The following is a 144,179-nucleotide window of genomic DNA, read 5'->3' as shown; positions in this document are numbered from 1 at the left end:
GCAGCCTGGGCTCCGTCTGCCCGGGGAGCTGGCACAGGCTTGGCTGCCTGCGGCAGGGGCTGCGGTGAGGAGGTCTGCACTCAGCACCTGACTTTTGTTTTGAAGAAGGAACTGAGCATTTGCTACTTTCTGGAGGGCCATTATGGCAAAATATCAAAAAATTTTTTCTTAATTTAGCTATCTTTTGACTAGCAATTTCACTCTTCAGCACGTATCTTAAAGAAACACATCTCAAAGGGATGTGTGCAAAGAAATATGCATCAAATTGTTCCTTGGAGAGTTGCTTATTAGCCAAAAATTGGAACCAATCCAAATGTCCCTCAAAAGGAGCCAGTTAGATCAATTGTGCCGCAAGGGACTCCACGCAGCTGTGAAGGAATGAGCTAGAAGCCTATACGCTGGCATCAAATGATGACCACTACATCTGCATCTATTGTAACATCTGTATTGATTATTTTCATTTTAAATGTAATACATGGTCACTGTTAAAATTCAAGCACAGATAAAAACAGGCAAATATATATAAGTTAGAAGTCAGGATATGGGTACCCTTGGTGCAGGGATGATCATGAGAAGGGAGCAGGAGGTTTGGGGTGGGCATGTTCTGTTTCTCCATGTGGGAGCTGGTCATAGGGGTGTGTTCAATTTGTGAAACGTCAATAGAGCTGTACAGTCATGAGATGTCAACTTTCATATATAGCTATGGAAATAGATATACATTATACTTCTATAAAGAGATATTTTAAAAATCCAAGTACAGAACATTGCAGAAATGTGTAAAATTGGTATTCGAAAGTTTCTTGTTCTTCCAGATTTTTCCTGCATGTACTTTTTAAACAGAAAATTGAAATCTTATAAAATATGATATACGATATATAACGTAGAATATTGAATCTTATTGTTTGGTTTTTTTCTCTAATCAAGACCTCTGGACATATTTGTTCCTATATGAATAGAAAAAGGTCTGGAAGGATATGCTCCAAACTGTTGATCGCATTTCCTCTGAGGAATTTCCATTTCTGCATGGTACATTTCTGTGGTCTGTGAATTTTTACAATAATCACCTATTACTTTTATAATTGGGGAAAAAAACGGAGGTTTGGAAAAAAGAAACAACTTCTTTTAAAAGAGGCTCTGGTGATTGTAATCTTAAAAATTGGAATCAGTTTAAATATCCATCAGTGAGGGATTTGTTCATGAATCATGATTTTTAAAAATCTGTACAACGGAAATCACTGTGATGCACGCTGATACGGCTGGACAACAGGACCTAACTCTACCAGCTGTACAACCTTGGGGGAGCTACTTGACCTCTGTGAGCCTGTTCTTTCCTTTGAAATGGGGGCTCCAGTAGTATCTCCTCCTTAGTCTTGCTGTTGGCCTTGAATGACCACAGATAGGAGGGTCTGGGGCAGTGCTTGTTTCCTCCCCTCCCTTCCTCTTAGTGGGAAGCAAGTGTGGAGGACTCTGGGCCCCAGCTCGCAGGTGTGGCGCCCACCCAGCCCCAGCGGGGCCAAGTTCAAAGGAAGAAGGGGGCTCCCACATCCCCCTCCTTTTCATCCTTACTCAGCCCCACCCCCTCACCCCAGCCGCTCACTCTCTACCTGTAGGAAGTGAGCAACTTGTTTTCAGAAAGTCATCCCCGGCCCCGTGTGGGCTACAAAGCTGATCCGAATCTACCACCCAGTCAAAGGGAAAGAGAGAAAGAGCCCTGTCTTCAGAGGCCTTTCCAGGTGTGGAGGACAAAAGAGATTTCCTCTGTCACTTCTTGGGAAACCTCCTCAGATGCGTCACTGACACTTCTCAGTGGCTGTGAGTCACTGGCTCCTGGTGTCCTCCTGCTACAAAGCTCGGTGCATCAACTCCAACAGAAGGAAACCATAGTCCCCAGCACTGGATCAGTTTGAGATTCACAGAAGTACGCGTGACACGTGTGATTCTTATCAAGCCGAAACAGAAGTGCTGAAAAAGGCACTTCTGTTCCTGCACAGTATCATTGGTTCTCCAGGGTCGTGTTTTCTTCCATTAATTGACAGCCTTTTACATGCAAGTCCTCATCTTTAGAGCTTAACTTCTGCTTCCAAATTTGAATGGAAACTGCCTACCTCTCTGTTCATATATTATTTTTTTAATTAATTTTTATTGGAGTAGAGTTGCTTTACAATGTTGTGTTAGTTTCTGCTGTACAGCAAAGTGAATCAGCTATACGTATACATATATCCCCTCTTTTTTGGATTTCCTTCCCATTTAGGTCACCACAGAGCATTGAGTAGAGCTCCCTGTGCTATACAGTAGGTTCTCATTAGTTGGCTATTTTATACATAGTATCAATAGTGTATATAAATCAATCCCAATCTCCCAGTTCATCCCACCACCCCCCTTCCTCCTTGATATCCATATGTTTGTTCTCTACATCTGTGTCTCTATTTCTGCTTTGCAAATAAGATCATCTATACCATTTTTCTAGATTCCACATATGTGCGTTAATATACGATATTTGTTTTTCTCTTTCTGACTTACTTCACTCTGTATGACAGTCTCTAGGTTCATATATTATTGATTGCAGGCCATCTCCCATCCTGCCCCTCATTTATGTTAACTAATTACCTGTCCCTCTCCCTGCAGTTAGTGGCCCTCTTCCTTAGACTGCTTGCTGCCACTTCAAATATATTAACTTGGGCAACTTCTGTGTGCCCAGCCCACACTGTGCTGGGATGAAGGTGGCCAGGGCGACAGAACTCAGCCCTCCAGACTCACATCTGCCACCAAAGAGGCTTCTAGGCTGCAGTTCCCTTCTTTCTAGCCATTCCCTCATTTCCTGGAGTGAGGGGACCAAGACCTGTGGGAGCCCTCTGGCCCTATCCTGCCACCTGCACAAATGGTCAGCATTCCCAAGCCCTGAGGCCAGAGTCTACGTGAATAAACAAACAAGCGATAAGGCTCGCCTAGGAGGCCTCACGTGCCCACAGGCAGGCTGCTCCGATGTCAGTGGGCCGGGAGCACCACCCTCCCTCTCTGCCCCGTCAGCACCTCTCCTCCTGGATACCCCACCTAACCTTGCTGGGCATCCCAAGGCGGTGAGGACTCAACTTCTCCACTTTCTGAATGTTTACTCTGCCAAGTACAGTCGACAACCCCCCTGGAGAACACAAGCTCAACGTATTAGATGCTAATTGAGCACCTAATGTATCCTTGGCACGAATCCTGGGCTTACATCATCTTCGGGGACACGGACACAGGGCTGGCACTTGGGTGACGCCCAGAGTGAGTGCCCTTGGGGGACCTCACTCGCCCCACCCTCGAACCAGGCCTGGACAGATGGTAAACAAGTCACCAGGTAAATACCCAGCTGATGGGAACACAGGCAAAGGCATGAACTGCTTCCTCACAAAAAAGCTGTGTTCCCGCTGACAGAAGGGTTTGCAGCCTCTCACAGCAGATTTGTGGAGGTCTCTGTGGTTGGGTGCAGGCAACGTAAAGAGGGGAAGATTTGAGGTGTTGGCGGGAGGCGGAAGACCCTCCTTCACCCCCTGCATCCCCTCAGCATCCTGTGGGCCGAAAGCTGGCGGCTTGGCTAGACCTGCTGGCCGGAGAGGGCCAGGCCGGGCCAAAGGGAGGATGTGACTCCTGTCTCTCCCCCTTCACCACACTCCAGGCCTCAGCCAAGCTTGGGGGACCCAGGGAGATTTGGGGATGGGAAGAAAGGTGACTTCCACGAGAGGAGCAGCCCTTTGTGGAAGACCTTCTCTGGACCCCGCTCAAAGCCCATCTCCCCAGAAACCCCAAACCCCATCTATGGTGGCCCACCCAGCCGTGTGGGGGGCTGAAGGAGGCGCAAAGAAAAGCACACTGGGGCTCAGACTGCAGCCAGTCTTTCCTCCAAGGGCTTTGCACATCTTCCTCTATCAGGACTCTGCCAGCCCAGCCAGCGTATAAGGAGCTGATCCGTGGAAGAGGGAATGATGCTACTGAGGTTTTATCTAGGTAATATCCGAGTGGGTGTGCTCCTGTGGGTGAGGGGCGTAGAGGGTGTTTGCCTTGTGAACAAGGCCTGATTATTGATAGACGGGGCCTTTCAATGGACAGCTGTCCCATACTTGAGCCTGTTCAGACTCCGCTGATGTTAACACAAAATCTCCCCAACAGCTTCCCTACCCTGCTTTTAGTATCCAAACTAAATTAAGACCTTTCTGTGTATCTGTGTGTTTATGAGAAGAAGGTTGATTCACATGTTCTCAATCTCCTGCTATAACCTCTACAACAAAATTTCATCTTCGTAGAATAAGTTGCGACTCGGTCAAGGTTAAGAATACATTTTCCAGAAAATGGAAACCCGTTGTTTGCATACAAATGGTCACTGGGTGAAAATGTAAAAGCAGGATACCACTCACTGCTGGAGAGAATGTGGACAGCCTCACGGGGGTTGTCGGTGGTATCATGAGATGCTGCAAACGCCTCGAAAACAGTTTGGCAGTATCTAGTAGCATCTAATATAAATCACATACTCAACTCAGCACTCCGGGGAATATGTCCCCTATAAAGTAAAAGCACCGCTACCTAAGAATAAATATACAAAATAAATATACCGCTACCTAAGAATGAATATACAAATAAATACACAAATATATAATATAAATAAATATTATATATTTATTTATATAAATAAATATACAATAAATAAATATAAATAAATATACAATTAAATATACAAATAATTGATGATTATTTCAATTTCCTTTATTTGGGTAAAATAAAAACTGTAAACAACCCCAAGTTAATGAGTAGGGAATCACTAAATAAATTGTGATCTATCCACACCTTAAAATATCATGCAGCCATCAAAAGAATGACTTAAAAAAATGATTTGGCAAGATTGCCAGGGATCCTCAGAGAACAAAAACAGAATGTATTTAAAATATGATCCTGGGGCTTCCCTGGTGGCTCAGTGGTTGAGAATCTGCCTGCCAATGCAGGGGACACGGGTTCGAGCCCTGGTCTGGGAAGATCCCACATGCCACGGAGCAACTAGGCCCGTGAGCCACAACTACTGAGCCTGCGCGTCTGGAGCCTGTGCTCCGCAACAAGAGAGGCTGCGATAGTGAGAGGCCCGCGCACCGCGATGAAGAGTGGCCCCCGCTTGCCACAACTAGAGAAAGCCCTCGCACAGAAACGAAGACCACAACTAGAGAAAGCCCTCGCACAGAAACGAAGACCCAACACAGCCATAAATAAATAAATAAATAAATAAAAATTAAAAAAAAAAAAATGATCCTATTCTGTAAAGCAAATAATCACCTGCAGAAAACCCTCTACATATATATATAGATAGATAGATATAGATATATAACGGAGCATATATGACTGCGTGAGGAGGTATCAATATACGCCGCTGTAGAAGGACACCTAACTGACTACCAACATGAGGCACTGTGCTAAAAAGCACTGAAAAAGGAACTAGTGTCTTTTAAGTAATGAGAGATTAAAACAAAAGTAATCCTTTTATCTTTATTAACTTGACTGTTAGTTAAAATTCTATTTCACAATACATCAGAAAGCACTTAAGAATCGATATTTTTTTTAATTTATTCTGGCACTGCCCAATTCCAGAAAGGATTTGGGGCAGCTTACAAAGCTATATGCACAAAGGGAGCAGTAAGGACAAACCAGCAATGGGACGGAGCCGAGGCAGCATCACAGCAACCCAACACCCACTGGCCTTCAGCATCTCTAAGCTGGCTAATCTGGTGCACGTAAAACTTGATGTTTCTGTATCCTTCATCCTGATATGATATCGCCTCTTACTTTCCAGTTTTAGTTTTCCAATCACTCCAGATAATTTATTTTCTCCTCTAAATGTATCTAAAATTACAATTCACCTCCCCCCAAAGTCTGTACTGCTCTGGCTGTGGGTTCGTGGTATGAACACTCAGGTGGCTCAGAAGCATGGTGAGATGAGAGAGCACAATTTCCACTCATCTGTACTTTTTTCCACAGAAGTAGAATTTGTTATTGCAGTAGCTGAACGTATTATAGTTCCTGCATTTAAAAAGATGCATTTTGAGCATGTAGGTACAAGTAAGTTATTGACTTACTGAGAGGTTGTTCTTTGATCCTTTAAAAACTTTATTTTTTTCTAAAAGCTTGAGAACAAAACTTCTCTCATCTCCCCAAACTCTTAGCTTTTAATTTCTTATCAGGGTCCCAGAATCAGGCTGACTTCTCAAAGTGTCAGAATCCCTGAGGCTGATCTTCAGTCTCTTCTGCGACCACCCCTACCCTCTGGGACTGGGGGATCTTAAGTTTTCACACGAGCTTTTGATACTGGTCGGCCACATTCTGAATTCTGGATTCCTTCTTCCTCACCGTGAAGGCCTGTTTTTCCCGTCCTTACGTCCCAACAGAGGGAAAAATTGCAGAGATGGAAGAATGTGTGACTAAGTCATCTTTTGAGAATCAGAAAGGTTTGCTTTCTCAGAGGTAAGAGTCTCTCCCTCCCAAAGGGATTAGCAGCTACTAGACACATACTGGTCAGTTTACAATTACTGATCCCAGTAATTAAAATACAGTAATTCAAGAACAGACCCCAGTAGAATATATGGATTACATGCTACAAGTGGCATTCACATACACGGGGAGAGGCTGGATTCTGTAATAAAGGGTGCTGGGACAATTAGTAACTATTAGGGAAAAAGCAAGTTTTAGCCTTTCACATCTTGCACCAAAAGAAATTCCAGGTGGTTTCAATAAGTGAATGTTTTAAAAAAATATACTGAAAGACAGAAACCAGAAGATCAGTATTTTAATGAATAATAAACTGTAATAAAAATGAAAGACAAACTTGTTTCTAATACAGATTGGAGTTGTTCAAACAAAAAATAAACAAAAAAGGAATCCATTTTTAAAATGCATTTTACCAGATTACACCAGAAAATAATATTCCAGGTAGATAAGAGTGCTGAAAAATGAGCCCATTAGTATTCCATGGCTCGGAGTACAGACTAGTGCCACTACCGTGAAGGGCAATTTGGTAACATGTATCAAGAGCCATAAAGTTGTGTATATTTTTCGACCCAGCAATTCCACTTCTGGGAATTTATCATGAAAGGTTATTATGGTTACACATAGGGATTATTAACAGCAAAGACATGCGAGCATGCTGAAAACATGTTAAAACCCAAGTATCCACCAGTGAAATAAACAAATACATCAATACAATGTAAAGAGAGCCCCTAAAATGATGCTGTGCAAGAATGCTTAATAACTGGAAAGATATTCACAGTACATTTGTTTGTTGTTTTTTTAATTTTTATTTTTTATTGAAGTATAGTTGATTTACAATGTTTCAGGTGTACAGCAAAGTGATTCAGTTATACATATATATATTATTTTTCAGATTCTTTGCCATTATAGGTTATTATAAGACATTACATATAGTTCCCTGTGCTACACAGTAGGTCCTTGTTGTTTATCTATTTTATACGTAGTAGTCTGTATCTGTTAATCCCAAATTCCAAATTTATCCCTCTCTCCCCTTTTCCCTTTGGTAACCGTAAATTTGTTTTCTAGGTACACAATGTATTTTTTTTAAGATTTTTTTTTGATGTGGACCATTTTTAAAGTCTTTATTGAATTTGTTACAATATTGCTTTTGTTTTATGTTTTGGTTTTTTGGCCGCGAGGCATGTGGGATCTTAGCTCCCCGACCAGGGATCAAACCTGTACCCCCTGCGTTGGAAGGCGAAGTCTTCACCACTGGACCACCAGGGAAGTCCCCACAATGTAGTTTTATTTATTTATTTTTTTAACTCTTTATTTTATATTGGAGTATAGCCGATTAACAATGTCGTGATAGTTTCAGGTGCACAGCAAGGGGACTCAGCCATACATATACATGTATCCATTCTCCCCCAAACTCCCCTCCCATCCAGACTGCCACGTAACATCCCACAACATATTTTTTTTAATTTATTTATTTTATTTATTTTATTTTTGGCTGTGTTGGGTCTTTGTTGCTGCGAGCGGGCTTTCTCTAGCTGCGGCGAGCGGGGACTACTCTTCATTTCGGTGCACCGGCTTCTCATTGCAGTGGCTTCTCTTGTTGCGGAGCAGGGGCTCTAGGCGCACAGGCTTCAGTAGTAGTGGCGTACAGCCTCAGTAGTTGTGGCGCACGGGCTTAGTTGCTCCACAGCATGTGGGATCTTCCCGGACCAGGGCTCGAACCCGTGTCCCTTGCATTGGCAGGCAGATTCTTAACCACTGCACCACCAGGGAAGTCCCGGCTCCACTTTTAAGAGAGAGAATCTGGAATGTGACCTAACAGAGGTTGCCGGTTATATCTGTGGGGTTAGAATTGTATGAATATTTTCTTTTCCTCTTCTCTTTGCTTTGCTATATCCTAAATTTTCTCTAAAAAGACACATGACTTTGAAAATAATGTTTTTCAAGCTGTAACTATTTAAAACATAACCGTTTTAAACATACAGAACTTCACACTCACATGTTGGCTCTGAACAACACAGATCCGCCCTCTCTAGCCACCCTGAGGATTTCACATCTCTGAGTCCAAGGCTGTCAGAAAGGCATCTTACCCTCCAAACTGAGCTCAACAACAGCATTCCCTGCAGCTGCAAAATCTCCTCTGAGAGGAAAAAAATCATCATCGCATAACAAACAATAAAAAGAAATCTAGGGACTTCCCTGGTGGTCCAGTGGTTAAGACTTCGCCTTCCAATGCAGGGGGTGCAGGTTCGATCCCTGGTCAGGGAGCTAAGATCCCACATGCCTCATGGCCAAAAATCCAAAACATAGAACAGAAACAATAGTGTAACAAATTCAATAAAGACTTTAAAAAAAAAAAAAAAAAGGTCCACATCAAAAAAATCTTTAAAAAAAAAAAAAAGAAATCTAAAATTTCTACTTTACACATCTATTTTTTAAAGTTGTCTGTGGGTCTGACCACACACGCGCACACATTTCTACTTGTTTTCAGAGAAGGGTGGTCTCCAATCTTACTAAAAGTTTAAAGTAACCAGATGACCCACACCTTCACGCACTGTTTACTGACATTCGATTCGACCTCAATTGCCAGCTACCATCTGCACTTATTAGGCACTTATTATGTGCTTGGTACCATCCTGTTTTACCTGCACTGTCTCAACTAACCCCTCATGCACATATGCAGTCTTGCTATTTTATAAGCAGGATGCTAAGCCCAAGCTCCAACAAGTCCCCGGGCTGGAAAGCAAAAGGCAGAGACAGGAATACCACCACCCAGTGATACCTGGTGAGATGTCCTCTTCCCCACCCCAACCCGTGGGGACTAGAGCAAGAGCGGTTTCATCTTGGGTCCTGCACAAGCTTACCTAGTCTTCTCACCATACAAAACCCCACAGTTCATGATCCCTGCACATAAGGCGTCCCGTGGGCTCTTTCCCTACTCTCCTTGTGGCTGGAGCAACAGCAAACTGCAAATAAAATTCGAAAATCTTTGCAATTGGTAAAATCCTATCCTTTAGAGTTATAGCTCTCTATGCTGGGAAAGGAACTTAAAGCCTATCTAATTCAGCTTCCAAAATGAGACTTCAACACCCTTTACTACAACCTTGCCAAGAGCTCGACCCTCATCCCCACATTTAAATACCTCCTGTGACATGGAACTCACATTCTCTGGGCAACCCAGTTCACAGTTAACTAATTCCACTCGAAAATGTTTTTCTCAAAGGAAGTCCCTGCAAGCTTCCAAGAACCGCTCAAAAGCAAGTCTACTCAATGACTGATATTTGATGGCAGTTCTGAATCACTAATGCACCAAGTTGACCTTTTTGCTGCCACAAAATTCACAGTGATATCCGCGAGTGACCATCTCCATGGCTGATGCCCAGTGTGCCAGCTGTCACTTCATCCTTTTCTAGCCCACTCAAGGAAGCCGACTACAATGCAAGTGACACTATATTTCAGGAATAATCTTGAACCTGCTCTCCTGTTTTTCAGGAAGTGGGTATTTTTAGTTGCCACTCTTGGGCTTCCCTGGTGGCGCAGTGGTTGAGAATCTGCCTGCCAATGCAGGGGACACGGGTTCGAGCCCTGGTCTGGGAAGATCCCACATGCTGCGGAGCAACTAGGCCCATGAGCCACAACTACTGAGCCTGCGCGTCTGGAGCCTGTGCTCCGCAACAAGAGAGGCCGCGATAGTGAGAGGCCCGCGCACCACGATGAAGAGTGGCCCCCGCTTGCCACAACTAGAGAAAGCCCTCGCACAGAAACGAAGACCCAACACAGCAAAATAATTAATTAATTAATTAATTGCCACTCTTCACACCCAGCAGTGACACAGTAAGGTACCCATACAGAGAAGGTTAAGAGGGTGAGTTGGGGTTCTTTCCATGTGACAGGGCTCAGGCGATGCACCCAGATGTACCGCCACCCTTCCTGGGTCATCTGCTTTCCCAGCACATCTGTTGGTGTTCCCCTCGCCCAGAACCACTGCAACTTTCAATGGTATCACTATGAATTGAGCAGTGGTTCCTATTTCCTCTTCATTTACAAACCCACATGTCACAGATTCTCTGAATATTCCATTGTTTGTGAGAAAGTCACCACTTTAGAGTTGCTGTTTGTTTTGCTTATTGGGAGGAGCGCACTGGCTTTATACCTCCATCACCCTGCCACACCGCCGGGCGGTGTCGCTGGTTAAGCAGGGGACAGTGTGACCTTCACTCCTGTGGCCCAGAGGGACTCCTCTGACAGCAAGTGCTCCCCACAAGAGCGCACTTCCTCCCAGGGTCTCAAGGGCATAACAATACAAGAAAAATGAGACTTTCTAAAAAACCACCCAGAAACACGGGTGCCTCAGTCTGCTGGGTCTACAGATTTATCAGAGTTTGGGGGAGCTGTCATGAATGTTCTCCTCCAAGAGCTCCAGCCGGCGCTGTCCACACATTCAGGTACGTGCTCCCCTTCATGACCAAATGGTGTCTCCTCCCTGAGGACACGGTCACAGCTGCTCTCCTCGGTGCATCTTTGGGGGTGGCTGACAGACACCTGCTGAGTCACTGGGCCTGATACAGTCAGGTAAGGGCAGTAAAGGGTGATGGTGGATGGGCAGGAGATAAGCCGACCAGGAAGGAGGTGGTCCTTACTGGAAAGCTCCCACGCCTTGGTGATGGTCTGCTGAGCACTCAGACTTGGAGGTGGCACCAAGAACGGGTCTCAGCAGTTTTCTTCTCCCTTATATTTTCTGTGGGTTTCTTCCCAGAGGTGTCTGGCCCATGGGCATCAGCCAGTAGGAGGCTGAGCTGGCTGGAGCCCAGGCTCCCAGGGCAGGGTCTCCCCCAGAGCCTCAGGACACCATCCACTAGCACAGAGCTTTCCCTCCTAGAAGTGCCGAGTGGTGCCTGCCAGGGCTGCCATTCTGACTTCAGCATGATCACAGCTGATCACAGCGACCACAAGCCAGCCACAAGCCTCTGTCTTTGCGTGCCTGGGGTTTGCTGCAACAGTTAGGGACTCTGAGGCTGCCCTTCAGATGAGGTCAGATTAAAACGTGCAAGAATTCCTGTACTCTGGACTCTTTCCCAAGGAAAGTTGAAGGGAATGGCCCAAGGAGGGGTTGGGGGGACGCTTGAGGCAGGCAATTGACCCCCATGAGCGAGGGGAGTCAGGCAGAGCTGCTGCCACCCTGGGTCCCACCTGCACACCTGCCCCTTTTATGTGGGGACGTTATATAGGGTGGCCCCCCTCCAGCAGCTGTTTGGGATGAGGAACAAGTTCACTTACAAGCACAGATGCAGTGTCTCGGTTCTGTCCTCTGTGGAAGGCCCACAGACACCTTAGGTACCTTGGAAGGTCAAAACCGACAGGGCCCAAAGAAACTGCTCAGACCTTTGAAACCCAGTCTGGAGATCAGTCTCAGGAAAGGTTACTCTTGGTGTTATTCGAATTATTTAACAGCATTGTTTGCGGACTTTAGAAATTATCGAAACAATGTAAATGATTGACAGAGGAAATGTTCATAAATTGTGGTCCATTTACTTGGCAGACAATTATTCAATGCTCAACAATTGTCAAAGATTTTGTAAGAGGCTCAGAGAATGTTTAGGCAAATAACAAATGGAAAAACAGGACATAACGTTTCATTTACAGTAAGTAAGGTCTAGACGAGGCTTTAGGAAAGGAGCAGAAGAAAGCACGCCCAAGTGTGCTCTAAAGAGTCTAGAATCTTCTTTTCATCTTCTGTGGTGGGCCCTGCTCCCCCTTCCTCTCCCCTCCTCCCCCCACAGGCCTCCCTCTGTCTTCCCCAGGCCCAGTGGAGTGATGAAACCCCCCTCCCCCAGGACCCTGGGAGGGAATGAGGGAGGGGATGGGGGGGGCGTAGGACTTTTTTTCTCTTTTCATTCGCTCTTTCATGCAATCACTTATTCAGTCTTCACTCACTTGCTCCTCGACCTTGGGCGGGCGTCTTCTGGTCCCTCCGCCTGTTTTCACTCCTACAAATTTAGAGATAACAATCGCCTGCCTGCCCGTACCGCAGGCACTGTACCCACAGCCACGCAGCCGTAAACCAAGATGCGGAGCAAAGTGGCGGTTCCGGGCTTGGGCCGTGCTGGGTGAGAGGCTGCGCTGACCTGTGCCTCGGCCTTGGTGTCTGGGAAACGGGGCTCCCTGGCACCTGGCCCGGGAGGTCGTGCAGGTGCAGAGTGTGGTAGAGTCAGCACCCCGCACGAGATACTGGCGTTTGTTCCTGCCCTTGGCTGTGCACTTGGCCAAGCCCGGGGCACTTCTTCCTCTCAACCGGGGGAGAGAAGCAGGTCTTCCACACCTACCACCACCCCTAAAATACACTCCTGCACCCCCCAAACCCCGGGCCTGCCATCTCCCCCAGGACCCCTGCATGCGCGCGCGCTCACACACACACACACTCACTCACCCTGCGCAAAGACCCCTTCATCCTCAGACTCTGTGTTCCCCTCCCTCTGCCTGGACCCCCCAGGGCTCCTCCTCGCCTCCCTCCAGGACCCCTCCTCCACTCATCCGACAGCACTTAGGTTTTCCAGAAAGCCCCCTGCGGTTCTCCGTCACCACACTCAGCGTACTTCTCATGCTCTGTCCTTCTCTCTCTGTTTTCCCTTGTTCTCTCTGCGCCACTGCACTGTCATCCCATGCGTTCCCTGAGCGTTGCTGAACCCTCTGCCTAGCACTGTAGTATTGACATAAATGAGCAAATAAACATTACGTGTAAAATGAAAATAAATCGGAGTCTTGGTCCTTATCCTTAGAGAGCTTTAAAAATGATGGTGGAAAAGATAAATATTATATGATTCCACATAGATGAGTTTCCTAGAGTAGTCACATGCAAGGAGACAGAACGTAGAATGTTGTTGGGGGGGGGGAGTTAGTTTTTGATGGGAATGTGAGAAAGTTCTGGAGATGGATGTCACTGATATTGCAATGTGAATGTACTTAATGCCACTGAACTGTACACTGAATGATTCAAATGGCAAATTTTATGTTATATACATTTTGCCACAGTTTTTGAAAATGTTAATAGTTGTGGGAAAGACATAAATAAACTAAACTGGAAAATTATGAGACGACAAAGGAATACACAACACAGACAATACGCAGCAGAAAGCGACACACACACACACTACTTGATTCAGCCCCAGAAAGAAAGAAGCCCAGTTCTGAAGGCTGTTTCCGGGCGGAGTGCGGTTCTGCACTAAGCACTGCTCCCCCAGAAGGGAAGTGAGTTATTTTTAAGTCTTCCATTTGTAAAAGTAACATAATCGTGGTACTATACATTGCAGAAACTTAGAAACTAGAAAAAAGAGTGAGGAAAAAGCATCTTGATGTATTTTCACCTAATGTTTTTAAAACATTTTTAGTTGTAATCATGCTGAGTGTATCTTTTTATTAAGTATACTATAAGCATTTTTCTTGTGCTTACATAGTTTTCATAATTACCACAATTCATAATTTTTTTAAAAGATTTATTTATTTATTTATTTGGTTGAACCGGCTCTTATGCGGCAGGTGGGCTCCTTAGTTGAACTCTTAGTTGCGGCATGCATGCGGGATCCAGTTCCCTGACCAGGGATCGAACCTGGGCCCCCTGCATTGGGAACGTGGAGTCTTATCCACTGCGCCACCAGGGAAGTCCCATCAATTCATGATTTTAATGTTTAAAATTGTATTGAGTGGATTATCATAGTTTACTTAAATGACTCTATTTCTGAACATTTCAACTGCTTTCAACCTTTAACATCTCTGTTCATACCCTACTGTGACAAGTCTAAGATTATATCCACTGGAGAAATTTTCCAGATTGGAATTACTGAGCATACGGGTATAAATATTTTTGTAGCTTTTAATACTTGGTATCAAATTGCTTTCCAGGCCATCAGCAAGTACCAGTTCTACACCACTTTCACCCACAATAAGAAAGGTATCACTTTTTTATCCCCCTGCTGGGTTATAGGTGGGAAATACTTTTTCAGTGATGATATGATTTTGTATTAGAAGATTGCCACATTTTTTCAAAGACTTTATATTTTTAGAGCAATTTTAGGTTCACAGCAAAACTGAAAAGGCACAGGGACTTCCCATATACTCCCTGCCTCCACACATGTATATCCTCTCCCCTTATCCACATCCCCCATCAGAGTGGTACATTTGTTACAATTGATGAACACATCATTATCATCCAAAATCCATAGTTTACATTAAGGTTCACTCTTGGTGTTGTACATTCTATAGGTTTGGACAAATGTATAATGGCATGTATCCATCATTATAATATCATGCAGAGTAGTAGTTTCACTGCCCTAAAAATCCTCTGTGCGCCACCTGTTCATCCCTCCCTCCCCTTAACCCCTGCCAACCACTAGTCTTTCTATTGTATCTATAGTTCTGCTTTTTCCAGATGTCATATAGATGGAATCTTCTCATATCGGCTTCTCTCACTTAGTAATATGCATTTAAGTTTCCTCCATGTCTTTCCATGGCTTGATAGCTCATTTCTTTTTATCACTCAATATATTCCCTTGTCTGGATGTACCACACTTTATCTATCCATTCACCTACTGAAGGACATCTTGGTTGCTTCCAATTTGGCAATTATGAATAAAGCTACTATACACTTCTCTGTGCAGTTTTTTGTGTGGACGTGAGTTTTCAACTCCTTTGGGTAAATACAAGGAGTATGACTGCTGGATCATACGATAAGAGTATGTTTAGTTTTGAAAGAAACTGGCAAACAGTTTTCCAAAGTGGCTGTACCATTTTGTGTTCCCACCAGCAACGAGTGAGAGTTCCTCCACATCCTTGCCAGCATTTGATGTTGCCAGTGTTTTGGATTTGGGTCATTCTAATAGGTGTGTGGTGGTAACGCGTTGTTTTAATTCGCATTTCCCTAATAACATATGATGTGGAGCATCTTTTCTTATGCTAAATTGCTATTTTCATATATTCTTTGTTGAGGTGTCTGTTAAGCTTGTGGCCTTTAGTTTAATCAGGTTGTTTCTTTTCTTATTGTTGAGTTTTAAACGTACTTTGTATAATTCAGATAACAGTCCTTTATCAGATGTATCTTTCTTCCGGTCTGTGGCTTGTCTCATCACTCTCTTGACATTGTCTTACCAGAGCTGAAGTTTTTAATTTTAGTGAAGTCCATCTTATCAGTTACTTCTTTCATGGATCGTGACTTAGAAAAATGCAGCATTTTAAAACTCTGTGTTTCCCAAGTGGAACAGCTTTCCTTGTAGTACACAGACCTTCCTGCTGTGTTTATAGACCTAAAGCATAGGAGCTTATGCTAGAAACACTGCAGGAACTCAAAGCCCTAGGGAGGGTACCTGGTTTACTCCACCCTGCGCCTGGAGGCAAATTAGGGCAGGATTATTTGGAAGCGGTAACCTAAGTACAGGGTTACACTGAGTTGCTTGAGGAGACAGCAAGAGAGGCTTCACTGAGGTCCTTGGGCAGAGATTCCTCATCCAGGCAGAGGGCAGATGGACAATCCAGAACCTGAAAGCAGTGCAGTAGCTGTCCAAAATGAGAGAGAAGCAGAGCTGGAAAAGGCAAAAGGATAAAGAAGGCAAGATGGGATGGAGCTAAGGCATTAGCAGTGGGAAGAGAAGGGTGCAGAAAGCAAGGGGCATAGAAGGAGTGCATCCCCCCACAAGGGGACTCTGCCTTCGGAGAAGGTTGGTTACAGTGGGGGCTTTCCCCCGCTGCGGCAGGGTCTTGCTAAAAGTGAAACTGGGATTTTCCAAGGGTTCTGAAGGGGTTTGCCCTGGCAAGGAAGATGTTCCACTTGGGGGTCCACACTGGCTTAAAAACAATCCTCCAGCTTTCGGTTACCAAGCCCTACGGCAGTGACCCCAACTCACCCTGCATCTCAGCGTGGGCTGGGGCGTGAAGGACCCCCAGTGTGTCTCAGCTCAAGTGCGCAAGGACTAGACCCCAGCTGCTTCCTCACCACAAGATGAAGAAGAGTAATAAAGCTCCCATCTGCTGAGTGCCTCCCAGGCACCAGCACTATGCTGGGATCTGTGCGTTCCTTTTCTTCTTTACTTTCCTAACAGCCTTATTTAAAGTAGATATTAGTGACCCCTTTAACAGGTGAGGAGACTGAGGCTCAGAGAGGTTCCCCAGCATGATCGAAATCACACAGCATTTAATGAATTGGAGCACTACGATGCAACACCCATCAGCCTAGCTCCAACGCCTTACCCACTCTCCCCTTATCCCAGAAATAGCCCAGCTGCTTCTTAAGGCTTTCAGGAGCAGCAAGCGGTGAGTTTGGAGAAAAACTTGCGAGAAGCCTGTGTAACCTGATAAAAGTCTGAGTTATTGGATTATTTGAGAATAAAGTTGGGCTTTTCAAATCAACTAACTCCAGCTACACAGCGTGGTTCAGGAAAAGAGGTGAGGCTGGAGGAGGGGTGGTCGGAGCTCTTGGGGCAGACAGAAGGTCTCAGTGGTTAGGACAGAGGCTGGTGTCTGGCAGACTTGGGCTGCTGTGTGACCCTGGGCAAGTGATCCTGGTTATTTTTCCCCCAGTTTTATTGAGAGATAATTGACAAAATACTGTATCAGTTTACAGTGTACAATATAATGATTTGATATATACATATTGTGAAATGACTACCACAATGTCTAGTTAATGTCGCTCATTTCACATAGTTACAACTTTTTTTCTCATTATAAGAACTTTTAAGACCTACTTTCTTAATAACTTTCAAATATACAATACAGTGTTGCTAACTACAGTCACCATGCTGTACATTACATGCCCAGAACTCATTTATCTTATAACTGGACATTTATACTTTTTGATCCCCGTCACCCATCCCCGCCCCCCCATCCTTTCTCTGTTTCTCTGTGTTTTTAGATTCCACATATAAGCGAGATCACACAGCATTTATCTTTCTCCGTCTGACTCATTGCACTCAGTTAATGCCCTCAAGGTCCATCCATGTTGTTGCAAATGGCAGGATTTCCTTGTTCTCTGTGGCTGAACAATATTCCATTGTTTATATGCACCACATTTTCCATATCCATCCATCCATCTATGGACATTTAACTTGTTTCCATATCTTGACTATTGTCAATAATGCTGCAATGAACATGGGGATGCTGATATCTCTTCAAGACAGTGATTTCATTTCCTTTGGATCAATACTCAGAAGTGGAATTGCCGGATCATATGGTAGTCCTATTTTTAATTCTATTTTTAATTCTTTACATTCTCACCAACAGTGCACAAAGGTTCCTTTTTCTCCAAACACCCTCCACAACATTTGTTATCTCCTGTCTTTTTTTTTTTTTTTTTAATTAATAGCTACTTTATTTATTTATTTATTTTTGGCCGTGTTGGGTCTTCGTTTCGTGCGAGGGCTCTCTCTAGTTGCAGCAAGCGGGGGCCACTCTTCGTCGCGGTGCGCGGGCCTTTCACTATCGCGGCCCCTCCCGTTGCGGGGCACAGGCTCCAGACGTGCAGGCTCAGTAGTTGTGGCTCACGGGCCCAGTTGCTCCGCGGCATGTGGGATCTTCCCAGACCAGGGCTCGAACCCGCGTCCCCTGCATTGGCAGGCAGATTCTCAACCACTGCGCCACCAGGGAAGCCCCTCCCCTGTCTTTTTGATAATAGCCATTCTAACAGATGTGAGGTGATATCTCATTGTGGTTTTGATGTGCATTTCCCTGATGAATAGTAATGTTGAGCACCTTTTCATGTACCAATTGGCCATTTGTATGTCTTCTTTGGAAAAGTGTCTGTTCAGTTCCTCTGCCTATTTTTTAATAGGATTGTTCAATTTTTTGCTATTGAGTTGTACGAGTTGTTTATATATTTTGGATACTAACCTCTTCTCAGATATTTGATTTCCCTGGCTATTTTTGAACGGCCTAAATCCCACCCCGACTTAAGGCCAGGAAACAGATGTTTCATTAACCTTGGGAATTCCAGTACTTCAGACAGTGCCTGGGACACAGCAGGTACTTGTTATATGTAATTATTCTATAAAAAACTTCTAAAGAGAACAGAGTTTTTGAATTTTTGTTTTAAATTGCATAATATGTCAAATAAAAGTACTGAAAGTCATATCATAAATGCCCAGGGACCCCTGTCAGATTTAGAAAATTTAACATTTTTCCAGTTTTCTTCAGTTTTTTATTTCAAGAAATAAATGTTCATACTTACTTCACCCTCATTCCTTCCTCCACTACTGCCCAGAGATTGTCAGAGTATAAAAATCCAAGACCCAACCCTATGTTGTCTATAAGAAACCTACTTTAAATGTAAAGACTCAGGTAAGTTGTAAAGGGATGGCGAAAGCTATATCATGCTAACACTAATCAAAAGAAAGCTGGAATAATCAGACAGAACAGACTTCAGAACAAAGAAAATTATCAGGGTTGAAAAGGGGCATTACATAATGTTAAAGGGATCAATTCTCCAAGACTTAACAATCCTTAACGTGGATGCGCCTAACAACAGAGCATCAAAATATGAGACGAAAACTGAGGCTACAAGGAGAAATAGACAAATCCACTATTATAATTGGATATTTCAATGCTCTTCTGTAAGTAATTGATAGAGCCAGCAGGCAGAAAATAGTAATGAGTTAATTGACCTGAAGAGCACTATCAAATAACTTGATTTAATTGACATTTATAGAATACTCCGTCAAACTACAGCAAAATATACATCCTTCCCAAGCTCACATGGGACATTCACCAAAATAGACCAGATTCTGGGCCATAACTCACATCTTAACAATATTTAAAAAATAAAAACCATACAAAGTATGTTCTCAGAACACAATGAAATTAAACTATCAATCAGATAACAGAAAGATATCTGGACAATCCCCAAATATTTGGAGATTAAACAACATACTTCTAAATAACACATGGGCCAAAGAATAAGTCTCAGTAGAAACTTAAGAATATTTTGAACCAAATGAAAATGAAAACACAACTTATCAAAATTTGTGGGATGCAACAAAGGCAGTGCCTAGAGGCACTGCACATAAATTTATAACATTAAATGCACATATTAAAAAGGAAGGAAGGGGCTTCCCTGGTGGCACAGTGGTTGAGAATCTGCCTGCCAATGCAGGGGACACGGGTTCAAGCCCTGGTCTGGGAAGATCCCACATGCCGCGGAGCAACTAGGCCCGTGAGCCACAACTACTGAGCCTGCGCGTCTGGAGCCTGTGCTCCGCAACAAGAGAGGCCGCGACAGTGAGAGGCCCGCACAGAGCGACGAAGAGTGGCCCCCACTCGCCGCAACTAGAGAGAGCCCTCGCACAGAAACGAAGACCCAACACAGCCAAAAATAAATAAATAAAGTGTAAAATTAAAAAAAAAAAAAAAGTAAGGAAGGTCTAAAATGAATAACCTAAGCTTTTGCCTTGGGAAATGAGAGAAAGAAGAACAATTTAAGCCCAAAGCAAGTAGAAGAAAAGAAATAAAAATTAGAGCAGAAATCAGTGAAATTGGAAACAGGGAAACAGTAGAGAAAAATCAATGAAACTAAATCTAGTCAGGCCAACCAAGAAAAAAAGAGAGCAAACACAAATTACTAATAGAGAAATGAAAGTAGGGTCATATCTACTGATAGTGTGGACATTAAAGTTATACTGAAGGAATACTGTAAATCGATGGAGCTACTTGTGTATGACAAGCTGGGCCATTCCTCCTCTTTCTTAGTCCTGAAAAAAAAAAGCAAAGGACTCCAGCTCCCCACACCTTATCCTACCCTCCCTCTCACCGCACCCCCTTTATCTGAGGGACACTGGAACAGGAACCTATCGATCCCGGGAAAATCATGTAATCTCATTAGACGTCACTTTTCCCCATATTTCAGCCCAGTTCTAAAATCTCACCACTATTAAAAAAGAGCTAAAGAAGCCCCTCCCCCCAACTGTATAAGCTTTAGGTCCCACAGGACCCCTATCTGATTTGTGTGCTACACTGAAAGATCTGCTCAGGTAGCAGGGAGAGAGGCAGTCAGGGTGAATTCAAGGTATCTGGTTTGAAGGGATGGATATTTTTTTTCAATAAGGTGTTTTGCGGTAGAATAAACAAAAACATAATTCCTAGAATATAAGAGCTGGAAGAGATTCATCTCCACAAATTAAAAGTTAGAAAACAGAAACACAAAAAGATGAGAACAGACAATCCACACACACAAAAAAGAAAATTCAACTGATTAGACCTACAGAAAAAAAAAAGGTCAACCTCAATAAAAATCAAAGCAAAGTTTTTAAAGTATCACCATTTCTTACTGTCTTGTTTGTTTGCGTTCTTTTTATACCTTTTGCTGACCATGCGGAAGCCAACAATGTGGATTTGTCAAATCCTTAAGAGGCCAATTTGGCTTTCAATGCCATTTTCTTCTGAAAATCCAGGTCAAGAAAATAATTCAAAATGCATAAAAAGATATATATGCCAATAAGTGTATTTGTTTATCATCTCAACAGCCACGTGGTTTTTACACCTTATAATATTGCTTTAAAATACGGAAATAAAACCATCAAAGGGTACAAATTTCCAGCTGTAAGATGAGTAAGTTCTGGGAAAGTAATGTACAGCATGGTGACTATAGCTAACAACACTGTATTGCACTTTTGAAAGTGGCTAAGAGAGTAGATCTTAAATGTTCTCAACTCACACACACAGAAATAAATATAACTATATGAAGTGATAAATGTGTTAACTAACTTTATTGTGATAATTTTGAAATGTATATGTATATCAAACCATCATGTTGTGCACCTTAAACTTATATAATGTTACACATCAATCATATCTCAATAAAACTTGAACAAAAATTTTTTAAATAAATAAATATGTAGGGCTTCCCTGGTGGCGCAGTGGTTGAGAATCTGCCTGCCAATGCAGGGGACAGGGGTTCGAGCCCTGGTCTGGGAAGATCCCACATGCCGCGGAGCAACTAGGCCCGTGAGCCACAATTACTGAGCCTGTGCGTCTGGAGCCTGTGCTCCACAACAAGAGAGGCCGCGATAGTGAGAGGCCCGCGCACCGCGATGAAGAGTGGCCCCCACTTGTCGCAACTAGAGAAAGCCCTCGCACAGAAACGAAGACCCAACACAGCCAAAAATAAATAAATAAATAAATAAAATTAATAAATAAATAAATAAATAAATAAATAAATAAATAAATAAATATGTAAAGCAGAATCTGTTAGAAATATAAAAAGGAAATGGCAAATCCACAACCATATTTTGAAAAATTACAGTTCTTTCAAAAATTAACCCATCAAGTAGATAAAATAAAGAACATAGCAAATATGGATAATATATATTTACTAAGCTTGATCTAATATATAGAATTTTGTATTCATTCATTCAAAACTATGCCTAAAGTTATTTTTAAAATTGACCATCTATCAAAAGCTCAATAAATTCCAAAAGCATAAATACAAGCCACATTCTCAGACCACAGGACAATAAAATTAAAAACAAATGGGGAAAAAAATCTATCCACTTTAAAAATTGTAACATTTTTAAAGAATGCTTAGGATAATTAAAACACAAAAATTGAAATTACATACTATTTAGAAACCACTGTATCACAATGAAAAAGTACACACCCTAAATGTCCAACTAACTGGGGACTAATTGGTCAAAATATAAACAGAATATTACGCAGATATCAGGTGAGACTCATGAAGAATATGTTAGAAGAGAACTGTGTACGATACAAGAATTGTAAAAAGCAGCCTGGAAACCTGAATAGGAGATATGATGACAATGACGGAAAAAAATTTTTAATATATAAGTATAGGATTCGAACAAAAAAAGACTTAAACCCCCCCCAAAAAACAACAAACAAAAACAAAATAAATACACCAAAATGTTGAGAGATTATAGTTCCATACTGGCACTATGAGCGATTATTTTTTCTTTTCTATTTTTCAAAATTTTTGACCAAGAGGCTCTGGTTCCTAGCACGTCCTGGGCCAGTGTGGGGCTGAGCCTTCCACATAAACTAATACCAAGAGTGGAACGAAATCGGTGAATAGGCCAAGGAACCTCAGAGAGGCCCTGACCCCTGTAACCTCCCACCTAGTGCTCCGAGGCTTTCCCCTCTCCCAGACCCGCCCGCGCCCAGTGTGGACGAGACCCGACCCGCCGCCTGGACCTTACCCTGCACAGTGACCACCGCGCCCTGCGCGAGAGAAACCAGGGGCCGGCCGCTCCACCTGACCCCAGGACATCCCAAGCCCCCCGACCCCGTCCGCTTCCTGCCTGGTGCACCCCTCCTGCCCTCCCTCCGGGCCCAAGGCCCCCTCTCGGGGCTGCTGGTCTGGATGAGCAAGCTGGAGGAACCTGTCCGCCTCCCCTCCGCGCCTGGGTCCCGCCGTTCGCGCCAGGGACCAGCAGACAGCTGCTGGGTCAGCCCCGGGCGGGGCTCCCGGAGCTGGCGACGGCCCAGGATCTCCAGTCCGGTCCCTTTTCATTTTTGACAAGTGAGGGAAGGAGAGCTGAGAGAACTCACAGCCTGGCACAAAGAAGAGAGGTTCTCAAACTGGGGACTCCTCTCCACCATTAAAGCGTTGACATTTTATTTCTACGGACGATGCATCGCACAGATGGTTTAGGATTCATTGGTAGATACTGAGGGATTGGGGGAAGTTAGGAGTCTACCCGAGATATCTCCCCGCCCTATCTTGGGCCAGAAATTCCGTCTTCAACCAGTCTTTTGATCTCCAGTCAAATGCAATTCCTGCCCTCCACCCCACGCCACTCCATCCCCCAAGGTACCCTCGGTCGCCGAAGAAAAGTAGAACTCTAGGGGTCTGTAATAGGACTCTTGGAAGTCGGGGTAGGAATCCTGAGAAGGGCGAGGCCAAAGCCACCGCCGGGGAACAGCTAGGTGTGGTCGTTGAAGAGGGCTGGGCACCGGCGGGCTGGGAGGGAGCGTAAACCGGCTTCAGTTTTGCTTGGGGGCACGCGCGGACTGAATTCACAATTCCTCCCTCCCCACCCCGCCCGCCCCGCCCCCAACCAGGCCCAAACTAGAGCAACATCGCCCCCTGCTGGACTGAGCGGGGCATTAGATTTTATTCAAGGCGGGCCGCGCTCGGGAGCGGGAAGGAGCGTCCCATGGTACTTGGTCCCGGCTCAGTTCTGGCCTCCTGAGTTACTCTAGTAAATGGCTCACCCTCCCTGGGCCTCCGATTTTCTTCCTCTGTAAAATAAATGTGTTGGATCGCATCTTCTCTGAGCTCACTTCCAGGTCCGGATTCTAGAACGCTCCTTTCTCCTCCCCCCGCCCCCAGCCAGGGGCCCGCAGGCGCTTCTTCACCTGCCTCCCCCCGCCCCGCCCCGGCACCCGCAAGGTCCTGCCCACCCGCTATGGCACCCCAGTTTCTACCCCAGTGCTGCGGGTTGAGCTCTGTGCCCTAAGCGTGCAGCTGCAGGCCAGCACCTGCCCCTCGTTTGGGGCCCCTGTTTTCCTGGGGTAAGAGTGGGAAATGTGCTGCCCCCTCCGATTAGGGCTGACTGTCCCCAGAAAAAATTTCTGTGAGAAACGGTGGAGGAGAATCCAGGCCTTGGATCAATCGGGGTGGATATTTGAGACCTCTGCCCAAGTCTGGCCCGGAGAATTGTGCAGAACGAGTAACTGAGAAGGGAAGGAGTGTCAACCGACCCCCAGCTCCTCTCCGGCCAACTCTGCCTCCACAGCCCCGCCTCGGGCCACCGTACCTCTGCAGCACCGCCTGCCTTCAGCCTGGCTCGCCACCCGACCCCCCCACTCCCATCACGCCTGCTTCTTCGCCTCCAGGAAGACTGAATCCGGGCCCAGCCGGCTCTAGTCGCTTTGATCGCCCTCCCCAATCCCCACCCCACCGGCTGAGGGGGGCGGGAGGCTGGGCTCCTCGTGCGCCTGTCCGCGGCGGCACCCACCACATCCTGGCACCCTCATCGTGGTACCACGTGTTCCCTTGTCTGTCCCCATTGCTTAGCCGGTGCCCCGGACGGCAAGAGACACCCACGGCAACCGCACGCCCACACACACACACACACACACACACACACACACACACACGCACCCCAGCTCCCTGTAGCTCCTCTCCACTGCGCGATCGCTTGGGGGTCTCTGCGTGGAGATCCTATTTCATGCCTCTGCCTCTGAGCACAGCCAGGAACATTCCTGAAGGGCAGTTTACCGCAGTGTCTGGGGTGTGAAAGAAGCAGCTCATTTCTCTCCTTCCTGCTAAACTGAGACGGTGCAAACCACCCTGAGAAATCCTCTAACCCCCATCATTCCGCCCCCGCCAAAGGCGGTGGGTGGGAAGAGCCGGAGAACAAGTCGAGAAGGGAGGGAAAAGCCTTTGGCCTCCCTCATCTATTCTTTCTTTCCCTAGCTCCGCCTTTTCTGCCCTCCTTCCTCTCCCAGGATCCACACCTCCCTCCTCCTCTTCCCAGAGAAGACTCTGATAAATGGGTCACCGTCCTACAGGAGTTGCTGGGCCCTTTTAAAGGGCCCGCCCTCTGGCTCTGGTGGTTAGCTGTGGAAACAGTCGTTCTCCCCTCTTGCAATGTTTCCATTGCTGCGTCCTCCGGCTTCCACAGCTCACCCCGCAGGTAACCGGAGACAACAACTCAGGTCCCCTCGGAAAGTTGCATGAGGGGCTTCTCATAGTTTGTAAAATGTGAGCGTGAAAAGCTTTACGGTTGAGTTGAGGTTACTTCATGGATGCTCCACCAGCGGCCAAATAAAAAAATTAACCCTCTTGTGTAAAAAGAAAAATTTCCACTGACTTTTTAAAGTTTCTGTTTTGGGTAAATGGTTTCAAGACAAATTGTCTCACCAAAAAAGAAGGAGGAGGAGGAGGTGAAAGAGGAGAAGGAGGGGAGGAGGGAGAAGGGGAGGGGACAGAAAGGAGCCTTGGCCTTTTGATGGTTTATTTTGCCTCGCAGAGTTTTTTGGCAGAGCCTGAACTGTGAATACAGCAAACCTCAGGACAGTCTGAACAGAGAAAAGAGCTGAAGCCTCATTTGGTTGTTGAAATTAGTAGTGAACAACTGACTGGAAAGAAAGCATGTTCTTTAAGCACCAATGAAATTTGTATTTTAAGTGATGTGAGTTCTGGAAGATAGGGACAGCACCTGGTGTGTGGAAGTTACTAACATTGTTGACACTCAAAGAAGGCAAAGAAAGCAAACAAGTGCTTTGCAGAAGAGGCTGAATGGCCAACATCTGACAAAACGCTCAATTCCATCCTTGTTTAGGGAGTTGCAGGTTTAAACAACAATAAGATACCAACTCACACCTATCAGATTGGCCGAACTGAAAACACTGGCAAAACCAAGAATTAGAAAGCATGTGGGTAAATGGAAATTCATCCATAGCTCGTGTGAGTGTAAGTGGGTACCATCACTTTGGAGAGAACTTTGCCAGTAGCTATGGGGGTAAGAGAAGAAGATGCTTCAAGTCATCATTCCTCTCAAGGTCAGTGTCCTCCTTAAGTCATTCCTCTTCCAGGTTGATACCCTAGAGAAAATCTTGTACATGGACTCTAGGAAGTATATGTACAAGGATGTTCACTGTAGCATTGTTTATAATGGCAAAAACTGGAAACAGCCAAAAGGTCCATCAACAGAGGACTAGAGAAGTAAACAGTGGCATTTGCCATCAAATCTTACTTCTCTTGTATCACCCCCTAAATATGAAAGACTATGTGCTCCACTCATTTAAAAAATTTTTATTGTGGTAAAATACACATAATATTTACCATCCTAACCATTTTTAAGTGCACAGTTCAGTGGTATGAAGTACAGTCACATTGTTGTCCAACTATCACCACCATCCATCTTCAGAACTTTTCATTTTGCAAAACTGAAACTCTATACCCGTTAAACAACTCCCCATTCCCCCTCCCCTCCAGCCCCTGACAACCACCACTCTACTTTCTGTCTCTGATTTTGACTACTCTATGTACCTCGTGTAAGTGAAGCATACAGTATTTGTCTTTTTGTGACGGCCTTATTTCACTTAGCATAACATCCTCAAAGTTCATCCGTGACTACAGTATATGTCAACATTTCCTTCCTTTTCAAGATTGCATAATATTCTATTGTATGTATATGCCACATTTTGCTTATCCGGCCACCCATCAATGGACATCTGGGTTGCTTCCAAGTTCTAGCTACTGTGAATAATGCTGCTATGAATGTGGTGTACCTCTTCACTCAGTTTTAACTTGACATCAAACCCTTTTCATCATAGTATACTTGTAAAGTATATAATTTCCAATGTGTTGTAAATACTGGTATTTGAAAATAAAACTTTACATCACTCTTTTTATTTCTAATAGAATATAAACAGATGATGTATCAATTTTATTTCAACCATTGATGCCAAAAATCTTGGCTCTCTGTGCCCCAATGCCAAAAAGAAATACAGAGACAGAGTTTTGGAGGAACGAGAAAGAGTAGCTTTGTTATTTGCCACGCAAAGAGGGAACGCAATGGGCTAGCACCTCAAGAACTGTGCCCCCCTCCCTGGGGAATAGGGAAAGGTTTTTTTTTTTTTATAGCCCAGGGCTCATGATCTGGGGTAGGTGATAACACTCAAAGTAAATAAGGTCTTGCATTTCTTTTCTTCTGCAAATTCATGGCCAAAGCTGGCATCAGGCAGCACAGCAACCTGGTCTGGTGTCCCTGAAGTTATTGGCCCATAACCTTCTTTCTGAAATGAAGAGTGCTACAAGGGACTGTAGGGGGAGAAGAAATGCCAGGTGCAAAGGGTAATTCATATGGAGTCAGAGAGTAATTAGCTTTGTGAAGGACAAGTCTAGCTACAAGTGTTTGTTAGTAGTAACAGCTAAAGAATAACCAAGATTGCTTAACTCTTTATGGGCTGTTTCCCCAGCCTGTTCATTGTTTCCTTATTTTCCTTGTTTATCAGAAAAGAAAAGTCTCATTTCTATTTTTTGCTGCAACACCATCACCCATTTTAAAAATACAACAAGTTCTTTAACTTCTGGAAATTCTCCATCATTCCTTTTTTTCTTCAAACTTATGAATTCTATCCCACTTCCTCCATGGACATTTATTCTAATATAATACATTCTTATGCTTGAAGATCTTTTATTGATCATACTTCTCTGCCAAAAAAAAAAAAAGCATACAAACTGAAGTTTTAATTTCCTACAATCATAAATTTCTAAGTATTAAAAGTTTAGATTATGCCATCATTGCAACTATCAGTAGTACACAATTGTTCAAAAATAACAAATAAAATTAATTTTAAATTATAAAAATTTAAATTATTAAAAAGTAATTATTAAACATAAAAAGTAACCCTTGGTTCTAATGTACTACAGTTATGCAAAATGTTACCATTGGGGGAAACTAGATGAAGGATACATGGAATCTGTCTATATTATTTCTTATAATTGCAGTGTCAATCTGTAATCATCTCAAAATAAGAAGTTTCATAAAAAAGTAACTTTGAGGGTGTCAGCTACGAATTGGCATTTTCCATTGGCACTTGCCATCTACCTCTACAAGGATTAAATCATGTGCTGCTACAGCTGCTGACTTTCCCTGAAAGGAGTTCACGGTGGAGAGCAGAAATGAGGCACTCTGTGCTCTGGGAGAAACTGGCAGAACAGGTCTTCAGATAGTTAGATATTTTCAGGAGCCCATTTTATGAGCCCAATTCTTGTATCTCCTCATATCTAGAAAAGCACTAAAATCCTTCACGGTGACTGACGTCTGCTCCTCTTGGCTAGCAGTAACCCGCACGAGACTAGCAGCAACCTTCTGTAAAAAAATATGTGCTTGATTGCATGTATTCCCCCTTCACCAAAATCACATATATACTGATCTTCCCCCCTGCCTCTTTGGAGCAGTTTCTCAGAGCTATCTGGGATGCTGTCTCCCGGGCTGCAGTCCTCATTTTGCCCCAAATAAAACTTAACTCGCTCCTCTCATGTTGTGCATTTTTTTTAAGTCGACAAGGGGAAATTCAGCTCTTAATGAGATGAATAGAGTCCAATTAGTTAATGAACCCACAGGATAATATTACCTATCGTTAGAATGAGACAGAGTTCAGCATCAATTATTTTACTTTTTTTTGTTTGTTTGTTTTTGTTTTGTTCATAACAAGGAAGCACTGAAAAATCTCGTTTCCATAAATAAACAATTGGTTTTGTTACAGCAGAGTCACTAAATCTTTTAACTTTTTCCAAATTTTTTTTGGCCAAAAAAAACCCCAATAACCCCACAATAGTGACCCATCATCAGAAGGTAATTTTAATGATCTATTAGTTGCTTTGTTATTTTGCAACTAACAAAGTACCACAAACTAAGTAGCTTAAACCACAGGAACGTGTTGTCTCACAGTTCTGGAAGCTAGAATTCGGGATCAAGGTGTTGACTACATTAGTTCCTTCTGAGGGCTGAAAGGAAGATCTGTTCCATGCCTCCCTCATAGCTTCTAGTGGGTTGCTGGCTGTCTTTGGGGTTCCTTGAATTGTAGAAGCATCACCCCTATCTCTGTCTTTATTTTTGTTGCGGCAAAAATAGAAATGAAGTTTTCCTTCTCCTGAGAGCAAGGAAAACAAAGGGAACAGTGAACAGGACAGAGAAGAAACATAACCTGGCCTGAAAGAGTTAATCACTCCTAGTTTTATTTTAACTGTTACTAATCTGTAGTATCTGTAACTAGATTTATACTTCTCAAAGCTAACCTCACTCCCTCACACTATGTAAATTACATTCTGCACCTATCACCCCTGACTCTGTGTGAGTTACATCCTGTGCCTATCACTCCCTAACCTTATCACATCCTAGGGCATACATTCCCTATGCCCTCTGGTAACAAATCACCCCCTGTAGCTTCTGCATTTCAGAAAGGTCGCTGGCGGATAAACCAGAAACAAACGGTCCCAATTACCAGAATGCTGGACCCCAATTACCGGGCTGCCTGACGCCAGCTATGACTGTTTTGAAATAATGCAAAGGAAAAAGAATGCAAGACCTTCACTGTTTTGATCCTTATCACATACCCAGCCTGTGAGCCCCACGTATAAAATCTTCTCCAATTCCCCAAGGAGGCGGGGCACAGTTCTTGAAGCACTAGCCTACTATGTCTTCCCTTTGCCTGGCAAAGAAAAATAAAGCCATCTCTCTCATCCTCCAAAATCTCTGTCTCGGTATTTCTGTTCGGCATCGGTGCACAGAGAAGCTGAGATCTGGCAACATTTTCACTTGATGTTCTCCCTGGCTATGTGTCTATAACCAGATTTCCCCTTTTTTAAGGACACCAATTATATTGGATTAGGACCCACCCTGATGAACTCATATTAACTCGTTTACCTCTGTAAAAACCTTATCTCCAAATAAGGTCACATTCAGAGATACTGGGGATTAGGACTTCAGTGTATGTAAATTTGTTGGGGGGGGGGAGACTCATTTCAATCTATAACAGTTGCCAGCTCTAGTAGGTCTTCTTCCAATTATGTTGGAAGGAAAGACTCAGGAAGCACTGACCTGCATGTGGATTGGTCATGATCTTTAGAGTTAGTCACTTCTCAGTTTCTGGAATCCACCGAAATAGGCTTTATACTACAGCCTATCAAGTAGCTATCAACTGCATTGTTCCTCTCTCACCAAAAGCAGTTGCCTACCCTGATGAACTTAGAAAGGGTTGGGGAAATAGAAATATTTTTAATTACCATATAAATTTACCAAAACAATATTTTGATATAATATTTTTGTCTTATCAAAGGCTTTACACTTTGTTTTCACTACAACTTTGGAGCTAAAGGTTTCCCTCGTGTGATTCACGGAAAATAAAAATACTTCCAACTAACCTCATTGGCAAAGGCTTCAATGTCAAACCAACTAGCAAATCAGGCTTCCGTTCTGTTAAAAAAAAGAAGTCTGATTCCTTTTGCAATTCTAATGAACATGTTAATGTGCCTCCCATAATAACTGTCTCGCTTCTGAATTCCAGCTCTACAGTGGAGAGGCAGGTAGAGTGATGAGGCTCAGGAGTCCGCCCTGAGGAGCTCTGCCTCTAGTATTCTCCCGGATGCCCTGTTTTCCAGCATCTCGGGGACTCTACTCAGGAGAAATGCATTCTTTGGCAACTCCTAAGCAGATGGATACTAAATGAAAAATATTTGGGTGTTTCTCTTTGATTGCACCACAGTAGGGTACAGGAGGATGGGAAGTCTGCTGTTTTGTTTTAAAGCAGGAAAAGAGCAATTATGAAATGTGGGGTGGCGAAGGAGAATCTGTGTGAAAACTAGACAAAGGCGTTTGTTCTTGGGCAGATCTGTCTCAGGAAAAAGGATAAACAGGCTTTCGGGATCTGGAAAACAAACCCCTTAAAATTATGTGTATCCTCTGTTGGTGGGAATGTAAATTGGTGCAGCCACTATGGAAAACAGTACGGAGGTTCCTCAAAAAACTAAAAATAGAATTACCATATGATCCAGCAATCTCACTCCCGGGCATATAGCCAGACAAAACTGTAATTCAAAAAGATACATGCACCCCTATGTTCATAACAGCACTATTCACAATAGCCAAAACATGGAAACAACCTAAATGTCCATCGACAGATGAATCGATACAGAAGATGTGGTATATATATATATATATATATATATATATATATATATATATACACAATGGAATACTACTCAGCCATAAAAAGGAATGAAATAATGCCATTTGCAGCAACATAGATGCAACTTGAGATTATCATACTAAGTGAAGTAAGTCAGAAAGAGAAAGACAAATACCATATGATATCACTTATATGTGGAATCTAAAATATGACACAAATGAACTTATCTATGAAACAGAAACAAACTCACAGACATAGAAAACAGACTTGTGATTGCCAAGGGGGAAGGCATGTGGGGGAGGGATGGATTGGGAGTTTGGGATTAACAGATGCAAACTCTTACGTATAGAATGGATAAACAACAAGGTCCTGCTGTACAGCACATGGAACAATATTCAATATCCTGTGATAAACCATAATGGAAAAGAATATGAAAAAGAGTGTATGTATATGTATAACTGAATCACTTTGCTGTACAGCAGAAATTAACACATTATAAATCAACTATACTTCAATAGAATAAATTTTTTAAAAGTTACGTGTATCCTTAAGGACAGTCTTCACGTCCCCCCAAAGGTATGAAGACCCTGATTTGAGAACTACTGAACTGTGGTATATTCACCAGATAATACTACTATACAGCATTTAAGTTAAATGAACTAAATTTACGTCTCAGCATAACTCAAACTCAAAGACATTCAACATGATAATATTTCTGTATATTGAAACATTCTCAAAAATTATATACAGCTAATACATATATATATATATATATATGTATGTATATACTGTATATATATATATATATACAGTAAAGGTATTAAAACAGAGAGGGGCAAGTTGAAAGTAATAGGATGAAGATATCATTCAAACAGAAAACATAAGAGAGCTAGAGTGGCCATATGAATATCAAACTAGACTTCCAAACAAGGTATCACCAGAGATAAAGAGGGACAATTTGTAATGATAAAAGGGTCAATCTGATAAGAAAACAGAACAATCTTAAATGTGTATGTACCCAACAACAAAGCTTCAAAATATACAAGGCAAAAAGTGGACAGAGTTAAAGGGAGAAATAGACAAATCCAGGACCATAGTTGGAAATGTAACATCCTTCTTTCACAACTGATAGACAAAAACCCAATTTTTGCTTCTGGGGAGGAGGCAAGTTATTTGAGGATGCTGCAATTGTATCTGTAACGTTTATCTGAAGCAAATATGACAAAATGCTAAAACACATTAGTTCTGAGGGGTGTTTTCCGAGGAGCATATGAGTGTTTTATATTATTTGCTCTATTTTTTCCAAATGCTTTCGTAACTTAAAAAAAAAAGTGAATGGAAGAAACATTTAAGTGAATGAACAATAAATGAGGTGCAGACATCAATGTCACCTCATCCAACATTACTCCAACTCCCTACCCTCCCCAGCCTACCCTCCCTCCCCCACCTCCCTCCCTACCTGTGAGTCTTCCTCTGATAAGCATGTCCTTAAGTGGACCAGGCACTGAACACAGGCTTACAATCTCTTCCTGCTACGGGCTGTATTCAAGCTGTCCCAAGCTTGAATGCCCTCCCAAAGCTCCTTTATAGCCCAAACCTGCAGCAGCCACCTCTCCATAAAGGCTTGCCACCTTCTCAAGCCCCATCCTGAAGTTCCTACACCACCTGAATTAATGCCAATGTCTTCTTCTCTCTCCTTAAATATGCGCCTTCCCTAAAGGTTCAATATCCTCTTCTGCTCCTCCCCTCCACTCTACCTCTCTTTTCAATCAGACCCATTCTCACAACTTAAATTATTACCCCCTTGCAGAGGCTGCCTCCCCAGCCCTGGCCCCTCTCTTGAATTCAAATCCTGGCTCTCCAATTGCATTCAGGATGCTTCTGTTTGAATGTTCTCGACATTAAAGATCTGTAGCAAGTTGACGCAACTTTACAGCAAACGTGTGTCTGCACCAAGAGAGGAGAATGACACAGCGTGAATACAAGTTGTCAACCGATATGTGGGTTTTTCCCATCACAGATCAGCTTCTTACTCTCTTCACCCCATCCAAACTGTGACTAAGCCTCCCCCAAGCATATTTTAAACATCATCTCAACTTCTTCTGGCCTCCTGGGATGCCTTCCTCTCTTTGCTTTTGAAGTCTTGTGGTTCATCTTGATACGTTCAGAGATGGACATAGTTTTACTTATCCTATTTGGCATTCTGGGAGCACTTTTGATCTGATCACTTGTGTCTTTAATTGTAGAAAATCATAAGCAATGATCTCTTCCATTTTTCCTTCTCCACACTCACTTTATTCTCTTCTTTCTGAAATCCCATTAAACATTTCACAGTACTGATTCACATCTCAATAGCTTTTCAAACTGCTTCTGTCTTTATCTCCCTGCATTGCAGTCTCTGTGAATTCCTCAATGCTAGTTTCCATTTCACTAATTGTCCCTTCAATTATGTCTAATCTAGAGTGTATCCTAGTTTATATCTAAACTATATATAGATTTCATTTCCAGGATGCTCAGTATTTATCAGTATTTATTCAGTTGTTCTTGTTTAATTTCTGCATTTTCTACACCTTCTTGTTCTCTGTTTCAAACTCTTTTCAGATTGTTCTATAATTTGCATCTCTTCTGGAGTGAACTCCCATCCCAATTTTAGTTAAATATCTTTACATATATTTTGAATTTTGAGTGTCTACATAATCTCATCTTGAATGGGAACTTTAAAAATCTCTCTCTCTTTATACTGCATCCTCCTGGGTTTTTTCAGGGCCCACAGTCAGAACCAGGCCTTATTCTGATGGCTCTGGGCTCCTGTCCAGTAGTGACACTGCCACAGCTCCAGTCTCTGGCCTGCCCTCCCTACACTATAGGGGAGCAGCCCTATGTGAGCCATGACTATGGAGAAGCGCACAGCTTTCTCCAGACTTTCACCAAGAGAAATCCTGACCCAAGACACAGACTCAGGAACAGACCCCAACAAGCTGGCCCCAGATTTCAGCCCTGGTTCCACCCCTACATCCAGGATGACACTCGCCTTGCTTTTGAATGCATCTATCTTCTCCCCTTCCTCTGTCTCCTTCTTTTACTTTCAACCATACCATTACTACGTATTAAAAAATGGTATCAGCACCATCTTGATTAGAAGTCAAGTGCCTCATTCTAAGCAACCTCTCTCCTAATTCTTACCTTATCTACAAACCAGCCACTTTGTAAAGCCTTTCCTGAGCACTCTTACCTGAAATGAGCAATCTCTACCTCCTCTGATCTGCTCTATGCTGCATTTAGCTTTTACAAAACAGGGGTTTCTTGAAGACCAAGTGTGTGCCATGGCCTAATAGGCACCACAATATAAACATGAACAATACAAGGTCTCTTCCTCAAGACACCAAGGGTCTGGTCATCAAGCTGGATGAGCAAACACACCATTGCTGTGCAGAATAAGTGCTTCAGTCCAGGGACACCCAAGGTCCAGGTGACACTGAGAAGCATATGGTCTATACTGCCTGGGAGCACAGGGAAGGGGCAAGGGGCTGAGCCCATGAGGAGGAGATGCTTGAACTGGGTCTTAAGGAAGAGGAGTTTACTAAGCAGAGAGCAGAGCTGAGAACAAGCCAGGCTAAAAGAATAACATGGAGGCAATGGCACTGAGGTGGAAAGGAGCAGGGCTCCTTTGAGAAACAGAGAGGTGGCAAGCCTAGGAGGTGTGAAGGAGGCAAGCAGGAGGGGATGAAGATGGGCTGCAGAGTCGAGTGTGCAGGGCCTCAGACAACATCCGGGATCCCCCAGTGTTCTTCTAGGGACCATGGGAAGCCCTTGCAGGATGGAGCACAGGGTTGGCAGGGCAAGATTTTCACTGAAAGGGACCAGAAGCATGGGAAGAGACCAGAGTAGAAGTGGGGTGGCCAGTTAGGAGACCACTGCAAAAGTCCAGACAAGAGATGACAGCAGCCTCGTTGAACTTGGGAGTCTGGGGGGGTGGAAAAGTGGAAATGGCAGAAGTGAGGTAGAATTAACAGGTTACTTGTGATTGAGATAAAGCAAGGCTCTGATAATTCTAGAGTTCAAAGGCCTTTCTAGGCCCAAACAAGCTAACTCTTTCCAAGGAGACGGTAACATCTCTTGGACCGGCAAGGGGAGACAGCAGGCAACTTCCAACACCATGATTCCAGGTTGGCCCTGAGTCAGCGTCTTAGGAGTTGATTAATTTCCTACCACTGCCCTGCTCAGTTATGCGTTCTGAATAGTCTTTAATTAATGTAAAAAAGTATTTCCATGGCTTAAGAACATACATCTTGAGGAGAAACAAAGACCTATTTAAATTCAGCATAGAAACTGGTTACTCTCTTACCCTCTCTCTCTCTCTGGATATCTTTAAAAATAAGGAGTTTATTTGACAGAGTGCTGCTGTTCCCCTTTCTTTATCCACCCCATGTGAGTGCCACACAGTGTGGGATGTGGAAGCTTACCTGGCAGGCCCCACCCAGCCCTCTGCACACCTGGCCCTGCAGCAAACAAGCATCCCCAGAACTTGCACAATTGCATCTGTTCTCCTGTCTTTTGCAGGGCGGATGTCACTGTGGTTTCATTGAGAATCTACCAGTTCTGTGAAAAATATCATTGGGGTCGCAAAGCCTCCTTGGTGGGTTTGACATGTTGCCCTGACATCCCCCCATCCTCTGTCATGCTCTGCACAAAAGGGGCTGCCACACACACGACTGACACTTTTCTTAACTGCAAGGCTGGAAGACCTCCAAACCAGCTGCAGTTCACTTTCAGGAGACTGGGATAGGACGATTCTATTTTCAAGTCTTGTACCCCAGAATCTGGCCATCATCGTACTCAGGGACCTGGTTCCCAAGAACCAAATATCGGCGGGTTGACTCTGGCTCCCCTCCAATTCTTCCTCCACCAGCAAGGTATGCCTTTGTGGCTGGCCATCCTCTTCACCACCCTCCTGATTGCATCTTTTGGCCAGAAGGGCCATTTAACATTCCTGCAGTGGGAACAGAGATGAAGCAAAATGGGAAACTATCTAAAAAGAGGATTGCCTTGTCAGTGGCCTATCTGGACTTGGCTGTTTCCTTGTCACCCTCATTGATGTAAGTTAAGGCACAGCACTGTGTCTACACAGCCAGGAACACACACACACACATATATCGATATGCCAGGGGACCCACTGTGTGCCACAGTCATATTTACAGTTACAAAGGGTTTTCCTTCCCCAACCTGCCTGTCTTCCATCTGAAAATGTTACATGTGCATGAGTGTCTCCTCAATGATACAGATACATTGTATCTACTACAGCCTTACTAGTAATTGCAAATATTGAGAAACTGCTTAAATGTCTATTAATAGGAAAACTAAGTTAGGGAACACCCATATAAAATGCGCCCCTTTAGAAATATGGAGTAGATCTACAGGTGCTGACACAGAAAGCTTTCTTCTGCTGTTAGACAAGAAAGGCAAGTTGCAAAAAATATGTGCATAGTACAACCATGTGTCAAAAATGGTGTGTAAGCAGCTGTTTATGCATAGATTATATCTGAGGAGCACACTTAACTGTTAACAGTGGTTTTCTCCGCAGAATGGATGATGGTGAGGAGAGCTGAGACAGGGAAATTTCCCCATACTCTTTTTTGTATTGTCTGAAGTTTTTCAAGAGTACATAACTTTTGTAATTTAAAAGACACTGTAAAAAACATGTCTAAATATAAATGGTCCACGTTAGAGTAAGCACCTTTGATGCTTTGGGCGGAGGGCTGGGGGAGGGGGTTGAAATCAAAGTAAAAAAAAAAAAAAAAAAAGAAGCCCACCCAACACTTAAGTTCAGACCGCACGAGGGGAGTACAGTTCTGCAAACACAGCTCAGCCCAAGCTGTGATGTGACATGCAACCTCGCGGGGGGGCGGGGGGGGCCGGGGTGTGTGTCTGGAAAATAGTTCTCGCCACTGCCGCGGGGCAGAACTCACGGGTGGGGCAGACACATGGAACAGATAATGCCAGGTGGCTTAGAATCAGGCAGCAGCAGCATGAAGGGCACCCACTATGGGATGCAAAGTGGGAAGACCCTGAAGAAATGAGAGAGGGCACCCACTATGGGGCGGAAGGTTTCCGGACAGCAGAAGACATAAAGGAAGTGGCCAAGTGTGTGTCAGGTTCAGACAGGGAGAACTGTCTCCACCCAAGCATTCACCCAGGCTGCACACTTGTCCCCACCAAGCACCCATAGCCAGAGGTACGGAGGAGTGAGGTCCAAGTCCCCTAGCACGGGAGCTGGGCCCGGGGAGGAAACAGAACAGCATTCCAGGCATAGGGAACAGCAAAGGCAAGAGGAGCCCACAGTTCAGATAATCTCAAGCCCTGTGGGAATGCAGCGGTAGGTGGATGGGAAAGACCAGGGCAGAGGCTTGGGAGGAGCCAAAACCCAAAGGCTCGGAGCCAAGCCAGGGCTGAGCTGCCACGCGGTCCTGCAAGTCATGGAAGGTTGCGGGAGTGACACCATCAGAGGCCCTTTCGGAGAATAATGTTCACAGCAAGGTGGCTGGGGGACTGGCCAGGAGAGGGGCTGGTGTGGAGGCTGCTGAGTGGGGGCCAGAAGGAGTGAGGCTGTGTGGCCAGGTGCAGCTGCTAGGGAGAGCCTGAAGGGTGTGGTCAGCAGAGGTCACACAAGGCTTGAGTGGCTGCTGCCCCTTGGAGCTCCGGAGGAGTGGGCCAGTCACGAACTCCTCTTCAGCCCTCAGGGCCCATTTTACGGCCCCAAAGCCCCAAGGTGCCGGTGCTAGGGCCACTTTGAGTGAGGGCAAAGGAAGTGGACACTTCTCTCTCCTTCCTGCTCACTCACCCTCCCTTCTTGAAATCTCTCATCTCTATCCTCTGCCGCTGTCACACCCACAGGAGAGCCATTCCAAGGGCCACTTTCAAGTCCTTTTCCTTGTCCTCAAACCCGCGGTTCTCAACCATTCCCAGCTTCCCGTCAAGGCTGCCTCGACGGCGCCCATACACGGACCCCAGCCCCCTCTCTGGGCTGGAAGGTGACAACAGCGAAAAGGAGGGCGACTCTCTCCTCCGCGGGACTTCACGTGACATCACATCCTCCGAACGCGAAATCGGCTCCGCGGCCGGCCGAAGGGCGCAACTTCCCCGGTCGGCGTCCCACTGGCTCCTGCGCTCCTCCGCAGCTTCGAGCCGCGAGCGGAGCGGCGCCGCGGGGAGCGCGCCATGGCCTTGCCGGTGACCGCCCTGCTCCTGCCGCTGGCCCTGGTGCTCCGTGAGTTGGCGACCCCTGGGGAAGACGGGGCCAGGGCTGGTGGGGGGCGCGGGGCTCCCGGCTCAGCCTCACTGCCTGTGCCCCGCAGATGCCGCCGCGGTCCTCGAGTCATTCTCGTTCCGGATGTCGCCGGTGCAGGTGCAGGCTCGCCTGGGCGAGAAGGTGAAGCTGCACTGCGAGGTGCTGCAGTCCAGCATGACGTCGGGCTGCTCCTGGCTCTACCAGAAGCCCGGGGCCGCCTCCAGACCCATCTTCCTTGTGTACCTCTCCAGCACGCGGTCCAAGCCGGCCGAGGGGCTGGACACCAATTACATCTCCGGCACCAAGGCCGAGGGCGCCAACTTCCACCTCACTCTGCACCGCTTCCGCGAGGAGGACCAAGGCTACTATTTTTGCTCGTTCATGAGCAACTCGGTTATGTACTTCAGCAATTTCGTGCCTGTCTTCTTGCCAGGTCCGGGCGCCTGGGGCGTGGCACCCCTCCGTGTGGGGTTTGGGGCTCAGTCTGAGTCCGTTTTTCACACGCTTCGAGCCTCTTAGCGCCCCTGGGGGCTACTTAGATACTGTTCCCATTTCACAGATGAGGAAACTGAGGCTAGGGGCTAGAGTGCGACTGGATAGGAACTGAAGATGGCTTTTTAGGTCCGGTTGATCTGGGCTCGAGTTCCGGGCTTGTGTGATCCTGGGCAAGTTGTACTTAAATTCTCTGAGCCTCCCTTTGCTGGTCAGTAAAATGCGGGTATCACCGCCAAGCCCACGAGGTTTCTGGTGGGGCCCTGGAGAGAGGCCGGGCGGAGGGGAGCGGGCCCTGCATTCACGTCCGAGGCGCCGGGTTTGGTTCGCGGACCAGGAGGTCCCAACCCATCTCCCCTGCCCTGAGCGCAGAGCTCCGCGCGGGCGGCGGTCTACGGCTCCTCCAGTGGAAAATCGGGAGGAGGCGCCCACTTGGCAAAGGCGCGCGGAGCGGTGGGGAGGGTTCGCGTGCACAGCTCCAGCCCGGCCACTAACCACTCTCTGTTGCTCCCGCAGCGAAGCCCACCACGACGCCGGCGACGCCACCATCCACGCGGGCGCCCACCAAAGCGTTGCAGACTGTGTCTCCGTGCCCAGAGGTGTGCCGGCCCTCGGCGGGCAGCGCAGGTGAGGCGGGCGCGGGGAGAGCCCTCGCAGATGAGGCGGGCGCGGGGAGAGCCCTCTACCTGCAGCCCTGATCCTGCAGGTAGAGCCGAGGGCAGCCCGAGTGGTGGGGAAACCGAGAGACGGAGCCGGGAGAAGGAAGTGCCCCGGCTGGCGGGGTGGGGTGAGGGATCCCGGGCCCGCTCCTAAATGTCGGCGTCTTCTGTGTCGTCAGTAGACAGAAGGGGGCTGGATTTCTCCTGCGATATCTACATCTGGGCGCCCCTGGCCGGGACCTGCGCCATCCTTCTCCTGTTACTGGTCATCACGGTCATCTGCCACCGTCGTAAGTCCTAGGGAATCGCGGCGGGGAGAGTCCGCCCGACTCCCGCCCTTTGCGCGGGTTCGCTCTAGGCAGCCCTTGCTGGGAGTCGGAGTTGGAATTCCTGGGACTCTGAGCTGCTCCGCAGGGCCAGGCGCAGCCTTTGTCTTTTCCTGGAGAGAGAACGCGGGAAGACCCGTTCGCGCTGCTCTTTCCACTCTCCGGGAGGTTTTTAGGAAGACAGTGCCCCGGAGCGGCAGCAGCAGGGGTGGGGTGTTCCATGGGCAAAGCCTGTAGCAAGCGCACAGGTCTGGGCTTATTACAAACGCCTGGGACGGGGGGCGGGGGGCGCGGGGGGGGGGCTCTGTGCCCCTGGGACCTGTGCCCGGGAGGGCTGGGTCAGAACCACGACAGGCAATGGTTTATCCTTGGTCCCCCTCCTTGCGAGCCCCCCACCCCGTCTTGGATCCCACACAGGTGATTGTACTAACCCACGTTCACCCACATCTGTATTTGCAATGTTTTTTATTTAACATCTTTATTGGAATATTGCTTTACAATGGTGTGTTAGTTTCTGCTGTATAACAAAGTGAATCAGCTATACATATACATATATCCCCATATCTCCTCCCTCTTGTGTCTCCCTCCCACCCTCCCTATCCCATCCCTCTAGGTGGTCACAAAGCACCGAGCTGATCTCCCTGTGCTATGCAGCTGCTTCCCACTAGCTATCGATTTTACATTTGGTAGTGTATATATGCAATGTTTTTTAAATTGATACAAAGAGGGATAGGAACGAAGCCCTCACCTGGACTCTCATGAGTTATAATCTTACTTACTGTATAGCACAGGGAACTATGTTCAATATTTTGTAATAACCTATAATGGAAAAGAATCTGAAAAAATATATACATATTATTTGTATAACTGAATCACTTTGCCGTACAGCTGAAACTAACACAATATTGTAAACTGTCTACAATTTTTAAAAATTTTAATAATAACTATTAAAACCATAAAATATAAATATTATATCATGCTTTCTTTACAGCTTATTTCTTTATAATATAAATTAATCTTCACAGTGTCAATCATCATTATGCACTAATGTCATTTTACAAGTTTATTATGTCTTTTTTATAATGTCGATGTAGTTATTGTTTGCTTTAAATAAAATAGTCATAGCCACACTAGAAAAAAAAAAAAGAGTTATAATCCTAAATAAATAGGAAAAGTGAAGGAGAAACCATATTTGGGAACTATTCGTGGTGATGGGGCAGTCACTTTATCCCTTCTTTTTCCTTATCCAGGGAGCCGAAGACGCGTCTGCAAATGTCCCAGGTGAGTCTCTTATAACCTCCGGGCCTGCTAACCCCAGGCAGCCCTGGACACAGGTCCTGGCTCCCCAAGCAGCAGATGGTGGGAACCTTTCCCAGAGAGAGGCCATGGCAGTGGAGTCCTGGGGGCCAGGGAGTCAGCATAGTGCCTGAACAAAGAGGGGCAGAAGGCTGACACTGGGGAGAAAATGGAGGCCCAGGTTGGGCTTAGGGGGAGAGAAGTGTGACTTCAGGAAATGTCTGTCTTATTTGGCCTCGTATCAAAAAGCCCATCTGAAGAATTCCCCCAATTAATCCTAGCTCCTCCGAAGACCTGAGGTCTATTTATCTGGATGATTCCAGCTGGGTCTTGTAGTTTTCTTAAGAAAACTTATTTTTTCCTATTGGCTTGGTCTAGACTTTTTTGAGAGACAGCCAGTTTTATCACCTGAACCAAATAAAGAATGGCCTCAGTTCCTAATTTCCCTGTGGCAATTCGGGGCCTTGATTTGCTGCCAAGGACTGGAGTGGGAAGAAAGGAGGACCAGGGGGTAGGGGCAATTAGCTATCTGGCAGTTCGACTCCCTTATCCAGTTCCAGCCCATGATCTTTCTGAAGTGATTAGGAAAAATCAAAAACGAAAAGCAGTGTCTGGAAGAGAGGCCTCAGTCTCCTCTCTCCTTCGAGCTTCGGCCAGGCAGCCCTGTGCTAACATCCTGCAAGCGCCAACTCTAGCCCAGCTCTGTGGTGGGAGTTATACCCAGGATCTTCCTTACCCTCACAGCAACCCCATGGGGGAAACACTGCGGTGCCATCTCACAGATCACTGGCTCAGAGATCAGGAAACCTACCCAAGGTGGCAGAGATATGCTTACACTCCAATTATCAATAATATTGAATAATAACAACCATTTGATGAAAGCCTAAAGTGTACTGTGACCACCATTTTACAGACGAGGAGACTGAGGCTTAGGACATTTAGTGACTTGTCCAAGACCATACTGCTAGCAAGTAGCAGAGCTGCAACTGCTATTCAAAGCCCAGGCTCCTCTCTGTGGCTGGGGGCCGGGGCAGAGGGCGTTAACGATAACCAACTATATTCACCAGTTCCTTTCGGTAGGTGAAAATGTTTCAAGTTTTATACCTGGGGTTCGCATTTCACACTCCTTGATATTTCTCTGCAGGAACCCAAGTTCGCTGTCTTATACATCATTATTTTTAACAGTGGAAATGTAATGAATTTCCAATGCATATACTAGAGGTGATATACCAAGGGGATAAAGACTCTTTAAAAGCAGAGAAGGATTTTTAGCAATTTCAATATTCAGGGTACAGTTGGGAGCTTTTGGAGGAGAATCGTCCCTTATCTCTATCTTTTCTGAAAATTCTCATTTTGAAATGAGCAACTGAGAATAAAACTCTGCCTTGAAATACAAAGCTATGCAGATTAAAAATATGAGGAACTCACACATGAGTTAATAAACTCAGTGATGACCAAGGGCAGCTCAGCTTCAACACAGAGGTTTTGGAGGATGGTGTGTGTAGACATGACACTCACGATGAATCAGCCCATTTAGAAGGTGCCAGCCCAGTACTGAATTAACACATTTTTAGTGCAGCATCAAATTTGGGTTGTCAAAGGGACTTTCAGGTAAAGTAGCTCTGCTTGGTTGATGGTGGTGGTTCTTTCACATCCTCCCCTATCACTGTGATCCTCCTGAGGGCTGAGAATCAAGTCAGATGATGGCTTGGTTATCAGCCTGCTTCTCTCACCTCCATGGGGATCTTGACAAAGTCTCTAAGAAGCTAGGCTAACTGGCTTCAGATCCTGGCTCCACCACCTCCTATTTATGTGACCTTGGGCACATTCTCTAACTTCTCATCCCCGGTGGCTACCCCTCAGGTTGCCATGAGGATTAAACAAGATGGCACAAGGAAAGCTCTTGGCAGGGTTGCTGAGGTCATTCACCCAGTGCCGTGCTGGTGCCACAGGGACAAGTCCTCAGACCCCCATGAAGGCTGGGAGGTTGGTGAGGGGTGGGTAGACACGGGTGGATGCTGCATCGCATTGCAGGGGCTCTTGCTGCAGTGATGATCACCTGCCTCTCTTCCAGGCCTGTGGTCAGACAGGGAGGCAAGCCCAGCCCTTCAGAGAGATGCCCCTAACATGGCGATGGGCCCTGCGTGACAGCCACTACAAGACTTCAAACTGAGAACTCTCCTGACAGGGAGAGCAAGAGTCCTTCCCTTTCGGTTTCTCCAGCCTTCCTTCCTTCCATATGTATTCATTCTCATTATTATTGTTTTCCTGGGGGTGGGGTGGGAAGGGTTAACTTTTTCTTTACGTGTTTACTTTAATTGACACAAAACGAGACTCTACCATGTCTACGGTACACCGCAAGGGTTATAATACCGTTGCGCTCCCATATTGGGGTAAAGGGGAGGTAGGTCAGAGCTATACCGCAAGCTGTGTTCTCAGAACCAGGCTGTGAGGGCTGGCGGGGGCCTCGGCAGCCACTCAGCCCCAACCTCTTCCCCAGTCATTTTACAAAGGAGGAGGCTGAAGCCCAGAGATGGGGGGGCAGCTGGGTCAGAGTCCCAGCAGGGCTCAGGGCTCGACCTCCACACGGTTCAGGTCTCTCTTCTGGAGGCCTCTGTCTCAGCATGGGGAGCTGTGTCTCAAGCCTCAAGAGAACGAGTGATTTTTTGAGCACCTGTGATAGACCCATTACTGCGCCCAGAGCCCCGAGGAGGTAATGAAATAAGACAAGAGGACTTGACAGAGTTCTATGATGTAGCTGAACAGGATCAGACTTTTTAATAATCAAGCGTGAAACAATACAGGTAACAGGAATTCCTCAAATAAAGTGGAAGGGGTGAACTGAATCCTGGAAAATGAACAACTAGACCTCTGAAGAAAACCTCTGTGAAATCCCAAAGTGGAGGCAGGATGGTTCTCCCAGCCCTTGCGTTGCAGAGGGACCCATGAAAGAGGAGAGGCTGCCCTTTGCAAACAAGATTTGAGCATCAGGAAAGCTGAAGGGAAGTCAGTTCTCTCTGAACTTGAGATTTTGTATTTGAACATGCTCCTGGGATCATCGGTGAGTTTTTACAGTTTGTAAAGGCAGAATTGTGACAGCAGCTGGTACAGGCCCTGGCCTCCCCCAGACCAGCAGATGTGGGAACGTAGCAGACAGACTCTGGTGAGGAAGCTAAGAGCCCAAACTGCAGCCCTACACACGCATTTCCTCTCTTACCGTGTTGTAGAAGAAATGCATGCTCATTGGAAGAAAAAACTTAAAAGACAAGGTAATAAGAATCACCCATAATTCTTTACCTCAGGAATAATCCATTGTTAATATTACGGTGTACATTCTTCCTGATTATTTTCTATGCATATATATAAAATATATACTTTTAAAAAATGGGATTGCACTATGCTTTTATAAGTGGCTGTAATAAACAAACATTTATGGCAAACTTTTTTTTTATTACTTGGCTGCATCAGGTCTTAGTTGCAGCACATGAGATCTTCGTTGCGGCATGCAGGATCTTTCGTTGCGGCGTGCGGGCTTCTCTCTAGTTGCAGCACGCGGGCTCTAGAGCGTGCGCGCTCAGTAGTTGTGGTGCACAGGCTTAGCTGCCCCACAGCATGCGGAATGTTAGTTCCCCGACCAGGGATTGAACCCACATCCCCTGCATTGGAAGGCAGATTCTTAACCACTGGACCACCAGGGAAGTCCTATGGCATACTTCATAATAGCAAAACCTCATTCCATTTTTGGTTGTGCCATCATTTAACTGACTTGACATTTAATTGTTTTCAATTTTCCACTACTATAATAACAAACACTACTAAAATGTTGCACACATCTTTAGGAGGAATACCTAAAATTATTGGGTCACTGCCCACTTTCACCTTGGACCCCCCCCCTCCATTTTCACATCAATTGAAATGGATTCATCTCTTCTTGTATCATCTTCCTTCCTTTTGTTCTTTCTTGGCAACAGATGAGCTGATACTCCTCTCATAATAAATCACAAAATCTTCATTTCTGTTGTTCAGGTAAAATATACATACTGAAAAATGCACAAGTCATAAGCATACAGCTCCAAGTCGCTATTAAATGAACACTCGCATAGCCAACACCAGGGCAGAAATAGAGCTTTCCCTGCCTCCCAGAAACTGCCTTCCACAGCCTTAATTTTTAAAAACAGTCTACTTTTAGAGAACAAAATTCTAGAGGAAAAAGTATCCCGAGTGTGGGAAAGCAGAAATGAAAGCTGAGAAAAAATTCTAGAGGAAAAAGTATCCCGAGTGTGGGAGAGCAGAAATGAAAGCTGAGAAAGTTCCTTTGAGACAAAATCTGGTTCTTGACCCCTCCTCCTGAACATACCAAGCTAACCAGACCAGGGTTGGGGGGAGCCACCCCAGGGACTGAGGCCCAGCTTGGAGGGGGTGCCAGGCTCTGAGCTGTCTCTGGGTTCCCTAAAAGAGGTGAGGAGAGAAGCATCCCACAAAGGGCACTCCTCTCCTCACGGGAGAAACTTGTAAGGATGGCTGTCCTCATGGGACTAACTGGAGAGGATGGCCTTGGAGCACCAATGTCAGAGAATCTGAGCCAGGGCGAAGGGACAGGAAAAGAGCATTTCCTCTCCAACCTGCAGCTCAGGTGTAAGCAGCCAGGGAGCCATGCTAGGGAGGCTCCAGAGCGGGTTAAATATAATACTTACTGATTTTTTTCATACCCCCTACAAAAGGGTTTCACTTACCACAAATAATATGGTAAACAACAATTTGGAGATTTAAAACATCAACATAGGAAAAAGCATTCATTAGAGTTGGCCCTCGAGACCAGGAAGAAAATAGAATGCCAGTCTGCAGACCAGGAGGCCTAAAGCATGCTAGGTGGGGGCTGCGAATCTAGGCTCAGGGCTCTCCGGAGGCCACAGACATCCAGCCTGCTTGTTCTACACGTGCGGGAGAAACACCCACAGTTCAAAGCCGAAGGCCTCAGGTCCAACAGTCGTATTTTACTTGCCAATCTCTAGCCTGAAGCTCTGGTTTTACAAATTCTCCTATGTGAAAGATGCCCACAACACATTTTTGGACCCTGAAAAACAGGAACTAGAGAAATGACTTCTGTACTAGGCAGTACACTTGTTTATCAGCTGGCCAGAATCCAGCCTCAGTGTGGTTCATTAAACAAACATGCGTACTCTTAACAAAATGTATCCTATTTGTGGAAGAAAAAAACAGAGAAATTGGTGGTTTCTTTCTCCAGCTTTTAAACTGTTTTTAAGAAAGCCCACCATATGCTTGGAAATCCCCCATGACTCTTCAACAAGTGGGTCAGGGAGAAGGCTCTCTTTTTTTTTTTTTTTTTTTTCCTTTAACCAGCAAGAAGCTGCCCCTCCCTTCTGCCCTGGGCCTGTATACAAATCCTTCCTGCACATGATTTTACAACAGGTAGGGACAGGCACCCCTTAACCTGCTCTGAAAAGCAGGTTTGAGCAATGCCTCTCCACCAAAGGGAGCTGCAGGAGGCCACGATAACCTTAAATTAGGTTACATGCAGAGGCTCTGAAAGCAGCTCCCTGGCTCTGCTACTTATTAACTGTGTGTTCTCCAGCAAATGACAACGTCTCAATACCTCAGTTTCCCCACTTGTAAAATGAGGGTAACAATAGTCCCTATCTCAAAAGGTTCTTGGCAAGAATACACACATTTATATGTATTTTCCAAGTGCCTAGAACAGCTCCTGGAACATAGTTACAAATGTATACTGAAAAAATGAACTTGTACCGAATTTCTCAAAATTACTGTTGCACCAATTACACTCTGAATGCAGCCACTCGTGTCTGATTCTTCCAATTTCTATTGCAAAAAGGGGTACACAATAGTCATTCCTGATGGATCCACAGGCTAGTATACCCAGGGATCTCCACCCCTGTGTGCGGAAGACAGCCCTTCATACAAATCTCACAAGAGCTCAGTCCCAGACGGACGTGGCCTCTGCACGGTGTGATGTGAAGCTCCCTTCAGCCTGGCATCCTGAGCGCCACCACCCTCCCTGTGCTGGTGGGGGCTGTGCCTGTCCACTGCACAGGAGAGTCTTACATCCTTAGAACAGTTGGCTGAGGCCAGCAGAGTGGGAAAAGGATGTGCCCGACCGTTGGTCATCTCAGCACCTACTGAAGGCCCCATCCCTGCAGGCCTGTCTCACATTTGCATGCCAGTTACAAATTCCCCTTGTCTGCTGTCTCTGAGCTGGCTGTGACCCGCATATGTCATCAGTCTTATGTTTCATTGACTTAACGAAATAATAGCTACCAGTTACTCAGCACTCACCACGGGCCGGGTATCTCACTTAGGCCTCATCAAAACCATGAGGTAGGAACTTTTATTTTACTTTACAGGTGAGTAAACTAAGGCATAGATAGGAAGTTTCTATCACTTGCCCAAGATTCTACAACTAGAATCTGGTGGAATTGGGATTTGAACTCAGGTCTAATCCCATAGCCCAAACTCTTAACTGCTTTTCTATATTGAATATTTTACAGTCTGTTTTTAATTTTAAAATTAGGCAAATACAGGCAAACCTCAGAAATATTGCAGGTTCGGTTCTAGACCACTGCAATAAAGCAAGTATCACAATAAAGCAAATCACTCGAATTTTCTGGTTTCCCAGTGCATATAAAAGTTATGTTTATACTATACTGTAGTCTATTAAGTGTACAATAGCTTTATGTCTGAAAAAATGCACATACCTTAATTGTAAAAACTTTATTGCTAAAAAGTATTAACCATCATCTGAGCCTTCAGCAAGTCGTAGCAGTAACATCAAAGATTACTGATCACAGACCACCGTAACACATAAAATAGTGAAAAAGTTTGAAATATTGCTAGCGTTACCAAAATGTGACAGAGACATGAAGTAAGCAAATATTGTTGGCAAAATAGCACCAATAGATTTGCTCAACGCAGAGTTGTCACAAACCTTCAGTTTGTAAAAAACACAATCTCTGTGAAGCACAATAAATTGAAGTGCAATAAAACAAGGTCTGCCTGTAGAGCACTTAAAAATTCTCTAAAAGCCTAAAAGCATCTCAAAACCAAATGTACTTTTTTTTAACCTATGCAGCCCAAGGTAGAAAACAAAGGTCACCACCTGCTCTGAAATTCAACAAATGGGAAGAATGTTCTAGAACAAGAGTAGAACAGGGGTTCTGTCGGAAGTTAGGGCGAGGTTGCTGCTTCTGAATACCACCAGGGGCCAAGAAATGCAGCTCGAGGAGACGTACTGTCAGTGAAAAGCACTGACAGCTAACTCCTCATTTGTCCAGTATCTCAGGGCAGGTGAAAGCATTGACTACTGGTGCTGATGACTTAATTCCATTCTGTGAATCAAATTTCACCTGTTTCTTGGTTGAAATACATGGTTAAGTGTGGCAGAGACTGCAGGTTGCTTTCCTAACAACCATTCTCCCCTTCTTCCTTCCCAACAGAACTTTCATTTTATTACAGGTGGCGATGTGCCAGGCTCAAAGACTACATTTCCCAGACTTCCTTGCAGCCAAACGTGGCTAGTAAGTCACTGGGTAGAGCTTCCGGGAAAGACTTCAAAGGGGCTAACTCAGCTGGAAGCTTGTTCTTTCCCCACTCCTTTCCTCCTCCTTCCTGCCTGGAACACAGCTATGATCAGAGGTGAAACTGAGGCCACACGTCAAGGCTGTGGAGCAGAATGACAGGAGCCTGGGTCCCCTGATAGCATGAAGCCACCACACATACCCCAGACTGCCTGCAGCACACATGGTGCTAACTGATACACACTAGCACAGACACGGGCCCTCAGCCCAAATTTCCAGAACCACCTCTCAAAGCTTTCACGACAATGTAATAATTTCCTGTGAAATTCCTCTGTAGGGCTGATTAGCTCACTAATCTAAAATAACTAAAAGCAACAGTCTTGTGTTAAGAATGAAAGGAAACCTAAAATGCATTTCTAACCTGATCAAAAGGGGAAAGCTCCCGAAACAGTCTTGAATGCTAACAAATAACGTGTTTCCTTTTAAGGTACATCTTTGCTTCAGAGGGGAAAGGACACCAAAGCCTTTCATTTGAAGGGCAGCACTTGCTCTGTGGCTGAATGTAGTCTTCAAACGGAGTAAAAAGACCAGTCCCAACGGGAGATTGGCATATCATTACACAACCCCCATAGTGTAGGGGACCAGTATAAGTAAGCAGAGTGTGGAGAAGTTGGAAACTCACCTAGAAACTGGAGACAATAGAAAGAAATGGGAATATCTTCTAGAACACCAGAGCAAGGAGTCCCATCGCTTTGAGAGACAAGAACGCTTCAATGCCTCTATATATTACAAAAGATTTTGGAGCACTGTGTGTGACAAAAGCATCACCTTGCTGCATTTTCATTACGCTTCTCTCAGATTACCCTCACTGAGAGTAGAGAACAAGTCTGTCTTGTTCACCACTCTCCTCCCGGAACCTAGAGTGCTCAAGAAAAACTCACTCTCAGCTTCATTACCTACTGTACTGGCCTCCCAGGGTCTAACCTCCTCCTCTCCCCAACCACCTTTCAGACCACTGTGGCCAGAGTGGACCTTAAAGACACACAAATCAGAAAATTTCCTGGCGGTCCAGTGGTTAGGACTTCACACTTTCACTGCCGAGGACGCGGGTTCGATCCCTGGTTGGGGAAATAAGATTCCCGCAAGCTGCGGGGTGCAGCCAAAAAAAAAAAAAAAAAACCACACACACAAATCATTACATCTTTCCTTTCTCTTCTCTCCCATCATCATCCAGTAGTTAGGTCACTAGTGGGAATTAACCTCACTACAGGGTCTTCGTACTTTTCTCCTTTTCTGCATCTATCAGCAGTCCATAAGCTTCTGGAGGCCCACGAACTTGCTTCCTCCCAGTGCCTGGCGCTTAAAAAAAAAATTCCGTGTTGAATGACTGAAGGTGTCATTCCATGATATATTAAATACTTTCTGCATTTAACAGGCACACAACTGCTTAAGTTACTAACTAATGGATTCTATTGCCCAAGCCAGTATTTAGTTTGAAGCACTTCGCACTTTTCTAAGCTGGAAGGAAGCATAGCTAAGGAGATACAAAGTTCCCTGCACACATGAGCCCTTGCTTAGGCAGTGCTTCTAATGTTCAGGAATATTACATTTGCTAGCATGGAAGACCCATGGGAGCATAACACCCCGCTGTAAGGAAAAGTTTTTTTTGGAAAAAGAAAAAATACTATCATACATATTGACAGGAGATTTCAATGAAGCTTTGTGAACGGATCATTACACTATCGTCCCTTAATGCAAGGCTGGCTGGCTTGCCTAACCACCCATCCAACCATCCATCCATCCATCCATCCATGCATGCATGCATGCACCCATTCATGCCGGGCCTCGCGGCTTCTTGGCCCTCAGCATTGAAAGCGCAGAATCCTAACCACTGGACCGCCAGGGAATTCCCAATGCAAGGCTTTTTTAAACAGTGGATCCCGACCCATTAGAGAGTCATGAAATCAATTGTCTTGATGAGCATTAACCAAATAATAAAAAATATCAGAGTGCACCACACATAAGCATGAAATATATAGTTCTGTAAAACTTGTTTCATAGTTATAAACTTTTATGTGTATACAGGGTTATATTAATTTCTTACTGAGTGCCAGAAAAAAAGTTAGGAAAGAGTGTCCTCTGGGAAGTGACATTTGTGTTTGCTGGGATATTGTTTATCATCAAGCTTCTCTACTGGGAGTTGAGGGTGAGAAGCATCAAGCTGTTCATCTGAAGGTGCATTTTCAGTCTTTATTCTGCCATGACAAAAATCTATTATTATTTTACATCTTTGGCACTCAACCTTCCCCATTTGGAGAGGGGTGGAAAATGCACTTTGCCACGCTGTGAATACAACAAACACTCCCTCAGTTACCTGGATGCCTAAAGAAATACACTGATTTTTAAAATAACCATACTAAAACAGAGTTCAAACACACTCAATTTAACTTTTCTTGACTCTGGACTTAGTCATCAGGGTAAATTTTGTTCAGTACATGTGATCCTTACCTGCCACATTTAAGAGGAAGGATACTTCATAAAATAAGGGAGCATCCAAGAAGCTCCTTGTGAAGGAAGCCAGTTTTCTCATGAGCATGCAGATGTGGATTCATCAGGTCTGGGCTGAGGCCTGGGATTCTGCATTTCTCACAAGCTCTCAGGTGATGCCAATGCTGCTAGAGACCCACCACACTTTGAGTCTGGAGAGCCCCAAATGCAGGGATAGGTGGTGATGCCAGGCCGCATCTATACCCTCTGGACCACTAGCTCCAAATGCGACTGGGTAGAACCCACCCTGATTCCCCTAGGTAGAAACATTCTAAAATTTCAGATGAGAATGAGTCTTTCTTAGAAAATATACAGAAGCAGCACAAATAGATCCTTGGTCTCTACAACCTTAGTGTGTCACGGTGTATGACAATTCGTCCTCTGTTCCTCCTTGGCAAAGCTGGGTGTTCACGCCCCACTCCACCAGCAGCCTGGGCAGAGCTGTTTCCGGGTCCCTCTTCCCAGTCACACACTATTCACTTGGTCAGAGGGTCCCAGGCATCCACAGGATGAGCATGAGGGGCAGGAACCTGTAAACATTAACCCAATTCCCCCCTTAGAAACTGGGGACAGTGCCCAGCCACCTCCTCTTCTCACACTGCTGGTGGCCCAGAAACAGGATGAGATGGTGACAAAGATATTTCCTTAAATTCTTTACATGCAGACCCTCAGCAAATACAGACAGCGATGTTCTCTTACCTCCATACTCCCTCCCTCCCTCCTACCTCTGGCACCTGTCACATTTATACAGACTGGTTCCACAAAACACTTTTCAAATGTGCATTTCTTTAATTTTTAAAAATATACACAGGAGAAGCCATGTGTTTTACATAGGAATACACACATTAACAAAGCATTTCTTATAGTTTTCCAAAACTCTATTATATCAGTCTGAGATTTATAAATTAAATATATCAGAACCTTTTAAGTTAAAATGATATCCCTGAAACTACTGGATATGCTAGACTTTTCTCAAGATCAAATGAACAGAGAATGTGAATATGGTTTGTGTTAAATAAGGTTTATTGTTAGCTTTATTGCCTATAGTCTATAAGATGCAACTTTATTGTGCCTTTGCAAACAGGATACATTTCTTAAAAAAACTGATCAAAATTTTCCATACATATAGCTCTATATGATAGATTACAGTGCAACACTATTGTTACATAATTATAGAAATACTATAGAACCCAAGAGCACAGGGTAAGCAAAAGAAATACAGTCCTGAGCCATCTGAACAAGATGATTTGATGAATCCTTTTAGTATAAGTCTAGAAAACATGGAGGAGGGCAAAAAAATACATGCACACTGCAGTCAGGAGCAAAATACATTAAATACCTGTTCCTTGCTAGACACAGGTGGGGGTAATGGTGAATTTCAGACACATGCACACTCATTCACGCTCCCATTTTCTTCTCCTAGCTTCCCTCCCGTCCCCGATACATTCACTCCCACCCCTTCCCAAAAGAAAAGATCAGGCACTAAGTCCTCGTGAACCCCACATCTGCCTTGCTGGAGAACATTAAAATAAGAGTGTAGGTCATCACCCATAACATGAAACAAAGCATGTGCTATAAGCCAGTTCCAGCTGCTTCTGCCTCTTTGGAAGTAAATGAAGCATATGCTCACTACAGTTTCAAACTGTAGAGGGAAATGTCTTGAAAACTAAACTGTTTTCTCTCCCTACATCTTGAAGTAAAATCAACAGCGGAAAAACTCGCCCTACAACTAATTGCCTCATCTGCTATTAAAATACATTTGTCATTCCATTTTTGGTATCTATTCAATTATCGTTGAGTAAGAACAGTTCGTGAAGTTTGTACCTGCTTATGGTAAACACCACCATACTACATAAAACCTGCCATAGCCGGACAGGCTTATGAAGCACCAAACCTTCTGTTGTGTTCCCTGCTAACATTCCCCCAAGACCAGAGCATTCTAGTGTTACCAAAGATAATGTACGAAGAGTTAAGTAATTAAAGGTATTTGGTTTGTGTCTTCACCTTACACATCCTAGTGATGAAATTAACCAAACATGCCTCCATGCCTTCCCTGAAAATAACCTGAGTCAGCTGACTAAGCAGACTGGCCAGCCTGACTGTCAATCCACTTAATCAGAGGTTGAGCTGGAAAACCAGAGGGCTAATGTCTACCAGCAGCTTGTCTTGTGCAGATAAACCAAGAGTTCTTGGTTTTTGCAGTAACTACTGTCCCAAAGGCTGAAACCACCGAGGTGGAAAATAACTCACAGCATAAAATATACTGAACTTAAACTGCATAACCTGTGGGACTACCTGGAGAGAAAAAAGGATCCTCACTGCCCCACAAAATGTGGCGTGGGTTTTAGTGTCTCTGTATACATCAGCTGCTACAGAAAAATCAAAACAAAAGATTTACTTCATAATTTCCTTAGTTTCAATCAAATGCTCATACACCCACAAAATACTCACACACCCTATGAATATGAGGTGGCTCTTTTCTTCGAAATTTTAAAAATCAAGAGGCACCAATACCCGTTCATTTATGTATTAGAAGTATCATATAATCACCACTAAAACAACAGAAATGGCATTTGTGATGATCGCACAAAGGAGAAAAAAAGATCAAAAGACAACCTTAGCCACTGCACTTCAGACTGTACTTGAAAGCACAGATGCTCTAAATCAGAATCTAAGAATCTGATAAGGTTTTACTGGTTTAGCATAGTCCCATGGCCTTTGTCCATGACTGGTAAATGGAAATGGTTTCCTAAAGAAATTTAAGAAACCACTCTGAAATTCTGTTTTCAATGGACATAATTAGTCTGACTGTAAAAACCCTGGCTCTTTTTCACGACCTTTTGCAAGAGGAAGCAGAGAGCGACGAAGCGCATCCTCCCGCGCTACTGACTGACAGCCTCCGTAATGACATGGTCCTGACACCATCGGTGAAGGTGTTTCTAGAGTAGAAAGGACAGCACGTTTTATTTCGGCATCTTTGGTTAAGGCCTGGCCTCTTCAAATCCACCTCTCTCCTTCACATTTAGTCACCAGTGAATTTTAAGTCCATGCATTTAATTAAAGAAGGTTACATCATTTGCATGTTAAATTGTCAGATCAATAGAGTTTCAAATTTTTGGCCCTAACCCTGCCCAGTGGGACCACAAGGACCTTGCCCAGGAAGCTGTAAAATCAAATGCTTCCATTAAAGCATATTCTTTCTAAAGTTTCATGAGCTGCACAGAAAACTGTCAACAGGATTTCCAACACGGGGAAAGGGACAAAGCAGAGCTCTCTCCTGATTTTCTCCTTGAAACTGGCCTGAGCCAGCTGTGTGAAGTGTCTGGCCGCCAACAGACATTCACCACCAGCCTCTGGAGCAATGTCTGTATTGTTCCAACCTTATGTAAAGCCTAAATGTTGTGCAGGTATCTGAGGTGGAAAGGTGAGAGTAAGTTGTAACTAAAACTAAAACTACATCTGGCCTAGTGAGAAAAAGGTAAAAAAAAAAAAAAAAAAAAAAAAAAGACACTCTGGGTTTCATTCAAAGGAAAAAATACATAATAAAGCAATTTTACATCCTCGGCCAGAGTGTCGCCTGGAGTTCTCTACCTTCTCCTGGAGTCCAAGGAGCTTCTCTCTGCTCCCTTCCTTCACTGTGTTAGTGGACAGAGGGTGCCGACAGGAAAGCCGTGAGGCTGAGCCGGAGGCTGGGCAAAGCGAGCGGCTCAGCAGGCCAGTCGATCCCTGGCCAAGCCCCCCAGCACACAGTAACTCCTGCCATCAGCCTGATCACACACAGCAATCAAGCAGTACCCCTTTCCTTTCCAAACAAATCCCCGTTCCCTCAGGTGAACATTTCAGGATAAACCATCCAGGCTAGGATACACTACAGCAAATGCTGCCCGTTTCCAATTAACTTAGCACCAGATCTGGTATCTCCCTCCCCCGCAAACGAAGTCAATCTGCAGTTTAAAATGTGAAGCGTCACATTTCTCTTTGCTTCTGTGTATTCTTCTTTCTTCATTTTCTCATGAAAGTTTTCCTCTATTGATATTCAGTTCTGTGTCAGACGACACAGAGTTGCAAAGTATTTGGTGATTTCCATATGACATTCTTCTCAAAATGAAGTAACTTCATGGGTTTAAGTCAGAATTATGTCCACAGAAGTCTTTTCCATGTAGTTCAGCATACAGAGAAAGACTCTTACACATGGCTATTTCTGGACAGTGCATTAAATGAAGATACCTCACAAGAGAAAAGATCGTTATCTGTATCCATTAGAATAATATACAGATTCACAGTCAATGAGATGATATGCTTTGCAGAAGAGAGGCATTGAACAGTATACTATTCAAATACAAAAACAGCAATAAACATATTCTGCACTACAGAAAATTTGCTAGCTTCTAACTTTAAGGGTTGAAAGTGTTGAGTCTGGTAACTGCATTTTAGGACTGGAACATGCTTCTTCCCCTCCAGATACACAATGTTTGATGCTGGTGCACATATATATGTATACACATATATATACACACACACATGCAACACTGTGCCTGCAATGATATACAAATGCAATATAAACAGCCAAGTCCTGAAAGCAGATTGTAGAGAAGAGGGCTACCAAGACCAAGAGAGCAAATATCAACTTAAGAACACTTCTAACTTCAAAATTTTGTTTTATTGAACACTCTTTTAAAACAAGCACCTCTTGGCAATAAAAGCAAAGAAACAATAGTACTGCTTCCACTCTGTTCTAGTGGAAGACCGCTCACACCAACCTGCTAATAAATTGGTGATGGAATTTTATAACAGGCAGCCTGCTGGGGCTACAAGGAGAGCTCAGATGCAGGTCTGCTGACTTCTTGGTGAGAGCTGGAGCAGAGGAAAACATCAAAAAGCAAATTTGGAATCTATCACAGCTCTCTTCCGTAAGCAAAAAAACCCCTGCAAATTAGTTTCATAACCACAATTCAGTTTTTCAAACTTTTTCTGAAGAATTTTCATTTAATTATGTATATATAACAGGAAATAAAACTTCTTCGCACACATTCTCAAGGCTTACAGTTATCAGGAGAATGACAAAAGTAAAAGCAGGAGAAATATTAAACACATGGCAGGAAGGTAAATTTCTGTTTCTGCTCTTAAAAAGTAAAAAAATCACCATATAATTAAGTACAAAAACCTGCATTGAATGACAACTGCTGGTGTATTTACTTGATCAGAAATGAAGACCAAGAATATAATAAAGCCCTATGATAATATTCATCTGGAGCACTCCCCTCAGTGTGTATACACTAAAATGTTGGCAAAGTTTCCGGAGCATTAGCTTATATAAACACGGGAGTCCTTGGTTAGCTGCATTAAATGGAACGTTCTCTTCTGAAATGCACTCTCGATTCAGTTTCACTTACAAATTGCAAACTAAAGTTATTTCTTCAGAAAAATATCTGTTTGGCATCCCCTGGACTTTGTTCCATTGGACAATATGGACATTTTAATCTAAAGACAAGAAAGAAAACATTGAATCAAGGAACAGGATCAGTACCGAGCATTCAATTTTTATCTAGTTATAGAGTCTTTAACAATTACACACACACACACACGTCTGTTTTTTGCTTTGAGGATTAACTGTGCTTTCCCTTAATGTTAACAGCCAAGCTTTGAAGGGTCACAAATAAACACCATCCAAGCCAGATGCTAAACTTCAAGGCTCTTCTTCAGTGGAAATCAGTGAAAACTATTTTGAAAACAAAGACAACTGTTCTGAAAATTGCTTTTGGGGTTTCAGAAGTAAATCCAATTTTTCTTCTCCAAGGTTTAGCTCATACCTATCTCAAAATGACTTTCAGAGGTACTGGTGTCACAATCCACTCACATGCAGCAAATCTGATGCCAGCTGCTCTGCCTACCCAGAGCAGCCTACATGCCCCATTGTGGCACACAATACCCTGCAGTGGCACATGAAACCAGCATGGTCTCAACCAAGATCAAGCTCTGGCTTCAAGTCACCACCTACCTGCACTCCCAGGGTTTCTGGGAAGAACATGAACAGCTTCAGGGCCTTCTCTTAAAAGAAAGACTTCACCATAATGGGTCTGAAATGAACCCCAATGAGAAATTTTCTAGCTGCCTTAGCTAGAAATAGGGTTTTGAGACTGTATTTTTAAATTTGGGTTCATTATGTATAGAAATTATAAATGTGTATACCTGTTGAATTACAATTCTACAAATTTATAAATCACACATAGATACGGTAATTCACTTTATAGTAACAAAAGTTAAGTGCTCATCGTTAGGGAGCTGGTTAAATAAATTATCACATTTCCATATGACAGAATAATCTACAGCTTTAAAAAAGAATGAGGGCTCTTTCTATACCATAAAAAAATCTCCAAGATGTATCACTAAGTGAAAAAAAGCAAAGTTCAGAACAGTGTATATAGCATGCTACCATTTGTGTAAAAGGGAGGGGAAGGGCTGCGATGACAATGTACCACTCACCCAAAAAGTTAAGAGTTAAAGATCATGCTTATAAATCTAATCAATAAATTCACGAACAAAGACTAAAGACTGAGAAAAGATACCACCCACTAAACTAAATAAGTAGTTAAGAAATCTGTTTATTTCTAAATTCTAGCTACATTTATTTATCCTTGTTACTTATCTTCCCACTAAGTTCCAAAAGAGTATTTGTTTCTTTTTGTTTTTACTGCCACTGAAAAAGTCAGACACTTACTTGCTACCATTAAACATTTTATTCAGGGCATCTCTTGATATAATATGACCACAGACCAATTTCATGGGTGGATTGTTATCTGTTGTTTGCTGACGAAGAATAGGACAGGCAAATATTGAGTGATACCAGCACTTTTTACCAAGGTCCACTTCAATCTGTTTTTAAAAAAAGGTAAAAGGCTCAAGTTATATTACAGAAAACCATCCACATGTCAATACATACTCTGCAGCAAAGAACATGTATCAAACCTACTCATCTGAAGGTAACTTTTTACAGCACTCCTCTAAACTAACCAAAGATGGACAGTCTTTGGGATTCAAAGTATTACCTCACAATTCTAAATTATTTTTAACACTATGTATCAAACCAAATTCTGATGCCTGAGAGCAAGAGTCAAAGGCAAGGCAACACTCTACAAGTCAAATACTCTTGAAAATTCATCAAGATATATCGAAGAGTAAACCCACCAGAAATCCTGACTGTTTTTACAGCACCCTTAGCTAGGTGATACAATTCAATGTGATAATTCCTTTAAAGGCAGACTAAACATTGTTTACTGCTGTGTGGGCTTCAGATCCAGATCTTTTCCATGTTTTATGTGTAATTGTCCAGAGAAACTACCTGAAACAAGGGCTTTAAACTAAAGTTCAGCAGGAGAATTCACAACCCATCCATCTGAGCTCACAGCACTTGTATCAGCTATCTCTCTTTGCAGTGAACAAAACAAAAGCTATGAAATCACCTTAGCATAGTGGTTAGCACAGGACAGAGGCTCCACAAACATCAGTTCTTTCTGTTTTCTTTCCTTTTAAATCTAAAATGGCTATATCTACATAAAATTCTATTGCTCAGATTCTTTCAAGAAAGGTGGCAAAGTGTAACAATAATCCTGAGAAAAAATGACCAGATCATTCCCCCCTGCAACTGTTTTATTACCCTGACACACAGGCTTTGGGTGAATTCAGATTTCAGTGTGCTTTGTTCTAGTGCGCAAGTGTCAAAGATACTGACAATACACCTGGGAAACTGCCAGGTTCTTGCAGGCACCTGCCTCAGCAAAGCGAGTGAAGGCTCAAGTTCTTTACACTTGCTCAAATGAGCAGCCGCAATGCAGGGTACTGCTCGTGTCCCGACCACACTCAGGACAGGCAGTGCACCTGCGCCTTTCATCAGGACAGATCTCTGAGAAGCTGGGGCAACCAACCGACAGTTACCAGCTGGAAGAACAGGGTAATTGCAGATAAACCTGCGCACAGGGGTGGCAGAAAAAAAGCAAAAAGCCCAATGCATATTTTAGCCCTTTAGAGTCTGTGACCAAGTCATGACAGGAATGATAATTCCCGTCAAAGTTTCAGTGCCTACTGTCAGAGGCCTGGTGGAAACATACACACACGATGACCTTTGTTATTGCTCCATGTCATAACTACTATGGCAACAAAACCTGACTGCCTACTATGTGTCCTATACAGAGGGATTCTAAGCATCCCTCTGTTACCTCCAGCCTTTAATAGCCCCATAAAGAGAAGGATGGTCCCCATTTCAGAGATGGACAAACTACTGCTTTGAGAAGTTAGAGAGTTGGCAAGTGACTGGAGCAGATGTTTAAAACCACGGCCCAGTCCGTGACAACGGTGGACACACAGCACGGGAGGGCCACTGATGACCGCAGGTGTCACTGCGACGACCTTTAACAGCTATACACTTATTTTAATTGGTATTAGAAAAATATAACCAGCACAAGCCCATGATCTCAGAAATATCAATGTTTCAGACAAAACTAAATCAAGTTGACTCACTGCTTTCATATTTTAAAAAGTTCACAGTACAAGTGGTTTAGCAACTGCACTTAGAACACACCACATGCTACAGTATATCCACCCTCCCCACTTCTGATGCTTTCCTTCATTAGCTGTCACTGCCACTCTAAGTCAAAACGGTAAGAAAGCTCCTCCCGCGCCTCCAAAATGTACCAGCTCCCCAATTCTACTGTTTAATCATGTCTACATACACATAAAAGAACCCCTGTCAAAAGGCTACAATAATGTTCCCTGATTAAAAGGCAAGACAGGCATTTAAAATCCTTAACATCCACGTTCTTCTAATGACAGGAGAGGTAATAACTAACAGAAAATGGCACTCACAGGTAATTCATCTTTCTGGTTCCAAACTCCAGTGCACTGCCTCTGTTCGATCACAGCTTTGATATTAATTAAAGCTGGCAGCGCCACACAACCTGCTGAGAAACTGGGAGGGCAGAAGAGGAAATGTTAATGCCAGGCCAGGTGTCAGAAAGCTTGGTCCTAGGAAACACCAACTCCTCCAGACTCCGTGCTGTGTGCAGAGGGCCCCGGCCATCGGATTCAAAGCACTACAAAGCCCTCCATTTTGCGTGCGCGCACGCACGCACACAGTCTTACAGTTTACAAAACCACCAGATTTAATAAGCTCTGCCTACCAGTCATTAATAGCATTTTTTTAAAAAATAATTTTATTTTATTTTATTTTTGGCTGCATTGGGTCTTTGTTGCTGCGCGCGGGCTTTCTCTAGTTGGGGCGAGCAGGGGTTGCTCTTCATTGCAGTGGCCGGGCTTCTCACTGCAGTGGCTTCTCTTGTTGCGGAGCAGGGGCTTTAGGCACGCGGGCTTCAGTAGTTGTGGCACACGAGCTCTAGAGCGCGGGCTCAGTAGTTGTGGCACACAGGCTTAGTTGCTCCGCGGCATGTGGGATCTTCCCGGACCAGGGCTCGAACCCGTGTCCCCTGCATTGGCAGGCGGATTCTCAAACACTGCTCCACCAGGGAAGTCCATTAGTGGCATTCTTAACATTAATGACATTCTGAAACATTTTCTTGCACAGTTCCTTCCAGACCCAGATCACCCCTGTACAGGGCAGAAGCACCTTTCTCATCTAGAAGTGCTGGCGGTCAGCTCTCCACTGAGTCCCTCTTCAGGACTGTCCTCATTTGGAGAAAGCGACCTGACCAGGGACACGTTCGATGGCTGCTCCACCTGAGGATACAAAAGTTGTACCAATTTGGGACAACTCCACAGGCCGCTGCAGCTCCAGAGCTCCACAGGGTGGACTGAGGCCTCTGGTGAGACTGTATCCCAGTCCGGCTTCTCCCTTTGCCTGGTCCTGCTGCTTTCATTCCCCACAGGGGCTGATCCCAGTAAACTTCCTGCGCGTGGGTCTCCGCTCATTTCAGAGTCCGCCCCAGACAACCAGACCTGCAGCCCCACCACACCTTACAGTTAACTGCACGAGTCTGTCTCCTACGCCCAGATGGAGCCCCTATGGAACACAGGCTGCGCCTTATTCATCTCTGTGTCCCACACAATGCCTGGCACGTAGCAGGGATTCAAAACACTGGAGGAGTCAAATAAATAGAAAAGCTAAAAAGGTTCTTTTTTTTTTTTTTTTTTGGCTGCGCCGCGAGGCATATGTAGGATCTTAGCTCCCCGACCAGGGATCGAACCCGCGCTCCCTACACTGGAAGCAGAGTCCTAACCAATGGACCGCCAGGGAAGTCCCCAAAAAGTTATTTCTTAAAACTGGTTCTTAAACCTTTTGGATCTCACAGCCCCTTTACAGGCTTAAACATTAAGGATCTCAAAGAGCATTTAGTTTTGTGGGTTATATCTATCATTATTTATTGTATTAGAAATTAAAACTGAGAATTAAAATATTGATTAATTCACCTAAAAATAATAAACATGTTATAAATAACAATCTCACAAAAAATAACTATATTTTCCAAACCAAAAATAAACCTGTGAGAAGAGCAGCATTGTTTTACGTTTTTACAAATCTTTCTAATGTCTGGCTTAACAGAAGACAGCTGGATTCTTACAACTTCCTCTGCATTCAATCTGTTGCAATGTATTCTTTTGGTTGAAGTAAGTGAAAAAAATCTAGCCTCACACAGATATGTAGTACTTAAACCACCTTTCCAGATAACTGTGGATATTCTTCTTTAATGCCACACCAAAACTCAACAAATAGTAGTTTTGTTTTGTTTTTAATTTGGCTGCCCCGGGTCTTTGGTTGCAGCACGCGTGATCTTCAGTTGTAGCATGTGGAATCTTTAGTTGTGGCATGCGGGATCTAGTTCCCTGACCAGGGATCAAACCCAGGCCCCCCCTGCCCTCGCATTGAGAGCATGGAGTCTTAACCACTGGACCACCAGGGAAGTCCCAACAAGTACTAGTTTTTTTAAAGGTTAGTTGGAAAGTGGAATCTGAATCCTTGCCATTGTACTTTTTGTACCCTGCTCCACTGAAATCCAATGGTCTTGTACTCCGAATGAATCTTTTACTCATGCATGATTTTGTGAGATCTTACTGATCTTCCAAGTGTTGGCACATTTCATTATGTAATATCAAAAAATTCAAATTCATTATTATTACCACCAATCTCATCAGAAATGTCTTTAAGCATTGGCGAACTGTCAAGCTTTCAGTGGTCGGTTCAAGTTTTCCCAACTTTCTATTTTAGCTTACAATCTTGAATTTTACCACTGTAGCAAAAGATACCACCAGTTGCTTTCCCTGACGTGACAGGCTTACTTCATTCATCTGAATAAATATCTGCCAAAAACCTGAGTGTGAGTAACTATAGTCCTTTTAAGACAGTAAAAGTAAAAACTGTGTTCAAGTAAAAACTGTGTTCCAGGAAAAAAGCAACTAGTTTTCAGCTCATAACTCAAACATTATACAGATGCTTTTTCTTGAGACAATCACCATACTGTCTCCTGATTTGGCATGAGCTGAAGTGCTTTATCTGAGCTTCCTATTTGGGCACACAGAATATTAAAAAGATTTATACTCAAAGGTCGAAATTTAATAAAGTGAGTGATTTTTAACGTTTTGTCAAGAACATTCTTAAATAAAACTAAAATATCTGCAAGTGTGTGGTGGATGAGGAATACAGCAAGTCCTTGTGGGGTTTGGGAGCACTGCCCCGATCTGTGCTAAGGCTGGAGCAGTTTAACCCACAACGTGAACACAGTGGAAAAGGCTCTCAGAGACCCCCCAAAGGATCACAGACCACACTTAGAACTAGGTCACTGCCAATTGTGACGATCTCTTGAAATACCAACTGTACTCTTCTTCAGAAAGACACATGTTCTCTCACCTTTAAACGTCAAGAACTAGACAACAAATTAAGCAGAACTAACCAATGCAACGCACATTTCAATAATAGGACAATTTCCATACCTGACACTGAGCGGGGACTCCACGGAGAGCCCCAAGAGGGCACAGGCATCCCGTGTAAAGATGTCACAGATGTCAGCCCACTGGTTTGCGTCAAGCAGGTGAACATATGGTGAGTTCTCAATCCCTTGTCTCAGGTACACGAGGCTTCCCATCAAAACCTGAATGTCTAAACAAAAGCAGCAGCAATTTGGAGGTGTGAATGATCACATCTGAAACAGAGCTTGCAAGTAATACATTGAAAAAGGCAAGAATTCCCCCAGCTGACATGGCATAAAATAACTTACTGACAATGTCTTTTAAAATTCTGGTACTTAAGCTTGGTTTCTATTAAAGAAACAGCACAGAGAAAAAGAAGAAGAAAAGGGAAGCACTAAATACTGATCTTATAATTTATACACAGCAAAGTATAATTACCATTATCTAGAGAAGTAACAATAATGTCATAAATGGGGTCATCACATATCTTTGGCTGTAAAACTAGTCAGTCCCTCTACACTGACACTTGGGGGTAACTGCTGCTACCCTGTCGCACCTTCAGACACTCTGTCGTGGCCATAACAGCAGTACGGTGGGGGGATGCCGGGGGCAGGTGCATACTTTACGTTTTCTCTGCCTCCTCTTAGGTTAATGTAGAATCCCCCAAATGCAATGTCTCTCTCTGACTTTTCAATTAAGAGGCTTTAATGCTTTACTTTTGTTCTAGAGCCAGCCAAGAAGCTTTTTTTAGTAAGTGATTTATCATCTACAATTGTTTCAGTTTATTAGCAAATGTATATTAGATCTAGTTAAGATAAACTTAAATTCCAGTGGCGGCCATGGTCCTGTCCCAACCATTAAAAACAGCTGACTCTAGACTCACCTTTTTGATGATTTAGGGCAAACGGCTGAAAATTTTTCGCATATTGTAATGCCTCTCGTTGATTTGTAGTTCCACCCATTAACAAGCTAATAAAATAGAGTCTGTGTAGCTTAAATTCCAAGGAGCTGTTCTGGGCTATGAGCATTTCTCGGTTTGATACCGCCCATCTAAAGAAAAAGCAAAAAAAGATTTTTAACAGTAAGTAAGAGCACAGGCATGTCTGTTAAAAATGGTTTGAAACCTAACACCAAAAAATGGGTTTAGTCTGCCATCTTGTGGAAGTCAGTGGTAACATCAATCCCTAGGCCCAGAGACACTCGTAAAGAAAGTAAATAAACTACACCTAAAGATGCTCTGCAGCCAGTGAAAGAAAGAAAAAATATTAAGTTGGATGACAATTACATATTTAATAAGGTTTAACACCAAGACAAGACTGTCTCTGACATGTTTGGAACTGTACAAGGCCACCCTTTGAAGCAGGTGTTAGCCATGAGATTGACTACCGACTGCCTAGATCCACTACTCTATTCCTGTTAAACTGGCATGTTTATAAATGAAACACAAGATTCTGAAGGGGAACATCTATGTCTAAACTTTCACTGGTGCAAGATTTGGTGCTATACGTGCTTTGAGATTAAAAACAGTAATCATAAGTATTTACCCTCAAGATGCTTTCAGTCTAATCAGGCAGATAAAGCTGTATAAGTAACATATAGTGTCAACACACAGCGCCAAAAAGATTTGTACAAACAGTGCCAATGAGGGAAAGAACAACATGCAGTTCTGAATGATCCAAAGTACAGTGAGGCCGGCCTCTAGAGTACAAACAGTTGGAATAACCCATCTTGAGCTGGGACTACCAGTGAAAGGTAAGCACTAAAGCAGAAGAGCATTATCAGCCAGCTGTTAAAATCAGATTTGCAAGCAAGCGGTAAGAAGCACTGCTTCATTTCTTTAAACATATTAACACGTAGAAGATGTTAGTATCATTCTTCTTTAATCTGATCTTTAGTTGGACAGCTATTCCCCACCTAACCCAATTCACTAAGGACCCTCAGAATCTGAACTACTGAGTAGGAATATAAACACTGAGTTACTCTACAAACTACAAGAGTAAAACGCTTCAAGTTATTCATAATGAATCAGCTGGCTGGGATTAGATGTCATGCAGCAGCACTTTCACCGGATCCTGTCCTCCCCAAAAAGGTCGGCACACGCACATGCATATTCTCATCAACTTGCTGACACATCCACGTCTTAGAGTCAAATCATGAAGCTTCTCTGACCTCAAAATCAAAGTGATTTTTAAAAATACTAATCACTTGGACCTTGGAAATATTTGCTTACATTTATTTAAGTAAGCCTTGGATCCTGACGTGGCACTAAGGTTAATGCAGTCTGGTGACTTGGTGACACCAACTGGGTACCTCCAGCAGCTCTCTTTTACGAATGCCCAACACCAGCTGTCAGTACCGAAAGCACTGCGCATCTGCCCGTCTCCGGTCTGTCAGGCACCTTCCCGACTTCCAGGTTCAAGCAAGCGTATTTAAATCAGATCACTTACCAAAGTTTTTCCTGCTCCCTTCTAACTCATAAAAGCATGAGTATGTTTTCCTACTACCAAGTAAAGAGAGGCAGTGAGCCTTTTCTTTTTTCAGTTTCTGATATGAGGTATATATCCAAGCGTTTGCAAGAGTCAAAGAAGGGAACTAACAGAGAGTAACTACAAATTTTAGTGAACGATGAAGACCAACAGAAAAGGGCAAAGTCCTTAAGTGGGCAACTCACAGAGGAGGAAAAACTCTATTTTTAGAGGCAAATGTTCATGATACAATGTTAAAGGGGGGGCAAAGTTGTGATATACAGGAAAAAAATAAATCCTACTCGCCAAAATTTTTAACAGGAATGACTCTAGGAAAGCTGGATTCACGCATCAACTGCTGCAGTGTGGGCTATGACTCATCGGAATAGGGCACCAACTATGAGAGCAGCCCCAGGGGGCTCAACACACCCAGGAGGACACACGGATGAACAGCAGCTAACGGCAGTCCAGAGGACAGTGATTTTTAAGATAGGATAGTTTTCCAAGTTTTCTATAATGAACATATATCACTTATTTTTATACTTTTTAGCTAATGCAAAACTAAACAAAATTTCTTAACTTTCTTTTTTCATCAAAGAGCTAACGGTAATTGCAAATTACTTGTGTTAAAAGTAATTCAGGCTATGCATTAGAAATTCAAGCTTTTCAAGCTATAAATATATGTACCTCGCTTTTAAACTTGGAGAGGCATTAGACAATGTAATTCCTAATTTACTACTAGAATTTATTTTGACACACTTTCAAATTTTGCTATAGACAGGGCTACAAAATAGTCAGGAAAAACTAGCATTGCTAATTGCTGTCCCCCTACAAGATTCTTAGAAAAGTAGATACCGATTACAAAAAGGAGCTGCAGAGAGAGTGTAGAGAGAATGCAAAACCTAAATTCATAGAATACAAGTTTTCACGTGTTTCTTAAGAGTCATATTTCTTGTCATTCTATTCTGCAACACTGTATTATCTTCATTTAACTTCTGAATCTTATATTAAGCTTAAATCTCACAAGGCAAGGGATTAGAATAAACATTTCTAAGTTTCTCCCTCTCTGGCAAAATGTCATTTTCTAAGCTAAGGATGATATACCCCATTTTTAGCCCTGCAAACATGTAAGCACGCTTAAGCATTAGGGTGAAACCCTTGCTGATGGGGCCTCTCCCTCATCCCCAGGATTGTACCCAGGCCCCCATGTTTGTATTTTCTTGACCCTAATTCCTGGGCCACAGTTAACCAGCCAGGTAAGTATCGGTTTAACACTCTGTGTTGCCTCCTAATATGAGAGTTCATCTATTTTGATCTCCTTCAGGATCACTTCATGGTCCTACATCTCTAGCTGTGTAAGTTCGTGATGGGGTTGTCTCTCTCGACAATCATCGCAACACCTGCCTTACCTAATCTCTGGAATCTGGGTACGAATTTCACAGCAGTTTTCTTATCCACGCTAGCAGCCTCCCTAGACAGTTTAACGTTAGTCTATTCATGATGATTTCTGAAATGATGAAACCATCCTTTACTGGCAGTAAAGTCCTTCCTCAATCTCCTTTTATAACTGTTTTCTTTCAATGAGGCAACTAATAACTTAAGCACTTTGGCCTGAATGTTAGCCAAACTGATGGCAGGTGTTTTGGTTTGTTTTGTTTGTTTTTACAAACAAAGTTGAAGTAAATGCTCCATCATTTAAACCACAAGCAGCTTTCTGTTTCCAGTGCGATTTAAATTAAAAGGTGTTGAAGCGACTTTAACCTTGGTGTTTACATTCATGGGACTTTTCAATTATGCAGTGTACCATAGCTTCATGTAGGCCTAGGTCTGGTCCTAGCTTCACTTTGCTGTCATCGTTTTCAAATCTTCCTCAATGCATTCAGTTTCACTTCTAGCAATTCATCTTTGTTGACCAAGTCCCTCTTTCAATGATCCATTTCTGTAATGTGTCATGTGGGCTTATCGGCAGAGGCAAGGAAGCAATACAACCACACATTTGCTGTCTGAGGGTGAAACGAATTGCACTGTGACCAATCACCAACAGACTGAAAAAGCAGTGAGGTGACCGGTCATGATCATGAGGCACATGTGTTATTATGTAGTGATCTGTGGACTGAAGAGCTGGCAGAGAAGTTTTTATTTTGTGCAATTACTCACAATACTTCATGGTGACTGAAATCTGAACTGTGTTGTTGGGGAACTGGTGTTATTTAACTAAACTGTGGTAAATGAAATTTGGGCATACTGGAATTGTGCAGAGAGAACTGCCCAACGCTTCAACAGAGAAAAGAAATAAGAGGAAAAACATAAGGATCTCAGAGGCAGGAGGTTACTTTATAAAGGCAAAGACAGCCCAGAGTGACACAACGGAGAAAGTTTGGGAACTGGGCCTAGCATCACCGAGATCTCTGCCCCTCCACTCTTCTTTCTGAGAAGAGGGAAGGCTGGAAAACCAAGAGGCTGATGCCGAGAGGCAGCACAGGGAAGGTGAAGAACACGGTGGCTGGCCAACAGGGTAAATTAGAGGCATCTGTCATGTGGTATAAAGAATTAAAGGAGGAAAATAAGAGGCCTCTTGAGAACAGAATGGAGGCAGAGAGAGGTGCAGGCCAAGAAAACATGCAAACAGATTCAGACAACCTGATGTAGCAATATGCATCACCATCAACAGTGATGTGTCCAGGTGAATGAAAGCTGGTCCAGATAGAGGACTTGTTCCTTCTATGAAATTAGAAGCCATGGTCCTATCTCCCAGTGTAGGTGCTAGTTATATTTTTACAAAAGTACAATCAAACAAATTGAGTAGCTGAGAACAGAATGAAAAATTCAAGGCCCAGGCTCAGTGACCATATTTTCTACAGGTTCCCCACTCATCTCTCCATCCACAGAACCCAAGAGGTTCTTTACTTGAACCTGTCTCAGCTCTTCACACACAATCTACTTGGTAGGACAGTTTCTGGTCTCTTAAAGCAGGGGCTCTGCCTTGCTCAGCTCGGCACCCCTTCTACTCTGCATGGGGTACAGTGATAGAGGGCACAGGTTAATAGAGCCAAACATGCATGGACCTTTAAACCCTGGCTCTGTGGTGTGAATCGGGGCAGTCTGTTACTTAATGCTCTCAAGTCTGTTTCCTTACTGTAAAGTGGGGGCAACTCAGAGGGTTATGGGCATTAAATGAGGGGGCTCGTAGAAGCACTGAGCCCGGAGACTGGCACAAACAGACAATAATAAGCTACTTAACATGTGTTTACTGAGGGGATAGGCCTAACGTTCTCCAAAGTCATTAGTAAGAAAATTACATTTACAAGAGTTACTTGGGCATTTCCATGTAATACTCAGTGCTGCTTTGATTTTTATAGAACCAACTCTGTGGGAATCAGCATGTACCAGTTAATCCCCTTCAGAATTGTTTGAAGTTGTCTTCACTAGAAGTTCACACTGAATATTGGACTGTTTGATTCACTGAGCAGGAATAAGGGGCAGAACAGCCTTAATTCACCTGATAACAACAAATCCCAAACCAACAAAGCACACGAGACTGCAAAAGCACAAAACTACAATCAGCACCAAAAACTTAATCCACTTGTCTACAAAGCACTAGAAGACATACGACAGAAAGACAAAAAAACAGTTAATAAGTGAACGGGGTGCTATATTCTGGTTAATGGCATTTCTAGCAGAAAACTTTTGATTTTTAGTTTTTAAAAAACTAACGATCACTATACTACAACCAGCAAGCTAAATGTAAACAGTCAGGTAAATTATTAGCTTTACTGTGGTTTCTAAAATAAATTCTGCTCCCACATCTCCAACGTGTGCCACAAGAGTACTGCCAGCTTTGGAACCATTCCTTGTTTAGAGAAACACTGTAGACCAAAACAATGACACCCAATAAGGTCACCTACGTCACAATTCTCTCTGTTCACTGCCACTGCAGTGACTAGTAGAGAGACCTTCTGGGCCTCTTCCATTAAAAGACCCCAAAACAATACTACTTACTTAGGTGACTAAGTCAGAAGCAACCCCCATCGACGCAATTATCCCACAGAAACACGAAGCGTTAATTATCTTCATCGTCAGGCCTCCGAAAAGACTTGGCCCATTGTTAGCTCCATGTTTCGAATTTCCGTATTACTCCAAAAATAATTAAAACGAGATTCTAGATTCTACCTTCAGAGCTAGCTGTTCTTTCCCAGACACCTAACTGACAGCACTGGTCTGCTTATCTCTCCTCTCACCATTCTGCCAGCCTGGGTTGGGCTCTGTTTCTGATAATAGTGAATAAAAACGCCTCTCTCCAGTTCCTACGGCACATTCCACTACAACCTTTCACAGCGTTTTTAAAAGGCTTACAAATACCTTCTTTTTCTAGTCTATCTCGGGGCTATCTTCTTGGGGGTAAAAGCTGAAGCTCAGGGAAATGAGTGACATGCGTTTACTCCACAGGTGCGGACTGGCTGAATGTTACTGGTGACCGAATCAAGTGCTTAAAAAATCCAGAAAAGTGAAGAACCCTATCACTTTGCTTTAGGATAGCTAGCATTTCATTTCTGAGATATTTTCAAATGGCAACTCAGATATGAGTTGAGTCCATCGCTGGAACTACTAACATTTTACTCATCTCAGAGTTGGTGTGAATCTCTGTCCTTCTTCCATGCTATTTAAGAAACCACACAAACTACCGTGTTTCACATTTGAATCATACTTCAACTTTACATGAGGTTCTTAGTAACACAGGCTTGGTGGGCATACCCAATAGCTACCTGTGACAAGTGGCCACCACACTGGACAGCACAGTTCTATAGATTAGTGATTTTTTAATAAAGTACTTAAATATGACTTTGCCTTATTTACTGCTAGTTTCCCACCACAAAACCAAGTGTTTGATAAGCTTAAATTAATAACAGTTCAGCATTTTATAAGAACAAATCCCAGAGTCCCCCTTGGTTCCCCCTCCTGGCCTAGTTCAACTCCTTATTCTTTTAAACACTTAATCTCAGTGACAGTTTCTTTCAATTTTCCCTTTTTGTAAAAGAAGATTCTTAATCTCTCTATAGTCATAGCTTGCCCACTCATTTCCAGTAATGCTCAAGTCCTTGGTGAGGATGGATCCAGATAAGAGATGGCCATGTCTCTTCTTCTTCCTGAGGAGTACCTACTGTCTTGGAACCTCATACAGACTTTTGCCAGCAACAAACATAGAACAGACAACAGAAAATGATGTCCTCACCCCAGATATTTTTTCCCCTTTGGCCTTTATATTCCATTGTGCTTTTTTCTCTTCTGTGTTCTTGCCACTGGGCCCCTCTTTCCATTTTCAATTAGCTTCTTTTTAATAGAGTCACTCCCTCTCCACCACACTTAGTGCATGGGCCCCGTGAATTAAAACAGTATCCCTCAACTCAGCTCTTCTGCCCTTTCAGAATTAACAACCCCTGGGACACAACAAAACAAAAAAAGAAACAAAACAAAACAGAACCCACTCAGAGTAGGGGGGGAACCCAACTTGTTCAAACCTTGATTCCTCTTCTCCAATAGTACATCTATCAGAGTCTTTATTTTGCGGTTCTCTGTAGCTATTAAAAATGCCTGAATCAGCAAGACTGCCTGCCTACAGGAAGACAAAACTAACAACGAGAAAACAGACACCAGAAACAGCGTAATCCCGGTCACCCTCTTTGCCAGTGGCAGCCAAGGCTCTATGACCAGGCACCTTGGCTTGCTTCCTTCATTTTCACTTTCTAAAACTCTTCTCTGCTTATAAATTGTGTTTTATGCACTGATACCACAATTTCTCTAAGTCCAGCAACCATTTTCTTCTCCTCAAACCCACCGTTCACCCATATCACCAAGAAACCACAATGGCAAGCTCACCTCAGATTCCTCTGTGGTTTTTATTTCTAGCCTCACCTAATCGCTAGGCTTAGAGATGGAGTCCTCTCATACTTCAACAGCTTGCCTGATACTGTTCATGGCCTGTCTAATCGAAAACTCTGCAGTGATCTAGACTAATGAAATAGTTTTTCTCTCTTCTTCTGTGAAAAATTCTATAACATCTCTCTTTCTTATAATCATTCAGTTAGTTTCTGTTCTCTTAATGGCATTCTACTGAGACTTTGCAAATAGAACTGCAAATTCCTCTAAACAAGGGCTATGAGGCCCCTGGGCCTGCTCTGGGTACTGAAGAACAACAGGTTCCCAAGTCTGCAAGGTTGAGAGTCAGATTCTAGACTGCGGCAAATCCACCAAGGCAGGATTACTCTTCGAAACACCCTTACGAAGGCAACCAACCAGCTTCCCCTCGAGACAGCACTTTCAAAATGTCAGTAACTGGCACAGAGTTACAGACAGTTTCTATTTTTCTAATTTTCTCCATCTCCTCAAACTAAGTTACTGTTATTCTTTTGTTGACACTAGTTATTTTTGGCTTTGCTTCTATCTGCCACATGAAGGAGGAGGTCATGTTTGTTCAAAGTTCTCCTGCAAATCATTCCATCTTTTATTGAGTGCCTGCTACGAAATGAGCACTATGCTAGGTGCCAAGAGGAACTCAAAAAACAGATAAAGCGATCTGGATGAGGAGAAAAATCTGTACGCAAACTCAGAAATATAGGGGCAGGAACAAAAGAGTAGGCAGGGTCCTGACTAGATCCGTATATATAATTAGCTGTTCTTCTGCCGCTTCTCTCTGCCATGTCACCATTCCTTACTGCCTTCTTTTCCACTGCCTTTTATTAGTTGCGATTAATAGGTAATGCTCACCAGACTTCCTCCTCATCTAGTCCTTCCATGACCTCTATCCATATTAATCTTTTTGGTTGGCCTCTGCCTCAACTGCCTAGGCTGCCTCGAGAACTGCTGCAGGCTTTCACCTTTTTCTTTCTCTCTTGGGTGGTTCCACGGTGGTTCCTGTACCTCCCAGCAGGTACAAAGAGAAGATGCCACACGTGAAATATGAAGGATTTTCCACCGTGTATCTGAACCAAAATCCCTGAAACTCATGTCCCACATTTTTTAATTTTTGGTACAAGTTGAGTACAGTGAATTTTCCATACCTTGCCCATAAAATATGTTGAATAAGTATTTGCTTTGCATCCACCAATAATAGGCAAGAATTGGAGAAGTCTGAGTTTCTGTAATGGAGATTTCTGTTAAACTAACACTTTCCAAACTTATGTTCTACAGATCACCAATTTTGTGAGTTTTATTAGGTGTTAGGAGACAGGGAGTCTTTGGTTAAATACTCATGGGAAACACTGGGTTTTACAAAGTTAAATGAGTTTCTTTACCGTAGGACTGGTTGATGGCCCCTGTAATATGCTAAAGTGAATCTCTCATTTCTTTTAATTAACTTTTATTGGAGTACAGTTGCTTTACAATGTTGTGTTAGTATCTACTGTACAGCAAAGTGAATGAGCTATATGTATAAATGTATCCCCTCTTTTTTGGATTTCCTTCCCATGTAGGTCACCACAGAGCACTGAGTAGAGTTCCCTGTGCTATGCAGCAGGTTCTCATTAGTTATCTATTTTACACATAGTATCAATAGTGTATATATGTCCATCCCAATCTCCCGATTCATTCCACCTCCCCCTTCCCCCCTTGGTGTCCATATGTTTGTTCTCTACATCTGTGTCTCTATTTCTGCTTTGCAACTAAGTTCATCTGTATCATTTTTCTAGATTCCACATGTAAGCGATATTAATACAATATTTGTTTTTCTCTTTCTCCCTTACTTCTAAAGTGACTCTCTTAGAGGAGAATATTAGGGAATATCATGTGAAGCTTTCCTCAACTGACCTTTTGACTCCATATCCTTTTTTACATGGAGCAACTTCCAGGCTCAATTCCTCCTCTGTAAACCCAGTACTTACTTCATGGGGTTATTTATGAGGATTGAATAAGCTAATACAAATAAAATGCTTAGAACAATGCTAGGCATGTAATAAGCACTCCAAAAGAGACAACTATAATTATGGCTACATCCCCATATGCAGATATTTAAAATGGCAATATTCCCAGAAAAGCGAAACGAGAAAATTTCTACTGTACAGTTGGCCCTCCGAATCCACGGTTGCGGAACCTGCGGATATGGAGGGCCTCCGCAGGTTCCGCAGCCGTGCATACAGAGGGCCAAGGATACCAGGCCGTTTTACATAAGGGACTTGAGCATCCATGAATTTTGGTATCCACAGGGATCCCTAGAACCAATCTCCCACGGATACCGAGGGACTACTGTAGTTTCCACTGTTAGTGCCAAGTGGATGGAATGAGTCCTCCCTTTGCCTGAGAGGCACTGCTTGAGGCTACAAATAACAGAAAACATTTACAGAAATCATTGATATATATGCCATAGCTATCAGTCAGAAACTTAGATCTTACAGAAAAAGCCCAAAGTTAAAAGGGTCTTATGAATTTTCTTTATTCCAAAAGGAACAAGCCTTGAGAATTTTGAGGGCTAAGGCAGTCCAAATACTCAGCACAGTCTCTAGTACATAATAAGCACTCAATAAAAGTTTGATGACAAACCTGAGAAATTAATGGATAAATGACTATTACCTCAAATAACAATTCATATATTATTTCTAAATCACTATAAGACAACTGGGAAACCCATTACATTTTTATATTTAGGCTCCCTCACTCTCCTTTATAATTGTTTAATCATTTAGGTGGAATATAAAAGTGGACAGAAGAGTGGCTGCCATATTTTGTTTAAGAGGTGTTATTAGAGGCACTTGATTAAATTTAATCTCGCAGGGATGTCACAATAAAATCTGCTAAAACAAATCAAACTATGAACGTAATATGCATAGTACACAGTGGTGCTGCTTAAGTGACGTTTACATCTTTAAAGAGTTAAAATAAATGAGGGACTTCCCTGGTGGCGCAGTGGTTATGAATCCGCCTGCCAACGCAGGGGACACGGGTTCGATCTCTGGTCCGGGAAGATCCCACATGCCGCATAGCAACTAAGCCCGTGCGCCACAACTACTGAGCCTGCGCTCTAGAGCCTGCGAGCCACAACTACTGAGCCTGCATGCCATAACTACTGAAGCCTGTGTGCCCTAGAGCCCGCGTGCCGCAGCTACTAAAGCCCATGCGCCCTAGGGCCCACGCTCTAGGGCCGCAACTACTGAGCCCGCGTGCTGCAGCTACTGAAGCCATGCTCCGCAACGAGAAGCCACCGCACCACAATGAAGAGTAGCCCCTGCTCGCCGCAAATAGAGAAAGCCCGCATGCAGCAACAAAAATAAAATAAATGAGCTACCTCATATTTATAATTTATACAGAAATTTGATATTTATAAATTTACACAGGACTCTATCTCTGCCTGTTCACCTAGGCTCATTTTAGAACTCTGCAAAATTTTCTAAGAACTGAGAAATGATGAGACACAGAAAACTAAGCTATGAAGGATTAAATGGGTTAGTAGAAGGAAAAGAAAGTGTATTTTTTAAAACTCATGAAGGATCTTCCCAACTATTTTTTTCCCTGATAACAACGATATCAAATACTTACAGTTTTAAAATCCCAGGATTCTAAGGCTATGACCTCAAAATCATATCACTGCTTCTATCACCCAGTTTCTTCCTTTTATTTTATAACTTTCCTTCCTTCCTCCTTCCCTTTCTTCCTTTTTAAGACAACCTGATAATTCTCACATTAAAAAATTCTAGGACAGGGGTCAGCAAACTATGGCCACGGGCCAAATAGGACTTGCTGCCTGTTTTGTATGCCAGATGGTCAAGACGGTTTTTTTACATTGTTAAAGGGTTGTAAAATAAAATAAAGAAAAATATGCAACGGAGACCTTATGTGGCCTGCAAAGCCTAAAATATTTACTACCTGGCCCTTTATGAAAAACCCTGCTGATACTGTACTAGGATAATATTTATCAGAGCTAACCCAGCAATTTCATATAATTCACATCAATGACAAGTTCACAGTGAATTATTTTACGATGGTAATTAGAGTAAAACTCCATAACAATATTTGTTCTCTTTACATATACCACTTGGTTCCAATAACCAATTAAATTGCTTTTTTTTTTTTTAGAATGCTAGCACCGAACCCAGAACATTATGGAAGTTCAAATATCAAACTCAGACCATCTGAACAACAGTCCTTCAGTTATAAAGCTAGTCTAAAGCGGTGGTGTAGCCTAGCTAGAGGAAACCCTCTTCTCTCATGGGAATTCAAACCGACTGATAAGTGAAATAAGCCCTAACCATTTTCTCATATTGCATATACCCCAAACTCACTTCGCTAAAAGAAATAAAATAATTCTCCCTTGATGCCTCTGAAGTCTACCCCAGGTGAGATATATATACAATCTCAAAATCTCTAATGTGTTTTCTGATTCCATTTTCTTATAGAGTTCTCTCAAAGTACTCAAAAGAAAACAAACTCAGTAACTCACTCCAGAGCAGGTCTCAGAACTCGGACTTTTAACGCTTCTAATATTCGGTTTAACTCCACAAATGGTTCTTTCTGGCTTGGGTCTACAGAAAGACCAGATTCCTGAAAAAATTGAAAGAACTTTCATTAGCAGTAATCAGAATAAAGAGATATGGTAAAAGCATATTCTACATTATAAAATGTGAGGCAAAGCACTAAAGATAATTTCTTTTTACCATGCATTTCTCTGGCAGAGACTGATGACTGAGCCCTAGTATCGTTCTTCCTCCTTTTCTATAATAGGAAAACCCCAAATTTTAGCTGGGCACATAACCATACGGAATAAAGCTGGGCATGGCTTTGCAAAATGTAAGTTCTGGCCAATGAAACATAAGTATATACTCTTTGCCCCTTCCTGTAATACAAAATGTCTAGCTGGGGTTCGGGCTATCCTGGACCATGTGGACAAGGGACACCTTAGAAACAGCAGAGCTACAGGCAGCCAAGGTCCCTAAGAGCTTCACGGCACATGGCTACCATATATGCAGTGGATGGCTTACTACCTCCTATTTCTGTGTAAGAGAAGTAAACTTCATTCTTGTTTAAGCCATTGGTATTTTGGGTCTCTGTTACTTGTAAACAAAACTTAATCCTAAATGACACAATTTATTTTAGGAAATTTATATGGACACACACACAAAATCCCATAACATACAGAGAAAGACTTGAGTTATTGCTTATCTGAACTGTTTAACAGAAAAGGCTTACATTAGAGGTCTGGTTTACAGACTGGCTTTAAATTATTTAATCCTTATGGTCCTTCATTTTTCTAAATGGAAAATACAACAGCACAGAATGTAAGCCACAAAACAGAGTCTGAAGACACATGAATTGGAACTGAATCCAAGTTCCTCCACTAAGAACCTGTATGGCCTTGGGCTGGTTACTTCTCCAGACCTCAGATTCCACATCTGTAGAATGGGAGCAGTCATTTCTTCCTCACAGGGTTGCAGTGAGGAATAAAGGCAGGGCTTGGCGGGTGGTAAATACTCAATACAGGGCAGCTGCTAATATTATGACTATGTGGTATTGGTAAACTGTTGAGACCCCTAAGTTCATGTCTAATAGGAATAAAAGACAAATGCTGCTCACCTGAAGTAAATTTTAGCTTGAAACTCATTTGATAAACAAAGTTCTTTAAGCTGGGCTAGATGAGAAAAGCAAATATAAACCTCTTTGTCCTTTTCTTCTCTGCTATACTAACCTTCCCTCTTAAAAGAGAAGTTTTATACATACTACTGTATATAGAAGATAACTAATAAGAACCTACTGTATAGCACAGGAAACTATTCAGTGCTCTGTAAGGACCTATATGGGAACGGAGTCTAGAAGAAAGTGTGTATACGTGTATGTATGGCTGATTCACTTTGCTGTGCAGCAGAAACTATCACAACATTGTAAATCAACTATACTCCAATAAAAAATTAATTAAAAAAATAAATAAAATGCCCTGGCTTATTCCAAAAAAACAAACAAACAAAAAAACCCAAAAGAGGAGATGTCTGAAAAAGTAGCATCACTTCTGACCCTTGACTGATGACCTGGGACCAACATTCTGGGGCAGGAATAAGGAAATAATTTGAATAACAAGTTCTAGGACTATAATTTTCACCAACTTAAAAAAAACAAACAAACAAAAACTTCCTAGTAAACTGAAGTCAGCCCAGATGATTAAAACGTAAAAATCTGCCTATGGCTTAGAAGACTTAAAAACTGCAAGGACTTCCCTTGTTTCTGTTTCATCCTCTCGCAGGTGGCACACTGTTACCTGGCAGAGCTCCTCGGCTACATCCAGCATTCCTTGTCGAAAGAAGTGCTCCACCATCACCTCATTGAGAAGCCTCTGGCTGTCTGCCTGCCAGCAGCCATCTATTCCCACACTGCTAATGTCAGAATCAAAATTCTGAAAAAGAAGAAAGCAAATCATGAATTGACCACGATACAGCACTTGATATGTTTTCACCCCACCTAACTTAACTGAAACAATGGCCTTTGTTTCACTCTGAGACACCTCAAATAAGTACCCAATTCCAATTGATCTGTAGCCTATGACAGGAAGTAGCTTTTCCATTGCTCTTTTCTAAAACTTGCCACTCTCATTCATTATTGCTGGGAGGGTAAACAAGCACACTTTTTGAGGGTATTTTGGGGAAATACATAAATTTAACAATGACTTCTGTGAATAAATTGATTTCTAGGCATTATACAATAGCAATATTTTCAGAGGTGTGCAGTGATACCTGTAAAAGCATGTTCAATGCAGCATTGTCTAACAGGAAAAAAAAAAAAAAGAAAACCCATTATGTCCAGCATAGGATTATTCAATAACCCATGGCACATCCCAACAACTGCCATGCCAAGGTGGAGACTGGGGATAGGAGAACGGCCAGATAGTTCAAAGAACAGGCTCTGGGGCCAATCTACCTGGGTGTGAATCCTGGTTCTATCTTACTAGCTGTGTGACCTTGGCCAAAATTACTCAAGGTCTGTGAGCCTCAGTTTCCTTATCTTAAGCAGAGAAAAATACTTTTATGGGCTGAACTGCATCCTTTCACAATTCCTGTGTTGAAGTCCTAACTCCCAATACTTTATAAAGTTAAAATGAGGTCATTAAGGAGAGCCCTAATCCAATAGGACTGGTATCCTTATAAAAAGAGGAAATCAGGACACAGACAGGTATAGAGGGAAGCCCATGTGTTACAGACTAAACGTCTGTGTCCCTCCCAAATTCCTACGTGGAAGCCCCAGCAACCAGTGTGACTGTATCTGGAGACAGAGTCTGGGAGAAAGTGGTAAAGGTTAAATGAAGTCCTAAGGGTGGGGCCCTAATCCGGTAGGCCTGGTGCTCTTGTAAAGACAAGGAACAAACACCAGGGCTCGCTTGCTTGCTCGCTCGCTCTCCACCACATGAGGACACAGTGAGAAGGTGGTCATCTGCAAGCCAGGAAGGAGGCTGTCTGCCTTCAACAGGCAATGAATTGGCCAGCACCTTGATCTTGGACTTCTCAGTCTCTAGAACTATGAGAAAACACATTTCTGTTGTTTAAACCACCCAGTCTATGGAATTTTGTTATGGTAGCCCAAGCAGACGAAGACACCACATGATGACACAGGAAGAAGATGGCTATCTACAAGTCAGGGAGAAAGGCCTCAGAAGAAACCAACCCTACCACACCTTGATACAGAACTTCCAGTCTCCAGAACTGTGGGAAAATAAATGTCTGTGTAAGCCACCCAGCCTGTGGTACTTTGTTATAGCAGTCCTCATAAATTAATATACTTCCTTATTGGTTCAATGAAATGGTAGTTGCTATTATGCTAGTATTACTATTCATAATTAAAAAGTGAGGTTCATTGTTCTGTATCTACTAACATGAAAAAATGTCCATAACACCTTAAGTGAAAAAAAGCAACTTTGGGCTTCCCTGGTGGCGCAGTGGTTGAGAATCTGCCTGCCGATGCAGGGGACATGGGTTCGAGCCCTGGTCTGGGAAGATCCCACATGCCGCGGAGCAACTAGGCCCGTGAGCCACAACTACTGAGCCTGTGCGTCTGGAGCCTGTGCTCAGCAACAAGAGAGGCCACGACAGCGAGAGGACCGCGCATCGCGATGAAGAGTGGCCCCCGCTTGCCGCAACTGGAGAAAGCCCTCACACAGAAACGAAGACCCAACACAGCCAAAAATAAATAAATAATTAATTAAATAATTTTTTAAAAAAGCAACTTCTACAAAACTACAAAATTATGACTCCATTTGTTAAAAAAAAAAAAAGAATCCTTAAAAACCCAACCTGTCTCTCCCACTGAATGCAGTTACAAAATCAGGACTGAATGGAGTAGCTACTTGAGGAAACAAAAAAAGTGAATAGTAGTAAGTGGACTGGGGAGGAAGGCAAAGAACTGGCAGTGAGTTTACTACTTTTCTCCCTCCAATATCTCTTAGCCTGGATGCAATGCAGCCAAAACCCACAACTGGGCACCCAGGATGTGGACAGAGCACTCCAGGAGAAGCCCTTCGGTTCTGGCATGGGGAACAGGAGTGTATTCTCCTACCACACAGAGAGTGGGGGAAATCGCATGCTTTTTTCCCTCCCTTTTCTTGTACCTGTAGCTCAAGGCAGTCTGTAGTTAAATCCGTTTCTATTTCTACCCTTCACAGCAGTACCTAGATTATGTTTGACTGAATAACCATGGGACAAGAATCTTGGGAGACCTTTAGAACTCTGTCTACCACAGCAGGCAACCTAAAACTCTGAGGCACCTTTAGAAAGGGATCCTTCCTCTCCAGTCAGAGAAGCTATGGTCCCAAGAGCGAGGGGCAAAAATCCCTCTTGCATCTTTTCTCTCTGTCCTTCCACCTTGTAGCCCCAGATATAGGCAGAGTTATGGTAAATATACAGGAGAGCAGGGTAAGTAAAGCCCCAGATTTCTGGCTGGATGACTAAAAAGGCAGCCCCAGAGAACCATAAAGTAGCAGGGAGATCACAGAGAGGAAGGAATGCAGGAAAGTGATCCCCCCACCAAGTTGTTTATGAACTCCTGGGCTCACCCTCAAGTTACACAGGCATGGGTCTGACCCTCAGCAGCATACCACAGACTTTGAAAACTGAACTAAGAGACAGCCCTAGTTTCCAGGTCCCAGAATGGCCACTGGTTGGCACACAAACAGAACATATCTGAATAGCTCTGTAATGGCTTTGGAAACGAGGCTGACATTGAAACTATTTTACAACTCAGAGAAGACTGAGTAGCCTGAACCCAACCAGGTCAAGTCCGCTAAAACAAAAACATCAGTATTCTCCACAGAACTTAAATAAGACCCAGAGGCTCAAAACATAACATTAAAAATGTCCAAAATACAATCCAAAATTATTTGTCATACGAAGACCTAGGAAAATCTAAATTCACATAAGATGTTCAACAGACAACAATGCAAAGATGACAGATGTTGGTATCATCAAAGACGTTAGAACAATTATAAAATTGTTTCAAGAAGGAAGGGCAAACACTTTGAAACAAAAGACAGAAAGTCTCAGCAAGAAACAAGATACAGTATTCAAAATTAAAAACTTGTTGCATGGACTCAACAGCAGAACAGAGGTGACAGTGCAAAAGTCAGTGAAGATCAATAGAAATTATCTAATCTGAATAACCAAAGATTGAAAAAAATCGAACAGAGCCTCAGGGCCCTGCATGACAATAACAAAAGATCTAACAGTCATGTCAATGGAGTGCTAGAACAACAGAAGAGTATAGTGTAGAAAAAAATGTTTTTAATATTTCCCAAACCTGGCAAAAGACATAAATCTAGAGATTCAAGAAGCTCAGCAGACTCCTAAAAGGATAAATTCAAAGAAATCCACACTTAGACACTTCGTAAGCAAACTGTTAAAAACTTAAGACAAAGAAAAAATCTTGAAATAGTTATCGAGAAAAGTGATGCACTACTTATAGGGGAACTATGATTCAAGTGACTACAGATTTCTCAATAGAAACCATGGAGACCAGAAGAAAGTGGCACACTTTTCAAGTACTAAAAGAAAAGAACTGTCATCCCCAAATTTTGTACCAAGTGAAAATATCCTTCAGGAATGAAGGTGAAATAAAGACACTCTCAGATGAAGGAAAGCTGAATTTGTTGGCAGAAGACCTGCTCTAAAAGAATCGCTAAAAGTTCTCCTGATAGAACGGAAATTATACTAGTAGAAGACAACTCGGAACATCAAGAGTGAAGGAAAAACAAAGCTACCTCTGAAAGCTTTCCCTGCCCAATTTTACTTCCACCGCCTTATCTTTCATAGGCATTACCCGCTGGTAAACCTCTTGCATTTCTTTCTTTCTTTTTTTTTTTTGAAGCACATGAATTTAATTAGACGAGATCATTTAGATTTACTGAAATTACAATCTTAGTCAATCATTGCTTAAATACAGTCCACACGACACAGGATTATTTTACAGTACATACACGAACAGGTAGTAATAGAACTGCAAGCCACCTACCATTTACGATCACTACAATGCAGGAGAGATCTCCTCTCCAAAAGTAAGCCCATTTTTCTTTAAAGAGCTATCTATTCTTAGATGTCAAGTCAGTAGCCTAAAACTAAATATGCACATTAACATTTGGAATTACTCAGACAAAAACAAAAAAGCAAAATTACTCTAAGTCTTCATTTTTATTCATTTTCTTTTTATAGACCTCTTTCTTGGCCTGGTACTTAATCTAAAGAATGGAAATAATATAGGGTATCTAGATGCTACAGCAATAGTCTCCATGCCCATACTGAATAGACTATCTAGCACTGAAGAAAAGCCAGAATTGTTTGGATAAGGTTCTCTAATTTCCCATCTGCTTATCAGATTCCGCCTGTTGAGAGATGATTTCATAACAGTTCATCAATACTTTTAAGCAAATTATTATATCTTTATGCTGTCTATGACAACTAGAATACTAGAAGTGAAGACGGTGCTATTTTTTTTTTTTTTTAAACATCTTTATTGAAGTATAATTGCTTTACAATGGTGTGCTAGCTTCTGCTTTACAACAAAGTGAATCAGCTACACATATACATATGTTGCCATATCTCTTCCCTCTTGCATCTCCCTCCCTCCGGGACGGTGCTATCTTGTTCCTCTTCTGGACTAAGGTACAGGCCTAGAAGGGTGACTGATGTACACTCTCCCATATTTTATTTCCCCTGACAAATGCCCATTCAAGTGACTAAAGGAATGGGTATCAGAAGATGACAGAATTTATTATGAACTCAGAAATCTACCTATAACTGTCTGAATGCACCCTATAAGCAAGAATCATTGAGACTAATTAAGATTCCTCACTGATCTATCAAGGTCATTCAATCCAAATACAACCTTCAGATTTCTACTTATTCATTTAATGATTACTCCCCAACCGCATCAACCCCCAACAAATTTATCAGGTGTCTATTATTCTGCAGGAAAGAAAGAAAAAAACTTTGGAAGACACAATGGTCAGCTCAAAGCACAGACCACATTAAAACAGACAATTTTTTTGGTAGTATATACTTAGTCAGGATTTTAATAGCTACCACCAGACAGTAACTGCTCCAATCAAACAAAACAATTCCTTTAAATCTTTCCTTAATATACATACCAAAGGTAAATGTTCATCTAGAAAACTAGATGACTTTAAAATGAAAGAGTCTAACATTTAAACAAATTTAGACGGTTTTACAATGATGCTCTTCATGTAACTTTATTCCTATAATGTGTACCATGGTCACTACTACACAGGTGGTAAGAAAAATTGAATACCCTTGCACTCAGGATACCTCTACTACATTCAAGTTCTAGAACTTATTTGCTAGTCTTGGAAAATACAACTAAGCATGAATAAGCAATGCATTCGATGAAAATTTCTGAGCTCCCTTCTACCGTTCTGATTTTCCAGTTTAAACCACTGAGGTCGATAAGTAAATTTTTTTCATAGCTTATTTTCTGCTCACATGCAGTAAAAATTAAAGCTAAAATTATAAAAAAAAAAAAAGGTTGAGGAAATGCAATATAGTATCAGAACTCCTTTTGTTTTAACTGCACATTCTTACTGTTGCATCAGAGCAAGGATCAGTTCCAGCCCCTGTTGCTAGGTGACCAAACTCATTTGCATGGCTGCCCAGGAAATCAGCAGCACCGCAAACCAGCCAAGAAGTGGCTAGTGAAGAGAAACATCTGTCTATTACCACTTCTGTTTTACTATACTTCTTCCTTTTATATTTTTAAAGGAAAAGAAAAAAAAAAAGTGGAAAGATGTTCCTAAATGTGAAGGCAGGATTCAAAAAAGAATCAAAAGCAAAAAAGCACACATTCAAGGGTGTGTCCGCCTAGAAAATATATTACGGCTTAAAAAGAGAAATCAGGACATATAAATTCGTACACCACCTCATGTACTTTTAGTATCATTAACATTTTTGACGGATTAAAAGTTTTAAAATCTGGAAGCTAGGCAGAGGAGGAGTAAATAACTTTAACAGACCATCGCTATGAAACCATGATATCTAAAACCATCCTACCTCTCTGCCGTATCATGAACATGCTTACAAATTGGTTAGATTTAAGGACTGGCTTTCATTGCTCACCATCTGAAACAAATCCATTTCTGAAATACATTTTATGAAATTATAATTATTGAGCAGGTAGTGACAACCATACACGATAAAACTCAGCATTTGTTTTAATTCCTAAGTGCCAATTCTTTAATACTGTTAATTTGTTTTAAACTTCTCCATCTACTTTTGAAGAAAAATTGGCCTGTGAACCTAACTATGTGCTACTGTTGCACCCACCAGGAATCAACTTCCCTTCTAAGCACCCAGTTAATCTGATTTAGCAGTGAGAGGTAAACTGCAAAGAATATTTAACAGAGAACAAAAAGACCTGGATTCTGGTTCCATGCAGGCTGGGAAAAGATACCTACTTCACTGCAACCCCAAAAAGATTAGTATCCAAAAGAGGTTTTTTTAAAAAAAAATTCCTACCAATCAATAAAAAAGACAAATAACCCAGTAGAAAACAATGGACAAATAACCAAGAAATTCACAAAGGAGAAAATTCACATGGTCCAACATATGAAAAAGAGGCTCAACTTCAAAGATGATGAAGGAAATGCAAACTGATACAAATGGATACTATTTTACATCCATCTGATTGATTTAAATTTTTTAGAAGTCTGATAATACCAAGTGTAAGTAAGAATTGAGGAAACAGAAACTGTTATATATGTTCAGTAGGACTATAAATTGTTATAAACCCTTTAGGGAAAAATTGCTAAATTTTTACTAGTAAACTTAGTAAAGGTGATGATGAGGTATACGCCTTGTAATAAAATAATCCGTATGTAGGTATATACCAGACAGCAGTGCTTTGCCAACTATGGGTTGGAAAATAAATTTAGTAGTGTCTCATAATGAGCATTTATAAATGCTGCTCCTTTTAGACACTCCAGTCTCTCCTCTGCATGATATTCATACCTCTCCTTTAGTTTTCAAAGTTAAGAGATAGGTAGATTAGCCAGGTGAAGGAAGGTGGGGGGTGGTTAGGGGGTGCACACTGATAAATTATTTCTTTATAAACAAAGGGGAGTCATGTGGCGTGGCCAGACATGTGCCAGACTACTCCGCTGGGCTTTTAAGATCCTTAAAATGCCCCACAGTCTAACCACCTGTCACATTTGCATCCCTGTCCCTCACAATTATTTTACATGCTATTTCACAATCTGCTTCCCCAGCTTCCTCCTTATCTGAACCAACTACAGAAATCTGAGCGACTATTTTACTAATTCTCCCAAAGAAGGCACATACCTCTTACCAGTCTAGAGGCACAGGACAGAAATTCACACATACAGTGGTGCCCTCAGGGTACTAGGAATTAATTCTTTCAAAGAACTCCAGTTGGGAAAGGCTCTTCAAAGTCTTAAAATCTGGGCTTTTATCCCAGCTCTTCCATTTGCTTCCTAGTTCTGTGATCTCAGGCAGGTTACCTGACCAAAGTCTTAGTTTTCACATCTGTGTATGCCGACCACTATCTCTACCTCACAAGGTGTTGCTAAAGACTAAATTAAATAATGTACATGAAGATATCTACTACTATCAGTACCTATCCCATGGTAAGCCTTCAATAACACAGATGCTGAATCTGAGGGCCAGGCCTTGCCACCAAATCTTCTGATTCTACATTTAAAAGAGCTTCATTTTAGAAAACGTAAATAAAAATTAAAACACAAAAGCACTTTAACAGAGGCATTAATAATGAATTCATTAATTTAAAATCACTTGAATACAATTACAGACTGAATTAGTTGGCACAGCTTAATAGGTATAGGGTCTGTTTCCCCTCTCAACCCAACCTAACTTGGATGCTAGACCAAGCAAGCTGTTTCATCTAGACTCAGGCAGAAGTGGGTTTGTACCCCCTCCAGATCCAGTGGGGCTCTCTGATCCTGTATCCTAATCTGAGACTTGACTGCAAAGGTCCAGGCTTTTCTCTGTGGACTAGACTGTAATTCAACAAATAATTATCATTACCAAGTAAATAATGTAGTTTCATTCTGCTCAGAGCCTAAGACTAATAACGTAATGGGACACATGGCAGAGAAAGCGGAACTCAACTCATCTTCTCTTCTGAGAATGATCTTCAGACTGAAAAGGGCAAAACCAATATTGTTTCACAGAAACTGAAGCCCAGTACAAGTGAAGAGACCCAGAGAGCAACCAGCTGCTTAAGTCAGGACTCTTGGTTCCTACAAACAGAAATCTCTTTTGCCCAAGCAAGTTGGATTTAAAAAGAGGCACAGGTAACCAGGGGTAGACAGGAGGATAAATGGGTCTCAAAAGATTTCCCCTCCCTTATTCTCGCGACATGTAGGTTTTGCTTCCCACAAGAGACCAGATTCTTTCAAGGGCTACTCATCACTCCAGGGCTCACGTATTTTCAGCGCTTCTTTCCATAAGGGCTCTAATGAGAAAGATCCTAGGTAACGACGTTGAGGTACCCACCCTGGTGCAAACGAAGGTGGCCAAGCCTGGATGGCTCAGGCCCATCCTCACACCATGCAGCACTGTGGCCAAAGTGTACAGGGTATCGAGAACACGCTGCTCCTATTCAAACCACATAATTTAAAAAGGAACATATTCCATCCTGACCACAAAAATATGAGATTTTTATTAAATGTCTTGCTAGTAATTGGTGGCGGCGGGGGGAAGGCGGTTAGTTTGACATGTTTTATTTTCAGGGAATTTGTTCCTAGCTTCTCGTCACTGTTGTCTTTTTATAACTTTGTTCACCATTCCTTTTCAATAATTCTAAAAATTCCACCCAAAACATAAATCAAATTATCTGCCTATATTTCAGAACTCAAAACTTAGCTTTTTCATCTTAGACTAAATTTTCTAGCCTTTTTAATTTCCTTCATTTCCTTCCTTAATCTCCTTCCTTCGTTAACGTCTCTCTACTACAAGGATTTATCCATTACATAGTAAGAACTTTAGAGCCAGTACTTATCTGACCTCACCCACTCAAACCAAACGACTTTTTAAGGCTAAACCCCCACAAATTTTCTCCTGCCAGTATCTTTTTCTCCTCATACCCCAGTCATACCTACATAAAAGGCAGTTCCAAACGGCTCAGCCAGAACTATCTTAAAATATTCTCTCTTTCACGTTTTATAGCCTTACTCCATTTTTTAACAATCATCATGTTGCCTCACCAGTGTAGATGCTCCATCTGGTGGCAGAAGATTTTCCCCCTTAAAACATTACCAGCCCTGCAACGGCCTAACTGATTTCCTAGCACAGCACAGTGTTTAAGAACAAACTCTTGAGTGATACCTTTTCCCAAACATCGATTCACCACTTCCAAGCTGTACACCTGGAATCTTAGTTTCCTCATATGTGAAATGGGAATAATGTACCTGCATCATGGGCTATAAATGTATGCAAAGCTCTCAGCTCAGTATCTGGAACATGGTCAATACTCCATTAAGTGAGAGCTGTATTTTCCTACTCCTGACTTCTCCTTAGTCTAATTTCATCCTATCTAACAAAGGCAAGCAAACCCTCAAATGCTTTCATCGTTCCCTCCCTTTCCGCCTAATCTCCTTGGAACAAATCCTGAGGCCTTCCATCACTGGCCTGTCCCCAGCCTGATCTTGTCCTAGCCCTGACAAGGGCGGCCGCTCCAATCCAGTCAGTCCCTGAGAGTCTTTAACAGGAGTCACGCATTTTCTCAGCTGTTCAGCTCCTTTCTGGGGGCCACAGAAGAACCACACCTCACTGCTCTGCTGCTCTAAATCTTACCCATTCTTCCAAATCAAATTTAAAATATCAACTCCAGAAACCTTTGATTAATCAAGAGCATAATGATCTTCCCTTTCCTTTTTATAGTAAGCAGAGTCCATCCTACGCAAACTTACTTTATGTTGCCTCGGAATCTTTCCAGTTCTTTTTATGCGTACAAAAAGCACCCTTACATGAACAAACTAGACCACAATCTTCTAAAGAACTGTATGTTTCACTTTCCACTGTCCCACAGCAAATTTTAGACACATTAAAATCTTAGCACTATTTCACACACACACACACACACACACACACACAGGAGTCTAAAGCAATAATTGTTTTTATTGACTTTTCTTAAGAATTAAACTTTAAAAAGTCAAAAGACTAAGTAAAACACTAAATAAAATACACTAAACAGGAGAGAATTCTAGATTTTCTTAAAATAGAGAAGGAATTAAAAAATTATAAAATAAAAGCTAAAAACACATTTAAAAAAAATTTTACCACAAAACCCAATGGTTGTTGTTATTATATATTATAAACTATGATTATACGACAAGCATCTGGAAATAGTCAACACGTTAAAGCAGAAATCTTCAATAACTTTTTATGTTGGCAATAATTAAAAGCCAGAAGATGTCTTGGTTAACATCATAAACTTCTTTTCTGTGTACCTTTTCAGCGAAGTGATGACTAAAGAACTTTAAAAGGAACACTGAAACATTAAAGGAAAAAATAAATCATTTAAGCATGTCAAAAATTTACTGAAGTTCCTCACTCAACAGCCAACCTGCTCATAAAGGAGTCACCTGCTTCTTTACTGTCCTCCTCTCAGCAGGGTGGGAACATGTGTCCATAACATGGTACTCACAGGCCGCTGGATGACATTCCAGTTGATTACTCAAGGCTGTTTGGTGTGTAAAGGCTTGAGCCACAATGGCTTCAGCTTCACCCTGTTTGTTTACCAGTCCACACAAGTCCACCCAGCCTTTATAGCAGGCGGCCCCGGAAGCTTGCGCAAATTTACTAGGTGCAAACTAGAAGGGCAGGAAGACTTTACAAGGCAATGGAGTCTTAGACAACAACAGCCAACACAGAGTTCCTCATATGCATGGGAAGCTCATGTACAAGGTCTAGGTAGCTCTAGCAGGGTAACAGCTTCGTTTACAGCTGAGGCTAAGTAGATGCCCCCCACCCCCACCCCAAAAGAGGGGAGAGAATGCACTGGAAAATGTTAGCGAACTAGGCTAAGAGATCCAAGCTTTCTGCTGTGCCCCAGGACTATAATTCAACAAATATCACCAGTATCAACTTAATGATCTTATTTCATATGATAGATCAGAAGAATCTAGAATCCGGGTCACCTAGAACCTAAACTACTTTCACAGGAACATAAAACCTACCAAAAAAAAGAAATTACGGGAAAAAGCCCTTATAACTTCCAAGTACCTGAAAAATGTCCTCAGAAGAGAAATGAGTAAATTAAAATATTTAATTAGCAACATTCACCTCAAACACATCCTCCCTAAAAAAGTCAGAACATAGATTACTCACTATGTGTTCCCTTGTTATCCAATCTCAAAAAGATACTTCCATTTCTAGCACCAAATACATTTAAATACTTTGTCTCAAAGATTAGCCAAAATATGATAACCCTTATGAATATCTATAAAGACTTGCCAGATCAGGAGGAAGACATGTTTAGCAAGTCACCAGTAGCTGGGGGACAAGAGTAAAAGAGGGTTCTGATAATAATTATGACAGGACAAGACATAAGCTAGGAAATGAGGACGTACGGTCACCCTACCAGTGGCAGAATGCAAGGCTCTCGAATTATTTGCCCAAATGTTCCAAATCTTGGTGGCCAGTAGTCCGCACACTTGAGGTTCGACTGCTGAGGCCGTCCCTACCTACTCCCAGAATCTGGGATCTTTTCTCAGATGCTTTCTCTGATCGGCTGCTTTGGAAGCTTCAGCTATTCTCACTGTCATGGCATGTTCTGGTCCTGCTGCCCCCCGACACTGGCCTAACTGCAGGCAGCCTGGTGGTCAATGCCTCCAGGAACCTCCTGGGGTCTGAACCATCATTAGAACGCCTTGGTCGCTGTCAGCCGCCAAAATCCGAAGCTTCCTCAACACCACCAGTAGTTACCTCACCCTAAAGAAACAGAGGGTTCCTCACCCACAGTGATTTAAGACCACCTCTAAAGTGCCCCCATCACCATTCCAGGAGGTCTTTAAGTAGTACACGTCAACAATCACTTCAGGTACCAGCTGACCGCATCCAACGCCACAGCCCCCAGAAGTCTGAGGCTGATGCCACTTCCAAAGCTGTGTTCACTCCCCTGCAATGAACAAACAGGCATCACAACCTCAAAGCTATTTCAGAGAACACTTGCTGCCTTCCCAGCCTCTGCTGGCAACGGCCATCACTGACCCCAAAATGAGGCTGCTGCCGCCAACACCACTCCTCTGCCTCTTTGGCTGAGGCGAAGCCCGCAGCGCTGTGGGAGTGGTGAGAGCTCTCCGAAAGGTCACTGACACTTCTGAGGGCACAGCTACCCAAACAGTCCCCAGAGCCCCACCACTCACAATCCTGTCCCACCGTACCTACCAGGTAACCACATCTCCTTACGAGCATCTAGTGCTCACTGAGGCTGCCTCGAGCCTCGCTTTTCAATCCTACCGCTCTGTAGGATTATTTCTAACAGACTTACGCACGAGTTAGAGCCACTCTCTGGATTCCACGAGTTTCTACGTTACAGCTACTGTTCTCACGTATACAGATGGAGCAGCTCGTAAGACTGGTTTTGCTACAAACAGCTGTCCCCAAAAGTTCTTCCTACCCTCCCGGAAGTTTACAATGTGTGAACAAAAATGTCCATAAGCAGTCACAAACTCCCCAGTGTTTGACTATTTCAAACTCCTCTGAAATAGTCAGAGGTATCACACAGTAACCTTATTAGGCCACTTCTCTTAGTCGCCACTAGGACTATGAACTCCAAGGGCAAAACTGGCCCAGTGCTAAAAGTGAAAACTGCTTAAAAGAAAACCACCAAGTTAAAGATCTAAGAGATGTCACAAGAGCAACTATATTCCAATAAAAATTAAAAAAGAAAAATCACCCAATACAAGTGACAGGCCTTGCTAGCTGGCAACCAACCCACTCACACAGAAAGCAACACTGGAGACAAGTGACTAGCATGGTCACAGGAAGACAACAAGAGTTAGGATGATGCAGGGGAGACAGATGCAAGCGTGTTACCCTAATCATCCCATAACAGAGGCAGAGTCATGGCCTGGGAATTACTCAGGAAGTAGGAAAAGTTACTTCTAGAAACAAACTCCCTCGTAGTAAGTTAAAATTGCTTGGAAATTTACTCATCATGACACTAGGAACGGTAATCATTTAAGCAAATGGGTGAAAGACAAGGCTGTAAAAAGAGAAGGTTTTTGGTTTGTTTTCTTTTTGTTTTTTAAATAACAGCAACAGGGAACTTTAAGAATAACATAGTAAAACCAGATCTGCAAAAGTTTATTAAAAGCAAGGATAAAAGAAACAACAGAAAATAATCTGAGAAAGCTAATGTTATTGAAGCAGTGACAGGAGATGAAGGACGATGCTAAAGCACACCAGACACCCCCTTCAACACCATACCTTATCAATGGCTTTTCCGACCCGAGAAACACTGCTGTGGATGTCTTTGTGGTCTGAGGCTAATTTTTGAACAGTATCCTTTATCCTCTTACAGCACTGTGTCAAAACAAGTGAAAGCGTCCCTGATAATTCAGCATCTTGACCTATAAAAAAGAAAGAAAGGAAGAAGATTGGTTATTCACAAAAGCAAACCCAAAATGGCAAGTTACAAATTGGCCCTTTGGAACATGAAAGATGGAAGTGAAGAAAAATCAGTGTCTGCTTTGAACAGATGGTCACATTCATAGATAATATTTTTCAAGTGAATACTAAGAAAGCTATTTTAATTTTTTATTGTTTGGAATAAATTTTAAAATTTTACTATGAAATAAATCACTTTTGTAATTACTAAAATCAGGAGACAATAATACTGTGAAGGCATTTTTCAGAAAATATGCCTACATGAATAAACTCACTTACTCAATCCACTTAAACTGTCCAAGTTATTCTCACATTTTGATTATTACTAAATTTCCTAAAGAGAGATAAATCTAAATGCTTTATGTTCTACATAAAGAAGAAAAAACAAATTTCTTTGGATACCATGATGAAAACAGTGAAAAGAGAAATACGCAGAAAAGAGTTAACATATCCCCACGTGTAAGCAATAGTGAGCCATTCTTAACCAGTTAGGGGGTAGGAACCCTCCTGAAATCCAAGTTCCCAGATGCCAGCCAAGGGTCAACCTTGCGAGCAGACCTGGAACCGGAGGGTTCCTACCACCCTATGGTATTAGGGAATTAAGCGTGCCCTGTGTGACTCCACTGGGAGAGGACTCTTGGAAGCTTTCTCCTGATTTCCTCTGGACTATGCCCCATGTGACTTTTCCCTTGGCTGATTTTTGCCTTATATCTTTTTGCTGTAATAAATGTTAGCCATAAGTATGGGTATGACCACCTGCTGAGTCCAGTGCATCCTCCTGGTAATCACTAGAACCTAAAGGTAGTCTTGGGGACCCTGACACACACAATTAATCAACTGGAAGTTACTACAGTTTATATCCTCTTTCCCTGTGCTACTTCCTCAGGAAATAGGGAGGAGGAAGAGAAAGAGAAGAACCAAGAGAGAACAAATTCAGTTATACTTGTCAATTACCTCATAGATCTACACATCCACACCTGTAAGCAACAGACCTGGCTCCTGAAATCTTGTTCATAGCGGTGGTTCTTAAACTTTAATTTACATCAGAAATTTGGCTGCGCTAAGACCCAGCGCAGCCAAATTAAAAAAAAAAAAGCCCGAAAGTACAGTAGCCTTAGGATGTTTATTCATTCAACAGCTATTTATTGAGCACTCAATTATGTGACAGGTATAGAAGTGTCCAGGCAAAAATCTCTGCCCTAAAACTTACCTTCTGGTGAGGAAGATAAACACAAAGTAAGTCAATTATACAGTATGACAAAAAAGGATACGTGGCACTGGCAGGGGTTGGGGGAAGCAGAGTAAAACAAACGGGGAGTGTATGTGGCTTGAGCAATTGTAATCTTAAACAGGTGGACATCGTAGGCCTCACTGAGAAAGTGACATTTGGGCAAAGACTTGAAAGAAGCGAGGGAATTAGCCATGTGGCTACCTCGGGGGGTGAAGGGTAGCAGAATATGCCACCCCAAAATATCTTCTTTGGCATAAGAATGATTCTGAGCTGATTATTCGGAGAAACAGCAGACACAGAAGCTCTGAAAACAGAGTAGAAGTTACCCTTTGGTAAAGGAAATTTAAATTTATAAAATAAATCTCCATTTGTAAGGGTATCTCCCTCTCTGTACCAGGCAGAGAAGAATGACTCTAAACCTCTAAAGAAATTTTTTATCATGATGACAGCTCAGACTTAGATCTGTATAACAAACCTTATTCTTGTTTACTGTGCTTTTCCTGGTAACCTCTCCATTACTGGCCTCCCCATACCAACCTTTCTTTTGTCTTTAGCTGAAGATGGTATTTAAGCCTGAATTCTAAGCCACCTCTTTGAGTTACTCATTTTTCCCTGAGAATCTCCCACATACACATGAGGTATATGTGTTAACAAACTGTCTGTTTTTCACTGGTTAATCTGTCTTTTAATATAGTATTTTCAGCCAAGAACTTGCAAGGGTAGAAAGAAAATTATTTTTCCTCCCCTACAGAGGAAAGCATTCCAGACTGAGGGGGACAAAGCCCTTTTGCAGAAATATACCTAGATTACTCAAGAAATAGCAAAGAGGCTAGTGTGGCTAAAGTAGATTTCTGGCAAAGGAAATCAGTAGGAGAGGAAGCCCAGGAGACCAGGGGGGGTCCTGATCTTGTAGGGCCTTTCTGGTACTGTAAAGTCTTTGCCTTTTACTTTCTTTGAGTAATAGGAATGCCCATTGCAAAGTTTTGAGCAGAACAGCTACATAAACTGATGTAACATTTTAATACAGTCATTCTGGCTGATGATAGGAGTACAAGACAGAAGCAGGAAGATGAGTCAGGAGGCTGTGGCAGCAATCCAGATGAGAACAGTGGCTCAGCCCAGGGTGTTAGGTGTGGAGGTGTTGAGAAGTGGTTGGATTCCGGACATATTCTGAGGGCAAAGCCAACAGGATTTTGACTGGGTATGAGGGAAGAAAAGGACTCACAGATGACTCCAAGGTTTTCAACCCGAGTCAACCAGAAAGACAGAGCTGTCTTCAATTCAGATGAAAAAGATTAAAGGCTGAGCAGTTATGAGGGGGAGGGAGACATAAAGAGTTCAGTTTGGGGCTTGTGAAAGCTGAGATGTTGAGTAGTCACCCCAGTGCTTATGTGTAAGAGTGAGTTGGATATATAAACCTGGAGTTCAAGAGTAAGGTCAAGGTTGGATACAAATTTGTGAGTTACTGGCATACATATGATACTAAATGAAATCAACAAGAGAGAGTCAGGGCAGACACACAGAAGTGATAAAAGGAGGGAGTCCTGGGAACTCCAAGTTTATGAGACCAAGACAAAGTAGAACTGGAAAAGAGGACTACCAAAGACTACTGAAACACTAACTCTGGTGTGGGAGGAAAATCAAGGAAATATGGTGTTCAGAAAGCCAAGTGAAGAAAATGTGCCAAGGAGGAGGGAGTAACCAACTGCGTTAAATGTGCTGCTATGTATCAAGTAAGATGTGGGCTGAGAGCTGACCACTGACCTACAATACAGAAGTAATCAGTGACCATGACAAGAATAGTTTTTCCAGAGTTTTAAGAAAAGAAATCTAGAAGATTGTAGGGACTGTGAAGAGGGAATATAGTAAGTCTGGCTCAATGACAACCACTGAGAGAAGTAAAAAGATAAGTAAACTGGAGAGAGTGCCCATAAGGTACCCAATCCAATGTGGGGTGGCCAAAATAGAAACTACCCTTACTTCTATATACAACTGCACAAAGTATGTATCAGGTGCTTCCAATTTCTAATAACACAGTTTAGGCTAAGAGAATACTTGGTAATCCAGGAAAATTTTAAAATCTGTCTAAAAGGTATCCCATACATACTTGGGGCCAAAAGAATCTAATTGCTTCAGTAAGCTCTGCTCTGACCATTTCTGGTCTTTCTGTATCTAAACCTTATCTAAGGTCAATGGCTTTATCTTCTCTATGAACTTCTCTGCCCACATACTTACTCAGTCTTCTCAGTTCCTAATGAATTCTGTTCTCTCCACCACTCCTCTGGCACAGAATCATACACTATTTAACGATTTCATGTATATATGCCACCATCAATCTCAACTAGATGTAAGACCCAAAGGGAAGACAAGTTCTTATTGTAAACTGTTTACTTCACAGTCTTATCATATGCCTTGCACATCTGCAGGCACTATTAATATAAGTATTTGGACTGATGGTAAATAAAGCAAGGGGGAAAAAAAAAAGTTAAAAAGAAAGTCATATTGAACAAACGGTGCTGGGATAACGAGCTATCCATATGCAAAAGAATCATACCATAGAGAAAAATTAAATCAAAATGGAATGAAGACTGAAATGTAAGAGCTGAAACCATCGAATTCTTGGAAGAAAGTGGGTGTATTCTTGACCCTGGATTGGGCAATGGTTTCTGAGATATGACACCAAAAGCAAAAGCAACCAAAGAAAAAATAATTAAATTGGACTTCATCAAAACTAAACTATTGTGCTTCAAACGCTACCAAGAAAATGAAAAGAGAACCCACAGAATGGGAGAAAATACCTGCAAATCATATATCAGATAAGGGTCTAGTATCTAGAATACACAAAGAACTCTTACAACTTATCAATATCAAGATGAATAACCCAATTAAAAAATGGGCAAAGAATTTGAATAGACATTTTTTCCAAATAAGATATAATGGGCATTCCCTGCTGGTCCAGCGGCTAGAACTCGGCGCTTTCACTGCCGTGGCCCGGGTTCAATCCCTGGTCAGGGAACTAACATCCCACAAGCTGTGTAGTGCAGTCAAAAAAAAAAAAAAAAGAAAAAGATATACAAATAATCAATAAGCACAGGAAAAGGTGCTCAACATCTTTAATCAACAGGGAAATGCAAACCAAAACTACAGTGAGAGGGACTTCCCTGGTGGCACAGTGGTTAAGAATCCGCCTGCCAATGCAGGGGACGCAGGTTCGATCCCTGGTCCGGGAAGATCCCACATGCTGTGGAGCAACTAAGCCCGTGAGCCACAACTGAGCCCAAGTGCCACAAATACTGAAGCCTGCGTGCCTAGAACCCATGCTCCTCAACAAGAGAAGCCACCGCAATGAGAAGCTGGCACCCCAAGGAAGAGTAGTCCCCGCTCGCCACAACTAGAGAAAGCCTGTGCGCAGCAACGAAGACCCAACGCAGCCAAAAATAAATAAATAAATAAATAAAAGTTATTAAAAAAAAAAAAAAACTACAGTGAGAAACTACTTCACACCCACTGGTATAGCTATAACAACAAAGATAGACAACAACAAGTGTTGGCAAGAATATAGAGACTCAGACCCACATCCATTGCTGATGGAATGTAAAATGGTGCCAAAGCGATAGAAAACATTCCTCAGAAAGTTAAACAAAGTTACCACATGACCCAAGAATTCCACTCCTAGGTATACACCCAAGAGAAATGAAAACGTATGTCCATACACGAACTTACACATGTTCATAGCAGCATTTAATAGCCCCAAAATGGAAGCAATCCAAATGTCCAAATGATGAATGGATAAACAAAATGTGGGAAATCCATATGACAGAGTATTATTCAGCTATAAAAAGGAATGCTGATACATGCTACAACATGGAGGAACCTTGAAAACATTAAGTGAGATAAGCCAGACAGAAAAGGCCACAAGTTGTTTAATTCTACTTCTATGAAATGTCCAGAATAGGCAAGGAGATTCATGGTTGCCAGGGGGTGGGGGAAGGGTGGAATAGAGAGTGACTGTTAGTGATATGAGGTTTCTTCTGGGAGTGATGAAAATGTTCTGGAATTAGATAATGGTTATGGCTGCACAACTCTGAATGTACTAAAAGCTAGTGAAATACACACTTTAAAAGGGTGATTTTTATGGTATGAGAACTTTAACTCAAATTTTTAAAAAAACCTAAAAAATGCAAACCATAACTCCTATCCATCCAGACATGTTTGTTTCTACAGTCAGTAGACAACAAAGTAAGCAAAAGGTTAAGGAACAGAAAAGCAGAGCCCAAGCTGGACAGAGGGCATTTGGAATTTACCAGCTGAACTTCTATGCCCCACCCTTGAAATCCATCGATATTTTCGAATCTTAGCAACTTAGTTTGCTAAGTTTATAAATGATAGATACTAGTAATATAAGGTCAATTAATTAACACTGAGAGAGTTTTCAGTATGCCCCAAGGAAAAATAATTTCTACAGACTATTTGGAAGCACAAGAAAAGTATAATGGAATAATCTGAAAGAGAACCCTGGGAAAGCCCTGTTCAGAGAGAAGGATTCCACTAATGCATTTTCAAATGGATTCAGTGGAAAGCAGCCAAAGGTAAAAACAGGTTTGAAAATCACTACAATAACAAACTGACTGAGACCAAACTTCTAAGTCCTAAAGGGAGTGTCCTAATGTTCTTTTGATTTATTTGTCTGAAAACAAAACCTGCTTCAAGGAGAACCATTCTGTGAAAAAAATCTAACTGGATTCAGTTCCTAGGAGGAAAGCTGGGCAATTACTGTGACAGCCATCTTTACCATAACTAAACCAGATGTGAAGGTGAACGCTGGATTCCAGGTTTGCCACTGGAGTGGTCACTTTTTACCCACGATGAAGTCCCGTGCCAACTGTGTCTGGCAATGCGATAAACCTCCCTGTACTCAGAACCCATACACAAACATGAAAGAAATAGTTCTGAGACAGCACTCACCACTTAGTCACCACGAGTACTTTTTTTTTCTAATCCTTTAATTTTTGAGAGCAGTTTTATGTTTACAACAAAATTGAGAGGAGGCACTGAGATTTCCCATATATACGTTGCCCCTATACGTGTACAGCTTAATGGCTCATTTCTTTTTATTTAGTCCACTGTCTGGATATAAGCACACTTTCCTTATCCATACACCTACTGAAGGACATCTTGGTTGTTTCCAAGTTCTGGCAATTATGAATAAAGCTGCTATAAACATCCATGTGCAGGTTTTTGTGTGGACCTAAGTTTCAACTCCTTTGGGTAAATACCAAGGAGCCCTGATTGCCGCATCTTATGGCAAGAGTAATGTTTAGTTTTGTAAGAAACCACCAAACTGTCCTCCAAAGTGGCTGTACCAGAAAAGTACTTTTTTTTTAAAGGTCACTTTTATTATTAGACTTGATTCAACAGGCAAAATAATTAGCATGTCAGTAAGAGATTTTAAATCCAAACAAAGAACCAACACACATGGTTGGTCTAAGTTAATTTTTCTTTTAGTGCAATAGAATAGTACCTTTTATAAACAAATTTTAAGCATGATATTCTCAGAAATTGGAATAGGCATGGTCTGCTCCAAAATCAGACATCTGCCAAACTAAATTAAACATATTTGAGTTAACTCCTAAATTGTTTTTATAGAGCCCAGCTAAGACTTCAAGCTCTGCCCTTCAGCTTCACTGCCTAGCCATTTCAGGATTTACGTCCATTCGTTTCACGGAAACTGTAAATTAGAAAAATATTTGTTTGCATAGCTTCCTGTACTTCTCTATCAGGGTTTCACACTACATTGTAAATATTTATTTGTCTATCACCCCCACGAAATTACTTGAAGGTAGAAAATATGAGTGTTTAATCTCCAGCGTTTAGCATGGCAACCAGCACATATCAGGCGTTCAATAACTATTTACTGAATGAACAGAAAAATAATAGATCGTGTATTACACAGTCTCAATTTCAAGCCCAGCACTGGAGACTCTGGCACTACCAACGCTGTGAACCAACGCCCTCTCAGCTGCCAACCTTTCATGTCTAGCCGCTCGCTGTACCTCTGTTCTCTCCCAGGATGCTTCAGCTGTACTACTCCCAAGAGCATTGCACCCTAAATTTTCCAAACACCAAATAAATACACCAATCAATACACACACCAATTTTCAAATAAAACACATTCACAAAGTAGAGTCCCCCCAGTTATAAGTTCCTTCTCTTTTCCAAAGAACGACACCCCCCCAAAAAAAACCCTTAAACATGTAGGTGAAGACTTGGAATAAGAACTCACAGGCTTGTGTTTTGAGCCACAGTTTCCTTGTTTGTAAAAGAAAATTATCCCAAAGCTTGCCAAGGAAATGAAATACTTCTCAACTTTAGTACGTAATGTGTTCCTATAAAAGTGTACCCAAAGTCAGTATGTAGGAAGGTAGAACAAATTACACGTTAAAAAGGGTATTTGGTTCCCACAAAGCAAAAAATTATAAAATTCCTAATTTAACTTGGTTTTACAAATAACTTTTAATACAGTTTGATCATTTTGCTCATATATTTGTTCCATTATTTTCCTTCAATACTAATCACATGGCTTAAAACAGCCATGTGAACAACTTTGTGACGTGATTTACTCATCATTTTGGGCCACCTAATAATACAAGCAAGACAATGATATCATTAAGACTGAAAACTAAGTTTGCATCCCTACTCAGTGTTTGCATTTTCAATTTTGTTTGCCACTTATTTTTATGGTAGCCCAGGGAAAAAAACCTCAAAAAATTACACCCACACAGTTAAGAAAGTGTTGTTAAAACTGAACAGCTGGTTGGTAGGTAGCTCTACAAACGCCATCAGTTGATATGTCTGCTCATCAGTAGATAATGAAAAGTGCTAATTTGGTCCATAAAAGGCAGTTTAGAGGTATCAATTACACCACAAAGTACATGCTGCCTAAGAGTCAAACACATGAGAGATGAGACTCATGATAATTGAGACCACTCTATAAAAGATGGTGACGCACAACATAGAAAGGTATTGCTATGATGACAATTATTAACATTTCCCAAAAAGCTGAAAACCTCACCACCTAGGATTAGGACATTTTGGTAGAAATAAATAAGACTCCCCAGAAATCACTAAGACTTAACGTTTTTATGAATATTGTGGAGGCAGGAAAAAATTTAAATATCCAAGCTTATAAATAATACATATATGGCATTTGAGCTCTTCTGAGTTATTAAAAGTTAACTCCGCTTTCATAAAATGGACAGAGATTTTAAATTTGGAATTAAGGGGAATGCAAAATGGCACACAAGTTTTAATACAGATAAACAGAAAGAAATCCATTTACTAAACATAATCCTAACTGTACCTAAATGAAAACTCAGACCTCACAGAACTATACTCCAGAATTCATTCTAGATTAGTTCCTTTAAAAAATAATTAAAGAGGGGCTTCCCTGCCGGCGCAGTGGTTAAGAATCCGCCTGCCAATGCAGGGGAAACGGGTTTGAGCCCTGGTCCCGGAAGATCCCACATGCCGTGGAGCAACTAAGCCCGTGCGCCACGACTACTGAGCCCGCGTTCCACAACTACTGAGCCCGCGTTCCACAACTACTGAGCCCGCGTTCCACAACTACTGAAGCCCGCACACCTATGGCCCGTGCTCCACAACGAGAAGCCACCACAATGAGAAGCACGTGCACTGCAATGCAGAGTGGCCCCTGCTTGCTGCAACTAGAGAAAGCCTGCGCACAGCAACGAAGATCTAACACAGCCAAAAACAAATAAATAAAATAAATTTATTTTTTTAAAAAAAAGGGGAGGGAGAAATCACAACATTAAGAGTCAATGAACATTTGAGTGCTGAATGCCTTGTCAGCAGCGTTGAGGGTACAGATTAAGTGTTCTATACAGATTAAGAAATTTAGGATGGGAAGGAATTCCCAGGCAGTCCAGTGGTTAGGACTCGGCACTTCCACTGCCGGGGCCCGGGTTCGATCCCTGGTCAGGGAACTAAGATCCCACAAGCCCAAACCGAACCAAACCAAATTAAAATAAAATGAAATATTATCTCAGTAAGCATGACTAAAAACAAAAAAGCTTAAAACAAAAAAAAGAAATTTAGGATTGGAATAAAAGGAGATGAAAGATAAGAGTCCAAGACTGATTCTAAAGAAGTTGTTGACAAGGTGAACATGGATGTGCTTGCAAGATATTAAAATAGAAAAACTTGAAACTCTGAAAGGTAAGGCTGGTACTAAAAATAATAATAAAAGGGCTACTTCATACTGTGAGTAGCAAACCAAACTGTGGCCTCTTGATGTTCTGAGCTTCTTATGAGCTACCTCAGCACCTAGAACACAGCAGCTGCTCAACAGAGATTTGCTCAGAGGAAAAGGAAAAGGCACAAAGAGAAAACCCTCATTTTTTTTTCTAGAGGCAGTACATCCTGAAAACAAAACAAACTTTTTGGTATATTAATAGCTGGCAAATGTACAAAGTAAAGGAGAGCATTTGTTGGTCAACCTCTGACCTTTCTGAACAGAAAGGTAGATTCACAGATAGGTGTTCTGATCCACTACACCAAATCACAGCCTAGTGGGCTGCAAAACCAACCACGAGCGAAAACAAAAACATAAAAATTTATCTCTAAGAGCTAAGTGACATGGTACAGACTAACAGCGCTCCTGGAGCAGAAAGCAAGACCAACATGACGGGCACAAGTTTGAAAGGTGACGCGCTACAGTAGCCTGTGAGGCAAGAACTACCCAGAGAAGAAGAGGAGGAGGATGCAGGCACAAGTTTTTAAATGTCTCCTAGATATTTTTAGAGAGCCTGTTCGCTCTGTTCACATTAGAAATATAGAGAATTAATCTCTAGACATCTATTTATCTCTGAAATGAATAGGGGAACCAGATAGGGCTTCTTTTAGCATTTGAATGTGGGTTTCACATTTAAAAATCAAACCCAAATTTCTACCTTTCCCTCTCCTAAACGTCCCATTTTCCTCCTGGTTCTATAATTGTCTACCTGTCATTCATGCTCAGACCTTAGATTAGCCTTTGATTTTTCCAGCCCTTCTCTCCTACTCTGCACCAAGTCCTGGTAATTCCTTCCCTCAGGAGAGCCCACGCATGGGTCTCCATCTCTACCACCACTACCCCAAAACAGGTGCCTATTTCATCAGATGGAGGTTGACAGTAAACCTTAACTAGGCTTCTTGCCTCTAGTCAAACCTCACTCCCAACTCCAATCAACTTAAATGCTAACTGGTCTCAGATCATGTCCGTGTCCCTTCCCTGTTCAAAATGTACCCCCCGCCCCTGCCCCAAGTCATTCAGTATCTTCCCAGTCTACCACCTTCCCTGATAGCCATGACTCTATAAAACCTGATTCCAATTTAATTTTCCTTCTTTTTACTCTTATCTCCCCACTCTGGTCCTTCACTGTTCCCAGGACGCCTCTTGTACTCTCACTCCTCCACACCTTTGTTCTCGCCAACCTCCTCTCCTGGCACCCCGCCCTATATTCCCACTCTCCACATTCAGTCTGTTACTGAAACTTCCCACAGGTTAGAAGAGTCTGTCCCTGTCCCAAACCCTACCCTATTGTTGCCACCATTCAATCAGCATTTGGCCTATCCTGTACACACGGCCTTGCATTGTAAAAACATACTGGCCTCACCTCCCCAACTACTCAGGAAGTTCTTACAGCATGATGAGGACGATTGCTTGTCCTCTCTAACTCCCACAAGATTTAGCCTAGTTCCACATATACTTGGTGATTAATAACTACCGATCAAGTGCTCTGCAGTTCAACTGAAATAGCCCGCCTCCAAGCAGCTCCTTCTAAGGGGTCCTCTCTTCCCATTTCTCTGAACTGCTAGTATTTATACCAAGCAGAAACACTGTTATCTATTATAGTGTACTGTGCTATGGCCATGGTTTTTTCCCCTCTCCAATGTAAAAGTCTGGCCTCATTATCCAAATAGAGCCCCTTGAAGACTCTGTTTTGTATACCTTTTGAATATTCCTTATAGCAGCAGTCCCCAACCTTTTTGGCACCAGGGACCAGTTTCGTGGAAGACAATTTTTCCACAGACCGGGGGGTGGGGTTGGTTTCGGGATGATTCAAGCGCATCACATTTATCGTGCACTACATTTATTGTGCGCTTTATTTCTGTTATTATTACTCGGTAATATATAATGAAATAATTACACGACTCACCATAATGCAGAGTCAGTGGGAGCCCTGAGCTTGTTTTCCTGCAACTAGATGGTCCCACCTGGGGGTGATGGAGACGGTGACACCTGAAGTGTGTTGCTTATGTCCAGTCTACTCCGTAAGATGCACCTTAATTGTCACTTGCCACTCACTGATAGGGTTTTTGTTTGTTTGTTTTTAAATTTATTGATTGATTGATTTTTGGCTGTGTTGGGTCTTCGTTTCTGTGCGAGGGCTTTCTCTAGTTGCGGCGAGCGGGGGCCACTCTTCATCGCGGTGCGCGGGCCTCTCACTATCACGGCCTCTCTTGTTGCGGAGCACAGGCTCCAGACGCGCAGGCTCAGTAGTTGTGGCTCACGGGCCTAGTTGCTCCGCGGCATGTGGGATCTTCCCGTACCAGGGCTCGAACCCGTGTCCCCTGCATCGGCAGGCAGATTCTCAACCACTGCGCCACCAGGGAAGCCCCACTGATAGGGTTTTGATATGAGTCTGCAAGAAGTTGATTTATTATGGTCTCTGTGCAGTCAAACCTCTCTGCTAATGATAATCTGTATTTGCAGCCACTCCCCAGCGCTAGCATCACTGCCTCAGCTCCACCTCAGATCACCAGGCATTAGATTCTTATAAGGAGTGCGCAACCTAGATCCCTCGCATGTGCAGTTCACAGTAGGGTTTGAGCTCCTACAACAATCCAATATCATCTCACACTGGTCAGAATGGCCGTCATCAAAAAATCTAGAAACAATAAATGCTGGAGAGGGTGTGGAGAAAAGGGAACACTCTTGCACTGCTGGTGGGAATGTAAATTGATACAGCCACTATGGAGAACAGTATGGAGGTTCCTTAAAAAACTAAAAATAGAACTACCATATGACCCGGCAATCCCACTACTGAGCATATATCCTGAGAAAACCGTAATTCAAAGAGTCACGTACCAAAATGTTCATTGCAGCTCTATTTACAATAGCCAGGACATGGAAGCAACCTAAGCGTCCATCATCGGATGAATGGATAAAGAAGATGTGGCACATATATACAATGGAATATTACTCCGCCATAAAAAGGAACGAAATTGAGATATTTGTAGTGAGGTGGATGGACCTAGAGTCTGTCATACAGAGTGAAGTAAGTCAGAAAGAGAAAAACAAATACCATATGCTAACACATATATATGGAATCTAAGAAAAAAAAAAAAAGGTCATGAAGAACCTAGGGGTAAGACGAGAATAAAGACACAGATCTACTAGAGAATGGACCTGAGGATATGGGGAGGGGGAAGGGTAAGCTGTGACAAAGTGAGAGAGTGGCATGGACATATATACGCTACCAAACGTAAAATAGCTAGCTAGTGGGAAGCAGCCGCATAGCACAGGGAGATCAGCTCGGTGGTTTGTGACCACCTAGAGGGGTGGGATAGGGAGGGTGGGAGGGAGGGAGATGCAAGAGGGAAGAGATATGGGAACATATGTATATGTATAACTGATTCACTTTGTTATAAAGCAGAAACTAACACACCATTGTAAAGCAATTATACTCCAATAAAGATGTTAAAAAAAAAAAAAAGAACCTAATGCCTGATGATTGGAGGTGGAGCTGAGGCGGTGATGTTAGTGATGGGGAGCGGCTGTAAATACAGTTAAAGCTTCGATCGCTGGCCCGCCACTTAACTCCTGCTGTGTGGCCCGGTTCCTAACCGGCCATGTCCTGGCCCAGGGGTTGGGGACCCCTGCCTTACAGTGTTAAGCAGACCACTGGACACAGAATGGTAGTTAACAAACACCAGTAATAAAGGTATCTAAATAGTCAGAGTGTCTCAATTAAAACACTGCTTAACACTGCTTAAAGGTACAGACCTTAAAAATAACAAGTAAACCTTGTTTTACAGATTTCAAAGCCAGTTCATATCATCTATTTAATTCCCATAACTCCGTAATATAACTTACCAGTCTACTGAAGAGGAAAGAGGCTAAGCAAGATAGTAGAACCAGTGAAGTGGTAGAACAAGGACTCAAATCCAGATCTCCTGAGCTGAAGGACAGACAAACTTTTATGTTCTTCTCCACAAGCTCAGACTCATCCTCTTATCTCCTGAACTAGCCTCCACCTTCCTGGAGGACTGAGGCCATGTATACAATGTTTCTTTTTAAAGAAGTCTCTCTTTATCTCTTCCCAAATGTCTTCATATACCAATAATAAGATATTAAATCTATATGGATTCCACAGATACAACAAACTCATCAAAGATAACACACTGTGCCCCAGGCCTCTTACGTGGAGAAAGACTTGGCAACATAAGCCTTATGGACTCTCTGAACAATGTTCCCAAATAAGGTGAAAGCTCATTTCTAAAAGCCTCAGTTCTGCCACAGAGTCTAGTCTCCGTTCTTTGAGGCGTTAGACTGCACGTAATCTAAGAGGAAGGCCAGACGAAATGCCCTGTTGCGAGCATCACCTCCCTGGTACCTATAAACTTCTGGGAGTTACATGGAGTACCACAGGCCTCCACGTACACAGCTCAGGGCCAGGGCCCCCTCCCCCACAGTTCTCCCCTCAACTGCACTTTGGGGTCATTTTCAAAGATTTTACAGATCAAGAAGCAGGGCCCAAAATAAAAACAAGACAGTTTTAATATCCCAAGTGAATAGTAGTTTGCCTAAAACGTCACTCTCACTATTCTAACTACTAAGATTAAGACATGAAAACAATGGAAATTTCTCTACTAACTCTAGTATGACAGTATCACAGAAGTGTTGGCAAGTTTCTCCCTTACCGATGTTATTATCCAGAGTTAGAAACTACTTAAGAAATAAGATAACCCTAGGAAAATGATTTTATTATACCAATCACTAAAGCAATTTCAAGTAAGTTCCCAAAGGTAACATGAATTGAGTTGTATTCTCTAGTCTACAGATTAAGTCATACCAGCAACTCAGTATTTGAATTATATGAACATTACAGTTAGGAGCCAAGGCAAAAGCTGAGAAATAAAGAAACCATCTCAAAGGACACTGTTATCAAATGTAACTTGTAGCTGCTCAACTATCACAGACATCTATCACTTCTGTCTGGGTGCAAGTCTTCCTTTCTAGAACTCTCTCCTCTGAGCAACAGTGGATCACATGGCCATACATCTGACATTTGCTAAGCACAGCCCAAGGTGGCTAATGGACTCCACCCACCGGGCCCCGTTACTGATTCAGGAAAAGCTTATGACCTGAACCAAGACAATAAAGATATTCCCTGGTAATTTTGTTGGAAATACAGAAAACAGGCATGTTCCTGTATCTGGGATCACAAATAGTACAAGGATGACATGAGTCCACTGGCCATCTTTACTTCCATGTGGAAAAAGCTCTGCTGAGAATGAAGCCAACCGTGGAAAGCACAGCTGAGAGAGGAAGAGGACAAAACCAGTCCTTGCGACACCCTCTGTGCCCCTGGAGCCGCTGACCTAACCTCAGCCTTTTTAGTTATGAGTCAACAAATTCCATCTTAATTAAAACTATTCTGCCACCTGCAACCAAAAGGATCCTGAGTAATATACTAGTCTGAATGAGTAAGGTGCCAAAGGACAAAGGATGATCTCCTAAATGGGCCTGAAAAGGAATGGCTGACAGTTAAATCTGCTTCTAAACCCAACTGGAAACACCAACACTAACCTTTTATTATTATTCTCACCATCTGTAAAATAGGCCCAAGTAGCTTGGTGACTGGTCTATTCTCGTCCTTGAGTATTTGAACAATGGCTACTGTTAATCCACCCAAACTTTTCTGACCTACTTATCTGCTATCTTCCAGACTAGATGCTCAACGTAGATGTCAAATTTTATTCAATTCAGAACTTTAAAGGCATTATTCTCTCAAGAGTGTCTTGTCTAGCAAAAAGTTTGATTAACAAATGGAAGACCAAGCTATGTAGTCTACTTGAAGCACACCAAAGAATAAGGGTGAATAAACAGACAAAGCACCGGTCCACCAAACCCTGATCGTTTTACAATTCATTCAACACAGTACACTCAACACTGGTAGGCTCTGAAAAGCAGAAAATTTACATATATAAATAAACATACTTTTCAATATGTTGGAGTATATACAACCCAATTTCTAGAATGGAAAGTTATGCCTAACATGCGACCATGGACCTCTGGTTTTTGTCTACTGACACAATACCACAAAAATTAGTTTAAAACATGATCATCTATTTTGTTTTTTCTTTCATGTTTAATTGCCTACTTCTCATTTGTCACCCTCAAATTTAAAAAAAAAAAAAGGAAGCAATTCTGCAGGTAGTAACTAAATTCTCTTTGATTCACCAAAGAGATAAATAAAGATAGAGGATCATACTTTAAAAGAGTTTTATTACTAAGCGTCAGACCACACACACACAAACACACACACACAAAGGGAGTTTTAAATGATAATATGTATTGATCACACCCACAAATGAAGTTGTCTTTACCAACTTGCAAATTGAGATAATACTAAGCCTAAATCACAGTAAGTAGAACCACATGTCCAATGCCTCAAAGAAAAAATAAACAGTGATAAATTATCATTTCCCTGAATCCTCTTAAAATTTTTTCTGGAAACTAGCATCTCTGGCTGTGAAGTGGTCCAAGAATAAGAAAGACTGAGATGGAGATTTTTTTACTGGGTATCCTTTTTTATCATTTGAATTTATACCATTTATATGTATTATCTACTCAAAATAAATACAATTTTAAATTTAGAAAATTCCTTGAGAATCACTTTCAGAAACTATATTAGAACTCACTTTAATAACAGCTTAAAAATAATTTTAAAAAATACTGTACGTCCTTTACACTTACAAAGATTATAATTTTTTCAAGTATACCACATACATGTCATAAAACTGTTACCCAATTGTTTCAGCCTAATTTTCTATCACGAAATATGAATTTAGAATATCAGCAATACATGATATATAGTTCTTTTATGTTCTCCCTTTCAGCATAGAAGTACTAATGAGAAACAAAATATAAATATACTTGCCAAAAAAAGGTAATAATCACAAGTCAAATCACCAAAATGTATCTATACCATTTATCTGTTAATCAAGAGCTGTCCAAAGTGTGGTTCCAATACCCCTGATGTGAATGGTGACTTTAGTTGTATGTGAAATAATATTTTAATAGTTACAAATTTATTTTTAATACATAGTTGATTATACCTAACACACCAAATCTATGATTTCACAAATATCATTGCCTAAAATGAGGATAAATCTATTTAAGTGAAATTGTGAATCCATTTGAAAAATAAGAGTGCACATGTGTGAGGGAAGTTTGGGAAGAACCAGCACATCATCCAAATTAGACCAAGGGCACTCTGTGAACAATCGCCAAACAGCATCAATGGCATCAACTATACTGAATCTCAAATTAGACCAAACTTCACACTCACAGGGAAACTCTCATTGAAAGGCTGATACAACTAAATGACAACAGTGCTCTCCTCTTCCCTCAGAGTTGGGGAAATGCGACATGGGGCAATTTAGAGCAAATGAGAGATCTTAGGGCAGGCCAGGCAAGCACCCTTTGGGCAGTGTTTACGATCTGGAATCAGAGTGGTGAGAGTGGACCTGGGTTGTCAATGGCTTACAAATTAAACTCCACTGACGTTTGATCAGTTTCTACCACAAACCATCCTAACTGTCCTCACTTGGTATAGCTGTCTGCTCACAACTTTAGAAAAAAGATATTTAAACATTAAGTGTAATTCAACCTCCCAAACTGACCTGATCCCCTGACCCTCGCTAACGAACACTTCTAAATCAGGCAGTCACTCACCAACAGTATGATGCAAAGTAGGGGATCTATGAAGTCCCCAAGATTCTACTTTATTCATACCACATTCTTACAAGAATATCACCACAAATGAGCCCAGAGAATGAGATCCAAAGCCCTAATGGAGGGTCCCAATTGGAGCCCCTCCCTCAGGTCACCAGAGGCCACCAGATCACTTGCCCAGACAGGTACATTCAGAGCCTTGAAAACTTCCCTTTAAACTTGAAAATGGAGTTCCAAATTCAGATTTCAGTCGATATAACTCTGAGAAGGGTATATCTAAGATTCAATGTAATACTCTGCAGAGAACTTTAGAAATTATCTGCTTTGAAAAATACCATAACCCAGATAGCAAAGCATGATGTTTGTTGTTTTCATACATAAGAACACCATAAGAAAGTAGACCTTATTTTGAAAACTAGACCTGGCACTTGTGGTACTTATTTTTCTTTCATGTTTTATAGCTGCCTTTAGTCACTTAATCCTATTACTAAAGAATTTTTTAAAAATCAAAGAGATTATTAATATAAGACTGCAATTTGGTAGACAAGAAGGTAAAAAATAGCAGGCTGAAGAGGGAACACACACAATTCACCACATCAGACTGCTGGAACAGCACAGCAAACTCTGTGGCTAATACCCCGCTGACCGTAAGTTCCTTGAAAAGTTCCCAAGCGAAGAGGTCTAGAACACATTCCTGCTTCAGCAAGTTCTCAAAATGATTTTATCCATCTGGGATGGGCCCCAAATCCCCTAAAATGAGGCTCACAATCACATTCCCCTTCAATTAATATGCCCTCTGTCTTCTCATGGAAGAAAGGGATTTTCCCTTCCATCTTCTGCCTCTCAAGCTCTGCCTATCCAAGCCCTCAATCTCTGACCTGGTCCCTAAAAATGAAATGTTCCTTCCACCGCTCCAAGTCTGCACCCTGCACCCACTCCTTCCCTTTCAGTCTTTAACAAAACAAAGATCTCCTCTCCAGTTGAAGGCAGAGGGGGCACACCTTCAGCCCCATTACTTAAGCAGCCCCTCACCCCTCAATCTGCATTATTTTTCTTAACTCCCAGTCACCTAGTTTATTTTAACAATTCTATGAAACTGCAAGGAAAGAGGGTCACTGACTCCCAATAACCAAATACCAGTTGACCAACCTCTCTTTTTCTAAGCCTGTCCTTTCCGTTTCTGGGGGCACCTCCTGGCCCTCTGCTCTTCAAGAGGAGTTCAAGGCTGTGGTTAGATCCTAGAGTCTTTCCTCCCTGCAGCCTAAGTAATCTCCTTCACTCTCCTCTGTAGGAATGACACCAGGAAACCACCTTAAACCTTACTTTCCTCCCAAACTCCATCTATACATCGTCAACCACCAGTAGACATTACGCCCTTGGCTATCTTCATTGGCCTTTCAAGGCCAACTTTGTCCAAAACCAAGTTCACCAGAGCCTTGCCAGGAGTCCCACCCCGCTCCACCTCTCCTTCCCCATCGCAGGCAGCCGTCTAGGTCTGCTCATTTTTCCATATTTATATTCCAAGTCCTACCCCCACTATGGTCTCTGGTTTGCTTCTTCCCCGGAGTTCAAACGTGACTGCCGGTGTCCAAGATGAGATGCTGTTAAGACTCCCTCACCATGGATGAGCACTAACTCTCAACTGCAAGCAGTCTGGGAAAGGAAGGTGTACAAGAAGGAAGGAGAGGTGGAGAGAAGCTCGGCTATTGCCACTGTCCTCAATCGCACCTGTCACAGTATCGACATCACCCCAGCTACCAAACCTCCCTCCTCAGAAATTTCTGTTCAGCCTCTGAGAAGGCCCCCCAACCTCTTCAATGAATCCATTAAATAAAGTCCTCTACTTCTTGCTCACAAGGAATCAACACTATGGATATTTTAACCTAAGGATACCAGACCTTTAATGTTCTTTAACAAAACCAAAACCCAAAACCCTTCCCAACCAGCTTCCACAAGTTAACTCTGGCAAAGTATCTGCCCCCAAGGCCCAGGGCAATAATAATACAGGGGAAACACCTTCCAGAGAAAATCTGTTTTCTGAGAGGAAATCAAGTAAAAACTTGACCAGGTAACGCAAGTAACTAACAACTTATGTTACAATGTGTTTCCGGAGAGTTGCCTCTGTCTCTTCGCAAGCTACGTCAGGAGAGCTGAACAGTTTGATTTAGCTAGTTTCCTAGGAATCGTGTCGGTGCCGCTGCGGAGTTGAAGAAAAGCTACTTCTACACAGAGTCAAATTATGGACTTGCAGGAGCGGCTGTTCCGTTAATCCACAGCTAAGAATAACACTCGAGTTTCTAATTTAAGAAAAAGAAGAAGAAAAAACAAAAGAAAGGCGAGGAAAGTAAGTCCCCGGGCTAAGTGTTCGGAGCAGGGGAGGAGGAGGGGGCTCGCTGCACTGACCCTCTTATGGCCCAGATCCTTGGGCCCAAGGCAATTGACGAGGAGCGCCCACCCCGGGAGGGTGGCAGTTTGCAGGTGCGAAGGAGCGGCCCCCATCCCCGTTTAACCCGGGCTGGAGCCCGTGGCTCCGGAATGGGTTTCCGGGTGGGTTCGCGCTGACTCGTAATTAACAACGAGGTCGGAGCAGGTTCGAGACAAATCGGGCGAGAAAAGGAGAAAAAGTCACAGGGGCCTGGTGGGTCTCCGCGCCCCGGGGAAGGCGGGACCGGGCCCCCCTAAGGGCACCCTCCTAGCCCGCCGGGGCCTGAGGGACGCGGGCGGGTGGGCCCGGCCCCGCGCGCCCACCCGGGCCGCCCTACCGTGGCTCTGCAGGATCTCGTGCTTGAGGCCGCCCGTGTAGTCGATGAGCTCCTCCAGGCCGCGCTCGCACAGCTGCCCGTAGCCTGAGAACTTGTGCAGCACCTTCTCCAGCTCGCGCTCCACCGTCACGCACTGATCCATCCCGGAGGCGGCGGCGGCGTTCGGCTCCCCGGCGCCCGGGTGTCCGCAGCCGTTCGGCCCGGGCCCGGCCGAGGCCGCGTCCTGCTCCTCGTCCCCCAGGCGGGCGGCGCGGGCGGCCGAGGCGGCGGACGCGCTAGCCCCGGCGCCGGGGGACCCCGGCGAAGCCCACGCCCGCCTGCCCCATGGCGCCCCGACCCCGGCGCGTCGTCGCTGCTCCCGCTCGCTAGTCCCACCCGGCCCCGCGCCCCCCGCTCCCCGCGTTCGGCTGCCAGCCGAGGCGCCGCCGATTGTTTTTGTTTTCACGGGAACCGACCGATGACCTGGTTCTCCCGGGCGGCACCAAGCGCCACCGACCCGAGGGGGAGGAAACCACCCCAGCTAGAGAAGGAGGCGCGGGCCGTACCACTCGCACCCTCGAGGGGGGAGGCAACCCAGCGAGCGCGGGCGGAGGAACGCGACGAGCGTCCGCTCGCGCCGCCGCTCTAAAGCTGTGGGCCGTACCACGCGGGAGGCGTGCAAGGGAGCGGGAGAGGGTGGAGCAAGGACCCAATTGGTCCGAAGAGCTAAATAGGGAACTTAGGAGACAGCCCCAGCGATCCGAGAGCGCTACAACTACGCGCTCCGTAAACAAGAGGGTGGAAACCGTCCCGAACCACTCCGCCCAGAAACGGGGAAAACGAACCAATGGGCGCCGGGAATACGTAAGGAACAAACGTCCTCCAATCCCTGGCCGAGGCGTAACCCTTCAGCCAATCCGAGACTAGGGGCCAAACCAATAGACTCGCTGTTGGAGGGGGTGACTTGGAGAGCATCCCGGGGAGCAAGTCGTTTCTAGAAAGCCAAGAGGGAAAACAAGGCAGAAATAAAAAGGTCTATTTTCCGTAGGACTTCGCTCTAGCCCTGAGTTATTTCATCTCCCCATTACTCCTGGGGGTACTGTCGTTCCGAAGTTTTGGAAGACGGACCCTCCGCCCCGGAGGAAAAATCAAGCCTGGCCAGGCGTGGTGGGTGGTGCTGCAGGCGAGGGTCGCTAACGAGAATGAAAGGCGGGGGGTGATTCTGGGGCGGGAGAGCGGGGCTGCCTGCTGGCCGGGCGCGGTCCCCAGTGCTGGCTCGACTCTTGCGACACCGGAAGGTCACACGCCTCACACCACCACCCCCGCAGGCCTCGGCCCTTTGGCCCCTGGGCCTGGAGCCTCTCCTGACCGGTTGCCTCACCCCGCGTCTAATACGGGCAGCTTCGCGGAATGCAAACTCGCGTCGGAGATCCTGACGGCCTGGCGCCTGCCTCTTCGGCGCCTTACTCCTTTGAATCGGATGGAGTTACGCCCTTTGCGTAAATCCTTTCCTTGACTTGCCGTGGCGCCTCCAACCTTGGCCTATACCTACTTGCTCACTAAGCTGCAGCTGCACGAGGAGCCAAGCTGCTTCTTGCTTCAGGGCCTCTGTACTTAGCTTTTCTTTGGCCTTGGAAAGCTCTTCCACCTTGTCATCCACCTTGTCATTAGCTCGCTTGTCCCACAGAGGGTCCTCCCTGACCACAGTAATGTATCTTCTACCCTCCCGCACTCCCTCCTCCATTGCTATATCATTTATTATAATACCTATCATACTACCAGTTTTATTCTTTTCGCTGTACTTATTAAAATCTGAAATGATCGGATTACATTATTCGTTTACTTTTCTGTCTGCATCTCTTCAATAAAGTTCCACGAAGGCAGCCCCCTTGCCTGTCTTTTCTGTGCCTGGAACAGTGCCTGGCAACATAGTATGAAATCTTTTTTTTTTTTTTTTTTTAATTAAGGTAAAACCTCTTTGAGCTTCGATTTCCTTTTTTTATAATTTGGAAATAATCAGAATTAATAATACTTGACGTCATTGTTAGGAAAATTAAGTGAGATAATTTATGTAAACACCCAGAAGCACATGATAACCACATGATAAATAGTGATGGTGGTTGTTACTATTGTTGTCAGTTCCCAGGAGTAAATCTGAGATGGCGGTTGAAAGTCATGGAATCATGTTGGTCTAGCACCCAATCCTTTAATTTATTTCTTGGTAATTCTCAAGGGCAGCTCCAACTGTTGCTGTTACATATCTTCTTTCTTTTCCCCACCTAACCCGATTTCCTTTCTCCTTTCTTGGCAGGTGGCCCTGATTCCGGCTTCACTGAGAAAGTGAAAAACATCCAACTCCAGCACCCTCTGCCACTCTTCTCAAAGTATGTCTACCTATACCATCCATTTTGTTAACTGTTGTCAAATACCTAAAGGAAGAAGAGTCCCTTCTCCCTTCCTAAGCTGCCAGCTGACCTGGGGACATGGGGGAAACCTTCATGTAACCCTCCTCAAGCTGTTTCCCTTTTCCTCTCAGTCCTTTCATGGCCAAACTGCCCAAACAAATCCTCTGCACTTGTTCCTCCTGTTTCTCCAAGGATTTCCTTGGTAAGCTCAGTCACCCTTTTCTCACTCTTTTTTTCCTTGACCTCACTGCAACACATGAAAATTGTGACTCACCATCACTTTTAAAATTCTTCCTTCACCTTCAGGGCATTGCCATGGTATGGTTCAGTCACCCCTTCTCCCTTGCTGGCTCTTCTTTCTCATTTAGTCACCTATGTGGATGAGCATTCGTCCCAGGTTCTATCCTCAACCTTCTCTTTTCCCTTTAGCTGCTGTACTGCGAGAACACATTAAAATTGCCCCTCTCCAGCCTTGATCTGTCTCATAAACCAGCTTCACATTCCCCCCAACTAGCAAGACATCATCATCCAGAGGACTCGTTACCTCCAGTCAACATGTCAGAAACAGAATCCGTATTTCCCTTCTACAACAGACTTTCCTCCTCTTGACTCCTCAGTTTTTGTCAGCATTACCCTAACTCTCCCATGTTCCTCTGCCACTTCACCATCCTCATCATTAACTTACCTCTAGGATTCTTGAAAACCTTTCCCCCATCAGATTTCTTGACTCCACTAACCTGTTTCCATTGCCGACTACATCCTTCTGAAGATCCGTTTACTAAGTCAGCTGCTTTCAGTCACCCCAGAATTATTGGTGCTTCCCAGGGTTTTGTCCTCATCAGTATCCCTAAGGATAAAGATTGTCTCACTCCCTTTTCCATTCACCCTCCACATGTTCTATTGAGTCTAACTTCCTAATGTCTTAAATGAGGCTTTTTAGTTTCTACATCCTTCACCTTCCTTAGTACTTTTGACATGTTTCCAAGGTTATAATTGCTTCTCTTACCTGCCTTTATCTCTTACCTCTACAGTCCCACCAGGTGAATCTTCATTCCCCTCAAAAGGTTGTTATAAGAATTAAATCAGACCAAAAAACAAAAGAATTAAATCAGACAATCCATGTAAGGCACTCAATATAATGCCTGGCACATGGTAAGAGCTATTATTATCCACTGATCAGAAGTAATCACGACTCCCCATTACTTACAGCTTCAAATCGTAATTCTCAGCTGCATGGTCTGCCCAGCATAGTGACACATCACAATCCCCCATCCAAACACTGGGCACTTGCACACTTTCAAGGTGAATTGAGTACAGCTTCTTCATGCTTTTTCTTCTTCTAGAATGCTTTTCTTTATTCTCAGCTACTCAGATCCTCCCCTTTCTTCAAGTAACAGGACAAATCCTATTACTATTGATACCTTTCACTATTGATACCTTCCAGATCTTGGTCTACCACTCCCCAATATGGTAGTCATCAGCCATATGTAGCTATTTAAAATTTTAATTAAAAATTTTTAAAATTCATTTTCTCAATTGTACTAACCACATTTCAACTACTCAGTAACCACACATGGCTAGTAGCTACTGTGTTAATCAGCACAGTATGAACATTTTCATTGCTGTAGAAAGTTCAGTTGAACAGTACTGATCTAGACCATGACCATAGTAAAGTTACCAGCCACTCCTTTAACTGCTGGAGGACTTCGCTGTTCAGTCATTTAATGCTTAAATACGTACTGCCCCTGTATTTTTAGTTAACTTTTCCAATGTGTACCTTGTTTTCTCAACTAGATTGTTAACACCTAGGTCAGGGCTGACTTTTCTTTCCTCTCCCATGATTTAATCAACACAGAAAAAGCACTCTAGGTATTTGTTAAAGGTAAGAAAATAAACAAGAGGAGAAGAGGCCTCAAATTTAACTGAGGAGAGAAAAATAGTACTTTTAAGGGCAGAGATCTTTATGTTCTCTCCTTACTTTGTATTGGCCCTTCCTACCCAGTGCACAATTGCTTTAAGCCTAAACCTTAATTTCTCAGAGAAGGGTCTCTAGAAGCAACAACCGAAAAATTCCATTTTCAGAACAACTGCAAATTATTTTTCTATGACTGCATTTTTACCACACAACAAAAAATAATTCACTCACACACGAACACCAACCAGCCAACAAACAAAAACCCCAGCCAGTATCAAATGGACTCCTGCCCCATATTTTGTTCAATCTAGAGAACCTTTCATTTGCAATTATTCTGGTCTTTGCATTGGTCCTCCCCTCCACTCCAGATTCCTTTCTCTGTAACATTTAAGAAAACAATCCAAAGAAAGAAAAACGAGAGAAAGAAAAACCCTTTGTCTTATGACCAAAATACATGTTCATTGTAAGAAAATCAGAAAGTACAAATAGGTAAACAGAAATAATCAACCCGTGAAATCCCAAGACCCAGAAAAAAAGAAAAATCAGTTTTAACATCTGGGGTGAATTTCCAGAGTTTTTCCTGCATATACACATAGACCCATATGTGAAGGGTAGCTCTCGTTATATGTAACTATTTTGTAAACCGCTTTTACTGTCCACTTAACATTTCTCTAACAAAAAGAAGTTTCTAGAACTGCTCATTCCATCTTTTTGAAATGTTTAATAGTTAACTATAACTTAGCATTCACCCTTATTCTCATATGTATTCTTTTCATTTTGACTTATTCTTAGCTTGAAACTAGACAGAGGCAAGATAGAAAAAGTCAAAATTTCATCTCTCAGATTTGAGAATCTATAAAAAAACTGCTTTAAAAATATGCTTTTATGCAAAATGCACTTTCAGATATGAGTAAGAAAGACTATGTTTATAATTGTAAAAAACAGACCTTGTGAAAGAGACCTTGCTCATTTACTGACTGTTCTAGCTGACAGCCAATATGAAAGTAAGGTTAAATTGACAAAATGCGTTATTATGAAATACTGGATTACAAAAAATAACATTCCTTTTCATCATTTCTTTAAAAATCGATTTTCATCATTTTTAAGCCAAAAAAATAATCTCCACACAGACATATCTGGAAATTGCTACTAAGAATAATTTAAGAAATGGGTGGACTTCCCTGGTAGCGCAGTGGTTAAGAATCTGCCTGCCAATGCAGGGGACATGGGTTCGATCCCTGGTCTGGGAAGATCCCACATGCCCTGGAGCAACTAAGCCCGTGCGCCACAACTACTGAGCCTGTGCTCTAGAGCCCGCAAGCCACAACTACTGAAGCCCGTGCGCTTATAGCTCATGCACCGCAACAAGAGAAGCCACAGCAATGAGAAGCCCGTGCACCGCAAGGAAGAGTAGCCCCAACTCGCCTCAACTGGAGAAAGCCTGCGAGCAGCAACGAAAATCCAACGCAGTCAAAAATAAAATTTAAAAAAAGAAATGGGTGAAAGCATAACTACTAGCAAAAAATATTGATCTGAATGTTTTTCACTTCTTTTATATCTCCTCTGTGGTTTGGGGTATATTGCCACTTCCATGCCTGTTTGCCGACATGGATGATACTTGCCTGCTATAATGACCTACTGTTAGGGATTGGACAGGCAGTGTTGACAATAATGCCTTTCCTTCTGTATCTATTACCACCTTCTTTCAGCATCACTAAATGTTTGTAGAAGACAGCCTCTCTCACCAGCAAAGCCCACCCCAATGTAGCCTTCACCCCTTCTGTAAGCCACTCACTGGTTGCCTTCTAGTTTAGATACCCCCTTATAGATCTCTACGAGGATGATATGTAGGCATTGCCCTCGTATATGATGTCCCGTAGGGAGGTATTTACACCTTTTGGACCTGCTCCCTCAAGTTTTATTGGTCTGAATCTTTTTCTTTTTGGAATCCTGGTGTCTTTCTGTACTTTGTTTCCTGCTCACTCTTTTGTGTGGTTTACCAGGTCAGGTGTAGCCAGAAGGGTGCTAGCACTGTAACCCTGAAGTAATTCATTCAGCCCCTCTCAGGCTCAGTTTCCTTATATATAAAATGAGAAGCTTGAAATAGATGACCTTTAAGTCCCTTCCAGTTCTAGAACTACAGAGATGTCAGTGTTTATTAAGCAACATGTGAGGTACTACACAGCCGAACAGGAATGGGTAGATGCACCCTCCCTGCTTTTGAAAGCTTTGATTCTGAATCATTACTTCCTCATTATGGAAATGCAATGGGTTTTTCTCCGCCCCCCCCCGCCCCCCCCCGCCCCCGGCTTCGCTTTGTTTATTTATCCTAGTAATAATAATAGCTGCCATTTATTGAGTGCTTACAATATGCCAGGCACTTTGCTTTAAATGTGTGATTATCCAAAGCAATCTTTTCAAGTAGATATTATTTTTATCCATATTTTACAGATGAAGAAACTGAGGCAGAGAGGGGTTAAGTAATTTCTCAAAGATTACACAGCTAATACACAGTGGAGCTGGAATTTGAATTTGAATCTGTCTGACTCTAAAACCCATAAGCAGTGTACCTCAAAAAAGCAAAATTATGCTCCATGATTACTTGTTAACATGGGGTTTCTAATAAAACAAAAGATCATTTATCCTAAGTAGTGTGGTTAGGTAATAGGAGTCTAGGGCTAAAATTCACAAAAATTGTAACACTTCTACTTAAGATTCTTTGGTAAGAATCTTAACCAAACAGCCTTTATTTTTTTTTTTTAAGTAACAATATCTACTTCACCCACCTTGCAACATCACTGAGTTATATATATTTATTTATAAAGTAATATAAATATGTTTTCAATAGTAAATGTATACATGTAATTAGTAAATGTATAAAAATATATATGTATATGTAGATATATAGAAAGTACTCTGTAAACCATGAAGCCCTATAAAAATTTGGGGTGCCGTTATTTCCTCTTATTATGTATGCATTTGATTCATCTGTTTATGTGTCTTACTATGCATCTCTTCAGGGCAGAGTCTAGGTTGTAAATTGTTGAAGTACAAGATTCATGACTTTTGACAACCTGGGGGAGACTCCAGATAGTAAACTAAGCAAGTGCTTAAAAATGGCCTTTTGAGACTTCCAGTTCCACAAACATGAAGTAATCCCATTCCTCCAGGCTGTTCCTAAAAAACTCTGGACATAGCACAGAAAACAAACATAGGAATGTTTTGAAAGGTAGGAAGAACATACATAGGAACAAACATAGGAATGTTTTGAAAGGTAGGAAGAAGTTGGGCTGCATAGGGGTCTTAGAACTTGAGAAATGCCATGGTGGTAAATTCACAGGTTTCCTCTCATATCTCAGATGGGGCACTGCAGAAGCCTTCAACCCAGCACCACAAACAGGCACAGACAAAAGCTCCAAGAAAAGCCCTAACCAACGAATGGAAAAAAGAATGGCCTAACAATGAAAACTTTGTTGGCAATATCCGTCCTACTCCAGCCAAACACACAAAAAACTGCATCCTCTCCCCCTAGCATGGTATCAGCAGAGCTGAGCAGGGACTTAATTTTCCACTCAACCCCCTTTAATCCATGGACGTGGAGGCAGCACTCCAATTCCTCTACAGGATGGTTTTGGCAGGGCTGAGTCAGGGAGCTGATCTTCCATCTCCTGCCTGGCAAAAGCAGGTGGTGCTCCAATTCCCCCAGCAAGTGGTATCAAACACGTTGAGCAGGGAGCTGAGCTTACAGCCCCATTAAGAGGCAACAAGACAGTGGGAGTTGGTGCCCTGATTTCACTGGGAAGTTGTCAGTGGAGCAAGGGGAGTGCTGAACTTCCACCCCACCTATTTGCAACAAGGCAGCGTGAGTCAGTGCTCCACTTTTGCCAAGGTGGTGTTGGCAGGGCTTAGAGAGAAGCTAAACATACATACCCAGCCGCCCATGTGCTAAATCTCAACAGGGGACTGCCTGCTAAAGAAAAAGGAAAAAGAAGACGAAGATGAAATGTGATCCAGAGCTTTGTTAATATGCTATCAAGAATGTCCACTATCCAATTTTTTTAAAAATTACTCATCCAACAACCAGGAAAATCACAACATGAATGAGAAAAGACAATCAATAGATGCCAACAATGAGATGAATCAAATGTTGGAATTATCTGATAATTATGTTAAAGCTATCAAAAAAATACTTCAGTCATTTACAAACTTTCTTGAAGCAAATTAAAGACAAATAATTCAGCAAAGATATAGAAATTATTAAAAGAATGAAATGCAAATGATAGAACTGAAAAATATATAAGTAAAATTAAAAACTTGCTGTTTGGGCTCAATAATAGAGTGAAGATAGCAGAGGATAGGATCAGTGAACTTGAGGAACAGACCAGTAGAACTTACCCACTCTGAACAACAGAGAGAAAATAGTGTGGAATAAAATGAGCAGAGTCTCAGTGACTGTGGGGTGTTTTGTTTTTTAAAGTAACAATCATATCACTGTAGTCACAGAAGGAGAGGAGAATGAGAGGAAGACTTAAAAAGTATTCAAAGAAATAATAGGTGAAAACTTCCCTAACTTGGCAAAAGATATAAACCTACAAATTCAAGTTGAACAAATACCAAATACTGTTAGATAAACCCAAAGAATTCTACTTCAAGACATATGACAATTAAACTTCTGAAAAATAAAGAAAAAGAAAATACCTTGAAAACAGCCAGAAAGAAATGACACCGTTTTGTATAGGGGAAAACCAAAACAAATTGCAGCAGATTTCTCACCTGAACCACAGAGGCCAGAAGGAAGTGGCACAACATTTTTCTTTTTTATTTTGAATTTTAGAATTTTATTTATTTTTTTATACAACAGGTTCTTATTAGTTATCCATTTTATACATATTAGTGTATATATGTCAATCCCAATCTCCCAATTCATCACACCACCACCACCACTCCCCCTGCCACTTTCCCCCCTTGGTGTCCATACATTTGTTCCCTGCCTCTGTGTCTCTATTTCTACCCTGCAAACAGGTTCATCTGTACCATTTTTCTAGGTTCCACATATATGCATTAATATGATATTTGTTTTTCTGACTTACTTCACTCTGTATGACATAGATCCATCCACATCTCTACAAATGACCCGATTTCGTTCCTTTTTATGGCTGAGTAATATTCCATTGTATATATGTACCACATCTTCTTTATCCATTCGTCTGTCGATGGGCATTTAGGTTGCTTCCATGACCTGGCTATTGTAAATAGTGCTGCAATGAACATTGGGTTGCATGTGTCTTTTTGAATTATGGTTTTCCCTGGGTATATGCCCAGTGGTGGGATTGCTGGGTCACATGGTAATTCTATTTTTAGTTTTTTAAGAAACCTCCATACTGTTCTCCATAGTGGCTGTATCAGTTTACATTCCCACCAACAGTACAAGAGGGTTCCCTTTTCTCCACACCCTCTCCAGCATTTGTTGTTTGTAGATGTTCTTATGATGCCCATTCTAACTGGTGTGAGGTGATACCTTATTGTAGTTTTGATTTGCATTTCTCTAATAATTAATGATGTTGAGCAGCTTTTCATGTGCTTCTTGGCCATCTGTATGTCTTCTTTGGAGAAAAGTCTATTTAGATCTTCAGCCCATTTTTTGATTGGGTTGTTTGTTTTTTTAATATTGAGCTGCATGAGCTGTTTAAATATTTTGGAGATTAATCCTTTGTCTGTTGATTCGTTTGCAAATATTTTCTCCCATTCTGAGGGTTGTCTTTTTGTCTTGTTTATGGTTTCCTTTGCTGTGCAAAAGCTTCTAAGTTTCATTAGGTCCCATTTGTTTATTTTTGTTTTTATTTCCATTACTCTGGGAAGTGGGTCAAAAAGGATCTTGCTGTGATTTATGTCAAAGAGTGTTCTTCCTATGTTTTCCTCTAAGAGTTTTATAGTGTCCAATCTTACACTTAGGTCTCTAATCCATTTTGAGTTCATTTTTGTGTATGGTGTTAGGGAGTGTTCTAATTTCACACTTTTACATGTAGCTGTCCAGTTTTCCCAGCACCACTTATTGAAGAGGCTGTCTTTTCTCCATTGTATATCCTTGCCTCCTCATAAATTAGTTGACGATAGGGGCGTGGGTTTATCTCTGGGCTTTCTATCCTGTTCCATTGATCTATATTTCTGTTTTTGTGCCAGTACCATATTGTCTTGATTACTGTAGCTTTGTAGTATAGTCTGAAGTCAAGGAGTCTTGATTCCTCCAGCTCCGTTTTTTTCCCTCAAGATTGCTTTGGCTGTTCAGGGTCTTTTGTGTCTCCATACAGATTTTAAGATTTTTTGTTCTAGTTCTGTAAAGAATGCCACTGGTGATTTGATAGGGATTGCATTGAATCTGTAGATTGCTTTGGGTGGTATAGTCATTTTCACAATATTGATTCCTCCAGTCCAAGAACATGGTATATCTCTCCATCTGTTTGTATCATCTTTAATTTCTTTCATCAGTGTCTTATAGTTTTCTGCATACAGGTCTTTTGTCTTCCTAGGTAGGTTTATTCCTAGGTATTTTATTCTTTTTGTTGCAGTGGTAAATGGGAGTGTTTCCTTAATTTCTCTTTCATATTTTTCATCATTAGTGTATAGGAATACAAGAGATTTCTGTGCATTAATTTTGTATCCTGCAACTTTACCAAATTCATTGATTAGCTCTAGTAGTTTTCTGGTGGCATCTTTAGGATTCTCTATGTATAGTATCATGTCATCTGCAAACAGTGGCAGTTTTACTTCTTCTTTTCCAATTTGTATTCCTTTTATCTCTTTTTCTTCTCTGATTACTGTGGCTAGCACTTCCAAAACTATGTTGAATAATAGTGGCAAGAGTGGACACCCTTATCTTGTTCCTGATCTTAGAGGAACTGCTTTCAGTTTTTCACCATTAAGAATAATGTTTGCTGTGAGTTTGTCATATATGGCCTTTATTATGTTGAGGTAAGTTCCCTCTATGCCCACTTTCTGGAGAGTTTTTATCATAAATGGGTGTTGAATTTTGTCAAAAGCTTTTTCTGCATCTGTTGAGATGATCATATGGTTTTAATTCTTCAATTTGTTAATATGGTATATCACATTGATTGATTTGCATATATTGAAGAAGTCTTGCATCCCTGGGATAAATCCCACTTGGTCATGGTGCATGATCCTTTTAATGTGTGTTGGATTCTGTTTGCTAGTATTTTGTTGAGGATTTTTGCATCTGTATTCATCAGTGATATTGGTCTGTCATTTTCTTTTTTTGTAGTGTCTTTGTCTGGTTTTGGTATCAGGGTGATGGTGGCCTCATAAAATGAGTTTGGGAGTTTTCCTTCATCTGCAATTTTTTGGAAGAGTTTGAGAAGGATGGGTGTTAGCTCTTCTCTAAATGTTTGATAGAATTCACTTGTGAAACCATCTGGTCCTGGACTTTTTTTGTTGGAAGATTTTTAATCACAGTTTCAATTTCATTACTTGTGATTGGTCTGTTCATATTTTCTATTTCTTCCTGGTTCAGTCTTAGAAGGTTATACCTTTCTAAGAATTTGTCCATTTCTTCCAGGTTGTCCATTTCATTGGCATAGAGTTGATTGTAGTAGTCTCTTAGGATGCTTTGTATTTCTGCAGTGTCTGTTGTAACTTCTCCTTTTTCATTTCTAATTTTATTGATTTGAGTCCTCTCCCTCTTTTTCTTAATGAGTCTGGCTAATGGTTTATCAATTTTGTTTATCTTCTGAAAGAACCAGCTTTTAGTTTTATGGATCTTTGCTTTTGTTTCTATTTCATTTATTTCTACTCTGATCTTTATGATTTCTTTCCTTCTACTACCTTTGGGGTTTGTTTGTTCTCTCTCTAGTTCCTTTAGGTGTAAGGTTAGATTGTTTCTTTGAGATTTTTCTTGTTTCTTGAGGTAGGCTTTTACTGCTATAAACTTCCCACATAGAACTGCTTTTGCTGCATCCCATAGGTTTTTGGATCGTCGTGTTTTCGTTGTCATTTGTCTAAAGGTATTTTTTGGTTTCCTCTGATTTCTTCAGTGATCTCTTGGTTATTTAGTAATGTATTGTTTAACCTCCACGTGTTTGTGTTTTTAAAATTTTTCCCCTGTAATTGATTTCTAATCTCATAGTGTTGTGGTCAGAAAAGATGCTTGATATGATTTCAGTTTTCTTAAATTTACTGAGGTTTGATTTGTGACCCAAGGTGTGATCTATCCTGGAGAATGTTCCATGTGCACTTGAGAAGAAAGTGTAATCTGCTGTTTTTGGATGGACTGTCCTATATATATCAATTAAATCTATCTGGTCTATTGTGTCATTTAAAGCTTCTGTTTCCTTATTAATTTTCTGTCTAGATGATCTGTCCATTGGTGTAAGTGAGATGTTAAGGTCCCCCACTATTGTTGTGTTACTGTTGATTTCCTCTTTTATAGCTGTTAGCAGTTGCCTTATGTATTGAGGTGCTCCTATGATGGGTGCATATATATTTATAATTGTTATATCTTTTTCTTGGATTGATCCCTTGATCATTTTGTAGTGTCCTTCCTTATCTCTTGTAAAATTCTTTATTTTAAAGTCTATTTTATCTGATATGAGTATTGCTATTCCAGCTTTCTTTTGATTTCCATTTACATGGAATATCTTTTTCCATCCCCTCACTTTCAGTCTGTATGTGTCCCTAGGTCTGAAGTGGGTCTCTTGTAGACAGCATATATATGGGTCTTGTTTTTGTATCCATTCAGCGAGCCTGTGTCTTTTGGTTGGAGCATTTAATCCATTCACATTTAAGGTATTTATCGATATGTATGTTCCTGTTACCATTTTCTTAATTGTTATGTGTTTGTTTTTGTAGGTCCTTTTCTTCTCTTGTGTTTCCCACTTAAAGAAGTTCCTTTAACATTTGTTGTAGAGCTGGTTTGGTGGTGCTGAATTCTCTTAGCCTTTGCTTGTCTGCAAAGCTTTTGATTTCTCCGTCGAGTCTGAATGAGAGCTTTGCCAGGTAGAGTAATCTTGGTTGTAGGTTCTTCCCTTTCATCACTTTAAATATATCATGCCACTCCCTTCTGGCTTGTAGAGTTTCTACTGAGAAATCAGGTGTTAACCTTATGGGAGTTGCCTTGTATGTTATTTGTCGTTTTTCCCTTGTTGCTTTCAATAATTTTTCTTTGTCTTTAATTTTTGTCAATTTGATTACTATGTGTCTCAGCGTGTTTCTCCTTGGGTTTATCCTGCCTGGGACTCTCTGCGCTTCCTGGACTTGGGTGGCTGTTTCCTTACCCGTGTTAGGGAAGTTTTCAACTATAATCTCTTCAAGTATTTTCTTGGGTCCTTTCTTTCTCTCTTCTCCTTCTGGGACCCCTATAATGCGAATGTTGTTCCATTCAATGTTGTCCCAGAGGTCTCTTAGGCTGTCTTCATTTCTTTTCATTCTTTTTTCTTTATTCTGTTCTGTGGCAGTGATTTCCACCATTCTGTCTTCCAGGTCACTTATCCGTTCTTCTGCCTCAATTATTCTGTTATTGATTCCTTCTAGTGTATTTTTCATTTCAGTTATTGTATTGTTCATCTCTGTTTGTTTGTTCTTTAATTCTTCTAGGTGTTTGTTCTTTAATTCTTCTAGGTCTTTGTTAAACATTTCTTGCATCTTCTCGATCTTTGCCTCTTTTCTTTTTCTGTGGTCCTGGATCATCTTCACTATAATTATTCTGAATTCTTTTTCTGGAAGGTTTCCTATCTTTACTTCATTTAGTTGTTTTTCTGGAGTTTTATCTTGTTCCTTCATCTGGTACATAGCCTTCTGCCTTTTCATTTTGTGTGTCTTTCTGTGAATGAATTTTTTATTCCACAGGCAGGATTGTAGTCTTCTTGCTTCTGCTGTCTGCCCTCTGGTGGATGAGGCTATCTAAGAGGCTTGTGCAAGTTTCCTGATGGGAGGGGCTGGTGGTGGGTAGAGCTGGGTGTTGCTCTGGTGGGCAGAGCTCAGTAAAACTTTAATCCACTTGTCTGCTGATGGGTGGGGCTGGGTTCCCTCCCTGTTGGTTTTTTGGCCTGAGGCGACCCAACACTGGAGCGTACCGGCTCTTTGGTGAGGCTAATGGCGGAGTCTAGGAGAGCTCCCGCCAAGGAGTACTTCCCAGAACTTCTGCTGCCAGTGTCCTTGTCCTCACATTGAGCCACCGCCACCCCCTGCCTCTGCAGGAGACCCTCCAACACTAGCAGGTAGGTCTGGTTCAATCTCCTATGGGGTTACTGCTCCTTTCCCTGGGTCCCGATGTGAACACTACTTTGTGTGTGCCCTCCAAGAGTGGAGTTTCTGTTTCCCCCAGTCCTGTTGGAGTTTTGCAATCAAATCCCACTAGCCTTCAAAGTCAGATTCTCTAGGAATTCCTCCTCCCATTGCCGGACCCCCAGGTTGGGAAGCCTGACGTGGGGCTCAGAACCCTCACTCCAGTGGGCAGACTTCTGTGGTATAAGTGTTCTCCAGTTTGTGAGTCACACACCCAGCAGTTATGGGATTTGATTTTATTGTGATTGCGCACCTCCTACCATCTCACTGTGGCTTCTCCTTTGTCTTTGGATGTGGGGTATCTTTTCTGGTGAGTTCCAGTGTCTTCCTGTCGATGACTGTTCAGCAGTTAGTTGTGATTCTGGTGCTCTCACAAGAGGGACTGAGCGCACGTCCTTCTACTCCGCCGTCTTGAACCATTCTCGGCACAACATTTTTTAAGTACTAAAAGGAAAGGATTGTCAACCCAGAATTCTATGTCCAGTGAAAATATTTTTCAGTAATGAAAGGGAAATCTTGGCATTCTTGTTGAAGGAAAACGAAGAGAATTTGTCACCCGCAGCCATACCAAAAAGAATATTTTCCAAACAAAGAAAACAAAAAAGAAAATTGGAACATCAGGAAGAAAGAAAGAACATAATAAGCAAAAATATTGGTATGTACTATAGACTTTCCTTCTCCTCTTGGGTTTTCTAAATTTCTAAATTTGCAGTGCAAGCAAAAATTATAGCACTGTTTGACGTGGTTCTAAATGTATGTAGAGTAAGTATTTAAGACAATTATATTAAGAGGGAGGGCAACACATAAAGAGAGATAAGGTTTCTATACTTAACTTGAATTGGTAAAAGGACACTAGTAGACTGTGATACGTATTTATAATGTTAATACCTAGAGCAACCACTAAAAAAAAAAATTTACAGAGTAAAATTAAAAATACTATAGATAAGGGGAAAATGGGGAGTTACTGTTTAAGGGGTACAGAGTTTCTGTTTGGGATGATGAAAAAGTTACCGAAATGAATAGTGGTGATGGCTGTACGACACAGTGAATGTACTGAGTTTCATATTTAAAATGATTAGATTTGGTAAATTTTATGTTATGTATATTTTGCCAAAATTTTAAGCATAGGTAATTAAAATAGTTAATTAAAAAAAACATAGCAGTGGTAATCATTTTGCAATATATAAGTGTATCAAATCAACATGTTGTACATCTTAAACTTACAGAATGTTATATATCAATTATATCTCTGTAAAGTTGGGGAAAAACACTATAGATAAATCAAAATGTAATTCTTCAAAACTGTTCAAGTAGGAACTTCCCTGGTGGCACAGTGGTTAACAATCCACCTGCCAGTACAGGGGACACAGGTTTGAGCCCTGGTCACGGAAGATCCCACATGCCACAGAGCAACTAAGCCCGTGCACCACAACTACTGAGCCTGTGCTCTAGAGCCCGTGAGCCACAACTACTGAGCCCACATTCCACAACTACTGAAGCCCACGCACCTAGATCCCATGCTCCGCAACAAGAGAAGCCACCGCAATGAGAAGCCCACTCACTGCAACGAAGAGTAGCCCCCACTTGCCACAACTAGAGAAAAACCCGCACACAGCAACGAAGACCCAACGCAGCCATAAATAAATAAATAAATAAATGTATAAAAAAAAGTTCAAGTAATCCATAGTATGTCTGGGAAAAAGAAAGCAGAGAAACAAAACAAAGAGAAGACACAGAAAGCAAAAAATAGAATGGCAGACTTAAGCTCTAACATATCATTAATTACATTAAATGTAAATGATCTAAATACACCAATTAGAGGACAAGATTAGCAGAGCGGATTAAAAAAACATGACCTAACTATATTATATCTACAATAAGCTCATGTCAAATATAATCATATAAGTAGACTGAATGTAAAAGAATTTTAAAAGATATCATACAAACATTAATCAAAAGAAAGTAGGAGTAGCTATGTTAATATCAGATAAAGACAACTTCGGAACAAAGAAAACTACCAGAGATATAGGTGGCCATTATATCATAGTGAAAGGGTCAATCCACCAAGAAGACATACCAATTAAAAATATGTATGCACCAGACAACAGAGCTGCAAATTATGTGGAACAAAAACTGACAGAGCTAGAAGAAATAGGCAAATTCACAATAATAGTTGGAGACTTCAACACCCTTCTTTCAATAGTTGATAGAACAGCTAGACAGAAAATAAACAAAGATATAAAAGAACTTAACACCACCAACAACCAGTAGGATCTGATCAACATTTATAGATATCAACCCAATAACAGCAAAATATGCATTCTTTTCTTTTTTTAATTTATTATTTATTTATTTATTTTGGCTGCACTGGGGTTAGTTGCGGCACACAGGATCTTTGTTGCGGCATGTGGGATCTTTTTTAGTTGCGGTACGCAAACTTCTTAGTTGCGGCATGCGGGCTTCTTAGTTGCAGCATGTGAACTCTTAGTTGAGGCATGCATGCAGGATCTAGTTCCCTGACCAGGGATCGAACCTGAGCCCTCTGCATTGGGAGCTCGGAGTCTTACCCACTGGACCACCAGGGAAGTTCCAAAATATGTATTCTTATGAGGTGTCCATGGAATATATATCAAGATAGATCATATCCTGGGCCATAAAACAATTCTCAGTAAATTTAAAAGAATTTGAAATCATACTGCATATGTTATCCAAACACAATGGAATCAAACTAAAAATGAATAACAGAACGATAACAGGAAAATAACAGGATAATAACAATAACAGGAAAATCTCCAAACACTTGGAAACTAAACAACACACTTCTGAATAATACATGGGTCAAAGAAAAGTCTCACCTCAAGAAACTAGGAAAAGAAGTGCAAGATAAACTCAAAGCAAGGAGAAGGAAGAAAATAGTAAATATAAAGAGAGATATGAATAAAATTGAAAATAGGAAAACAATAGAGAAAATCAGTGAAAGAAGATTAACAAACCTCCAGCAAGATTGACAGTGAATAAAAGAAGACACTAATTATCAATATCAGGAATTAAACGGGATATCACTACAGACTCTGCTGACATCAAAAAGATAAGGAAATACTACAACTCTATACATATAAATTTAACAACTTAGATGAAATGAGCCAGTTACTCAAAAACACAGACTACCACAACTTGCTCAATATGAAACAGATCATTTGTATTTTTTTGTTGTTGTTTTGTTTGTTTTTTGTTTTGTTTTGTTTTTTTTGTCACATGCGGCTTGTGGGATCTTAGTTCCCCAATCAGGAATTGAACCTGGGCTTGGCAGTGAAAGTGTGGAGTCCTAACCACTGAACCACCAGAGAATTCCCTGAAACAGATCATTTGAATAGCCCTACAGCTATTAAGGAAATTGAGTGCATAATTTTTTAACTCTCAGAAAAGAAATCTCTAGGCTTATATGGTGTCTCTGGAGAATTCTGCCAAAACTTTAAAGAAGAATTAACACCAATTCTATACAATCTCTGCAGAGAATACCTAATTCATTCTATGAAGCTAGTATTACCCTGGTACCAAAACCAGATAAAGACAGTAAGCCAAAAGAAAACTATAAACCAATATATCTCATGAATTTAGTTGCAGTAATACCCATGAAATAGTAAATCATTCCAGCAATGTGTAAAAAGATTTATATACCATAATGTACAAGGAATACAAGGCTGGTTCAGTGTTCAAGTGTCAACTCATAAATCCACCAAATCAACAGGCTAAAGAAGAAAAAGCATATAATCATATCAATTGATGCAGAAAAGGCATTTGACAACATCCAACATCTGTTTGTGATAAAAAGACTCAGTAATGGGAATTCCCTGGTGATCCAGTGGTTAGGACTTGGTGCTTTCACTGCCAGAATGGGTTCAATCCCTGGTCGGGGAACTAAGATCCTGCAAGCCAAGTGGTGTGGCAAAAAAAAAAAAAAAAAAAAGGCCTCAGTAAGCTAGGAATAAAGGGGAACCTTCTCAACTTGTTAAAGAACATCTACAAAAACCTACAGCTAACGTAGTTACTGGCGTAAGGCTGAATGCTTTTCCCCTAAGATGTCCTTGGATGTCCATTTTCACCACTATAGTGAAGTGACTAGAAGTTCTAGCCAGTTCAATAAAGCAAGAAAAAGAAATAAAAGACATGACATACATATTAGAAAGGAGGAAATAATACTGTCCCTATTGCCAATGATGTTAGTGTCTACATAGAAAATTCCAAATAATTTACACACACACACACACACATACACACACAATCCCAGAACTATTTAGTGAGTTCAGCAAGATCTCAAGATACAAGGTCGATGCACAAAACCCAATTGCATTTCTATGTATTGACATTAACAACATGTGGAAACTGAAATTAAAAACACAATGCCATTTACAATTGCTCCAAAGAAAAATACTTACATATAAATCTAATAAAACACATACAACATCTGTATTCTGAAAATTACAAAATGCTGATGAAAGAAATAAGAGAAGACCTAAACAAATGGATAAACACATTGTGTTCATACATTACTCAGTAGAATAAAGATATGAATTCTCCCCAAATTGATTGCTATAGATTTAATGCAATTCTGGTCAAAATCTCAGCGAGGTATTTTATAACATAGACAAGCTTGCTGTAAAATTTATAGGTAAAGGTGCAGGACCTAGAATAGTTATAATAATTTTGAAAAAAAAAGAATGAAGTAGGAGGAATCACTCTATCCAATGTAAAGTCTTAATATATAGCTACAGTAACCAAGACTGTATGGTATTGGCACAGTGATAGACTGATAGATCAATGGAATAGAATAGAGAACACAGAAACAGGCCCACACAAATATGGCCAAGTGATTTTTAGCAAAGGTTCAGGAGAAATTCAGTAGAGGAAGGATAGCCTTTTCAGCAAATAGGGCTGGAGTTATCGGGCATTCATAGGCCAAACAGAAGTGAACCTCAACCTAAGTCAAACACTTTTTACAAAAATTATCTCAAAATGAATTATGGACTTAAATGTAAAACAGGTCATGTAAAACTTAAAAAAAAAAAACGGCCAAAAATCTTTGGTGCATAGGGATAAACAAAGAATTTTTATATATGACACCAAAAACAGTATCCATAAAATGAAAAACTTGTTCATGAACCTCATCAAAATTAAAACCTTTTACTCTGTGAAAGATCCTGTGAAGAGGATGAAAAAGACAAACTATAGACTGAGAGAGTATAATTGCAAACCACATATCTGACAAAGAACTTATTTCTGGAATACATAAAGAACTCTCAAAACTGAACAGTTTAAAAAAAAAACAGTTCAATTAGAAAACGGGCAAAGGGGACTTTCCTGGTGGTGCAGTGGTTAATCCGCCAGCCAGTGCAGGGGACATGGGTTCGAGCCCTGGTCCGGGAAGATCCCACATGCCGAGGAGCAACTAAGCCTGTGCGCCACAACTACTGAGCCTGCACTCTAGAGGCCGCGAGCCACAACTACCAAGCCCGCATGCCACAACTACCAAAGCCTGCCCACCTAGAGCCCATGCTCCGCAACAAGAGAAGCCATCGCAATAAGAAGCCTGCACACTGCAACGAAGAGCAGCCCCTGCTCATCTCAACTAGAGAAAGCCCATGCACAGCAACAGAGACCCAATGCAGCCAGAAATAAATAAATTATTTTTTAAAAACACAGGAAAGAAAACGGGGAAGGACATGAACATACGTAGCACTGAAGAGGATTTACAGATGGCAAATAAGCACATAAAAAGCTGTTCAAAAATAAATAGCAATTATACATATACATGTATCTATTCTTTTTCAAATTCTTTTCCCATTTAGGTTATTACAGAGTATTGAGCACTTTGCTGTACACCTGGAACTAACACAACATTGTTAGTAATCAACTATACTCCAATATAAAATAAAAATTTTTTAAAAACAAGAAAAAGGAAAAAAATTAGCAATTAGCAAAATACAAATTTAAACCACAATGAGATATCACTATATACGTATCAGGATGGCTAAAATAAAATGTAGCAATATGCCAAATGAGGGTGAGGATGCAGAGAAACTAGATCACTCACACATTGCAGATGGGAATGTAAAAAGATACAGCCATTCTGGAGAAGAGTATGGCAGTTTCTTATAAAACTAAACTTGCGCTTACCATGTAACCCAGCAGTTGTTTACAAAAGTTTTATTTGTGATAGCTCCAAGCAGGAAACAACCCAAATGCCCTTCAACAGGTGACTGGTTAAACAAACTGTGGTACATCCATACCGTGGACTATTACTCAGCAGTTAAGAGGAGTGAACTGTTGATAACACATGACAGCATGGATAAATCTCAGGGAATTATGCTGAGTGAAAAAAAAGCCAATCTCAGAAGGTATTTTTATGCAGCATTCTTGAATACAAAATTACAGCGATAGAGAACATACTGGAGTTTGTCAGGGATTGGGGATAGTAGGAGGGGCAGGGGTGGCTGTGGCTACATAAGAGTAACGAGGGATCTTTGTGATGGAGCTCTTCTGCATCTTGATTCTGATGGCCACACGATTCTACCTATGTGATAAAATTGCATAGAAGTAAGCTTCAGCATATACACACGCACACACACACACACACATGTGCATGTAAAATAAATAAATTTGATGGGTTGTACCAGTGTTAGTATCCTGGTTGTGATATAGGCCTATGTAGGATCTCTCTGCATTATTCTAACTGCGTAGGAATCTACAGTTAACTCTAAAAAATTTTTTTACCTGGCCTTTTGAGAATAATTATGATAATGAAGGGGAAAGGCAACCACTCTTTATGTCCCTACTTATTATATCTACATCCTCTTCTCTTTGTTTTTAGGTTTACCTGGTTCCTTTTTTCCAGTGATTAATTCTGAGTTATGTTTAATCCCCCTTCTTCTATCTTCTCCATTTTTCCTGTCAAATAATAAATAGGTTTTTTGGGCCTGATGCAAGATTATTTTAAGTTATATTTAAATATAGAAACTATGATCATAGTTCTCAAACTTTTGACTGATTTTCCTTACTGTCCCAAGGGAAATAAGGAGAGTGTTGTGCTCTCTAGTGGACAGCACGTGAGAAGTATGTAAACAGTGAGCTTCTGTTGCTACCAAAGAAATGCCTCCATTACTAATCCTCTAGATCATCTTGTGTGTTGGAACAAGTGAGGGGATTGTTTTCTGCTCAACTCATTCTGAGCTCCTGCCTTTACCCTTGGTTGAGAATCAGGCATTACTCTTTTTGGAAAAGAGTAACAGCTTACTAGAATTCCAAGAGGGTAATGTTTACCAGTAGAAATAAAGGTCAGGATATAAGGAAGACCACATAACTGATTACAAACATTTGAAAGGAATAGTAACATGTCCTTGGCAAGTACGACGTCGTTTTGTGCCCCCGTACCTCAGCATATGCTATTCCATCTGCCTGGAATGCCTTCCTTCCATCTGTCAAATCCTGCTTAGGTGTCTGAATCCTTCTGACCCCTTTCTTTATCCTACAGATATAATCATTCCATGTGCTGTACTACTCCTACAAAGAATACATACTTATACTGTGACATATAAAATGGAAAGAGGCAGAGCAATACAGTGATTAAGAACTTGAACTCTGGCACCAAACTGAGTTTGAATCTCAGTTCCACTATCTGTATGACCATGACCAAGTTATTTAACCTCTTGTTGCCTCAATTTCCTCATCTATAAAATGGTGATAGTAATAATATTTACCTCATAGAGTTGTTATAAGATGAAATTAATCAATATGTATAAAATCCTTAGAAAAGTACCTGGCATGTAATAAGCACTATATTAAGTGTTAGCTATTGTCTTTATGTATATATTTATTTCACTTAATCAGACCATAAGCTACTTGAGGGCAGTGTAAGTTATCTATTGCTATATTCAAATTACTCTAAAACTTAACAATTAAAACAACAAACATTATCTCATGGTTTTGTGGGTCAGAAATCTGGGAACACTTAGGTGGGTCCTCTGGTGCAGGGTTTCTCACAAGGCTGCAGTCAAGGTGTTGGCTAGGTTGGCAGTTATCTGAAGGCTCAACTAGGGGAGGATCATGTGCGTTTTGGCAGGATTAAATTCCTCATGGATTGTTGGACCGAGTTCTCAGTTCCTCACTACCTGTTGGCCACCCTCAGTTCCTTTCGACTGGGCAGCTCACAACATGGCAGCTGGCTTCCATTGAATGAACAAGCAAGAGAGGCTGAGCAAGAGATGTCACCCTAATTTTATACCCTAATCTCAGAAGTGACATCCCTCACCTTTCCTGCATTCTATTTGTGAGAAGCATGTTACTAGGTCCAGCCCACATTCAAGGTGAGGGAATTACACAAGAGCAAGAATAAGAGGAGGCAGGGCTCCCCAGAACCCATCTTAGGGGCTGCCTCCCTCCTCCCACGTGCAAATTACACTCATTGCCTCCCAAAGTCCCCCAAAGTCTCATCTCATTATAGGCAGAGACTGTAACTACAGCTACCTTTTCTTATGGATTTGAACAAAGGGAAAACAGTAACATTCTTCTTTGTTTTGAAGGAAAAGTATAGAATCTCTTGTCACGAAAACTTAAGCTATGTGAACAAAATTCTATAAATAAAAATGTATTAAAGAACAAGATTTTTTTTAGCCGTTATTTTTTTTTAATTTTTATTGGAGTATATTTGATTTACTCTTAGCACTTATTTTGAATGCCCTGAAATCTTTTGGAGAATTTAATAACTACACAAATTTTAAACATTTATCATTTGATTTCATTTCCATGTTTAGTTTGAGTGTGAAGATATTCCAAGAGATCAGGAGGTAAAACTTAATTTTACATCTTAAATTTCAATAAGCTCATCCATGTAATATTTATCTCGTCTATTTATAGTTGGTTTCATAATGCCAAGGAATGTGGATAATTTAAACTCCTTTTTCCAAAACAACTCCTGATCATGGTTGTCCAAGAAGGTACAACCAACTAAAACACAGCATTGTATTCAAATAGAACTCTTCTCATCTAGCCATCTCCAGGGCATTTCTCCAATCTCTAGCTATAGGTGCATTCATTCACCTGTGATATGAAAGAAACACATACCTTGGTATATGACATACCTCGCTTTCTATCCATGAGACATATTTTCCCGAGGCGTAAGCAAAAGCCATCTGCTTTGCCATGGAGCCTCTGGTTGGATGTGTAATAGCTGTTGGAGAGGGTGTTGGAGAAAGGGCAGAGGGAAGGGGATTTCTCCTTATGAAGAGCTGAGTTCAGTGCCTTGAGACAAACCAGAGGAGTTGAACTTGAAGCCAACAGGTCTCCTCAAGGGGTATGTATTGATGGCACAATAATTAAAATCTATTTTTCTTGTTCCCAGTCCAGAAAACTATTTTTTCTGTTTTAAAACTTTGGGATTTTAAGACAAACTTAAGTTTTTAGATTTAAATTATCAATATAAAGGGAGATTTTCAAGCTACTTCATCTATCAGGGCTAAAAACCTGTAGGGATCTTCAGGATAGTAGTTTTATTTTTCCTGAGAAGCTATGAAGGATATAATTCATAAAAAATCAAATGGTGTATTATAAATAGTAAATAGTTCTGTCTGTGGACCGCCAATCTCCTGAAATAGCACTTCTAGGAATCTCTGAGCAATGCCTACTTACTAAATCCAGTAACGTTCCTGTCCTGCTTGCTACTGACCCGTTTGTTTTCAAAACTTCTTCCTGGCATGAACCTTCAGTTCTGATCTAAATCAATCTCCTCATTTTCTCTGCTCACACTGTCCTTGCTTCTGTCCACACCCCTCTGCTAATCTAATGCCCTTTCCTCAAGCCTCTGAAGTCTGATCCTATCCCTCAGAGCCCAGCTTATATTACAGTTTTTCCTTGAAGCCTCCCCACACCATGGGAGCCCTCCTGGATCTCTGCCTCCTGTGGATTACTCTTGCAGATAAAATTTGTCACTGCTTATTTTGGCTCTTAACCAAATATTCTTTTTTTAGTCATATAACCTTTTCATGAGTGAGTGTCCATCACAAAGCTGTCATGTCATGATATGTGTTTTCAATTTTCAAAGACCTGTGGAGGGACTTCCCTGGTGGTCCAGTGGGTAAGACTCCACGCTCCCAATGCAGCGAGCCCGGGTTCGATCCCTGGTCGGAGAACTAGATCCCACATGCATGCCGCAACTAAGTCCACATGCCGCAACTAAAGATCCCACATTGCTGCAACTAAAGATCCCACATGCCACAACTAAGACCTAGCACAGCCTAAATAAATACTAAAAAAAAAAAAGACCTGTGGAGATTAATAGGTTGTAAAGTGGGAGTCTGTCCTGCAGATGCTGTACAACACTACCAGGTGGTGGTGAACAGTGCTGCATATTCTTGAGATTGAAGGGTGCAGAAACAGAAAAATGTGTCTGACTGAATTAAATGGTAGGTTTCTGCCTGAAATATTAAAATTAGACTTCCAAATCACAGTACAGAAATAAACTAAAACAACTTCAAATTAAACATGTAAAGCTGGTATTTCTTTAGAGTATCTTACTAAAAATGTTATATGGTGTATCTGCATGTGCACGCATTTGTATGTCTGTATTCTATGATACATGTGGATTCCTTTCCTCGTGGTTTCTTAATTATTTCTGAAACTATAATTTTGAAATTTTCCTGAATTTTTACTTAAACTAAGTCATTTTGTGGGCAGTTTGTCAAGTTTACTACCTTTTCTGGCAAGAGTTTTATTGTGACTACTGCTGGGCTCAGAAGTAAAACATCTACAAGCTTCTGAACTAAATTGTAATAATGGTGACAGGTTTTATTCACCCTTCTTGGGTAGCTTCTCACAGAATTTTCCAACCTGTCTCTCACTTGCTCTCCAGTCATTTCTCAGTACAAAATACACAGGACACTGTTTTATAGTCAGCAGCCAAAAATTCTTATATATTTTCCACCAAACAGAAGATAATACTCAGCCACTTAGGAAAGTTCATCTTAATTTTACCCTCTCTCATGGCCATCTCAGGCAGGGAGTCCTTTAGGCATTTTTTATTTACTAACCTAAGTTACCAATTTAACAACTTTTTCCCTTGGCAAATTATAGTGTGTGTGTGTGTGTGTGTGTGTGTGTGTGTGTGATTTCAGTGGTTTCTTCATATTACATTTAAAGTGACAGTATCCCTTTTGGGAGACAGAAAAATAGCTGGTTTCGTCATACTCCATAACTAAATTATAGGGTTTTTTAAAAATAAATTTATTTATTTATTATATTTTTGGCTGCGTTGGGTCTTTGTTGCTGCGCACGGGCTTTTCTCTAGTTGCGAGCAGGGGCTACTCTTTGTTGCAGTGCACGGGCTTCTCATTGCCGTGGCTTCTCTTGTTGTGGAGCACAGGCTCTAGGTGCTCGGGCTTCAGTAGTTGTGGCACGTGGGCTCAGTAGTTGTGGCACACGGGCTCAGTAGTTGTGGCTCACAGGCTCTAGAGCACAGGCTCAGTAGTTGTGGTGCACAGGCTTAGTTGCTCCGCGGCATGTAGGATCTTCCCAGACCAGGGCTCAAACCCGTGTCCCTTGCATTGGCAGGCGGATTCTTAACCACTGCGCCACCAGGGAAGTCCCTATAGATTTTTAAAAAATTTTCTCTTTCTTAGCGCAAGTGTTTAACTAGTATAGTACGTAGTCCTAAATTAAAATTCTGTTTAAAATTCAAAAATTAGAATATGTCAGGGCACTAACTGCTACAAAAAGTTCTAGACCTCCTCCCCTACCATTAATATTACCACAGTATTATAAATTTCGTTTGTTGGAAATGAAATTTTAATTTTTTAGACTAATAAATAATTAGCAATTTAACAAATTACATTTAATATTTGTTGATGAGAGTTTACAACAGTGAAGCTGCCTAATTTCTCAACATGTTGCCCTATACACACACAACAAGTGAAAAGTGCTCTCCATAAGAGACTCCATGTTCTCGCTGTGATCAGAGTCCTGGTTCTCTCTTTAGAATTAAGGGAGCGTCTAAAGTTCAAGATTCAATACTGTTGGAGAAGAAGTGATAAAGCCTTGATCCAACAACTCCCAAGAATGAAAATTCTGGAACAATTTCCTGGGCTGGTCTTCTTCTCCTGTTACCCAGCCTCTGGACCCAGAAGGAGTGGAGAGGAAATGTCATGATAGAGTTGCTCTATTAGTTACCTCTTGCTACATAACAAATTATCCCAAAACGTAAGAGCTTAAAACAACAAACATTAATTGCCTCATTTAATTTCTGAGGTTCAGGAATCCAGGAGTGGCTTAGCTGGGTGGTTCTAGCTTAGGGTCTTAAAAATAGATGACTCATTTATATATACATATGTATATGTATATTTATATATAAATGAGTCATCTATTTTCATAAATTTATATAATTTTATATATAAAATTGCAAAAAAGTGAGCACATTTTATTTTACATGAACATTACATTTAATCAGAATGTATCATGTGTTTCATTATCATTTCAATTAACTTCTGATTTTTTTTTTTTTTTTTTCCTCTTTGATCAGGTCTTTATTCAAAATTAGCTGTCCAAAATGATTTGACCTTTACCGAATAAACAAATTTAAGTTTATGCAGCAGCCTTCTTTTCCTCTGTGGTGGGTTTCTTTTCTGTGGGCTTCTTTTTAGCAGGCTTCTTTTCAGCTGCTGGTTTCTTGCTCAGAAGAAAGGCTATAAAAACTTTTTCAGACAGCACAGGTTTGCTCCTCCCAGAGAAATGCAGCAACATAGCAAATAATTAATAAATGGGAAAAAAGACTAATGAAAGCATCAGTGTCAAATCATGGGGCAGATTAAGCAGAGAGCCATTAAAGTGAAATTGACAGTCCATAGTAGAAAGAGGAAGATGATGAAGTACAAAGGGCATGGAACATGGAATCAGAAGTTTGGCATTCCAGCCCAGTTCTTCCAGTTGTTTGGCCTTAGGTAGGACGCTTACTTCTATGTGACTTTGTTTCCTGAACTATAAATTGAGGAGATTAGAAGATCATGGTACCAGAAATCTCTTCTTAAAATGATGTAGCTCTGTGTGTCTAAGCTCTAATTGGCAAGACATAGAAGTATACAAGACAATAAAGAAAAGGCAAACAAAATACACACTTTAAGGAAATAACTGAAGAAAAAATTTCTGAATCAAACAAACAACTTAAAGGTCAAGAAAGTTCAAGCTGCCTCCAAAGAATAATGATCAAAGAAAAACTCATTCCCACCATTCTCCCACCCCCAGTCAAGCATATTTGAAAGAATAATCGATCATAAATTAAGCAATAAATGAAAGTCTAATTATAATAAAATATATGAACTCTGCATTTTCAAAAGATTATAATAAATTTAACAAAGGTACAGTAGATTTGAACAATGCAATGAATAAAATGTAACTAATTGAAAAAAATCTATAAATGTACTTCCTTTCAGATGAAAAGATTCAAATGAATCTTTTATAAGAACTACACGATAAGCATAAAGAGTATCAATTCTATAAATGACTTTATATAGTTTCAAATAATTTTTTTAAGTACCTAACCATAAGGGAAAATAGTAAAACATTATTTTTACAAAGGTTCTCTTCAAAGAAGAAATACAGGGACTTCCCTGGTGGCGCAGTGGTTAAGAATCTGCCTGCCAATGCAGGGGACATGGGTTCGATCCCTGGTCCGGGAAGATCCCACATGCCGCGGAGCAGCTAAGCCCGTGTGCCACAACTACCGAGCCTGCGCTCTAGAGCTTGTGAGCCACAACTGCTGAGCCCGCATGCCTAGAACCTGTGCTCTGCAACAAGACAAGCCCCTGCAATGAGAAGCCTGTGCGCTGCAACAGAGTAGCCCCCGCTCGCCGCAACTAGAGAAAGCCCGCACGCAGCAACGAAGATCCAATGCAGCCAAAAATAAATAAATAAAACAAATAAATTTTTTAAACAAACTCATGTAAAAAGAAGAAATACAGACTATAATAATGGAATTTTAAATTAGCTGTATTGAGGTATAGTTAACATACAATAAACTGCACGTATTTAAAGTGTACAATTTGACAAGTTTTGACATATGTATACACCCATGAAAACATCACCACAATCCACACAATGAGCACACCCATCACCCCCAAAATGTTCCTTGTGCCCCTCCATAATCTCTCCTGCACTGCCCTGCCTCCTGCCCATCCACGTGATCTACTTTCTGTCACTATAAATTACCTCACATTTTCTAGAGTTTTATATAGATGGAATTATACAGTATGTACTATTTTTGCCTGGCCTCTTACTCAGCATAATTATTTTGAGATTCATCCATGTTATAACTTGTATGATCAGTTCATTCATTTTTATTGCTCAGTAGTTTTCTACTGTATGGATATACCACAATTTGTTTATCCATTCACCTGTTGATGGACATTTGGGTTGTTTCCAGTTTGAGGCTATTACAAATAAAGCTGGTATGAATATTTGTGCACCAGTCATTGTATGGACATACACTTTAATTTCTCTTATGTAAATGCCTAGGAATTGAATGACTAGGTTATATGGTAAGTGTATGCTTAAGTTTTAAGAAACTGACAAACTGTTTTTCAAAGTGCTAGTACCATTTTTCATTCCTACCAGCAGAATGTAGGAGTTATAGCTCCTCCACATCCTTGCCAACACTTGGTATGGACAGTCTTTTAAATTAGACATTCTAATTGAGGCATAGCGATATCTCGTGATTTTAAATTTGCATTTCCCTAATGCTAATGATTTTTAAACATCTTTTCATATGCTTATTTGCCATCTGTGTATCTTCTTTAGTGAAGTATCTTCTTTTGCCCATTTTTTATCGGTTGTCAGGTTTTTAAAAAAATTTTAGTAATCTTGAGAGTATTTATATATCCTGGACACAAGTCCTTTATCAGATATGTAACTTACAAATACTTCTCCAAGACTGTGCCTTGTCTTTTCACTCTCTTACCACTGTTTTTCAAAGTGCAGAAGTTCTTGATTTTGGTAAAATCAATTTTTTTTTCTTTTATGGATTGTGCTTTTGGTGTTGTTTCCTTGAAATCTTTGCCTAACCCAAAAACATAAGATTTTCTTCCATATATTCTTCTAGAATATTTATAGTTTTAGGTTCTGCATTTAGTTCTATGAACTAGCATGAGTTAATTTTTCTGTGTAGTGTGAGATATGGATCAAAGTTCTTTTCTTTCTTTCTTTCTTTCTTTTTTTTTTTTTTTTTGGCATATGGATATCCAATTGTTCCAGCAGAATTTGTTGAAAAGAAATGTAATTTCTTTGGATGTTTGTGAAAAATCAGTTGTCTGTATATGTGTGGGTCTATTTTTGGCCTCTGTGTTCTTTCCATTCATCTGTTTGTCTATCTTTTTTTTTTAAGTATTTTTTTAAATTTATTTTATTTATTTATTTTTGGCTGCATTGGGTCTTCGTTGCTGCACGCAGGCTTTCTCTAGTTGCAGCGAGCGGGGGCTACTCTTCGTTGCGGTGCACAGGCTTCTCATTGCAGTGGCTTCTCTTGTTGCAGAGCACAGGCTCTAGGCACGTGGGCTTCAGTAGGTGTGATGCATGGGCTTCAGTAGTTGTGGCTCACGGGCTCTGGAGTGCAGGCTCTGTAGTTGTGGTGCATGGGCTTAGTTGCTCTGCGGCATGTGGGATCTTCCCGGACAAGGACTTGAACCTGTGTCCCCTGCATTGGCAGGCAGATTCTTAACCACTGTGCCACCAGGGAAGCCCCTGTTTGTCTGTCTTGATACCAATTCCATATTGTCTAGATTACCGTAGTTTTACAATGTCTTGAATTCAAGTAGTGGAAGTTCTTCAACTTCGTTCTCCTTTCACAGAGTTGTTTGGCTTTCTAGGTACTTTGTATTTCCGTATGAATTTTATAATCAACTTGTCAATGTTTACAGAAAAAGCCTATTGGGATTTTGGTTGAGATTGCATTTAATATATAAATCAATTTGGGGACCGTTGGCATCTTAACAATATTGAGTCTTCCAACCCATGAACAAGGTGTGTCTCTTCCTTTATTTAGATCTTTTTAAATTTTTCTCAGCAATATTTTGTAGTTTTCAGAATACAGCTGTTATACATCTCTTTTTCAGGTTAATCACTAAGTATTTCATATTCTTTATGCAAATATAAGTGGTCTTTTAAAAGTTTTTTCAGTTTCCAATTGTTCTTTGACCATGTATGGAAATAGAATTGAATTTTGTATATTGACTTTATATCCTACAACCTTGCTAAACTCACTTCTAATCAATGATCACTTCTAATACCTCTTTTCAAACTCCATTGGATTTCCTAAATGATCATGTCTGCAAATAACAATAGTTTTACTCTTTTCTTTTCAATCTGGATTCATTTTATTTCTTTTTCTTGCCTGATTTCATTGGCTGTACTTTCCAGTACCAAGCTGAATAGCAGTGGTGAGAATGCACATCCTTGTCTGTTCCTGATCTTAGGGAGAAAGTATTCAGGCTTTCACCACTAAGTATGACAGCAGCTGTAGATTTTTTTTAGATGCCCTTTATCAGGTTGAGGAAATTCCCTCATGCTTTTGTAATTATTGATATAGTTAGGTTTAAGTCTATCATTCTGATATGTCTTTTCTAATTGCCCCATATGTACCTTGTTCTCCTTTTCTTCATTTTCTTTGGATTGAGGATTTTTTATGATTCCTTTTTATATCTTGAGTTGGGTATTGGCTATTACTTTTTCTGTTGTTCAATGGTTGATTTAATGTTTATAGTATATTTTCCTTGATGCATCACAGTCTATCTTGAAGTGATATTATGCCACTTCATGTATAGTATACAAACCTTAAAATAGTATACTTCTACTTCTTAGCTCCTGGCTTTTATGCTATTGTTGTCATGTATTAGAGTAAATACATGTATTAGAAACCCCACAATACATTGTTCTTATGTTTTCTTAAACAGTTATCTTTTAAAGATATTTAAATAAGAAAAAAGGGCAAATATTTACCCATATAGTTACAATTTCCAGTGTTTTTCATTCCTTTACATAGATTTATATTTCCACCTGATACATTTTTCCTTCTGTCTGAAGGACTTCCTTTAACATTTATTTCAGTCTATGTCTGCTGGTGATTAATCCTTTCATTTTCTATATATTTCAAAAAGTCTTTATATTGCCTGGGTTTTTTATTTTCTGGGGGTTTTTTTTTTTTTTGGCTGTGAGGCATGTGGGATCTTAGTTCCCCAACCAGGGATTGAACTGTCACCCCCTACATTGGAAGGTGAAGTCTTACCCACTGGACCACCAGGGAAGTCCCTAGGCTGACAGATTTTTTTTTTCTTTTAGTATATTAAACATGCTGCTCTCTGCCATCTAACTTGCATTGTTTCCAAAGAGAAATCTGATGCTTCTTTGTGTCTTTCTACATAACTTGTATCTTTTCTTTGGTTGCTTTTATCACTTTTTTTTGTAAACTGATAATGATGTACCTTGGTGTAGTTTTTGTTATATTTCTTGTGTTTGAGATTTGTCAAGCTACTTGAATCTTTGAATTTATAATTTTCATCAAATATGAAAAAAAAAAGTTGGACCATTGCTTCTTCAAATATTTTGCAGATCCCCACCCTGTCTCCGTTGAGGACTCCAATTACATTTATATTAGGCTACTTGAAGTTGCCCCAAAGATCACAGATTTTCTGTTCCTTTTTTCTTGAATTATTTTTTAAATCTATGCTCCAGTTTGGATAGTTTCTATTGCTATGCCTTGATGTTCACTAATCTTCTTT

At 41.9% G+C, this 144,179-nt stretch overlaps 2 protein-coding genes across 2 annotated transcripts; one reads left to right on the top strand and one right to left on the bottom strand.

Annotated features, from left to right (window-relative positions):
- Positions 1–38,319: 38,319 nt before the first annotated feature.
- CD8A (CD8 subunit alpha) lies at positions 38,320–43,414 on the top strand. Its single transcript, XM_061211252.1, has 6 exons — positions 38,320–38,392; positions 38,481–38,846; positions 39,422–39,532; positions 39,744–39,858; positions 41,145–41,171; positions 43,261–43,414. Exons 1-6 carry the CDS (start codon positions 38,344–38,346, stop codon positions 43,310–43,312), a joined length of 720 nt encoding a protein of 239 aa, XP_061067235.1. The 5' UTR covers positions 38,320–38,343; the 3' UTR covers positions 43,313–43,414.
- An 8,714-nt stretch (positions 43,415–52,128) lies between these two features.
- RMND5A (required for meiotic nuclear division 5 homolog A) lies at positions 52,129–112,104 on the bottom strand. Its single transcript, XM_061211046.1, has 9 exons — positions 111,784–112,104; positions 91,587–91,729; positions 77,888–78,022; positions 76,082–76,182; positions 64,077–64,243; positions 63,218–63,383; positions 60,143–60,245; positions 58,002–58,156; positions 52,129–56,764 (listed from the first exon to the last, which is right to left on the bottom strand). Exons 1-9 carry the CDS (start codon positions 111,923–111,925, stop codon positions 56,701–56,703), a joined length of 1,176 nt encoding a protein of 391 aa, XP_061067029.1. The 5' UTR covers positions 111,926–112,104; the 3' UTR covers positions 52,129–56,700.
- Positions 112,105–144,179: the final 32,075 nt, after the last annotated feature.

Source organism: Eubalaena glacialis, chromosome 14 (assembly GCF_028564815.1).
Source record: "Eubalaena glacialis isolate mEubGla1 chromosome 14, mEubGla1.1.hap2.+ XY, whole genome shotgun sequence".
Classification (NCBI taxonomy): domain Eukaryota; kingdom Metazoa; phylum Chordata; class Mammalia; order Artiodactyla; family Balaenidae; genus Eubalaena; species Eubalaena glacialis.
This window is presented reverse-complemented; position numbering and strand designations above follow the sequence as displayed.

Bases quoted from the DNA above. Each gene is read 5' to 3' on its own strand.
- CD8A (XM_061211252.1), top strand. From the start codon at position 38,344: ATGGCCTTGCCGGTGACCGCCCTGCTCCTGCCGCTGGCCCTGGTGCTC. The intron at 38,847-39,421 runs GTCCGGGCGCCT...TTGCTCCCGCAG, and splicing joins CGTGCCTGTCTTCTTGCCAG to CGAAGCCCACCACGACGCCG. The intron at 39,533-39,743 runs GTGAGGCGGGCG...CTGTGTCGTCAG, and splicing joins GCCCTCGGCGGGCAGCGCAG to TAGACAGAAGGGGGCTGGAT.
- RMND5A (XM_061211046.1), bottom strand. From the start codon at position 111,925: ATGGATCAGTGCGTGACGGTGGAGCGCGAGCTGGAGAAGGTGCTGCAC. The intron at 91,730-111,783 runs GTAGGGCGGCCC...TCTTTTTTATAG, and splicing joins CGAGATCCTGCAGAGCCACG to GTCAAGATGCTGAATTATCA. The intron at 58,157-60,142 runs GTGAGTGCCATT...TTTTAAAAACAG, and splicing joins ACCAGAAAGATGAATTACCT to ATTGAAGTGGACCTTGGTAA.